General features: G+C 41.5%; 1 long non-coding RNA gene across 1 annotated transcript; it reads right to left on the bottom strand.

Annotated features, from left to right (window-relative positions):
• Positions 1-36,985: 36,985 nt before the first annotated feature.
• Positions 36,986-92,547, bottom strand: LOC131502719 (uncharacterized). Its single transcript, XR_009257133.1, has 3 exons — positions 92,349-92,547; positions 40,515-40,662; positions 36,986-37,090 (listed from the first exon to the last, which is right to left on the bottom strand). It is a non-coding gene; the product is annotated as an uncharacterized LOC131502719 (long non-coding RNA).
• Positions 92,548-137,297: the final 44,750 nt, after the last annotated feature.

The following is a 137,297-nucleotide window of genomic DNA, read 5'->3' as shown; positions in this document are numbered from 1 at the left end:
TTCGGCAAATATTCATTCCCTACCTCTCCCGCCATGGGTTGAGAATACTATTTCCTCCTCTCTGGATGCTGTTCTTTGCCATGTGACTTGCATTGGCCAATGGAATGTGAGCAGAAGCCTAAGCATACGCTGACGATTTGGCTGCCTTCTTGTGTTCCAGGGATGCCCCATGAGAAGATCATGCCCGAGTTAGAGGCTGGGAGGTCAGATCTGAATCAGAGAGAGAATCCTGAATGTGACAGGCACAACAACAGACCTTTGAGTGAAAATTACGCTTGCTGCTTTATATCACTGAGATTTTTGAGGCTGCGTATCACTTCTGCATTTTCATGTGTCTGTGCCCTCTCGCTCTAATGGGGATTAAACATTCTTCATTGCTTCGATCGTGCATCCTCCTTCTCTGATATGCACAAATCCAGATACAGGAATGATGTGTTTGGTAGACATAGGCTGATTCATTCATTCGTGAATGACATTTGACTTTGTTCCACAAGACCATTTTTCCGTCTGTAGGCAATAAAGGCAAAAGTTCTTGCACCGAAAGAATGGATAGGCTGCTGATGGATGGAGACAAGAAAATGGTGTCAAAGTCGTCAATAAATGCAAGGACAGAGGAGTATACAGAGATCCGGCGGGGGGGGGGGGGTGAGGACACTGATGGCTAGCTCACGTAACTGGGTACTAGTCTCCCCCATGGCTTGACAGGTGCGGCTTCTCTGTCGGCAACGTCGTTCATGCTTTTTCATCTGGAGGCAATGTTTAACCTGGGTTTTCAAGGAGAAGTAGGAGTTACCCAGATGAAAAAGGATGAAGGACATTGCAGACAGAGAAGCCGCGCATGTCAAGCCACGGGGGAGCGAGAGAACCCACCGCGTCTGGGAAAGTGCGTGTAAGTCGATGAGCCTTCGGCCTCCATTTTGTGTGGGGGAAACAATCCAGCCTGCAGAGCACTTCCCAAGCACTTTCTGTCCAAGACGGCTGGTAAGTTATATCAGAAATCACGAAGTGTGATGCTTCCTGCTTTGTTCTCCCTTCTCAGAGTGGCTTTGGCAATGTGGGGCCTGTTGTCATTCCACACAGATTTTAGAATCGCTTTTTCTACTTCGGTAAAAAAAATGCCTTTGGAATCTTGACAGGGTTTACACTGAATCCACGATGGCTTTGGGTGGTATGGGCATTTTGACAATATTAATTCTTCCAATCCATAAACATAAAATGGATGCCTTTCCATTTATCTGTGTCTTCTTCAATTTCTTTCATTAAGGTCTTACAGTTTGCAGGGAACAGAATTTCACTTCATTGGTTACACTTATTCCTAAGCATTTTATTGTTTTTGGTGCTACCGTAAATGGGATCCTTTTATTTACTTTTCACATGAAATAATGTGTCCTGGCAATCAGTATGTGACTCGAGTCACCAAATCAATCTCACACCATGGTGCGCAGAGAGATTCTTACAGCCCCTGCCGGTGTAGGGAATAAGAGAGCTTCAAGGAGAGGGCACACCAGTTTTGATTAGGCCTGTGGGAGAAATAGGTCCCTGGACAATACTCATTGCTAATATTACGGAGCTCTTACTATGCCCTTGGCACTGTTCTCAGTGCCATACGGGTGTTATTTCATTTAATAATCACGGCGATCCTGTGAGATAGGTACTATTGTTCCCATTTAGCAGGTGAAGAAACAGAGGTAAAGGATTAAGGAACTTGCCCAAGGTCACATGGCTAGCAGGGGTTAAGACAAGGTCACAAGGCTAGCAGTGGTTAAGACAGATTCAAACCCAAACGGTCTGATACCATACCCTGCATTCCCTCCTGCACCCAGGATGAGGGTAACACGACATGCAAAGAACGGTTTAAATTAACATAAGGAAGGGCCATACTCAGATATGGATCCTACAAACATAATACTGTGTAAATTGCTGAATATCCCTTTGAAAGGAGAAAAACATGAAAGTGAGCTTTCCTCTGCTGCCTCTCCAAAGCCTGAAGGAGTGCAACCCAGACCTAAAAATGACTGATTACATTCCTATCACCTTATAATGAGTGAACAGCCCGTTCTATTATTACTGAAATGGCCAACACTAAGGGTAGCGCCTGAGACACATGAATGCTTACACATTACAGTAAAAAAATTGCTCTGAAGTATGCAGAAGGGATCGATTCCAGCGTCAGTTTGGTTCAGAAACGAAATTAAGACTAATCTGATGCCACATATTTTGACAGAATCGCAAATGATCTCATTTCCGAGACCCAAAATATTCTGCACAGAAGATAAACAAAGCTTGCACTCTTATGTTTAAAGTACGATCATTACCTTTTATTTGATTTGATTAGCATATATCGAAGACATGCTTTTCACGTTGCTATGGAGCTGGGGCAGGAACCTTAAAGATGTGCTCCCGGATCCTCCAGTATAATTGTTCTCAACATTTATTTTCTGTCTCAACAATGATCTCACGAGTAACCATTCTTTGCTGTGAGTTCCTGGCTCATTTGTTACAACATCACACTATTCTTCGCCCGCTTAATGAAGTTTGGTATGCAGATACAGGGGAGCGCTGTTATTGTAAGAACAAGCTTGGACCTCTTCTTCTGTGTATAAGAAAACTTATCAGTCACGGGGAATGCTTTTAGTTGGTATATACAAGGGGTGGAATCTTGGAAACTCCATTTTCCACTTTCTCTTGTCAACAGAGCTTGAATTCGATTTCCCCAAAGAGAAGTGCCCGCAAGATATATAGAAGCTGGAAGAGAAGAGGAAGCCGTCCGCTGCCATCTTGCTGTCCCAGACCATCCTAAGAGAAGACTAGAATGCTAAGAGTCCCAAAGCAACTTTCCGTGGTCTCAGGCCATAAATAGTCACTTTTGTTGACAGTCCGTTGCCCCGATCGAGTCAGTGTTGGCTCTGCCCAGTTGCAAGGTGGCCAGGAAAGTTAGGTGAAAACAGAAATATTTGGTAAGAATTACATCTGTGTCACAGGGATGGTACCTTATATATTTGGTGTATTTGTATTAATGTCATTTGGGTCACTGTGAGATCCAAGGGCAAGTAGAAGGGTATGGGCTCTCGCATGGAGCCAGTCAGGTAACGACAGTGAAAGGAAAGAAGGCTTAGTGGGTTAGAAACAATACAAAGTAGGAGATGGTAGGTGGGGGAGGGGGGTCGGGAGTGCAGTATGAGCCAGGATGGTGTCACAGTGCTCCGGGGGGGGGGGGAGGGTGTCCAAGGAGTCACTGACCGTTGACTGGGAAGAAGCCAAAATGGGTAGGATCAATCTTGTGAATAAATCTTAGCTGATGATCTGGACCGAGGAGAATACCTGTCAGTGTTCCTGATTTACGTGCGGCTGTAAAACAAGATATGTTTTTAAATGGCCATGACAAATTGGAACAATGATCCTTAAAGAATAATTTTTTTTCAAAAGGGAGAGGCCTCTTTTTAACATCATAGAACTCATGTGACTTTTTTATTAAATATTCAAGCAATATGTAAGCATACGAAGTAGAAAGTGACAATCTCCCACATAATCCTAACCGCCAACAAAACATCCACTGATAATGGATATGACCTATTGTACCTAGAAGTACATAAATGGATACACGGACACTTATCTAAATACAGGTCCCACAGGCTGTTCTATAATCTATTTAAAAATGTTCCATCATTACCTCTTTCCATTACATATGGCTTTATCTCATATGTTCCAAAGATGGCAGGATATTTACACTAATCGACTGAGCCAATGAGAATAGACACGTATCTTGTTTCATACCCTTGCTATTACAGAAATGCTGCAAAAACATCACCGAACATACATCTCTGCGCACGTATGAAAGTATACCTGTAAGATAAATTTCTAGAACTAGCATTTTGGGCGTCAAAGAATGTGTACATTTAAATTCTATATACATTGACTACTGCTCTTCAGAAATACGGCACCAATTCATATTTCCACCAACACTATACAACAGTGAATTGCATGTTTTAGGAATATCTTCTACAAGTTTTTCCACACAAGGACCCATGCCATCAACAAAATCAACCCTTGGGGAAGTTTTGAGCAATTACTAGTGAGTAAAAGTGGGAACATCACAGTGACATCTTCCACAGCTCACATCAACTATGTTCGGCGGGCTATGAGTGGCAGAGAAAATTCCAAGAGCCTGAGGGATTGGTAAGGGTAGTTTTGAATTTGTGCTCTACTACAGGCCTTTGGCTCTTTCTTCCTCAAATGAAGGAAAGTAGCTGGAGGTAGGGACTGAGGGGTCTGAGCGATCAGTGCAACAGTGGCTTTTATTCGCTAACTTTGTAGGACATTGTTACTACCTTGACTTTGTACGTAAGGACAAAAGTTGCCGAGACTACAAGATAAATGACAACCTCTTGGAGCACTATGCCTAGTTCGGACACAACACAATGCACATTTAAGCAGATCAAGTTCCTTACAGTGATTTTACAAGTCGGTGGTGTTAGAACAAATACTAGACCTAAAGACTTCTGGTGTTAATCCTATCCTCTTTCTGGGCTGTCCAAGACCTGATTCTGAATTCGTTCTGAATTGTTTTTAGATCCTAAACATATTCTGTTGAGATTCTTTTTCTCAAGGATGAAATCCATGTATTTATTGAATAATTTGGATTTAAAAAATTCTATTTTATCCAAATGTTACCTAACAGTGAATAGTTACTCAGACCTCTGTACTTTTCAGAGAGAACTCAAGAGGCTTTTTTCCTCTAAAAATTGCGACCTTGAAACCAGAAGTACAATTTCTAAGATTACACTGAAATTTCTAAGCTTATGCTACTCAAATAGGCTCTACACTGAGTACACATAATCTTCCATTTCTCTTTGACTTCTACCCATCATCATGAGTATTTTTCTCTTTTTCACTTTTCTTACATGTCATATGGTGAAAAAGTTCATTAATATTATCTCCTTGATATTTTTAAATATTTATCAAAATAGCATAGGCTTTCTCTTCTGTCTCCTTGTCCTTTCTTTTACTTCTTGTTCCTTTATTTCACCTTTTTCCCAAGCTCTATTAAATTTCCCTAAGAACTGACCTTGGCATTATGATTTTGTTTCTCTATGTATTATCACTGACCCCCTTTAAATCATTAGTAACTTTAACGATTTGTGACTCTCCCTAGAGACGGTATAATAGGCTAGAAAGTATCTGCGTGGAGTCATGTGGAGTGTAGATGGGCTAGTATTTCTCATTTGAGAAGCCACAGAGGCCCTTTAGAGAAAGAACCCTATGCTGGGCTGCAGGCAACTTGAAGTTGGATCCCCAGTCTAAAACCATACCAGGCTTAACAGGACATCTATACTTATTTATTGAATCAATGTAGTTATCAGGCAAATTACTTGACCACCATGGCCAGGGCCACGGGCACAGTTTTTCCACGGCCGTGTAGATACCTGATTGATTGCAGTCACTGCAATCTTATGTGTTTTCTTCTTTGTTCTGTTAACCTAGAATTCCCATTCGGAGGCTTTAGTGAACAGAAAGATGTATATATGCACAGCAAGGGACGTGTATGAGGATGCTCATCACAACATTATTCTTATTAATCCCCACGTGGAAACTACCAAAATGTCGACATGGTAGATTACAGTGGAATATCGCACAGCAGCAATACAAATAAATGAATACATCATACAAATACATGAACACATCATGGATACTTACTGACAATGAGAAAGAAACCAACACAAAAGATTAAGCACTTTAATCTTTAAAAACGATTAAGTACTCTAAGTTTGCACACACATAAAGTTTACAAAAAAGGCGAAAACAAGCTACAGTGTTGTAAAATAGGATGCTGGTCGCTTTGGGGAAAATGCTTAGGTTAAGAACTGTGAGGAGGTATGGAGGAGGCTTCTGATATGCTGGGAATTGACTTTTTCTTGATGTGAGTGGTGGTCACATGGATGTGTTTTCTTTGTGACAGTTCATCAACTTGTAGAATTATGATTTATGTATTTTTCTCCCTATGTCATCACTCCCTAAAAACTTACTTAAAAAACAAATACACTTGTAAACAAGGACAAAGACATAGCTAATACTAGAAGGAGAGATAACTTGGGAGCTTTTAGGCTGTAGCACAAAAGAGGAAATCAAAGTGCCATTCACAAATGATATCACTATGTATATACCTGGAAAATCCAAAATGATCAATAGACAAATCGGTCGAATGTAACAAGATTGTTGGATATGAAATCAGCATTGAGAACCCATTATACTGATTACATACTCAAATGATTCTTTGTACTGTCAACAAATGGAAAATAAAACAAAAGTATATTATTAATCATTAAAAATTATCTTGTACCTAGTAATAAGTGTAAACATCCATTCTCTAATTTGATTAAGAAAAGTTAAAGAAGATCGAAATAAGTGAAATGATATGTCACTCATGGATTGGGTGGCTTGGTATTGTGTGCATGTGTGTCTATATACATATACATATACATATACATATACATATACATATACATACACATATACATATACATATACATATATATAAGTATATGTGAATTATCCCAAACTGATCAAGAGATTCAATAATATACACATAAAAAACTCAACCAATTTTCTCATAGAATGTGACAAGCTTATTCTAAAATGTACATGGGAAGACAGAGGGCCAAAAATCCACAAAATTATCTGTAAGAGTATTAACAAGATGGGAAAGCTTGCACTCGAAGATATCAAGACTTACCACAAAGCTACAGTAATTATTGTGTCAGTACACAGAGAGATAACTAGGAAAATGAAACAGATTACAAAACTCAGATACAGATGCAAGCATGAATGGATACTTGATTCATGACAAACAGGGCACGGCAGGGAAGGGAAAACCTGTCTTTGCACGGCAGGGAAGGGAAAACCTGTCTTTCCCATAACCAAAGCTGGGACAACTGGGTAGTCATGTGGGGAAAGCAAACAGCAGTATCTCACCTCAAACCATGCATAAAAATAATTTCTAGTTGTATCATACATGTAAAGCAAAATAATAAAACTTGAGAAGTCAACATAGAAGAGTATCTTCATGACCTTACGGTAGGGCAAGACTTGTTAAACAGAACACTAAAAGCCTAAGTATGAAAAAAGAGATTGACAAGTTAACATTAAGAGTTTTATCAAAAGTCATTACCAACACGGAAAAGAAAGAACACGGCACAGGAGAAGAAAGGAATCATGGCACAAAAAAGGAATCAAATAATATAAGCATGTGAAAAACTGCTTAATTCCATTTAGAGTCACGGAAATGCAAATTTAGACCACAAATAAGACACCCAAATACAACCATGAGGTTGGGAAAAAAACGTAAACCTGACAATACCAAATCTCAGACACTGCTGGTGAGTGTATGACATCCTTATTCTTCTAAATAAAGCCACTGGTGGCCTGCTGTAATCCCATGATTTTGGTTGTTTAGCCAAATCCCCGAACCGCCAAGAGCGGGTATGGTCAAGGTCGATCATGAAGTTGTGCGCACAGGGTTCCTGAGTGGCCATGCCAGCACTAAGCTGGCTGAGTTGTGGCCACTATACCACACCATAATCATTTAGCTGAGAGTGATTTCACCTTCTTCTCTTCTCTTCTCTTCTCTTCTCTTCTCTTCTCTTCTCTTCTCTTCTCTTTTCCATTTAAGTTCACTGTTAGTTTGGGTTTTCCATCTCTTGGAGCTTTAACGGATTCTAATTAAAATGTCTTTCCTTGGGTCATAGCTCTGATTGCTTACTACGTGCCATGCGCTGTGTTAAAAGCTTCACGCAAGGGACTCACTGGGTGGAAGGTGGTGGGGTAGGAAGATCCTGAGCTCACCTCATTCCACGGACACACTGAGGCCACAACTGCATCTGTTTCAAGCCCCTCTGGAAACAGCCTGAAGCTTAGCAGAACAGATCTTCCCCAGCTAGTCACAGAGAGAAGGCCACATTGGAAAGGGGAGGAGAGGCAGAGACGCAGGTGGGAACAGAGCCCCGGTGTTACTAATCACAAATGGGATGGACATCACAGGCCTGGAGGACCGAGGGGATCATACATACACCAGACGCTTCCAGCCCTCAAGACCCACACTGGGAGAGTAAGTCCCCATAAAGTCTGGCTTTGAAAACCAGCAGGACTTAACTCCAGGAGCTTTAATAATCGGTGGGGCTTAACTCCAGAAGAGCTGGAGGGTGATAAGAAAATGAGTCTTTGCTCTTAAAGAGTCAGCACACTAAATAACTCAGTCTGAGACACAGCACAGAAGTAGTACTTCGGAAAGTGCCCGGGGTATACGTGAAGAAGATTTACCGGCTAATCTTAGTACGTGGTCAGAGGGGCAGGAATATCCTGGGAGATTACTCTAGGAACAACAGTGCTTGTGGGCACTCTCCACAAAGTGGGTTTAGAGAGAACATACTTCAATATAATAAAGGCACTATGAAAAACTCACAGCTAACATCACACGCAGAAAGTTTTTCCACCAAGGTCAGGAATTAAGACAAGGATGTCCACTCTCACCACGTATATTCAACACAGACTGGAAGTCCTGGTCACAGCAATCAGGGAAAAAGGGCAAAGGCATCAAAACTGGTAAGGAAAAAGTAAAACTGTCAGGATTTTCAGATGACATGATACCACATAAAAAAAAAAAAAAGCCCTAAAGATTCCACCAAAAAACTATCAGAACTAATAAAATTAATTTAGTAAAATTACAGACTACAAAATGAATACACAGAAATCTGTTGGATTTCTATACACTAATAGCAAGCTAGGAGAAAGAGAAATTAAGAAAGCAATCCTATTTGCAACTGCATTAAAAGGAAGAAAATACTTAGGAATAAATGTAACCAAAGAAGTGAAACACTTATATTCTGAAAACCCTAAGACACTGAGGAAAGAAACTGAAGACAAAACAAACAAATGGAAAGATACACCATGCTCATGGACTGGAAAAATTAATGATGTTAAAATGTCCTTCCTACTAAAGCAATCTACAGATTCAGTGCCATCCCTATCAAAATACTAATGACATTTTTCACAAAACTAGAACAAATCATACTAAAATTTGTGTGGAACCACAAGGGGCATTGCGTAGCCAGAGCAACCATGAGAAAGAACAAAGCCAGAGGTATTCCAATCCCACATTTCAAGCTGTACTACAAAGCTGAAGTAATCAAAAGAGGGCTGGCACAAAATCAGACACAGAGATCAACCGGACACGATACAGAGTCCAAAACAAACCCACATGTATACGGTCAATTAACCTATAACAAAGGAAGAAGAATATACAATAGAGCAAAGACAATCGCTTTAATAAACTGTGTTGGGAAAACTGGACAGCTACATGCAAAAGAATGAAATCGGATCGCATGCTTACATCATACATAAGAATAAACTCGAAATGGATTAAAGACCCAAATGTGAGGCCTGAAACCATAAAACGCTGAAATGAAAACATAGGCTAATCTCTTAGACATCAGCCTCAGTAACATATTTATGGATATGTCTACTCAGGAAAGGGAAACAAAAACAAAAATAAACTCCTGGAATTACCCCGAAATCAAGAGCTTTTACGCAGGGAAGGAAATCATCAACAAAACCAAAAGATAACCTACTGAAATGGGAGAAGGTGCTTGTAAATGACATATGTGATAAGGGGCCAATAACATCCAAAATATATAAAGAACTTATACAACTCAACACCAAAAAACCCATAATCTAATCAAATATGTAAGAGGACGGGGGCACCTGGGTGGCTCAGTTGGTTAAGCATCCGACTTCAGCTCAGGTCATGATCTCACAGTTCATGAGTTCAAGCACCACAACCGGCTCTCGGCTCTCAGTGCGGAGCCCGCTTTGGATCCTCTGTCCTCCTCTCTCTGTGGCCCTCCCCTGATGGTCCCCCCGACTCTCTCTCTCAAAAAATAAATAAACTTAAAAAAATATGGCAGAGGGCCTGAATAGACATTTTCCCAAAGAAGACCTCCAGATGGCCAACAGACACATGAAAAGATGCTCAACATCACTCATCATCAGGGAAATGCAAATCAAAACCACAAGGAGATATCATCACCGCACACCAGTATCTGAAAAGCCAGTATCAAAAAGGCAAGAAATAACAAACGTTGGGGAGGATGCGGAGAAAAGTGAATCCTCGTGCACTGTTGGTGGGTGGGAATGTAAAATGCTGCATCTAGTGTGGAAAACAGTATGGAGGTTCATTCAAAAAATTAAAAATAAAAATATGATCCAATAATTTGATTACTGGGTATTTACTCAAAGAAAACAAAAACACTAATTTGTAAAGATATATGCACCCCTATGTTTATTCAGGCATTATTTACAAGAGCCACAATATGGAACAACCGAAGTGTCCAGGGATAGATGAATGGATAAAGAAGATGCGGTATATACTCATATACAATGTAATATCACTCAGCCACAAAAAAGAATGAGATCTTGCCATTTGTGACAACACGGATGGACCTAGAGGATGCTGTGATAAGTGAAGTAAGTCAGACAGAGAAAGAAAAATACTATATGGTTTCACTTATATGGGGAATCTAAAAAAACAAAATAAAAAGGACAAAAAATAAAAACCCAAACCGACCTGGGGCGCCTGGGTGGCGCAGTCGGTTAAGCGTCCGACTTCAGCCAGGTCACGATCTCGCGGTCTGTGAGTTCGAGCCCCGCGTCAGGCTCTGGGCTGATGGCTCGGAGCCTGGAGCCTGTTTCCGATTCTGTGTCTCCCTCTCTCTCTGCCCCTCCCCCGTTCATGCTCTGTCTCTCTCTGTCCCAAAAATAAAAAAAAAAAAAAAAACAAAAAACACCCAAACCGACCTGAATACAGAAAACAAACTGGTAGTTGCCAGAGGGGAGGGGTGTAGGAAGATGGGTGAAAGAGGTGAAGGGGATTAGCAGGCCTGGAGCCCCCTGTGGATTCTGTGTCTGCCTCTTTTTGCCCCTCCCCTTCCTGCATAAACATTAAAAAAAAATTTTTTTTAATTGTAGTAACATTATATGCTAACAGTGACTACACGGGTCGTGCTGAGCACTGAGTACTGTATATAAAATTTATGAATCACTATGTCGAACACCTGAAACTAAGCTCACATTGTATGCCAATTATGCTTCAATTAAAAACACATCTTCATGTTAGTTATGTTTGTTCACTTAACTCAACAACTGTATTAAAGTTCTCCAGAGAAACAGAACCAATAGATCATCTATCTATCATCTATCTATATCGATCAAGAGATCTATTATAAGGGATTGGCTCATGTGATCATAGAGGCTGAGAAATCCAGACACAGGAAAACCCATGATATAGTCCAAGCCCAAGAGCGTGAAAAGCAGGAGAGCTGAGGGTGTAAATGTCAGTCCAGGTCTGAGTTCAAAGGCAGGAGTAATGTCCTAGTGTGAGGACAAGCAGCCAAAGAGAGCATTGCTCCCTTATTCAGCCTTTTTTGTTCCATTCAGGACTTCAAAGGATTGGTTGAACCCACGCATATCGGGGAAGGCAATCTCCTTCACTCAGCCTACTGATTCAACCGTTAATCTCATCCAGCAATCCTCTCCCCCACACCCTTAGAATGTTTAACCAAATAAATGGACACCCCGTGGCCCTGTCAAGTTCACACAAAATTAACCGTCACAACAACACTAGGAGGTAAGTACTGAAATATAGAGAGTGCTGCAACCACATACTTTCAACTACAGAACACACAGTCTTTATTTTTTATTTTTTGAAAGTTTATTTTATTTTACTGTTTTCAGTAATTTCTACACCCAATGACGGGCTCAAACTCAGGACCTTGAGATGAACACATGCTCTTCAGACAGAGCCAAGCGGGTGCCCCCCACATTCTCAATTATATATACTTTGTATTACTGGTCATCTACCTATATATGACCCCAACTTATCTCTGTGTTCCTCAGAATATCTCACAGTATTTTGCAAGTATGTCTTGATTCATATATCATTATATCCCCTAAGATATTGACTCAGATGAGTCAGACTAAATAAAGCATTCAGAGGCTTTTGACCTGAGAACATTTTTTTTTTTATGCCATTCAGATGGGTCCTCAAGAAGCTTTCAAATCTTTTTGCTTTAGAAAGTGAATTTTCAGTACAGGATGAGATAAGTTTGTGGAAACCACCAAAAACCTATCTTGACTATAAGTATTTGCATTTCAGTGGTTTCTCTTCATGATGAAAACAAGCAAATATACAACCAAGTTTCTACAGAAAATCAATGCAAAAGGAAATAGTGGGAAATCATTAATTTCCAGTATGCAGTATTTTCTAAAGTTCTTTTTCTTTTCTCAGTGAATGAAAACTTATTGGCAAAGACTAAAGTACATGCTATTAAGGAGTTCAAGCTGCTAAATATCAACTTCTTTTCCAAAACAAGTCCTTGAAAACATTCCCATTCCTAATAATGCATGTCGTCATTACCCTAGTTGGGAAAAAATGGCGGCATAATTTCTAATAACCAGAGGTGGATGTGTATCAGTTAGTAAACTGATACAAACACCAATCTGAAGGACACATTTTCCTTGTGTTCAATAAAAAAAATTCCTTCACCAGTCTGACAAATAGTTATTGATTCTTACTTTGTGCTGGTATTACTCTAGTCTCTGGAATTTAGGACCAAAAGTACGTGTTGGTTGGAGGAGACAGACAATAACCACAAATGGGAAATGTGTTGGAGAATGCCGGGTAGTGATAATCATTATGAAGAAACATGAGGCACAGTAAAGGAGAATGAAGAGTTGATGGAGACATGGAGACAAAGGAAGGCCTCTTGGAGGGTGTGATATTTGAGCAGAGAACCCGGTGAAATGAAGGGACAGTCAGGTCTATATTTGGAGCAAATATGTTCTTGAGAGATGGGATAAGGCCCTGGGGCGGGCTGTCAGTGAGGCTGGTAAGCCCTGAGTGAGCGAAGTCCTACGCAACGCAGTAAGTGACGTAGCCAAGGCTCAACACTGTAGAATGAGAATTCTGCATGGAATACAGCGTACGTGTCGATACATCGAATTAAGACAAGGTGGAAGTAGGCTTTACACTTTTTGCGATAACATTAATTCAAGATGGCGAAAGGAATCATCGCATAGTAGCTACCTCATTTCTGTAGAGTTTTCCGAGTGTTGCTTTGGGATTTGTGGTAGGCAGCTTAAAAACATGGCTCCCCATGACCTCTGCCTCCCGGTATTCACACTCTTATGTAATCTCCCCTCCCCCCCCGGGGTGCCGACTGGACCTACTGACACAATTCTACCAAGTAGAATATGGCCAAAGTGTTGGAACACCATTTCGGCAATTACGTTACAAGACTGACTTGTCTTGCTAGCACTCCTCCTCTTGTTGGCACTCTCTCCTGCCCTTTAACTTGCTCACTGTGATGAAACCAGCAGCCATACTGTAAAATGTTCTCAAGAGAGGCCCATGTGGTAAGGAAGCGAGGGAAGCCCCTGACTAACAGCTTATGAGGAACTGAGGCCTCAGTCAAGAGGACACGAGGAACTGAATCCTGCTACAATCATGTGAGCGAGATAGGAAGCAGCTCTCTCCCGGTAAGGGCCTGGAGATGACTTCAGCCTGTGGGAGAGCCAGAGCCAGAGGACCAACTAAAGCATGCCTGGATTCCTGGCTCATAACAACTAGGAGATAATAAGTGTTATTTTAAAGCCACTACATCTGGGTATGATGTCTTACACAGTAACAGATCATATAGGGCTGTAGTCCTATATGCAAGCTGAGCACTCGTCCGGCAGGTCTCCCTGCGGGTTCAGCATTCTTGTGTTCATCACAGAGGCAGGAGAGGGTTTTAAAGCTCCTTTAGTTGACAACAGTATTTACCATTTGGAGTTCAAGCTGATGCAGTTTTTCCAAGAGGCAGAGACAACGCTAATTGTTTTGACCTCTCTCCCCGGCCACCCCCTCACCCCCACCTACACATGTTCCTATTAAATCATTTCATGCCCGATGCCTTGGGCCTCACAAATTGTAAGGGTGGGCCTGAGAACATCCCTCCAAATATACGTGTATTGATTATAAATTGCATACATATACAGATATGCTAATATGTTGTATATAATATGATGCAGTCACAAATTTAGGTATCGTAAAGGTGCGAGGTAGAAAATAAATAATTACTTTGAAGAACACTGGCTTAGCGGACACCTACTCGATCTTTCAGTTCTCATCTCAAGAGTCACTTCTACGGCAGTCTTCCTTCTCCCAACCAGGTCACATCCTCTTTCATAACTTTTTACCCCGGGCACCGATCTCAACTCGCGATTGTGATTATGCCTTAATTGCCATAGTGGATTCATTCCTCTCTGTCTCTCACACAAAACGGAAAGTCCCGTAGCTGCAGGGTCCACCCGGACTTTTTCTCTCAAGCGCAGTCCCAGAGAAGGGCCCCATGCCCGGCATAGAACTGGAACTCAGTTTTGTGGAACAAATGGAGAAATGATTCCTATGACCTTGTTTTTTTTTTTTTTTTTTTCACTTCCCAGATTTGAGTCGCCAGGATCAAGCTGGAAAGCCAAACCTTCCCAGGGGGATTCTGGTGACCCACTTGGCACTTCAGACGGCCTGCACAGACTGTGAGCTTCCTTACGTTACTACCACCGCAATCCTTGGGCACTGCTGCTTGGCCAGAACTGGACCGTGAACCCCAATGTGAATAGGTCAGAGCGGGGGCCACTCCCACTGCGTCACTTACCTTCTCTTGCCCCAGTCTTATTCATCTACTGAGGCTCCACTTAGAAGTTTTTAGCATGCTATGTGTAAAGTCACATGGCTTTCATACTACTTCACAGGGTTCCCATGAGAATTAAATGATAAAACGCACACAAAAACAACTCTGCAACCATAAAACATTGTTCAGATATTTGTCGTTTTCCCTGTCGTATGAGGAGCGTTGTTCCTTGAGAAGCATACAACAAATGATTAGGAAATACTTTGGTGGAAGGTTCTGCAATTCATTCGGTGCTGGTAAAAATAAGTGATAAGGAAATAAGGCAAACTAGGCAGGCTTACTTGTACAAGCCATCCAGCGAAGAAGTGTTTTTTCCCTCTGAGGCAGATCAAAGTAAAGCAAGGTTTACGGATTCAGCTGTTGCTACTGGACAGCATCTGTTTGGCATGGGTTACGGGTCAGCTGCTACACCGAGCACATTTAGTTCCAAAGCCTTCACGAAAGACACTTAGGTCAAGCCAAGATCCTCTGGTGAAAAAGTGATCAGATAGGAAATCAAGAAACAAGCCTGGAATATGATACGCTAAAGTGGAAGACCATAAGCCATAGGGTCTGAAGCAGTAATTTTGAGAGTCAGGAATAGAGACAGTGGGAAGAAGATTCATTCAGATTTTGTCAGAAGTCAGACTGTTGGATCCCACTCCCAGAGATTCTGACACAACGGGATGGGGCCTGTGAGCCTGCATTTCTTTTTTATTTATTTATTTATTTATTTATTTTTAATTTTTTTTTTTAACGTTTATTTATTTTTGAGACAGAGAGAGACAGAGCATGAAGGGGGGAGGGGCAGAGAGAGAAGGAGACACAGAATCGGAAGCAGGCTCCAGGCTCTGAGCCATCAGTCCAGAGCCCGACGCGGGGCTCGAACTCACGGACCGCGAGATCGTGACCTGAGCTGAAGTCGGACGCTTAACCGACTGCGCCATCCAGGCGCTCCGTGGGCCTGCATTCCTAACGAGCTGTCACATGATGCCACGGCTGCTTGTCTGTGACCCTACACATTGAGTAACAAAAACGAATAACTGTTTTCCTGCCCAGTGTGACGTATTCAAACTGGGCATCCTTATACGTCAATTTCAGTTCTATGAAGACGTTCTACCTAACCAACAAAAGACCTGTCTCCAGAAAGATATATGAAATACTTGTAGGTTATGGTAATTTTCTATTCGGAACTAACAGTACATGGTCTACCCAAGGAAAAGATGAAATAAGCAACAAGAGGAAAGCTGTGGTTTTCTATAGTAATAAGAGGCAATCTACAGATAAAAATCATACCCTATTTCTTTGCCAAAAAAATCTTGAACATGAATAAGATGGTTTGTACGATTAAGTGAATAATGTCACACTACTTTAAATCTTCAGGGATGGAGCTCAGAGTTCGATCACATCTAATCCAATTCCCTTAATTTATATACAGTGACAGAGGTGCTGTGCCCACTGAAGATAAATAGCACAAGGTCATACAGATAATTAAGGGAAGGGCAAAGATCATGATCCACATATCCTGGTTGTGACTACAGTCTGCTTCCCCATCCAAGAATTGCCTTTCTTGCCAGAAAAGAGCAGGTTACATATATGGTTGGAACCTTCTCTTGGCCTCATCACTGGCAATGATTAGAGTGAAAAGCCTCCTAGCCACTTTAGAAAACATTCTGGGGGCGCCTGGGTGGCTCAATCGGGTAAGCGTCTGACTTCAGGTTGGGTCATAATCTCGCGGTTTGTGGGTTTGAACCTCGTGTTAGACTCTGTGTTGACAGCTCACAGCCTGGATCCTGCTCAGATTCTGTGTCTCCTTCTCTCTCTGCCCCTCCCCCACTGATACTCAGATTCGCTCTCTCTCAAAACTAAAAAAAATAATTAAAAAATTAAAAGAAAAGAAAAAGAAAACATTCTGGCAGTTCCTTAAATGATCCAACACAGAATTACTGTGTGACCCAACTATTCTACTCCTAAGCTTATATATACCCAAGAGAAATGAAAACACATTTCCATACAAAAACTTGTACATGAATGTTCATAGCAACATTATTCATCATGGCCAAAAGGCAGAAACTGAAATGTCTGTCAAAAGAGGAATGGATAAACAAAATGTGGTATATCCATTCAATGATATACTATTCATCAATAAAAAGGAATGATGGCACAAAAACAGACACTCAGATCAATGGAACGGAATAGAAAACCCAGAAACGGACCCACAAATGTATGGCCAACTAATCTTTCACAAAGCAGGGAAGAATATCCAACAGAATAAAGACGGTCTCTTCAGCAAGTGGTGCTGAGAAAACTGGACAGCGACATGCAGAAGAATGAACCTGGACCACTTTCTTACACCAGACACAACAATAAACTCAAAATCGATGAAAGACCTCAATGTAAGACAGGAAGCCATCAAAATCTTTGAGGAGAAAGCAGGCAAAAACCTCTTTGACCTCAGACGTAGCAACTTCTTACTCAACATGTTTCCGAAGGCAAGGGAAACAAAAGCAAAAATGAACTATTGGGACCTCATCAATATAAAAAGCTTCTGCACAGCAAAGGAAACAATCAGCAAAACTAAAAAGCAACGGACAGGATGGGAGAAGATATTTGCAAACGACATATCAGATAAAGGGTTAGTATCCAAACTCTAAGGAGAACTTGTCAAACTCAACACCCCAAAAACAAATAATCCAGTGAAGAAATGGGCAAAAGACACGAATAGACACGTCTCCAAAGAAGACATTCAGATGGCCAACTGACATATTGAAAAAATGCTCAACATCACTCATCATCAGGGAAATACAAATCAAAACCACCATGAGATATCACCTTACCCCTGTCAGAATGGCTAACGTGAACAACTCAGGCAACAACAGATGTTGGCGAGGATGCAGAGAAAGAGATCTCTTTTGCACTGCCGGAGGGAATGAAAACTGGTGCAGCCACTCTGGAAAACAGTACGGAGGTTCCTCAAAAAATTAAAAATAGAACTACCTTACGACCCAGCAAGTGCACTACTGGGCATTTATCCAAGGGATACAGGGATGCTGTTTCAAAGGGACACACGCGCCCCAATGTTTATAGCAGCAGTATCAACAAAAGCCAAAGTATGGAAAGAGCCCAAATGTCCATTGATGGATGAATGGATAAAGAAGATGTGGTACATATATACAATGGAGTATTCCTTGGCAATCACAAAGAATGAAACCTTTCCATTTGCAACTGTGTGGATGGAACTAGCGGGTATTATGCTAAGCGAAATGAGTCAGTCAGAGAAAGGCAAATGTCACATGACTTCACTCATGAGTACTTTAAGAGACAAAACAGATGAACATAAGGGAAGGGAAGCAAAAATAACATAAAAACAGGGAGGGTGACAAAACAGAAGAGACTCTTAAATATGGAAAACAAACAGAGGGTTACTGGGGGGGTTGTGGGAGGAGGATGGGCTAAATGGGTAAGGAATCTACTCCTGAAATCATTGTTGCACTATATGATAACTAATTTGAGTATACGTTTTTAAAAAATAACTTAAAAAAATAAAAAGGAATGAAATACTGACATAGGTACAACATGAATAAACTATGAAAACATGCTAAATGTAAGAACTCAGTTAGAAAAGACCACTATCTGATTTCATATAGTGAAAAAGCACAATAGGGAAATCTAGAGACACAGAAAGGGGATTAGTGGTTTCTTAAGGCTGGGGTGGGGAGGGACGGGGGAATAGGGAAACAACAGTTGAAAAATAAGGGATTTCCATAAAAATCCTAGAAGAGAGCACAGGCAGTAATTTCTCTGACATCAGCTATAGCAACATTTTTCTATATATATCTGCCGAGGCAAGCCAAATAAAAGCAAAAATAAACTATTGGTAGTACATCAAAATAAAAAGCTTCTGCACAGCAAAGGAAAAGATCAACAAAACTAAAAGGCAACCTACTGAGTGGGAGACCATATTTGCAAATGACATATCTGATAAAGGGTTGGTGTCCAAATATATATAAAGATCTGATACAACTCAACACTCAAAAAACAAATAATCCAATTAAAAATGGGCAGAAGACATGAACAGACATTTCTCCAAAGAAGGCATACGGATGGCCAACAGACACATGAAAAGATGCTCAACATCACTGCTCAAGAGGGAAATGCAAATCCAAACTACAATGAGATGTCACCTCACACCTGTCAGAATGGCTGAAGTAAAAAAGACAAGAAACAAGTGTTGGTGAGGATGTGGAGAGAAAGCAACCATCTTGCACTGTTGGTGGGAATGTAAACTGGTTCAGCTGCTAGGGAAAACAGTATAGAGGTTCCTGAAAAAGTTAAAAATAGAACTACCCTATGATTCAGTAATTACACTACAGGGTATTTACCCAAAGAATACAAAAATATGAATCCAAAAAGATATATGCACCCTGTTAATTGCAGCATTACTTACAATAGCCAAATTATGGAATCAGCCCAAGTGTCCATTGATAAATGAATGGATAAAGAAGATATGATGTACACACACACAGACACACACACTGGAATATTACTCAGCCTTCAAAAGGATGAAATCTTGCCATTTGCAACAACATGGATAGAGCTAGGGAGCATAATACTAAGTGAAATAAGACAGAGAAAGACAAATACCATGTGGTTTCACTCATACATGGAATTTAAGAAGCAGAAAAAATGAGCAAAGGTAAAGAGAGAGCGAGTAAGAGAGAGAGAGAGAAACCAAGAAACGGATTCTTAACTACAGAGAACAAACTGAAGATGGCCAGAGGGGAGGTGGGTGGGGGTTGGGTAAAATAGGTGACGGGGATTAAGAGCACATTTATCATGACCAGCGCTGAGCAATTGTATAGAATTGTTGAATCGCTATATCGTACACCTGAAACTAATGTAACACTCTATGTTAACTATCCTGGAATTAAAATTTAAAAAAAACTTTAAAAAAAGAACAACAAATGCTAAAAAAATAAGAGGCTTCTTCTTAAGATGCTGAAAATATTCTAAAATTGACTATGGTTATAGTTGCACCTGTGAATATACTAAAAACTAAAAACCTATGAATATGCTGCAATCTACATGGATGAATTGTATGGTATACGAATTATATCTAACATGAAGATGTTAAAAAAGCTTATTTCATGCAGAATTACCATTAGAGTATAGGTAATACTCTATTACCATTAGAGTATTTAAATCTACTAAGAGATTTAAAGGGCCCCATGACAAAAATCACCCACGAACATGCTTCCTAGCGCTGAACTTAGACAACTTGTCATTAAGGACCATGTTTCTTGTACGGAGACTACCCAAGTGTATAAAAACACATCCCGGACACCCCAGCACATTTATTTTCTTGCTTCATCTCTTGACACTTGGAGAATATCATTCATTAGTCACTCCTTCTCTAAATGGCAACATTATTTTCAGTAATAAACATGCAATCATCAGTAGTAACTTTATTTTCTTGGTTGATTTGTTTTGGAACACAACAAATTTTAACTTTTGAACAAGTTGCTCAAATTTGAACTTTTTAAGAAGTTATTCAAGTGCCTCTTTAAAGATGCTTGTCCAAAGTAAACAAACAGATGGGATACGGAGTAAAATACTTACACTTTCTAAAGAAAAATATGATACTTTGGAGTTCGTACCATTTAATTGTTTTTTTTTTAATTTTTTTTTTAACGTTTATTTATTTTTGAGACAGAGAGAGGCAGAGCATGAACGGGGGAGGGGCAGAGAGAGGGAGACACAGAATCTGAAACAGGCTCCAGGCTCTGAGCTGCCAGCACAGAGCCCGACGCGGGGCTCGAACTCACGGACCGCGAGATCGTGACCTGAGCTGAAGTCGGCTGCTTAACCGATTGAGCCACTCAGGCGCCCCACCATTTAAATGTTTTAAATTTTAAACACAGGAGCACCTGGGTGGCTCATTCCATTAAGCTGTCAGATTCTTGGTTTTGGCTCAGGTCATGATCTCACGATTTGCAGGCTCAAGCCCCGCATCGGGCTCCATGCTGACAGTGCACAGGCTGCTTAGGATTCTTTCTTTCTTTCTTTCTGTCCTTCCCCTGCTTGCGCTCGCGCGCTCTCTCTCTCTCTCTCAAAACAAATAAATAAACAGAGGCACCTGGGTGGTTCAGTCAGTTAAGCATCCGACTTCAGCTCAGGTCATGATCTCACGATTTGTGGGTTCGAGCCCCGCAACAGACTCTGTGCTGACACCTGGGAGCCTGGAGCCTGCTCCGGATTCTGTCTCTCTCTCTCTGCCCCTCCCCACTTGTGCTCCGTCTCTCTCTCTCTCTCTCTCTCTCTCTCAAAAATAAATATTAAAATTCTTTTAAATGAATAAACATTAAACAACTTAAACACAAAACTCTAAGTTTTATTTAGAATTACTATTTACATGTGAAATGCAAAAGTTCTGTTTCTTTTTTACGACAGTTAAGTCATCTATGTCCTACGATTCCTGTGTACTTTGACTCTACCACTTGACTGCAGGAATACCTAACGCCACAGGTTTGCAAACCAACATCGTGCCTAAAGTAAGGTTGAAAACTTCTAAATTGTGCTGAGACTACTCATGAAACGACTATGTGCAGCTGAGTACACATGTGTCTGGGATGATAACACACCTGGGCATTCTCCTTATTAACTTCCAGGTGGAATAAAGTGCATATTAAAAATAAATATGTGCGGGCCACCTGGGTGGCTCAGTCGGTTAAGTGTCCGACTTCGGCCCAGGTCATGATGTTATGGTTCGTGAGTTCAAGCCTTGCTGCCCGCGCAGAGCCTGCTTCAGGTCCCCTGTCTCCCTCTCTCTCTGCCCCTCCCCAGCTTGTCCCCTGCCCTCTCTCTCTCTCTCAAAATAAATAACTAAACTTAAAAAAGGATGAAAACAAATAAATGCGCGCTAAATTGAGGTTAACATATATATTATTAAAACACAGCAGTATCCGCAGCAGTTGCTTAAAAGTTAGGACAATGAAAGGCTTTGCCATTGTTTACACGTGCTGGCACATGGTGACGACAGAGAGGAGATTGATTTTAGTCAGTCGTACCACTGTTTTGGGTTCTTCATAGACAAGCACCCCCTTTTGCCTACACTCAGGGTGGGCTGCTCCCAACCACCTGCCCTGGTTATCCACTGCCCCACCTCCCTCCCGTACCCAGCAGACGCGCAGTTAATCATTGTTTCCATGCAATGGACCTAACTAAACCCAGCTAGAGCTCTCAATTGCTCCCTACGGTTTAACAAGAATAAACAATCAAATAAAAATGAGAAAAATTTAGGTTGCTAAGTAAATAAACCCCGCTGGTCCAATCAGAATGAAAAACTAATATAAAACCCCAGTCAATTGGAAGCCGCCAAAAGACAAGACATATCTAGTTAAAATTGATCTTTAGGATTCAATTTCTGTTTTTATTTTTTTACTGTTTATTTATGTCTTTATTTTTGAGAGAGAAAGAGAGAGAGAGGGCAAGCAAGGGGGCAGCAGAGAGACGGAGGCCCCAAGCAGGCCCACGCTGACAGCACAGAGCCTGACAAAAGGCTCGATCTCGCCAACTGTGAGATCATGACCTGAGTTGGAACCAAGAGTCGGACCCTTAACCAGGTGAGCCACCCAAGCGCCCTAGGATTCAATTTCCAAAGAAGCCTGTACTTCATTGGCCAGAGTCACAATCAAGGGAACTATAAAAGTTTGTTACTTCATTAAAAAAAATATATATATATATCCATATATATATTCTTATATATCCATATATACACATATATATCCATATATACTCATATATATCCATACTCATATATATCCATATATATCCATATATATATTCATATATATTCATATATATCATATATTCATATTCATATATATCATATATATCCATATATATCCATATATATCACATATTAATATTCATATATATCATATTCATATTCATATATATCATATATATTCATATATGTCCATATATATTCATATATATTCATATACGTTCATATACATTCATATATATTCATATATGTTCATATATATTCATATATGTTCATATATATTCATATATATAGGTTCATACATATTTATATATGTTCATATATATTCATATATATATTCATATATATATCATATATATATATTCATATATATATTCATATATATATCATATATATATATTCATATATATATTCATATATATATCATATATATATCATATATATATATTCATATATATATTCATATATATATCATATATATATATTCATATATATATTCATATATATATCATATATATATATTCATATATATATTCATATATATATCATATATATATATTCATATATATATTCATATATATATCATATATATATATTCATATATATATTCATATATATATCATATATATATATTCATATATATATTCATATATATATCATATATATATATTCATATATATATTCATATATATATATATGAAATGGCAGCTTAGGAAATTTTTGGACAGGTGACATTTGGTTCGAAGACATTTTGATTCAGTTCCTTCGGTTAGCTTAGAGGAGTAGATAATATGATTATAGAAATGGAAGGGAAAATTAGCAAAGAGATGAAATGTGTAATTTAGTCACGCTATTCTTGGTTTTTTCCTTCTGCCTTACATATGCTTTAATTCAAGGACAGCAATATGCTTCAGGAATAGAAAAACAGGGCAATACGATTGTGAGTGCCTGTAGCACGTAATAGTCCCTTAAGAGTCATCCTTGACCCGGGGCGCCTGGGTGGCTCAGTCGGTTGAGCGTCTGACTTTGGCTCAGGTCATGATCTCACAGTTCGTGGGTCGGAGCCCCGCATCCAGCTCTGTGCTGATGGGTCAGAGCCTGAGGCCCGCTTTAGATTCTGTGTCTCCCTCCTTCTCTATCCCTACCCTGCTCACACTCTGTCTCTCTCAAAAATAAACATTAAAAAAAGAATCATCCCTGTTCTAATACACAAAGAAGTTATCATTTATATTGCCTGATCACTTTTTAGCGACTTTGCCAAAATTACTCGCTTCAATTCCAGAACTGAGCCTAGTGATGCTGGGATTATGAAAAAAAAATTACACAGATACTCACGGGATACTCATGAGACATGATTCTGGTTAGTAGTTTACAAACAAGTAATAAGTGAAGTTTCTGGAACACCTCTGTAAAGGGCATGGAGGCAGGTGCCATACACAGTTTCATGGTTCCCATTCGGCCTCCTTCTTTCCCTGGGTTGGGAACAGGAGAGAGAGCCCCATTTTTTATCTTTAGCGACTTCAAATACTTTCCCAGCAAAGACAGAAACCTGGTGACAGAGATTAGGCCATAATGGCTCCCCTTCTTTAGAACTGGTATTTGGTCAAGTCAACACGAATGGGCATGGAGGGCACCTGTTGGGATGAGCACTGGGTGTTGTATGGAAACCCATTTGACAATAAATTTCATATTAAAAAAATAAAATAACAATAAAAAAATACAACAAAGAAGCACGAATGGGCCAAGGAAACAGGGATGAATAACATATTTATATAGGTAATACATAAAATTATTTACAGGATTTAGGCCATCTAGGGCACCATCATCTTGGAAGGCTTGCATTTCTTCTCACGGTTTCCAGGGTTCTGTGGCGTCTGTTGCAGGCAGAGGGTGAGTATTTCAGGGCAAGGCCTGGGAGGGGCTAACATTACTTCCTGACAAAACACCCCCCCACCCCCAACCGGCCATTGCCACATCACATGGCCCCAAGCTAGGCTAAGCAATGTAGCCTTTCCGTAAGGTCAGAAATGGGAATTGTTCAACACAGCACAGCCTTTGCCCTGTAAGTTTATAATCTGATTTCTCGATTTTCAACCTTCTATGATACCTACTGATTTCCTACAATGGAAGACAAAGGTATAAATCACAAACCACTTTCCCCTCAATTACCATGACCTCCAATACTTTCTCTCCTCCCACACTTCCCTTTTCTCTACTCTTCCAAAAACGTTACATTGCAAATGCTGGGTAAATACGTTTTTAATACGTAAATTGTTACAATGATGTAAGTAGGGTTTATCGATGGGCCACAAAGTGTGCTTTGATGTTTTCTTTGTTGTACACACTTCTGTTTTCCCTGGAGTCAGTTAATAATTACTGCATTTTCTTTTAGTGTAATGTGGACTACTTGCTGATTTATCCCTAAGCTCACAACAAAAGTTTAATTTCCTCTTGGTACTTTCCAACACATAAAGCCAATTACCAGCAACATGTTTTAGAGGGTGAGGAGATAGCCTTTCTGGTATCCTCTGTCTGCCTACTCCAATTTGGACTGGTTTTTCTGTAGGCCTGCACAAGGCCATCCTGAAAACTATCCTTCCCCACCTTCCTGTGAAATTGCCCTACGCCTCTCCTGTGTTAGAGCCTCTGTCTTCTGCATCCACTATCTTTTCTCTTGTTTTATTTCCTTATCTTGGTGGATATTTATTTCCTTACCTTATCCTCCAGTAGCTTTCAGAGAAGATGCCTTTAAAGTACATCTTTAGGGAGTGCATATCTGAAACGTCTTTATTCTCCTTCCCCCCCTCCGTCAGTACACTGGCAAGGGATAGAATTCTAGTTTGGAAATCATTTTCCCTCAGAATTTTGCATGTAATTCTCCACTGTCTCCCGAATTGCTTCTCCTTTTGCTTCTGCAAAGTCGGACGGCGTTCTCATTGTCAATCTGTTCTGTTACCTGTTTGTTTTTGTTTTTTAGCTCTGAGGGTTGTTAGGGTTTTCTCTTTACCTACAGCATTCTGAAATCTCGCACTTAGGTATCAGTGTGGGTAATTTTACATCGACACCACAATACTTGAGCGTTCATTTGCAAACTAACATCCTTCACTTGTGCAGATGGACTCTCGTATTTTTATTTTTCTAATTCCCTCACTGTTTTATTGGTTCTTTCTGTACCTCCTGTTCGTAAGGTATCAGATATCCTAAAGTAATTTTCCAATTTTCTTGTCTCTCCTATTTTCCATCTCTCTTCCTTTTTGTTCAGTGTCATGGAGAATGACCTCCACTTTGTCTTCCAACATTTCTGCTGGTTATTTTTCTTCACTTCGGCTGTCGACATTTCATTTCCAGGGGCTCTTTGCTAGGCTTTGAACTATAAAAATGGCATCCTGTCCTTGTTGTACGGAAGCCAATCTTCTCAGATGCTGCTGAGGATGTTTAAAAAGGTGTTTAAAAAGTCTTCCTATGTTCCACACTTTGTAACCATTTGTTTTGGTCTGTGTCTTTTATGCTTGAGGCTTCCCTCAAATGCTAGGAATTCTTGGCTGATGTTTACATATACACGATACAGGCACTCAAATGTTGGCCGATAGCTCTACATTTAGGGGTGGGGGTGGGCCGATTGGGCACATTTTCCCTTAGATTTTAGTAGTTCTGCCTGGTACATCAATAGTGACTTTCCAGCCATATATTCACAGCATAATCACGTAGGGAGCTTTAAAACTCATAATTCACTGGGGCACCTGGGTGGCGCAGTCGGTTAAGCGTCCGACTTCAGCCAGGTCACGATCTCGCGGTCCGTGAGTTCGAGCCCCGCGTCAGGCTCTGGGCTGATGGCTCGGAGCCTGGAGCCTGTTTCCGACTCTGTGTCTCCCTCTCTCTCTGCCCCTCCCCCGTTCATGCTCTGTCTCTCTCTGTCCCAAAAATAAATAAAAAACGTTGAAAAAAAAATTAAAAAAAAAAAAAAAACAAACTCATAATTCACAAGGTGTTATCTTCAGATATGCTGATTTCATTCCTTCGCAGGGAAGCCTGGGTATTAGGATTTTTCTAAAGCTCCCCAGATGATTCTAATGTGCAGTCAAGGTTGAGAGTCACTGTGAGAGAAAGTTCTGGTTCAACGTCGCCAGAGAGTATACCTCCTGTGTCCTAGGGGTCCCAGCTTCATGGAGTATGGAGGGGACCTAGCTCTCTATACAGCCATTACATATCCTTTCCTTTTCAGTCCTACCTGTACCTATGCCTTAATTAGTACTTTGAGCCTGTAATCTCAGAACCTTTCTGGACTTCTGTAGCATCCATCAGTTAGTTTCTGGATCGTGCTGTCCACACGGTGTGAATTTAGCTTTCTCGAGTCTTCTCAGCCAGTTAATACGCACCACCTTCCTTCCACCTTCTGGCACTTGGTTGCGATGCTTCATCCTTCTGTTCTTGTGGAACATGCCATTTTCTTCTCTTCACTGCCATTTCACTGTTGTTTCGGGAGGGAGAAAGGTAAATGTATACGGTACCTATGCTTAGGTGAATTCGTCACCTTCCTCACCTCACCAATTCTTACTCATGCTTCAGATTTCTACTTTTCCTTCCTCGGACAAGCCCTTCCTGGCTGAGCCATCCAAGTTTGCTTTCGACAGCGTCACCTCTCACAACATCGGTCTTCCATCAAGGAGGTTTTGGGCAAGATCTAGGAGTTCCAGCAGATCCCCTTGCCAGAATTCCCTGAATGGCAAAGGGAAAATATAGAATGAGGACCCCAAAGATCAAGGATGGGTGTGTCCAGCAAAAACACCTAATTTCAATCATTTCAGCTGTAAATATGTGCTCTTATTGTTTCCTAGATGTTCTACAAAGGGCAATTTAAATTTTAAAAGTTCATTTGCAGAGGATTTTTCTGGCACGTCCACAGCACAGAGATATTCACATAATGAGTACTCGGTGAAACCATTTAAAAACTTTTAGATTTGTTTCTTGGATCTGGACTGACATTTGAATAGCTAGTTGTGTACCTTCTGCCTAACAGGCCCAGTGTGCATGTGCGGGTGTGTATGTGTATCTGTCTGGCCGTGTGCATGAGTGTTGTATGCGTATAATTTCTTTTTTTCTGTTTTTACTTTTATTTGTATTTGGTTTATGCAGAATTTGTTCTCCGGCCATAAGTTTTTATTTCTTCAGTGTCTTCTGGGATATCGTTTTCTTCTGTGCAACCTCCTCTTCTGGATTAGGAACAATCTGCTCTGTTTCAGTAGGGATCATACCAGGGTGGCAGGGAGAGCTCATGAGTGGGTTACTCCAACCATGAACCCTGTAAGTTCTGTGCCACATCTTGGGGGCTTTATTCACCTGGATGTGCTCAGTGACCAGAGAATCTACATCTAACCCCTGGAGTTAAGCATTACTCTCTGCGTTTTTATTTATTTATTTATTTATTTATTTATTTATTTATTTATTTATTTTCAGAGACGGAGAGAGAGAAAGAGAGAGCGCACGCGCGCACGCACACGTGCATGTGAGCGAGCAGGGGAGTGCCAGAGAGAGGGATTGAGAATCCCAAGCAGGCTCCCCGGTGACTATGGAACCCCACTCAGGGCTATGAACCCGCGAGAGCAAGACTTGAGGCAAAATCGAGAGTCGGTCACTTAACCGACTGAGCCCCCCAGGCGTCCCTGCTCTCTGCATGCAGCATAAAAATTCAGCACTCTTTTGGGGCCAGTGACCGTGCGTCCAGCCCCCCGTGTTGGACCTGGCCACACCTACCAACTTCACCCGTGTAGGGACAGAATGGCACACATTGCTTCCACAAGGTGACATCTTTCAGATACTTGGTGGTTTTTCAGATACGCATATCCTTGATGGGTTGGGCAGTTTCACGTGTGCTCTTAAAGTGAACATGAAGACTTGAGCCTCTTGATTTGCGTGATTTCGTAGGGTTTTCTGGCTCAAGTGAACAGTAAACCATTTTCAGGGATCACCTCAGGCCGCTTACAGGAAGAGCTACACTTACGATTTCTAACGATAGGATTTTTGTATAGTTCTTGATTTAAAACAAAAAAACCCCAAACTTTTAAAATACATTTTGGAATAGACAATGCAAAGATACAAAACAGTATAATGTGGAAAGCTTTTCTGTCTCTAACCACTCAGTTCCCCTAGAGTCAACAAGATCCATTTCTTCGAGAAATGTGTAAACTTACAAATTTCATACTTCTTAAACACACGTTGCAGCCTAGGACACATACCCGTGTGTGCTTTACTTTTTACACTTTACAGTATATCTTAGAAGTCATCCCACACTCTTTCACATAGAGTTGATTCATTTTTTTCTAATGGTGGCACAATATTTCCCTGGGTGGATGTATCAGAATTTCCTCAGCTGTTCCCTTATTAATAGGTACATGTGAAAACTTCTTTAATAGCCTAGTTTTATTTGTACGACATAATGATTTAATATATATTGCAAAATGATTACTCTAGTAAATCAAGTTACCGTCCATCACCACACATAGTTAAAATCATGTTTTCTTGCGATGGGAACTTTTAAGATCTACTCTTTTAGCAACTTTCCAATTTGCAAGTCAGTGTTATTAACTATAGTCACCATGCTGTATGTCCCCAGGACTTATTTACTTTATAACTGTACGTTTGTACCTTTGACCCCCTTCACCCATTTTGTCCCCTACTCCTCCTATTCCCCACTCCCAGTCTGGAAACCACCAATCTGTTCTTTTTTTAGATTTCACATGTAGGTGAGATCATACAGTACGTGTCTTCCTCTGTTTGACCTATTTCACTTTGCATAATGCCCTCAAGGTCCATCTGTGTTGTCACAAACACACGTATGAAAATTCTGTTCTCAATACTGCTATTACGAATAGCATAGTAATAATAAAGCAGTACAGACAATTTGTGCTTTTCATTAATCTCATTTAATGTCTAACTGATCTTATAAAAGGTAAAATGATGTTCTTTAAAAAAAAAATCACTACGGCTACAACATGGTGAACAGACTATGGGAGATAAGAGCGTAAGGAGAGAAATGAGTCAGGAGGCTCCTGCCCTAGTCCAGGTGACAGAACGAAGAAAGCTGGTCTTAGAGTGACAGCAGAGGGGCCAAGTTGGACATTTTTTATTTTATACAAATAGGTAAACTTGCCATCAAGGGCATTGGATATGCAAAACTAGAGTTAACAAGTAAAATGTGTGTTGGAAACTTGTATTTGGAAGCTATCGGCAAAGAGATGGAAAGTGACCCTGGGCACTGGATAGGATCACTAATGGTGAGAACATGGGGTGAGATCGGTAGAGGTTCAAACGGTAGGCTCAGAGAAAGGACATTTGTACTATGGGAGCAGAGAATAAATTATCTAAGGAGGATAGAAGGGAATATTCAGAGAAGTAGGAATAAAATCAGGAGAATACATTATCAGGATCTCCAAGGAAACGGTGCTTTGAAAGGGAGGAAATCACCAACATTTTTTTTTTTTAATTTCCAAAAAAAAAATACCAAGAGAAAGACCTCTCCTGTACTTTATTCAAGACCTTCACAGCGCACTTAACTTTCCCTTTCGTATCGCTTTCCTTTTTGGTTTGTAACTCTAATTTAAACACGTGGTTCTTCAGGTAACTCTGTCTCTCCCCTAGAATGTAAACTCTGGGAAGGCAACAAAAATGACCGTGGCGTTCACCAGCACCAAGCTGATGATGAACGTGTTTGATGAGCGTTTGTCACCAGCACATTGCAAAGAGCTTGGCAAACGCCAGGTAGTGAACCATTAACGGAAGAAGTGATAGATAAAAATGAGGCAGAAAAAAGGTCAGCGGGTGGAATAACTGAAGCCAATGGTTACCCCACCGGACGGATTCTCACAGAGAGACTGGGATGGCGGTGAGATGGGATAGGTGGAGGAGAACGTGAGAGATGAGTGAATGGCAAGCAAGTGTAGACTACTCTACTGAAGAATTTGGCTGTGAAGGAGGAGAGAGGTGGGGCAGGAACTGGAAAGCAAAGGAGAACCAAAGGAGGCAGAAGGGTATCTTCACCATCAAAACAAAATTTTCACTGTGATAGATCAATTCATATAGCTACCTGTCCTGTCCCGGAAATAATCTTTTTCTCCTAGAACGTAGGAAGAACCTGGGGCACCTGGGTGGCTCAGTTGGCTAAGCACCCAACTTCAGTTCAGGTCATGATCTCGCTGTTTGTGGGTTCGAACCCCATCGGGATCTGTGCTGACAGCTCAGAGCCTGGAGCCTGCTCCAGATTCTGGGTCTCCCTCTCTCTCTACCCTGTCCCGCTCACGCTCTGTCTCTCTCTGTCAAAAATAAATAAACATTAAAAAAATAACAAAAAAAAAGTAGGAAGAATCTGATTCTTAGGTTAGTACCGGAAATTCTGCAACCTGAGCATCTCCTTTGTGCCCTTTGTAACAATTAAAATGGTACATGACACTGATGACCGTGAATTTGCATCCTTTCCCAGCGGAGACAATGCAATTAGCTGTAGGCAGATGTTAGACGGTCTGGGACAGTGTTCGTGTAGCTCTCTCTGGAGGGGTATATTCAATAACCTGGGGCGCTGCCATTTCCTTCCTCTCTCCTATAATTTAACCATCTAAAAGCCCCAAATGCTTTCTTTTTTTACTTGTGATGGAGAGACTGTAAATGAATATATTTGAGATCATTTTAAATTCTCTAATAATATTACAGCATTAAAAGACCTCACTTGAATCTTGAGTAAATGTAAAGGTAATTGATGACATTTATGTGAATAGTTTCCTTGAGTATCAGGCTCCAGTCAGGACTGCAAGTATACTCAAAAGGAAAGGAGACAGTCTCAGAGTTACCTTCCCTTTCTGTTGGAATATGTTACTAATTTTGCTTTTTTTAAAAAAAAAAATTTGTGTGTGTTTTCTAATTTTATTTTGAGACAGACGGAGAATGTCAGCAGGGGTGGGGCAGAGAGAGAGGGAGACACAGAATCCGAAGCAGGCTCCGGGCTCCGAGCTGTCAGCACGGAGCCCGACGCGGGGCTCAAACTCACGGACCGCGAGATCATGACCCGAGCCGAAGTCAGACGCTTAACCGACTGAGCCACCCAGGTGCCCGGGAATATCTTACTAATTTTGGAGCTAAAATAAGTTTGTATGCTTTGATTGCCTTGGTTGTTAAGCATCCCGTATGAAACAACAGTGCAGGAAATTATCGCTAGAACTGTATGAATACCTGAACAGAGTTAACACCTCATCACTGTGAGGTCTGTGCCTGCACTAGTTTTCAATTTAGCAGGTAGGAGCCAAATGCAGTAATATCGGACCTGTTTAGAAGGAACTGGATCCTGCCTTTGAGGATCATGAGAATTTTATACTCCAATAAAGTGAATCATCCTTAGCTTTTTCTTGAGTTCATTCACCTCTGCCACTTTTTCAAAGGATATATTCTTCAAACATTTTCCTCTGCAATTAATCATGACTAGCAAACTCTAAGCTGAATGGAATAATGGCTATCTGCTCAGGCTGGTTTCAAATTCACTTAAATTATTTTCTGAATTGCTTATGTGTCCTGTCAGCCATTATTATTATACTCTCTGCTTTCAGGAGATGGAGATATTAAAGCTCCAGATACCATTAGAACAATTTTAGCAAACACAGTCAACCATCGTTCCCAGATGTACCAACAATGAATCTGAATTTTATCATTTTATTTCTTTCCTCTGCTTTTTCTGATGTCTGCTTCAAAGACTTGGAGATTAGGCTGCGTGTCACCCGGGTGTCCTTGAATGAGTTACTCTAATGAACCGTGTTCTCTAAAACTGAGAGATAATAGTATCGAGCTCATGGAATTTTGAAATGACAAAATGTGTCCAAAATAATTAGAACTTGGCTCCTGAAAAGTGTCAAGCATTTCATAAACATTTAGCTGAAGATGGATTATTTCCTGGAAAATAACAAACATGTGTTTAACTGTATTACTGATCCTAAAATAATATACGCTCACTGTGGAAAACGTGATAAACAAAACATACAAATCAAGACCGTCTGTAGCACCACCAGACAGATAGAATCATGACTAACACACGGGTGTGTTAAATGGAAAGAAAGTAGGTGAAGTCCTGAGCCCTACAGCCTAGCACTGAAGTGGTCAAAACGCAACTATATTGTAGTCAGATATATGTAACTGGTACAAAACTTTGCATACGGTGCGATAAGGTGATAAAAGATAGCCCTTCAGAATATCTACATTTTATCTCTACGTATATTTATCTACAAGAACATGTACATCGTCAGGGATAATATGGTTGTAAGTGGCAGGCAAATCTTTTGGTGGACACTGAAGATTTCCTTCTAGAAGGAGGACTGATTGATTCATCTCACATCACGGGGTACTGTCACAGCCCGGTGCAAGGCGACTGGGGGTCAACATCTGAGGAGCAGGCATATTCTCCTCTCGTCTGTTCTTGACAACTCCGAGAAATGAAAAGTCTATCTCACTGTAGTGTTTCTGTCTAACAGGGTTTTTGGAGAGATTAGGATTACCAAGGATGGGGAGGGCAGTATAAGGAGTGTGACTGCCGGGTACCGCGACCTTGCCGTGGGAGAAAGGGAAGCGAGTCTCTACACTGTAGGCAGTGCTATTTCCTACATCCGGTGGGCTTGCTTTGACCCGTACGAATTACACAGGCTCCGAACTGTGCGTAGGAACCTTGAGGCTCAGCCTTTGGTTTGGGGGCACCAGACTCGCGACATCAATCATTGGAGTCTCTGGAGACACCTGCCACTCACCCTGTCGTGTGATCTCAGGCAGGTTACCCTGCCTCTCTGAGCTGCAATTTCCTTAAATCAAGACTCTTGCTTGCAAGCGACGGCAATTTAATGTAAAGTTGGGTAAATAAAAAGGAAATGTGTTGCCTCTGAGATAATATGAGGATAACTAACATCTGTTGGGAACTCTGTTTGCTGGAGCCTATTCTAACGGTAATTGCTTATTTAATCCGTCCATAGTTTTATACAACAGGTTGTGTCATTATTTCTGTCTTAAAGATAAGGAAACCGAGGCATCAAGGCAGTACCCAAAAATATGCAGTCGGCGAGCATGAGGCTGGGAGGACTCAAATTGATAGCAGATAATAAACAGCTGTTGAATAAATACATGGCCTGCCAGAGAGTAACCAGCATAAATAGATGAGTTGTCTGGAAGTAATAAGACATTTACAAAGCCAAAAGCATCACTTTGTTTCCATCTGATCCATTCAGTTTATTTCTGTTTCGTAGTAACAGCAGGATCCTTATCCTCTCCTATCTTGGTTTCTGGTCACCAGACAAGCCAGTGTACTAAGAGGCTGTATCATTACTGGGATTAACACGTGTAGCGGGTTCTACAGATGAGAAATCACCAGCTCCGTTTCATGTATGAGATGGGAAGCAAAGCAATTATTCAGTTTCAGTGTAACTACCGTTCAAGATGCATTTGGAGCACAAGGCCTTTCAATAATAAGAAAAACACGTGCTGAGTTAAAAACCACCAGGAGGATTTGCCTCTACCTATAAAGAGATCTCTGCATTTCATTCAACTTTTTGTTGAATTTTTTAATTTATACTATTATTTATTTATACCTGTTTATACTTTGCCTTCTTTCAAAACGAATTTGAAGTGTATGAGGCATTTTTTTAAGGTTCCAAGTCTTGTCTAAAAAGGCCACCTTGTGATAAAAAGCTTCTGCACAGCAAAGGAAACAATCCACAAAACTAAAAGGCAACCAATGGAATGGGAGAAGATGTCTGCCCATGACATATTCGATAAAGGGTTAGTATCCAAAATCTGTAAAACACTTACCCAACTCAACACTCAAAAAACAAATAATCCAGTAAAGAAATGGGCAGATGACATGAATAGACACTTTCCCAAGTAGACATCCCGATGGCTGACAGACACATGAACAGATGCTCAATATCACTCATCACCAGGGAAATACAAATCAAAGCCACACTGAGATACCACCTCACACCTGTCAGATGGCAGTTCTTTTCTTCACTACTAGGTATTTACCCAAAGGATACAAAAATACAGATTCGAAGGGGTATATGCGCCCTGATGTTTATAGCAGCATTATCGACAATAGCCAAACTAAACGTCCACCGACTGACGAGCGGATAAGGAAGATGTCGTGTATACACACAATGGAATATCACTCAGCCAACAAAAAGAATGAAATCCTGCCATTTTCAACAACATGGATGGAACTAGACTGTATGCTACATGAAATAAGTCAGAGAAAGACAACTACCGTATGATTTCGCTCAGATGTGGAATTTAAGAAACAAAACAGATGACCGTATGGGAAGGGGGGAAAAAAGAAAGAGGGAAGCAAACCCTCTCTTAACGATAGAGAACAAACTGAGGGTTGATGGAGAGAGGGAGGTGGGGGGAATGGGCTAAATGGGTGATGGGTACTAAGGAGGGCACTTGTTGTGTTGAGCCCTGGGTGTTATATGTAGGTGATGAGTCACTAAATTCTACTCCTGAAACCAATATTACACTATACGTTAACTAGCTACAATTTAAATAAAAGCTTGAAAAAAAAGCCCACCTGGCACATGCCCCATTTAGAATGTAAGATAACAGAAAGTTATCATAAAGCCAAGCTAAAATGTGTGCCCACTGAAAGTAAGAAAGAGGTAACAGTAAAAAGCAACCAAGGTAAAAGCATAAAACTACAGACAAAATTACCACAAGGGATAGACTTCCTTAGCTAAATTATAATAACTAACAACAGTATACAATCCCCTGAGGTTCAATATTGCAATAATTCACTGAATAACTACCGTGTAGTAAATACTTTTCGCGTGTCAACAATTCAACAATTTCTTAACGTGTCTTTTAGGCGCCAGGCTCAGTTCTAGGGGCCAGGGATACAAGAACGTAAAATAGCTTCTCCTCACAGAGCTTACGTTTTAGCAGGGGGTGCACAAAACGAGGAAGAAGGTGGGATATTCAGTATGTTAGAGAGCAGTAATGCTCACAAATAGTTGTAAGAAGTGAGTTATTATCTCACATTTCACAAGAGGAACATACAAACTAGGTTAGCTGTAATTTCTTGCTGCCAATTTTATTTCCAATCTATAGTATTTTGACATTTACACACTATTCCTGAAACAATTCCTTGCAGCTTAAACGGGAGATAGACTTATTTATATTGGAAATGTCACCTATACAGCATTCAATAGGATTTTTCCCCCCAAGGGGCACTGAGAGCTAATTAACTAATCAAGCATAGTTCACTGAATAGTAAACCGGGACCTTGTATCTTTTTCAGTATTTCACCTTGATCTAACAACACTATTGACCCTCAAAGCCCGGAAAGTGCAGCACTCAAATGAAACAACTGCTAGACTTTTTCTTGTAAAGTCTAGAAGGTTCGGTAACTTTTTTATATTCTTTCAAACATGCTGTGGTTCATCTAGGTTTAATTATTTGACCGAAGAAAAAAACACTCTACACATAGGTCATAATGTTACCTTAAAGGGTACTTAAGACCTCAAAGTATTTCCCCAAACTGTCTTTATGTTGCCACAACGGCGAATCCTGCTGCTTACCCCACCAACGCGCATTCCCATCCCCAATGTCCCTTGATGGCAAAGCACAATTTACATACTAGAGGCTGACAGAGGCCCATTAAGGCAATTTACCCACCATGGACCACACAGTCTGAGTCGTAACCTCTGTTCCTTCTCACGTTGCCTACATTCCAGCCATAATGGAACTTCTGAGCTTCCCGAGATATGTTCCTTCATGTTCCTTCGTGTTCACATGCTGTTCCCTCTACATGGAACATGTTTCTTCCACATCTTAACTTGGCTAAACCCTTAAACCACGTTCAACCCAGCTTGGGACCTCAGTACTTCAGGCTGGGATGGGTGGTCTTAGCATGTGTTCCTACAGCCCCCAGGGCATAACCTGATTCTAGCATGTAATTTGTTTCATAAACATGCACGTGACACTCATTCTGTGCCAGGCACCGTGCTAAGGGCTTTACAACTATTCTCTTAATCCTCCTGGCAACCCTGTGACATATATCTATGATCATCACACTGTTTCATCACCACCGGCAAGGTTGCTGATCTTCTCCATTCTACTACGAGGACTGGATTATGTTACGGCCAGTCACCTGCGAGCCTAGTACAGGGCCTGGCACACAGTAAGGATTCAACATGGGCTTGCTGAATGAATGTATTTGTTTATCAGCTCTATAAGAAGTCATCCAGAGTTAAGGTAAGTTTAGATGGTACCAGAGCAGAGGACCACCAGAGAGCTCGCATACGTGTTTCTGGGGGCAAGACAAAGACAGAGTAGGATCTGCACCAGAAGACCTTTGTAAACAGGAGGCCCCCAAAGGGCAACACGAAGGACAACAGGGAGCAGCGAACAAGAACAACAGAAGGAACACAAGCCTCACCTCCTTCACGGTTCTGTCCGGTATCGTCTCTGAGGACAAGGCTAAGTGACCCAAGGCCAGGGAGTTCGATTTCCTAGGTTGCCAGGGAATCCAGAGACCTTCAGTCTGTAACAAACAGAGAATTATTAGGTTGAGGAAGCCAGACCCCACTTCGACCCTTTGGTGGGATGATGGCTAACTTGCTGGAAAGCTGCAAGTCCTCTGGACAACGAAAGACTTTTGGAGGGGACAATACGCCACCTCCCCCACCAGCTGGTTTCAGAGTTTGTTCTTACTTGTAGATAACTTAGGTTTCTGAGGAATTTTGGAGCTAATGTTTATAGAGATTTTTGTTTTTGTTTTTGTTTTAGAGTTTGAGAGAAAGAGAAAGCGTGTGCAACTGGGGAGAGGGCAGCAAGAGAGGGAGAGAATCCCGAGCGGGCGCTGGGCTGTCAGCGCAGAGCCCGACGTGGGACTCTATCTCACCAACTGGGAGATTATGACCTGAGCGGAAATCAAGAGCCGGATGCCAAACCCACTGAGCCACCCAGGTGCCCCAGAGGTAATTTTTAAAATATTTTTTTGTAGAGATGGAAAACAACTGATCAAAATGTTCAGTGAATTCTCCCTATCTGCAGAGGATATTTTCTTAAATTCTTACAATACAGCAGACCTCTGATCACTCACCCTATACATTAAGAGTAGCTGGTGCCTGGGGGAGCCTGGGTGGCTCAGTCGGTGAAGCATCTCACTTTGCCTCAGGTCATGATCTCGCAGTCCATGAGTTCGAGCCCCGCGTCGGGCTCTGTGCTGACAGCTCAGAGCCTGGAGCCTGCTTGGGATTCTGCGTCTCCCTCTCTCTCTGCCCCTCCCCTGCTCATACTCTGTGCTTCTCTGTCTCAAAAATCAATAAAAACATTAAAAAAAATTAAAAAAAATAAAAAGAGTAACTGGTGCCTGGGGAGCTCAATCAGGTGGGCGTCTGACTTAGGCTCAGGACGTGATGTCACGGTTCGTGAGTTCGAACCCCACGTCAGGCTTTGTGCTGTTAGCGTGGAGCCTGCTTCAGATTCTGTCTCCCTCTCTCTCTGCCTCTCCCTTGCTAGCCCTCTCTCTCTCAAAAAGAAATAAACATTAAAAAAAATTTAAAAATGCATAGCTAACATTTATTTTTAGTCGGGTACAGCATTTCACATGGAAAAAAAAATCTCATTTAATCCTCACATGATGGTGAGTTAGGTATCATTATTAACCTAATTTTGTTGATAAGAAAACTCAGTATCAGAGAAGGTGAGCAACTTGCACAATTTGCCAAATGAATACGAGATTAATTTCCCCCTAATTCTTACCCCCCTCCCCTTAATAAAGACAGAATCATTGATTAGGGTTAAGTCTGGGACTAGCTCTGGGAATTTCAGTATTAAAAATGATGATTTGTGAATCCCAATCCCAGATAAACTCTTGTGTAATAAAATTTCCTCTCACGAAGACGGGGGATTCATTAGTGTTGTTTGTCCGTTGGTTTGTTTGTACATTTTAGCAGCCTCTCCAGACGTGGTCTATCCAGGCACTTAAATGTTCGCATTTTACATGTGGGTAAGCTAGAGGTATTTTAAGAGCACTTATCCTTGGAAATGCAAATCAAAAGCACAAGGAGATACCACTTGACATCCATTAGGACGGCTACGATAAAAACAGGACATAATACCAAGTGCTGGTGTAGCCAATGTGAAGAAAAGTTTGGGCGACACTCAAACATTTAAGCAGAGAGTTACCCTATGACTTATCAGTTCAACTTCTAGGTAGACATAACGAGAGGACTTTAAAATACCTGTGTACACAAGAAACTCATCACAGTATTATTCCTACTAGTCGAAGGGTGGAAACAACCAAACTGACCTCCGACTCGCCAACAGATAAACAAAATGGGGCACGTCCATACAACAGAATATCATTCAGCTATGCAAACAAATCAAGTACTGATGCACGCTACAACCAATGAATAAACTTTGAAGATACTGTGGTAAATGGAAGAAGAAATGAGTGTCACAACAGACCGCACATGGCATGATTCCATTTATAAGGAATGTTCTGAATAGGCAAATCTACGCAGATGAAAAAGGGATTAGTGCTTGCCCAGGAATGGAGGGATGGGGAAATGGTAGGAGACTACTGAAGGGTATGGGGTTTCTTTTCGGGGTGATGGAAGCGTTTAGAAGTTGATTCTCATAATGCAGGCACAACTCTGTAGATACATTAAAGCCACGGAACTGTGCGGTTTAAATGAGCGAATTTACAGGGGCGCCTGGGTGGCTCAGTCAGTTGAGTGTCTGCCTTCAGCTCAGGTCATGGGCTCGCTGTTTGTGGGTTCAGACCCTGCATCGGGCTCTGGGCTGACTTCGTGGAGCCTGGAGCCTGCTTTGGAGTCTCCGTCTCCCTCTCTCTCTGCCTCTCTCACTCCCTCTCTCTCAAAAACGAATAAACATTAAAAACATTTAAAAAAGTAAATGAGTGAATTTATGGTATGTCAATAAAACTGTTTTTTAAAAAAGCGTTTATTCACCTTCACTCCCAACAAAACTTAGGAACATTCGGTTATCTGATAGAGTACACAGCAACGATACAAGGGTTTAGTTGTGTTGTTTTACTCAGTATACCGCTCACCTCAGTTAGTTGTTTGGCATGAAGCAGAACAAGAAAAGGAATTCTCAGTGCGAGGTGGGGGGCAGAAAGCATCACCCCTTTCGGCAGAAACACAGATGGGTGATCTGTCCATTACACTAGGAAGGGACTAGAGGGCGTTACGCTAAGCACAATAAGCAGTCGGAGAAAGACAGATACCATACGACTTCACTCATACGGGGACTTTAAGAAACACCACAGATGAACATAGGGGAAAGGAAGGAAGAAGAAGACAATAACAGAAAAGGAGGCAAACCATAAAAGATGCTCAAATACAGAGAACAAACTGAGGGTCGCTGGAGGGGAGGGCGGTGGGGGGAGGGGCAGAATAGGTGATGGACATTAAGGAGGGCACTTGTTGGGATGAGCGCTGGGTGTTATGTGTGAGTGGTGAGTCACTAAACTCTACTCCTAAAACCAAGACTGCACTGTATGTTAACTAACTTGAATTTAAGTAAAACTAAAAAAAAAAAAAAAAAAAAAACAACTCACACAAAGAGGAACACGTTGGGAAATGTTCTTTCTTCCATCCTTCTGTTCATGAGACAGCCCCATGCCGTGGACTCTAAAGCTTAGAAGCCTTAAAACATTTTTCCTTGACCCAATGGCAGCAAAGTAATAAGTAATGGCAAGAAATGATTTTTGAGGAGGAAACTTCATCTCCAGGGAACTGGATCACACAATTGGCCTGACAACTCCCTTACCCCTCAACGTACATCCCAGACATTTCCCAGAGTGGAAAACTGTTCCCAGGACTTTATCTTATCAGCCCACTGACATCCTCTTAAATACCAAGTGCTCTTCTTGTTCTTAGGAATACAAGCCATTTTGAATGTCAAAAAGATACGGGAAATATGTTTATACTCACATGTGTACGTAGCCCAACTTCAATCAGGGGAGTCTCCAAGGAGAAAATGTCTCAGCCCAAGGATGATTGTCAATTACATTGTATATTGTGGCTGGATAATTGAGTGGCCTTCCTCCAACTGAACAGCTGACGCAGTGGGAGTCACACTCTGAAATGAACAGGGGGAAGAGTTACCCGGCGCTAGCTGGGCAGAATGGAAAGGATGCAAAGAAAATAAATATTCATTGCATTCTGAATGCATGCAGAACGTTCCGGCTTTTCCAGAGGGATGAGTCAGAAGCCAGAGAGTCGGGCAACAGTCTGACAAGAGACGGGAAATAGCGAGGTACCCTAGGTAGTGGCATCCTTTTGAGCTTGGGCGTCTCTTTAGGTCAAAACAATAGCTCTTTTTAAACAAAATGTACTGAGAATTATCTTTTTTTTTCATAATGTGGATTAAGTGCACCACTAAATGCACACGGGGAATGCCGAACTGTCTGCCATGACTTTCCATGTTCATTGACCATTCCCCCTTTGTCCTCGGATTGTTGGGTACTAATTTGAGAAACTCCTCATTGGAGAAATATTTAGAAGGTAAATGCATCAGGATTGTTGACTGTTTAGGTGTGGGATGAGAGAGAAGGTGAAGCGTCACAAAGATTCCTCTGTTTTTAGCAGGGAGACTGCCACGTACAAACAAGTTTAAATTCATTTTAGAGGAAGAGACACCAGTGCCAGTGGGTGGAAGTGACGTGATAAAGGAAAAGGATTATCGCTGGTGAAATGCTGTTTCTGTGCTGGTCTCCAAGATGATACTTTGCGTACCAATTTCCACTTGATACAATGAAGATAATTCCGTACAGCGCAACTGTTTGAAAATAAAAGGTGGCACCTCGGGAGAATGAAAACACCTCGACTACCCTTGGGGATGATGTAGAACAAGGCTTTTCCAACTTGAAGGTGCTGGGAATCATCTGGGGACCTAGGCAAAATGTGCTTGCTTCACTAGGTTGGGCTGGCGCCTGAAACTTTGCATTTGCAAGCAACTCCTGGGAGATGCCTCCGCTGCCGGTTCATGGGCCAAACTTTTTGTCGCAAGGATGTATAACAAGTCTCAACCTGTTAGTGGTCATGAAATCAAATTAACGGGTTGCTATAAAGATCAAAAACAGATATAGAATGGAAGGGGAAAATATCTGAATTCATTGCACACAGTAAGTACTGTTTTATGCAAACTCTCAGTTATGTCCAGTTATGATGCAGTTTATTTATACTGCAACATAATATATCTTATACATTTCTTTTTTATCCTGGTTCACAAGCCAAGACTCTGGAAAGCTAGGACTGTGGAGGAAACCTATGCTAAGAGACTGAATTAGAGAACCATTTAAGCTCCTTCCTACTTTGAAATTCTGAGTCTGTGCAAGCTTAGGTCTCGGATTCAAACGTCTTGTTCTAGCATTTGCAGAATATTCAAAGAGCCTTGAGTATCATCGAACCCACGAACTTCATCCTCATGTTGGGAGCCCAAGATGCCGAACACGGCAAGGCACTACGTAAAGGTGTGTCATTTTCCTGTAGTTAGCGAATTATGATGCAAAAGCCCAGAGAGCCCCTCCTTCCAGGGGAGATATTTGGTTCTTATTTCTGTTGTTGTTTGGATGCAGGGTCATTTGATTAATTACAAGGGGCTGTTAACATCAATTTGTGAATTACAGGCAAGGCTATTTCGAAGGAAAATAAGAACCTAGAAGAGTTCATGTCATTTTCAGAGCTACCTTATTTGCAAGGTCATGTCTCAGGCTCTAAATAAATCTGGTTCATTATTTTTTAACTGAACGAAGATTGCATTTGAAATTCAATCAAGATACAGTGTCACTTTTGTTATTGCTCTAATTTACAATCTGTACCAAAAATATCTTAGTTTAAAGGATTATAAGCTTCGCAAGGGTACGAACACACAGACACACACACACACACACACACACACACACACACACACAGTTTGTAAATTTAGAGTTGGGGCAGAGCAACCAAGGGCAAACAAAAGCAGCTTCAAAGGGAAAGAATGTTTTCATGAGGTATTTCAATTTGGAGTTTTACTACTCCAGCAGTCACAAGGGTAAGTATGCTGTCTGAGAAGAAGTCACTAATATATGACTTCTCTTGTTAGCGTCAGAACCGAAGGAGTGAGATTCGACCACTCCGGTTCATGTCACTTCTCTAATAAATCCCTGGCACGGTTTGAATTACATTAACTATAAAACAAATGGATACCATATTGTAAAACCATACAAAATATCCATTCTTTCTGTATTTTATAGCTGTTTTCGTTCATCACAAGATCATGTTTCATTTAAAAACATGAGCTGCTGTGTCAGATAACCTGTGGGGTCACGTCAGCATTCTATTTTCTTCTTTAGTTAAAAATGATTAAGTCCAAGTCCGGTCCAAGTAATGACTATCAATGCTAGAAACATCTAATTTGATCTTAAAGCATTTCAATACAATTTGAATGTTTTGATGCAGAAAACGCAACGCGGAATGTTAGCTACCGAAGCTCCAAATGAGTCAATTTTGGGAAGAAATAAAAATACCTGAATGGCCTTGACAACATTCGAATGGAACTCAGAAACTGACTTCTCTTGATTCCTTCTTAGTCACTCCACTATGCGCCTATCTTCACCTACTAAGCCCACACTCAGTGGTGTGCTAGGTATACAGGAAAGACAGGATAAACAAGAATTGAGCTCTGTCTTGAAATCCCTTTTAGCTGGCTTTTCTGAACTGCTAGAATTTTACAGATCAGAGATCAAATGGATATACACTCCACTCAACTGAACAGATCTGCATTGGATCCTGACTTTCTCTTCTTATTCTCAATTACATTACTATGTGGCATATCTCTAATTGGGCTAAAAATCAAATTATAGTCCATGTGCTAAGGAACCAACAATTAACAAGCTAATCAACTGTCTCCTGTTTACATTTCAAATATTCAAGCTAACCGTTTACATGTCAGGCTATACCTCGATTACAGGTAAGAACCCTTATTGTAAAAAGAAATGGGACTTCCATGGTAGGCTTGAATTTCCCAAGTTCCACATTTCATAACAGTGAGCTAAAATGAGTCACTATTTTCTCATTAAAACAGAAAACACTGTCTCAATCGAACATATAGCATTAGAACGATTTAACGTTGGCCTCTGGATGGAAAGATACTTCATGGACATCTTAACTGCTTCACCCTCTTCAGGCAGTGGCGAGACTTTGGATGTGGTATATGTTCCCGTTTTACGGTTGTTGTATTTACTTTTGGATGATCCAATACTTTTTTAAAGATTTATTTAAAAAGTAATCTCCTGATTTGTTCATTTTAGCTACTCTGCCCGGTATGAGGTGGTATCTCAGTGTGGTTTTGATTTGTTTTACCCTGATGAGAAGCGACGTTGAGCATCTTTTCATGTGCCTGATGGCCATCCGGATGTCTTCTTTAGGAAAAAAATCAGGAGACTATAATTTCTGGAGAGGATGTGGAGAAACGGGAACCCTCTTGCACTGTTGGTGGGAATGCAAACTGGTGCAGCCACTCTGGGAAACTGTGTGGAGGTTCCTCCAAAAATTAATAATAGATCTACCCTATGACCCAGCAATAGCACTGCTAAGAATTTACCCAAGGGATACAGGAGTGCTGATGCATAGGGGCACGTGTATCCCAATGTTTATAGCAGCACTTTCAACAATGGCCAAATTATGGAAAGAGCCTAAATGTCCATCAATTGATGAATGGATAAAGAAATTGTGGTTTATATACACAGTGGAAGACTACGTGGCCGTGAGAAAGAATGAAATCTGGCCTTGTGTAGCAACGTGGATGGAAGTGGAGAGTGTTCTGCTAAGTGAAAAAAGTCATACAGAGAAACACAGATACTGTATGTTTTCACTCTTATGTGGATCCTAAGAAACTTAACAGAAGACCATGGGGGAGGGGGAGGGAAAAAAAAGTTACAGACAGGGAAGGAGGCAAACCAAAAGAGACTCTTAAAAACTGAGAACAGGGGCGCCTGGGTGGCTCAGTCGGTTGGGCGGCCGACTTCGGCTCAGGTCACGATCTCGCGGTCCGTGGGTTCGAGCCCCGCGTCGGGCTCTGTGCTGACAGCTCAGAGCCTGGAGCCTGTTTCAGATTCTGTGTCCCCCTCTCTCTCTGCCCCTCCCCTGTTCATGCTCTGTCTCTCTCTGTCTCAAAAATAAATAAACGTTAAAAAAAAACTGAGAACAAACTGAGGGTTGATGGAGGGTGGGAGATGGGTATTGAGGAGGGCACCAGTTGGGATGAGCAGTGGGTGTTGTATGGAAACCAATTTGACAATCAATTTCATATTAAAAAAAATAAACTGAACCAGACAGTGTTAAAAAAAGGATAACTCTAACAAAACATGTGTTAAGATCTGTACACTGAAAACTACAAATTACTGCATAAAGAAATATAGGCATACCTTGGAGATATCATAGATTTGCTTCCAGACCACTCCAATAAAGCAAATACCACACACACACACACACACACACGCGCGCGCGCACACACACACACACACACACACACACACACAAGTAATCTCTACACCCAGCAGGGGGCTTGAACTCCAAGATCAAGAAATGCATGCTCTTCAGACTGAGCCAGCCAGGTGCCCCTGATCCAGTATTTGGAATTTCTTTTGTTAAGTTCCAGAAGGAAGCGGAGGCACTGAATAAATTTAGATATTTATTACCGGCAGTATTTCTTCCTTCAGAGTATTCCTAAAGATGATTTGGTGATTACAGGTAGACCAGATCCAGTCCCAAGAAGCATGCTTGTCAATGAAACCAAACCTTCACGTGAGTTGGGTGTATAAATGTAAGGTTAGAACCAGCTAGGTCTTAACTACTTCATGTCCAAAGTCTACGACTTCGATAACCCAAGAAATGCCACACCTCTTTGAACTAATTCATGGTAGAATTGCTGAACAATGAGGACCTACCTATCCATTACAAATACCGTTGATTGTCTAGCAATCTTTCAGTGACCGGGTACAAAGGTGTAAGAGGGCTAGAAATTTTAATTTTTTTTTAACGTTTATTTATTTTTGAGACAGAGAGAGACAGAGCATGAACGGGGGAGGGTCAGAGAGAGGGAGACACAGAATCGGAAACAGGCTCCAGGCTCTGAGCCGTCAGCACAGAGCCCGACGCGGGGCTCGAACTCACAGACCGCGAGATCATGACCTGAGCCGAAGTTGGCCGCTTAACCGACTGAGCCACCCAGGCGCCCCAAGGGCTAGAAATTTTAGATACTAGACGGGACCAGTGGTGAAGATATTTGGGGCAGTGAAGCCTTTCGAACAATGTATTCATAGATGTCTAAGTAAAAGGCTGCCTGGGACTCTATGTAAAGGAATATTTTTAAATTGAAAACACTCATATTTAACTTCTCACTGCCAAGACCCAATCATTTTATGTAATTGTCAGATAAAACCCTGCACTACATCACCTATCTTTGTATGTAACTGCCAGGTATATAGAAAATATATTTCCTCTTATTCAGCTTTTTCTATTTTCACAGTCATCTTGGTGAACAGGAACTACACGTGTACCATACATGTAAAAATAATGATTTTCATCTTCTCCAAATTTCATTTCTAAGATTTTTTTTTTCAATTTAGGTCATATACAAGATGGAGAGGAAGCAGCGTGAAACTTTTTATTACTTTCACATTTTCCAAGTCATAATTGGAGAAGTGCTACTTTATCATACCTCACGAATAAAGGGAAATAGGAAAAGGAAAACGGTCTCTGTGTATCACTACAGAGATGCTATAAAAGAAGCATTTTTTCCCAGATAAGGGGTGCACGCACGCAGGCGCGCGCGCACGCACACACACACACACACACACACCGAATCATTACTTTGATTTCCATTTAGCACAACAGTAAAATATGACTGAACAAAACGTTCACAATGAAGTCCCCCACCTGGATACAGGCTACTAAGCCAGTATGAACTTAGCTCTGGTTAATCAATCTTTCAGAGAAACACAAGAGTGGAAGACACATCGGGAGCCATGCCAAACCATCAAGTTTTACCTATTTTTAAGCTTGAAATCACACCAAGTATAAAAATGACACATGCAAATGCAACCAAATGCCCACTTGTTGAATTGATTCATTATTTTGTCATTGGCTACAGATGAAGAAACTGAGGCACAGAAACTATTAACCAGGTCACAGGGCCTGAGCAGTGCCAAGGGCTGACTTCAAGGTTAGTGCTATTTCCTCCGGGATCATGGACGTGGCAAGAACAAGGGTCTGAGGGTGGGGGTAGAGTGAATAAGACACTGCATTTTAGACAGTTTGGGACAGCATGTTAATGTCTTCTGTGCGACTGGGGAGACAATGGTGCGATTCAAATTCTATTTTTTTTTAATAAAAATTTTTTTAATGTTTTTATTTATTTTTGAGACAGAGAGAGACAGAGCATGATCAGGGGAGGGGCAGGAAGAGAGGGAGACACAGAATCCGAAACAGGCTCCAGGCTCTGAGCTGTCAGCACAGAGCCCGACGCGAGGCTCGAACTCACGGACCGTGAGATCATGACCTGAGCTGAAGTCGGACGCTTAACCAACCGAGCCACCCAGGCGCCCCTCAAATTTATTTTTAAAGGTTGGAACATTCCCTAAAGCATGAGGTGGGTACGAGGGAGGGAATAAAAGGCCCAAATCAAACCTGGCAAAACCTCTGTGTGTTGAAATAGTATCCCATAATGTGAAGTAAATAAAACAAAAACATACAAAGACCTTGATCATCCTTGCCCTGTCATCTGAAACAAGCTCATTACTGGTTATCATTTCCACAAATTAATTCGTATCCCTAACTTTTTCCGGATAATGAAAGTTACTGCACACTTACTACGCTTTTGCAGAGACCTGATAACATAAAGAAAGTTTTATGCTATTCTCCATGACAAGATAATTACGAATTTTGTAGAGCCCTCTCCATTTATAATTTATATTCTTATAAAAGTTAACCTTAGCCTTGTACATGTTGTTTTGTTTGGTGTCCTTGTGCCTGGTTTTAATCTTAAATAAAGGGATAAGAAATGCTACTCTTTTTTTTTTTTTTTTTCCAACAGGGGAAAAAAATCTGAAAAGCCACTTCAACAACCCCAAATACTGCCGCAGTTTTATCCCACTTCACTAACCTCTCCTACTTGTGAGCAGCTTTGATTTGAGCTAACAAGGTTATCAGACTGTCTGTCTATTGTCCGGTTATGGCTCCCTCGGCTGGCTTCCTGCGGTAAACAGTGCTGATGCGATGTTTTGTGCAGGCCACAGCACAAGAGGGGAGTGGTAGGGGAAGGTCTACGGAGAGGGACAGGGTCACAGAGCCGTCAAGGCCTTCCCAGGGATGGGGCTGTCGCAGACCTACGGTCAATTCTAATCAGGGCCTCTGCTTGCTGACCTTAGGCCCAGGTCCTCTTCGGCGGCCAGGAAATGGGGAGAGAAGCCGTATGCTTTGTTCTTTGGAAGTGAATACAGACAGCAGTTAACAGAAGCAAGCAGTGGAAGAAATGAGGAATCTGGTCAAGGTAAAAGGAGCTCAGGCCTCAGTTCGGCACGGACCTATTTTTTTTGTTTTTACTCAATTCTTAATTCACATAATCACTCGCCAAATTGCTCTGGCTAAATCCTCGGAGGGGTGAAGAGGACTGTATTTAGCAAAGAGTTGAAATAAAACATTGTATGAAACCTTATCTCATCAGCTAATGAAAATTAAAAAATTAAAAAAGCATATTTGTTCACATCTCTCCAAGGTTCTTTGGTGTCCTATCAGCTAACAATGCTACACGACGTTTGTCACATACATGATGGGTATGTTTTCTATTGCAGCTATAACGAATTACCACAAACGGTGGGTTAAATCGACACGAATTTATTCTCTTACAGGTCTGGAGGTCCCAAGTCCAAAATGGGGGTCAGTGGACTAACATCCACGTGTGAGCAGGGCTGCATTCCTTCCGGAGGGCCCCGGGGGATAATCTGCCTCCTCGTCTTTTCCAGATTCTACAGACCACCTACCTGCCTTAGCAGGTGGTACCCTTCCACCTTTAAAGCCGGTAATGATCAGTCGGGTCTTTCTCATGTCACCATCGCTCTGGTTCTGACTATTCTGCCTCCCACTCGGACAAGGGGCTCTGGTCATTACCTTGGGTCCACTCTGATAACCCAGGAAAATCTCTTTATCTTAAAGCCCGGTGAATGGATCCACCCGGCCGCAGTTCCACCTGCAACCTTCCTTGCGATGCAATGTCACATACTCACAGGCTCTAAGGATGAAGACCTCTTTGGAGGGCTAGTACTCTGCCTACCACACACGGCATCAACGGACGTAATGAGCACGACTGGGAAATGCGTACAGGATACGCGTTAATGAAATTAATGCTTTGAAACAAATCTCCTGCAGGAGATGCGGACAAGTCGAGTCAGGCAAGTTCCAAACGTCCATGTATCTCTCATTCCAGACAGTCTCGCACTAGTTCCTGCTTCGTCCTTCAGTCTAGGATCCTCCGAAGAGGCAGCTTCTCACACACCATTTTCGGGCTATTGCTGAGCCCAACGAAGTCAGCTGTTTACCAATTTAAGTAACCACTGGTAAGGAATAAGCCATTTGCAGAAACCAGTTTCAAAACAGATACATAAAACCCACCAAGTACCCATGAGGGGCGAGGCGTAAGACCTGTGCTATGACACACACATACGTGCCCTCACAAGATGGATGTGTCTATTCACAGCTCGAAAGCTAAGCTTTTACATAAGCCTGTGCTATTCTAATCTTTACTCAAAATACCTGAAGAGGAGGAGAAGGAGGAGGCAGCCATTGTGCAAAGGTAGTCTACTTTCTAGGACATATTGTGGAACCAAAGGTTTGGTTGCATAACCAATAGGTTTGGCAAGCAGTCCTAAATTCTTGTTTTATTCCATCAACCATTCCAAAGTATAATGCAATTCCTCTGTCCATATGCATCCATGATTGAATTGTCAGCACCAAATTTTGTCTCCAATTAAAGATTAAATTCCAATGCAACCTGTTTATTCTTATTTTTGAGATGGCTCATTCGGCATGTCAAGGAAGTATCCTGAGACAGATTTATGCTGACAATTTTGAAGTAGACGCATTTTGCCTGGACTCCTAACAAATCACCCCGATTCTTGTCCTATATTCAATATACTAAGTGACTTTGCAAAACACAACTTCTTAGCATGATATATAGCTGCATGACCTGGTCCTTGCTAGAAATTTCTCTCTAGACTTATTTCCCACCACTTCCCACTTAAGGCCTCCTGTCAGACTTCCTACAATACTCCGCACCAGCCCTGCTGTGTCAAGGTTCAGAGCCTTTTCTTTTGTTTCCTTTGTTTGGAACACTTTCCCCTGTTCCTTTACTTATCTCAACCCCCAACATCCATCAAGACTTTACTCAGGGATGGCCTCTAAAATTTCCCCTAACTCCACACTTACCCACGTGGGGTGGTGACCTCCCTCACCTTTTTTAATGTTCACCCCCTTCTTGAGGTCAGAATTGGGGTCTTAATCTTTTATTTTCCCAGTGATTAGGGAAGACATTTAAAAGAAGATAATCGAGACATCAGGGATGATTTACCAGAGGAAACACTGTAACCTTGACTGGAGAAAAGCTAAATAAGAGCAAGCTTCTATCACTGGATCAGTTATGAGTGTGGTGTCTCTCGACTGGATGGGGCCCTCAGATGTGGGGCAACAATCGGGCGGAAGGTGGTGCGGGTCATGAAAGAATTCACCTGAGGCAGAACAAAGGAGACAGTTTATTGAATACACCGCAAGGGAGCGGTAGGCAGGACAGCAAAGGAGAGACTGTCCGCAAGGAGGCAGTAGGTGGGGGATGTTTTTCAAGGGGGAAGATGAAGACGTATGGCACCGTATGGGATTTTCCCTTGTGGAAACTGTGCCTGGTTTTAAGTAGCCAACTGGTTACTTAGGGCCTATGGGTATTTTGAGGTGGGGGCCTGATGGGCCTGTCCGTATTCAGCCAGAGGGTCACTGAGGGCCCTTACACCGTCATCAAAATCATCGAACTATCATCGAACTGTATCTTTCAACTTTCAAGTGGGTTCTACTATATTAGAATTGGGTCAATAAATTCATCCTCGTAGTTATTTAAAAACTGGGTCGGGCACCTGGGTGTCTCAGTCGGTCAAATGTCTGGCTCTTGATTTGGGCTCAGGTTGTGAGATCTCAGGGTTGTGAGACTGAGCCCTGGTCGAGCCCTGGTCAAGCCCTGCGTCGGGCTCTGCACTGGGCACACACAGAGCCTGCTTAAGATTCTCTCTCCATCTCCCTCTGCACCTACCCCTCTCGTGTGCTCTTTCAATCTGTCTCTCTCTCTAAAAAAAAAAATGGGTCATAGCTTCTTCAGTTAGTCTTATTTTTTTTTAAAGGGGGCAATGCTAGTTGATTTAGTCTATCTAAAGTTTTCCCTATAATTTGTAGAATACAGGTTTGCGAACAAGGTGTAAGTGGAACTCGTTTCCAAATTCTTCTATCTACACTCACCTCTTTCAGTAAAAGGCAGGTTTAGCCAGAAAAGATCCCTGGAACATCTCTCTGCTTTTTGTTTTTCTCCATGGCCATTAACATCAATCTTATAACGACCCTTTATGTGGTCACCAGACTACTGGCTAAATCAGATGAAAACTGAAATGCTTGCTTGAAGGTTGAGACTTGGTGGAAAGGGGACAAGCTGGGCATAATTGGTGACCATGATTCTTAGCTTCATTAAAATTCTCTCTTTCTGGCTCCCAATGTTGGCATATGTGCTGCCGAAGCGAGCACTCTCTTTCTGGCTTCATACACACCAGTACGTTGGCCGACGCCAGCTGATTGAATTTCTGTCTCATGACCGTACCAGCTTCCCAGAGGAACCGAGGCACTGGAAGGGACACTTACTCACTTCTGTTAGTATGCACCAACCCACACTAGCCAGACTGGGGGGCAAAAGTGGAGCCATGATCTTCTTTTCTCCTGCCTTCTCAGCCAGTTAGTGGGAGGAACAGCTATAAAGTAAGCGTGTGTGCACAGGCTGACACAAAAGAATCTGAAAAAGATCTAGAATCAGCACCATGGCCCAAAGAATAGCTTTTAGTTACGTAAGAAATAGCAAATAAAATAATAAAAAGTGATCTATGAAAACGGATTTATGTTGGGGTGATATACAGAAAAATGCTCTGTGTTGAAAAAAACAAGAAAAAAGTGTATGAAGTCGAAACTGCTTTTATGAAATTGAATTCTGTACAACTTTCCATCCAGCTTAGATGTGTGTGGGAACGAAGGTTGTAAGAAATCCCTTCCATTATTAAAAAGTGTAATTCATGTGCTTTTTTCATTCAGACATACCTTGTCTTTGCTGCAGTTGTGTGAGGAATTTGATAGTCTGGCAGCATACTCGTGAGTGATGGGTACATTTTGCCTAAATCCAAAATAAAGGCTTTTATTTAGTGGCAGCATTAGACCCTGCCCGGACAGCTGAAGGTTACAAAGCTCTTTTTTGGCCCCTAGCAGTGAAATAGGAGATCTTTAGAAGGATTGAAATTGTCACTATGGACCTAAGAGATGTCTCTTTTATTCAAGCCTGGGGGTCAACTTCAGTCATGCCGGGAGAATTTAAAAACTTTGCCTCTTCACAGAATGATTTTCACTGAAGTAACTCCTCAAACATAAAGGTCAGCAGGCCACATTCCAGTTACTTCAGTGAAAATCGACCGAAATAAAATAAAGCAGAGTCTAGTTTTTCTGATATTCTGTCAACTAGAGATTCCTATTAATGGCTTCTCCCACATGGATCATTGAAAACTGATAGTCTCACTGGTAACCCTGAAGTCCTGAAACATCTCGAAAGCTTTCCCAAATTATCAAAGAAAAATGCAATGACTTCAGTATCATTTCGATGTTAACCATATTTCATACAAGATAATGATTCGATGTTTGTATATACTGCAAAATGATCATAACAATTCCAGTAAACATCCTTCAATGCTCTTAAAATTGAGGATCCAAATGTCGCACAAAGGTATAGTCCCTTCAATTCAACAGATGTGACTAATGAGAAATATAATTTGTAAGCATATACAGATTAGAGAACAAGATTGTGTTTACTATTTTAAAACAAATTAAAAGAACATAGAAGTTCCTTTCAGCATTTACTATAGATTTTCTGAGCAGCTACAATACACAAGAAAGTATACTATGTTTTGTAAAAAAAAAAAAAAAAAAAAAAAAAAAAAATTTGTGTAAAAAAAAAAAAAACAAGGTCCTTCAGGCCTTCACAATCTGATGGGGCAAATAATATTTTTTTAATGCTTCCTTACTGCCTAGGCCAGCAGAGTTAAGTCTATCTGCGTTCTTTTTTAAAAAAGATATTGTTGGGGGGGCACCTGGGTGGCTCAGTCGGTTGGGCGGCCGACTTCGGCTCAGGTCACGATCTCGAGGTCCGTGAGTTCGAGCCCCGCATCGGGCTCTGTGCTGACAGCTCGGAGCCTGGAGCCTGTTTCAGCTTCTGTGTCTCCCTCTCTCTGACCCTCCCCCGTTCATGCTCTGTCTCTCCGTGTCAAAAATAAATACAACGTTAAAAAAAAAATAAAAAAGATATTGTTTGGGGGGCGCCTGGGAGGCTCAGTTGGTTAAACGTCCGACTTCGGCTGAGGTCATGATCTCACAGTTTGTGAGTTCGAGCCCCGCGTCAGGCTCTGTGCTGACAGCTCGGAGCCTGGAGCCTGCTTCTGATTCTGTGTCTCCCTCTCGCTCTGCCCCTCCACAGCTTGCACACGCTCGCTCTCTCTTTCTCTCTCTCTCAAAAATAAAAAAAAAAACATTAAAAAATTCTTAAATGTAACATTTGATATTTGTTAATTCCCTGAAAGGAGGGACAAGATATTTGAACACGGAGACATCTGTGGCAAAGAGTATCTGACTTACTTCCAGGGCTGATTTCCTGAATAGTCACCTACATAGGTACCCTCTCTCTCTCTCTCTCTCTCTCTCGCTCTCTCTCTCTCTCTCTGTGAACGAGTCAACTCTCTTGAAGCTGTAAACTGCATAAAGGAGGTCGAAATACATAGCTGGAGGAAGGTCAATCTTCAGCCACTGGCACCTTTTAGCACGTTACTAATAAGCACTCAAGGATCGCCTCTTAGTTAACTCAATATGCGTAGCATCTGACATATCCTACTTCCCTTAGCTCGGTTTCTTAGGAGTTGATTTTTCTCTACCTTAGATGAATAATAGCAACGTATAAAGGTTTGAGTAGGTATGGACAATTTTAGTACCTGAGCTACACCTACTCTTTAATTTTAGCTTTTCATTAAAATGGCCTCAGCTTGTTAACCGTTACTTTGATCCCCTATGAAATGTCCTTACTGGCCATCAGGAATATCCTGATAGTCTGGTTCATGGAAAGAAGGCCCCTGTTCTATTGCCAGCGGATGTGTTCTATAGTCTAGCGTGATTTTCTTTAGTTGTCTACTTAATATCAGGATGGATATCATGTCTAAGATATTTTTGCCACAATATCATGTTCTTCTGTAGGCTGCTTATTCTTTGCTGGCCTTCAGATGCATTCTATGTTCTCCTGTGATCTTTTTTAGGCTCCCTGGAGTCTGACCACTCTGAAATCTCCCGGGCTCCTTTACTGGATGGCTTCAAGTTGGGTTTGGCCAGTGAGTCATCAGCAGATCAAAGGTTGGGAGAAGAAAGACAACAAGGTCAGGGGGTTTCTTCTTCGCTTCATCCTGGCTCCAGGCTATGGTTACGGCAGTAGCTGCGTTTCTCCACACCTGCTGACGGTATTTCTTCACTGATTCCAGTTCTCACCAGCGTCTGTTTCTTCCCCTTCTGCCTTAGAAGGGACAATGGCTTTCCGCTGCGACTAGATTCTGGGTGCCTTGTCGTGCCTAATTGTCCCATCAACTCTATAGCAAGATCTCTTAATTGTGAACCATGTGACGGTAAACTATATTTCCTGCAGGGATCTTCGCTGATCCCCAGGAAGAAAATACCAGGCTTTTATAAGAATCTTGTTCCTAAAAAAAACAGAACAAAACTTTACCATGACTGCTTAGTATTCAAGAGCAAGTTATTGTGATAAATAAGGTTAACCGTGAATCTTCTAGGACACTTCTTCGGGAGTCAGAAACAGTCCTATCCTTGCTCTCTTGGAATTTTGTTACAGACCTGGGTCTAATCTTCCACCGTATCCAGTCTCCATAGTCCCGTAAATCCACACTGATGCCAGAGACAAGTGAATTAGACAGAGGTAATCACATCATTCCTCTGCTCAAAACTTTTCAAGGACTGCCCATCATTCCCAATACCAACAAGATCCTTCAAGATATGCCTGTGGCCTACATACCTAGCATTACGTCCAAACACGTTCATTGCCAAGCTTAGTGGGATTGCCTGGAGTTTTCTAAGCACTCGATTCACTCCTATGCTTCTACGGTTCTTGGTAGAGTCTTCCATTATAATATTTACTTTAGGTTCTCCAAACCGTTCGTTTGTCTGTCCTTCCACAGGAATTCAAGGCTCGTGGGGGACTCTACATCTTTTTGTCATTTCATGTCCATGCCAAACGACATCTGGCCTATCACCAAAATCTGATCGATCAGAGGTTTTCAGTCTTGATGGCACATTAGAATTACCTACGGAGCATCTTTTTAAAGAATCTTTGTGTCCACACCTTATCCCAACCAAGTGAATCAGAATCACGAGGGTGGGCCCCCACATCAGTTTTTAAATTCCCCAGGTGATCTGAATGTGTACCTCAAATGAAAACTGTCAATAGTTGATGAATGAAGGAATCATTGTGTTAAAGAAAATTTAGAACAAAGAAGGGCATACGCTAGAATGTTAATGGTGATTTGGTCCGGTTAATTGGTAACATGCTAGCTTTGCATTCTCTGTGTTTTTCCAAATTTTCCAGATTTCCTAGAATGAGTATCATTTTATTATTAGAAAAAATAAAAGTGCTGCTAAGTGACCTTTGCCTATTATGACCTTTACCTATTAGTAGTGTGAAAGCTAAATGTGTTATAAATCATGGTATTTGGGGATTAGAACAAAGGTTTCACTTTGAAACCCTAGGTACATCACCCAATGCGTGTCTCCGTGTTCAAGAGGTTAAAGGGAGAAGTTTCTGCAGTCAGTGACCCAGTACCGCTCCATTCACTGTATTTACAGTTTGGGTTCCGTTGATCCTTTACGAAAGAAACTTATTCCAGGGTGAGAAATAAGTCCCTCTCACTTCTGTCCCATTTCATTTCACCAACAGAAAATGGTAAACACAGGTCCTCTGCCTGGCGAGACTGTGAGATTTGGGCAAGAGCAAAACAAGACAGCCAAACACTGGAACAGCAATAAGTAAGTTTCATCCACGTTTAGACCACAAGCATCAATTTCTTCTAATCTGGGGAAGAGGGGAGACGTAGTAAGAGGTGCTGAGGGACGAAGGCTGCTGTGCCTTGATGGCTTGTCCTTACTCTGTGCTCCAGGGCCTGGGAACAGTTGCTGCCCAACGGCCAGAGAGGGGTACAGTGTGGTTCACAGAGCCCACTCTTCGGACACACAGAGTCCAAATGCAGGTCCAGAATGCAGGGCCACCAAGTGCTTTCTGAATCTGCCTGCATTAGTAGGCCTATAGAGTCTTAACTTCTTTCTGGATTGGGATCAGCTTAGAGGTTATGGTGGTAGGAGGCATGACCTATTTAGTGAAACCATGTCCCTGAGGGCCGTGCATGGATTGTATAGTTTGAAGACAAGCCTAGAAAAATCCTTTCATTTTCATATATAAAGAAATAGTGGCTCCAAGAAAGGGAGCCAACAACCTGAGGTGACCCAGCACCAGACCGGGCTGTTGAGAACGCTAACATTCCTCCGAGGCAGGAAGTGATCTCACCAGGGGTCACATGCCCCTTGGGATGCTATGGTATGTATCCAGGTGGGGTGTGAGCACACCCTGTGTCATTCAGGGAACTGTGTAAGGAGGGGAGACCTGCACTGAGGCTCCACCTGTTCCCTCCCTGGGGCAGGGAGTTACTTAACAAGAACCCCTTCTCAACTCTCAGTTTCACGATCCTTATGTATAGACCTGTCCACAGGATACCTCACATGTGTGAGGCTTTCCCCCTCCACAGATGGGGAGTATGTGTGCTCTGTCTGTTGAGGGACGAGAAAACAAAATGAATGACAAAGGTGAGAAATCCTAACCTCAAGTGTTTAAGGATTCTCACAAGCTGGACCAGATAACCTATTACAGAACCAAGGTCTATCGACTTAGACGGAATAAAACGATTTTTCTCTATCCTTAAGAAACAGGTATAGAAAGCCTAGGACCGTACCTAGAACAGATAAGACACGATAATGTAATGGTAGCTACCCAATAGGTTACAATTAATCAGTGGGCTTCTGAAGAGTGGCGGGAATGGAAGTGAACCAACCTAAACTGCATGTTGGTAATATGACTTGTAGGCATTCACAGCATCCAGAAAATGACTGGACGTCAGTAAAGAAACACTATGGTGCAAGGTTTTGTCAGAATGTGGATACACAATACTTAAAAGTTCCAAGGCAAAAGGTCAACTAGACTCTGTCGGGTATTAAAAATTCAAGGATGGACCTGGGAGCAGGTCAAAGACACTAGTTTTTTTTCTGGAGCTCTGAGTTGAGCAGTTTTGTTTCCTCCCACCCCAGAAACTTACAGGTAACCACAGTTGCTTTTTTTCATATTATCTCTTTAACGGATCGGAACTAGACAAATTAACATTTCCCCCCTCCTACTTGCTCCCCTTCTCAAAGGTTTTAAATGCTTTAAGAGTCAAAGGATATGTTGTCCCAAATAAAATTAGCAGTCACGAACTGAAATGATGAATTTTACCGTAAAACTGGCCAACTAAAAAGGATGCAATTTTTTTCTTGACATGTTTCACATTTTATTTACATTTTAAGACTAACTTTAATCTCAAAATCACATATCCACGCACCTATTTCCTTTTGGTTGATTTCACTTAAACTCATGGCGTGTCAAACAAAGACTGAACAAACGTTGACCATGTATGTTACACGTAACACAAAGGGACGGCTTTTAACTGAAATTCACTGACCTCCCCCACAACATTATTTTATTATAAATACAGGTATCAAAACAATCCTGAACTTATTTTTCATACTTTTCGCAGTCAGCACCCACACCGCTTCCAAAATTAACACAATTTGTGACAGTATTCATTGTACCTGCTACTTTAGACAACTTCCGCTGAAGGTCTTTCACTAAGCAAGATGGAAAAAACATGCCATTTCTGTATTTCCTTCCTGAGATTTTTTTACTTTTCAGAGATACACATGCTTGCACGCCAGGTGATTCTTCTTCCCATGCTTTCATCTTATAAACCTTAATTCTATTTTGAGTACGCCAGGTTGCTGAAATGGTAGTGCCTTAACAAGAAAAAAAAAATGGTGCTGCGTTTTTCCTCCTATAACCTGAAAACATAATGGTGCGTATATATTAAATATGTCCTTACAAATGTCCAGGTCATGTTTACCAGCTGGAATCCTTTCACTTCATGTGTGGCTATTTTGCATTGTGATATCTAGTTAAGACATGAACATGAGTAGAAGGTTGTTGATTTCAGACAAGTTTGGGATCCACTAAAATGAACTGCCGTATTTTGTCCTTCTGGTGGCTGTGGAAGCCTCCTCTTTTCTTTGGACATCAGGAGACGTCCTAGCTCTTGAAGTACAACTTTAACGCTATATGAACTTTGCCCTTTTGCTGACGCTGGTATGCCCTGTCCATCCAACATTCACTTGGGATTATTAATTCCATTCATGTTAATTTTGGTTACACATCTAACTGACGGAGGAGCTTCTGGGGAGTTAGGTCCACACTCTACTCTCAGGCTTTATATTCCGTTTTTACAATTTGTCTGTGGAAACCACCATCTTTTCCTGCAGCCTGATGCCAAGACTACAATTTTTTCAAAAATAATTTGAACCAAGAATCTGGATTACTGTAACTAACATCACAAGTGGCTGGATTCTGGGGCTCCTGGTTGGCTCAGTTGGTTAAGCGTCCGACTTCGGCTCAGGTCATGGTCATCGCAGCTGATGAGTTCGAGCCCCGCGTTGGGCTCTGTGCTGACAGCTCAGAGCCTGGAGCCTGCTTCAGATTCTGTGTCCCCCTGTCTCTCTGCCCCTCCCCCACTCGTGCTCTGTCTCTGTCTCTCTCTCTCTCAAAAATAAATAAACATTAAGAAAAATTTTTTAAAAACCACAAGAGGCTGGATTCCAAGGGTGGAAAGTGACTATAAAGTGCTTTTCTATATTCAGAATATTTTCATAACGATGGTTTTGAAGGAAACAATGCATATGTATGGAACTTCATCAAAGCACACAAAAGCTACAAAGGGCTAGCAAATCCTGAGAGGTCATCGCATAAGATACTTTTTTAACACAGATAAAAGAGCTGAGAGTCAGCCTGCTCTTTTGTTTGTTACATGTACAGCAACTTAGCTGATCATGTGTGATAGCAAGAGACAAACGGGGCAGGTAGAGAAATCACCATCATCGAGGCCTTTCTTACCAGGATTTCGACTAAAGTCAGGAAGAAAAAGTCTGGTTTTTGTTTCTACCTACATCTGTTCACATTCTCTTTTTTTTTTTTTTTTCAGTGTTTATTTGAGAGAGAAAGCGAGTGCAGGCAGGGGAGGGGCAGAGAGAGAGGGAGACACAGAATTGGAAGCAGGCTCCAGGCTCTGAGTTGTCAGCACACAGCCCGATGCAGGGCTTGAACCCACAAACCGTGAGATTACGACCTGAGCCAAAGTCGGACGCCTAACTGACTTAGCCACCCAGGCATCTCTGTTCACATTCTGAATTCAGGATTCAGTGATAGGAACTGGGAAGAATCAAAAGGTGAGTAAGAACCAGTCCCATATTCTAAGCTGTTCACGGTTTAGAAGGAAAGATACGGCACCATTACATCATCAATATATCCTGTGTGACTAGCTTAGTTACTAAATAAGGTTACGTTTCTTTTACGTGTCTAATAACTTCTACGGCAGTGCTAGGCTTTGAGTAGATGATAAAGAGTTTGTGATTCACTTATTTTCTGTTTATCTGATACTATAACTGGCCATATATGACTAGGTTTTCTCAGACAGGATGAATGGACTTTCAAGGTCTATCCTGTTCCTTCTAATATATGACAGTATTTATTCTTCTTGAGTAAAGCAATAGGAGTGAAATACTTAAGAGAAAGTTGCTTACTTTTACCAAGACTCAGACCAAGATATGGAAATGCCGTATCTAAATGCCCACCAATGGATAGATGGATAAAAAACAAGATGCAGTATACAGACACAATGGAATAAGATGGCCATGAACACATTATGCTAAATGAGCTAAGTGAGAGAATCACAAATACTGTATAGTATCACTTACACGTGAGATCTCAACAACTCACACTTGCACAAAACAGAGAGTAAAATGGTAGTCACCTGGGGATAGGGGGATGTGACTGATGGTGTTCAAGGGTGCAAATGTAAAATGAGCAGTAAATAAGTTACAGAGATCTAAGGCACACTATAATGAATATATACAACTCTACTGTACTCTATATAATGTGATCAGTATCACTACAATAGCAATCGCATTACAATATGTAAATGTACCGAAGTGACATATATACCTTCAAACTACACGGTTGTTTGAAAATACAATTTCACTTCTATTATAAAACTTATCTCAAGTTTTAGAATTTTCCAAGCATTGCTCCTTTCCAAATGTTTTTACATTTTCCTGTGTTAGGGTTAATATGGTATTCTATTCGAGGCAGCTTACTTGTGAACAGTCTATGTGATCTTAATTGAATTTTGAAACTAGTTTTAAAAAACCAAAGGGTTAGGTGATGAAATAAAACTCCCTGACACTTGGCTGTGCCCTTTTACAAGTTCATTAACATGGTGAGACAAAACAAACTATAAATAAGCAGAAAACAAAACAGTTAAAATGGGGTAAACACCAAGGACGTTATTTTTACCTAGATAAACCTGAACACATCAACTATGGAAACATTTTATTAACCCGGTTGATGAACTCAATATGAACTTGATATACTTGGCAATGTCCAGAAATAATTTTTTAAAAGAATCTAAGTAAGATTACATTTAAGGATACCTGAAGATTCACTAAACTGAAAGTAAATAAATTTTTAGAAAAAAGTTTAATTTTTTTTTTAATGTTTATTTATTTTTAAGAGAGAAAGAGAGAGCGAGCACAAGCAGGGGAGGGGCAGGAGGAGAGGGAGGCACGGAATCCGAAGCAGGTTCCGGGCTCCTAGCTAACAGCAAGCCCAACGTAGGGCTCGAACTCACAAGCCATGAGATCATGACCTGAGTTGAAGTCCGACACTTAATGGACTGAGCCAACCAGGTGCCCCTAGAACCAAGTTTTTAAGTCATCTCTAACCCAATGTGGGTTTTGAACTCACAACTCTGAGGTCAAGAGTCTCATACTCTACCAACTGAGCCAGAGAGATGCCCCTGAGAGTAAATAAATTTAAGATCTCCCAAGAACTACTCAATCTATAAGAACTTGAACTTTAGAAGGAGGATTTCACCACCAACAAATATTAGTGTTTGATTTGCGGGGGAGGGTTTGTAAATAGTTGAACACTACCATGATTTTAGATACTGGCATTTTCTTTGATCAGATTTATTACATGTAAATTATCTCATTTTTCTTCAGTACATAATTGTTAAACAAAGAGATCATCTGCTGTCAGTATATTTGCTTTTATTAATATTTAATCTATCTACTCAAATGTACATTTATCTCAATTTACTATTAATTTGGGTTATTTGGAAAAGACTAATTCACTCTCAGCACCATGTTTAAATTTGGAAAGTAGCAGATTCTCAGACACACTAAGTAGCATGCCTTACCTTTTCATTATAACAACAGACTATGAGGAAATACACCGGATTCCTGGCTACAACTTCTTTTTTTTTTCTTTATTAAAAAATGTTTTTAATGTTTATTCATTTTTGAAAGAGGGAGAGACAGAGCGTGAGCAGGGGAGGAGCAGAGACAGAGGGAGACACAGATCTGAAGCAGGTTCCAGGCTCTGAGCTGTCAGCACAGAGCCCGATGCGGGGCTTGAACTCATGAACCACAAGATCATGACCTGAGCCGAAGTTGGACACTTAACCCACTGAGTCACCCAGGTGCCCCTCTTTTTTTTTAAATTTTTTTAATGTTTATTTATTTTTGAGAGACAGAGTGTGAGTGGGGGAGGGACAGGGAGGGAGAGAGAGGAAGAGGGAGGGAGGGAGGGGGAGAGAGAGCGAGAGAGAGAGAGAGAATGAGAGAGAGAATCTGAAGCAGGCTTTGCGAGCACAGAGCTGGAAGCGGGGCTCGAACTCATGAACCATGAGATCAGGGACAGGACCCGAAGAGGGACGCTTAACCGACTGACCACCCAGGTGCCCCAGCCACCTCTCTTTCTTAACACTGCTTGTCTCATCTCAGTCTGTACACCATAATTAATGACCAGAGGGCAAAAAGACTCTCCATTTTATCCTTTATCACCATTACACCCTCTTTTCCTTGATTTACAGCAGGTATATTCTTACAGGGCTGTGAGAAACCAGCACAAGGCGCAGAGGCATGGTTTCATGCAGGAATCTATAAAGATATCTGAGTTGTACCACTACGTTATTCTTAAAACAGAGTAAATAGTATCTGACCTGAAAGAGAGTGCAGCAAACAAGCTCCTTTTGAAAAAAAGAAACGATGAAACTCTAACAGATTCATTCAAACAACCATTGTTCTTTTGGGAAAAGGACAAGTTTGAGGTTAATGTGACATTATCTGTGAAATACTGAAAAATCTGTTGGCCTTGAAAGGGATGTCAACATTCTGCCAGCTTTGGGTTACCTTAGTAACTAATAGACTGAGGCCTTGCGAGTATTTAGTGACCAAGTAAAGTGGAAAGCCATTTAGATGTCCTAAGCGGAACCGAAATGTTTTTTCATTGCATTAAACTGGTTTGTGTTCTTTCCTTTCCTCTTCTCTGAGCTTTCAGAACAGGAAAATTAAGAATGGCTTGAAAATCATTTAGCTAAAGAATAAGAACAAAATTGGTATTAGGAAATCCAAGGCAAATGCTTGTGCTTCCAACACAAATGGTAGTTTGTATAAAACTTTCATTACCATTAAAATAGAGAGTAAGTAACACAGAAGAGGTACCATGAAATCCTTGGTTATACTACGAATTTAGATAAATACTCTCATTTAAACAAGAAGAGTTTTCAGTGATATTCCGGCATAATTGGATACTGTGAATATCATTTTAGTGATTATCTTTGTAGAAACCATGAGGCTGAATAGAATATTTAGAATGGTGAGCGACTAGGGATTTATCCAGGTCAATCCCTCCTTGTGCCAGGCAATATTGAGGCCAGTGAGGCAGCGAACACAAATAAGAAAATTCTCTGCTTGGTGAATGCCACTTGTCCCTCTGCCATGCTGCCTCTCCAACCCCATCAGAAAGTGTATCACATCTGATCACTGAGTTATGCCAATCAATGGAGCGACTTTTTTTTTTTTTTTTGGTCTTATTATTACAGAACAGTTGCTCTCCTAGCACGGTCCCAGCAAAACAAAGGAGAAACTGGATTTTTATTTATTTATTTATTTATTTATTTATTTATTTTTTAATATATGAAATTTACTGTCAAATTGGTTTCCATACAACACCCAGTGCTCATCCCAAAAAGACAGCATGCAGTGCCTGGCTGCCTACCTCAGTAGGTTACGCATCGGACTCTCAGTTTCAGCTCAGGTCATGATCTCACGGTTTGTGGGTTCGAGTCCCGTGCAGGGCTCTGTGCTGACAGCTCGGAGCCTGCTTGGGACTCTCTGTCTCCCATTCTCTCTTGCCCTCTCTTTACTCGTGGGCTGTCTCTCTCTCAAAATAAACAAACTTTTAAAAAATTTAAAAAAAAGACCCGCTTAAGTGAAATATAATGCATATACTACAAAATTCATCTAAGTGTGTCATTCAACAGCTTTTACTCTATTTACAGAGTCGAGCGACCATCATTACAACCTCATTTTAGAGTATTTCCATTTTTTTCTCAAAAGAATCTCTATGCTATGGACAGTCATGCCTGTTACCCGTCTTCCACCCCAAGTAAACACTAATGTATTTTCCGTTTATATACATTTGCCTTTCTGACTTTTCCATGTAAATAGAATCATACAATATGTGGTCTTTTTGTGGCTAAATAGTAGTTCATTGTATGGATAGATGACAATACACTCATCAGTTGATGGCCATTTGGATTGTTTCCACTCGTTGCTATTATGAATAATGCTGCTATGAACGTGCATACGCCAGCATGTGTGTGGACAGCTTTTCATTTCTCTTGTGGAGATGCCTAGGAGAGGGATTGCTGAGGGGCCGCCAGACCGTTTACTCGAGTGGCTGTGCCATTTTACATTTCCACCGGCAATGTAGGAGTGTTCAGATTTCTTCGCGTCCTCCTTTTATTATAGTGATCCCAGCGGAAATCAGGTGAAACTCATTGTCTTTTTGATCAGCATCTTCCTGACGATTAATAACGGTGAGCAGCACTTCGTGTACTCACTGGTCATTTGTCTATCTCCTTTGGAGTAACGTATTAGGATACTTGTCTTTTTATTATTGGAGTTTTTTTTAGAGTTCTTAAAAAAATGAAAAAATGAAAGAATATTTAAAGTTTAAAAAAAAAAATTTTTATTTGAGAGAGAGATAGACAGCAAGTAGGGGAGGGGCAGAGAGAGCGGGAGACCGAATCCCAAGCAGGCTCTGCACTGCCATCACAGAGCCTGACGTGGGGCCCGAACCCACGAACTGCAAGATCGTGACCTGAGCCGAAGTCAAGAGCCAGACGCTTAACTGACTGAGCCACCCAGGTGCCCTGAGTTCTTTAAATATTCTGTGCACAAGCCCGTTCTTGGACATACGATTTGCAAGTATTTTGTCCCCAGTTTGTAGGTTGTCTTTTCACTCTCCTAAAGATGTCTTTTGAGGTGCAAAAAATGTATGCAGGGCATTACAGACCTTTAATCTAATAGACCGACCTTGGGAATCAATTTCCAAGAAAAGTCTGTGTATTGGTTATATATTGCTGCTTAGCAAATGACCTCAAACTTAGAGGCTTAAAGCGACACAAATTTATTATCTCCTAGCTTCCACAGGTCAGATATTAGGCACCTTTTAGCTAAGAGGTCCTCTGCTGAGGATCTCAAAAGGCTGAGACCAAGACCTTGGCCAGCTATGTCCCTATATGGAAGCCTGACTAGGAAAAGTCTCCCTTTCTACCTTCCTCAAGTTGTGGGAAAAATTCATTTCCATAAGGATACATGACTGAGATCTGTTTTCTTGCTTTCTGTCAGCCAAGGAGTATTCTCAGCTCCTACAGGTCACTCTCAGGTTCTTATCATGTGACCTCCTCCATAGGCCATTTCACAACATGACTATTTGCTCCATCAAAGGCAGAAGAACCACCACTCTCCCACTTTAAATCTCTGTGACTTCAGGAAGGGCCAAATCTCCCTTTTAAGGACTCACCTGATTAGGCCAGGCCCACCAGGACAATCTCCCTTTTGATAAACTCAAAGTGAACCATGGGAGTTCAGTCTCCTAACCATGGGAGTTATGTCCTATTATATTCACCGAGTCCACCCGTCCACCCACTTGCAAGGATTATAAAGCTGTGTACACCAATGGCTGGGAGTCTTGGGAGTCCATTTTAGGATTCTGTCTACCACAACCCGAAAAGGTAACTTTTTATTTTTATATGGAGAGACTTATAGGAGAAACATTTTAGTTATTTCACTTGTGATTTTTACTTCTATTTAGAGATTTAAAAAATAACATTAAAATGTTATGTTATAAAAACATAACCTAAACTGTTTAATTGGCCTGAGTTTTTGCTTTTGAAGAAAGGCTAAGAGCGAACAAGTGAATGAGACTTTTCACCAAGACCATGTTTCAAATAATTTTATCATATGAAAACTACCAGGGCTAAGTGTATTGAAACAGTAGTGTTCTCTGTGTTCTCCAATAGGATTCTGTTGGCTTCCGGGCTCACATTTAGGTCTTTCATCATGGCCATTTTGAGTTTATTTTTGTGAATGGTCCAAGAAAGTGGTCTAGTTGCATTCTTCGCCTGTTGCTCTCCAGTTACCCCAGCACCGTTTGCGGAAGAGACTGTCTTTTCCATTGGATACCGTTTCCTGCTCTGTCAAATATTAGTTGGCCATACATTTGTGGGTCCGTTTCTGGGTTTTCTATTCTATTTCATTGATCTATGCACCTGCTTTTGTGCCATTACTAGATCGTCTTGATGATCATAACTTTGTAACACAGCTTCAAGTCTGGAATCGTGACGCCTCCAGCTTTGGTTTTCTTTCTCAACATGACTTTGGCAATTCAGGGTCTTGTCTGGTCCCATACAAATTTTTTTTTTAACATTTATTTATTTTTGAGACAGAGAGAGACAGAGCATGAACCGGGGAGGGGCAGAGAGAGAGGGAGACACAGAATCGGAAGCAGGCTCCAGGCTCTGAGCCGTCAGCCCAGAGCCCGACACGGGGCTCGAACTCACGGACCGCGAGATCGTGACCTGAGCCGAAGTCGGACGCTCAACCGACTGAGCCACCCAGGCGCCCCTGGTCCCATACAAATTTGACCTCAGCTCCAGCAACTTCTTACTTAGCATGTCGCCGGAGGCAAGGGCAACAAAAGCAAAAATCAACTATCGGGACCTCGTCAAGCTAAAAAGCTTCTGCACAGCAAAGGAAACAATAAAACCAAAAGGCAACTGACAGAATGGGAGAAAATATTGCGAATGACATTTTAGATAAAGAGTTAGAATCCAAAATCTAGAAAGATCTTATCAAACTAAATACCTCCCCCGCCAAAACCCCCAAAGAATCCAGTGAAGAAACGGGCAGAAGGCACGTATAGACATAGACACTTTTCACGCGGCTAACAGACGCACGAAAAGATGCTCGGCATCACTCATCATCAGGGAAATACAAACCAAAGTCACCATGAGCTACCACCTCACACCTGTCAGAATGGCTAAAATGAACAAATCAGGAAATGACAGATGTTGGCGAGGCTGCAGAAAAAGGGGAACCCTTTTGAACTGTCGGTGCAAATGCAAACTGGTGCAGCCACTCTGGAAAACAGTGTGGAGGTTCCTCAAAAAATTAATAATAGATCTACCCTCTGACCCAGCAATATAGCACTGCTAGGAATTTACCCAAGGGATACAGGAGGGCTGAGGCATAGAGGCACTTGGACCCCAATGTTTAGAGAAGCACTCTCAACAAGAGCCAAATTATGGAAAGAGCCCAGATGTCCATCGACTGATGAATGGATAAAGAAGATGTGGTGTGTGCGTGAGTGTGTATGTGTGCGTGTGTGTGTACACATTTACATACACACACAATGGAATATTACTCGGTGATGAAAAAGAATGAAATCTTGACATTTGCAGCAACGTGGATGGAGCTGGAATGTATTATGCAAAGCGAAATCATCAGTCAGAGAAAGAAAGATACAGGATTTCCCTCTTACGTGGAATTTGAGAAACAGAACAGATAGCATACGGGAAGGGAAGGAAAAAACAGATACAAACAGAGAGGGGGGCAAACCATAAGAGACTCCGAAATACAGAGAACAAACGGAGGGGTTCTGGAGGGGATCTGGGTAGGGGGGATGGGCATTAAGGAGGGCACTTGTGGGGAGGAGCACTGGGTGTCCTATGTAAGACATGAATCGCTCGGTTCTACTCCTGAAGCCAAGACTACACTGTATGTTAACTGACTTGAATTTAAATAAATTTAAAAAGGAAACAGTAGTGTTCTCATGAAGCACTGTTATCTGAAAATTCATTTGAAAAGTAAAATACTTTCAACTTTTCAAATATTTATGTTAAAATCAACCTTCTCTCGCCCCCTCAGCCCCTTTCTCATGCCCACTAAGCAAGCAAGGAACAGCCAAGTTTACTTTTATGGTCTTGAAATAAATAGTTATGAGAAAAATATTAGTGGAAAAATAATTGTGGATAATGACTGTGTCTATTATGGCTGCTTCTCATTGCTCTGTGGCTTTAAACAACTATAGAAGATTCTGGTAAGGGAATCATCACAGCAAATTAAAAATCCAGTTGCTATTTCCGGCTGAAAGCAATTTGATTGCTAACAGTTATCACGTAAGTGAAATTTGCTATGAGAGCATAACTTAAGTATTTTCTTCGAAAAGAAAACAAATAAATCCGGGAGGTGACAGATGAGCTACTCAACCAGATAGGGTAGGATCCTCTCTCAATTATTTACATGTATCGAATCAGCACGAGGTGCACTTTAAAGACCTTCCAATTTGGGGCTCTAGGGTGGCTCAGTTGGTGAAGTGTCTGACTCTTGACTTTGGCTCAGGTTATGATCTCGAAGTTCGCAGGATCGAGCCCCACGGCGGGCTCGGTACTGACAGTGCAGAGCCCGCTGGGGATTCTCTCACTCCCTCTCTCTCTGCTCCTCCCCTGCTCACCCTCTCAAAATAAATAAACGTTTTCAAAAAATTAAAAAAGACCTTCCAATTTTGTTTGTCAATTATATTTGAGTACCCCCAAATTTAATAAACCCAAATTTAATAAAAAGCGGTTTGGGCTGCAGTATGGGTAAAGGAGGATGAGTCGCGGCTTGAGTCAAGGAAGAATTCAACCAGGACTGGTGACCTGGTGGGGTCGTCGTGCAATGGAAGTATCCTGGGAAAGAAATTCGTGTGTGCCCACGGCTGTGGCACAGACATATCTGAACGCTTCTAATGAGCATGCGGCATGACCAAGGAAGAGTCTGCCTGTAGGAGTTGCTAGCAATTTCTTGGAAGAGAATTTATCTGAAGACACTTGTCTCAGGTGGTATTTTTCCAGATTCGAGACCCGGGGCAAGGATTCCAATTCAAGTAGTTTCATTCGGAGGTGTAGATGACATTGGGAGAAGCATGGAGTCACGGGGCAGGGCAGGGCAGGTACTGAATACATTAAGCCGACTATCACAGCGAGCACGTGGAGAAGAATTCCTCTGGCAAACAGTACACAACACAAGCCCAGAGTTGCTGGAGAAGGGCGAGATCTGGGAAGTGTAGACACCTGTCTTGAGAATCAGTGGTTGAGGGCTGTTCCCAGGAGGTATTCATTCCTCAGCACTTCCTCGCCCTGGGAAGAGCATTAGGCATAGGGATACGGATTGCGTAGTTGGAAGCCTATGGCAACATACATAAAGTTCCAGGGACAGTGAGAGACAGGACACTGACGGTACCTGTTTCTGGCTTACTCTAGTCTTATGTCCTCAAAGGGGAGAGAAACATCCTGCCTTTTGCTTGAATCCATTCCTCCAGTCACTTGGACACTTATGTAAATGCTGAAATGCAAGAGCACTGCAAGTTAAAAGCTGACACAGCTATTTTCATTAAACTTAAAACATACGGACTGGGCGTAATTGTGTTGCAGAACCCGACTCAACAGAGAAGGATCCCGGCTCTCTTCTCCACCCAGAATATCGTGTTCCTGGCAAAGTTCTGTGATAACCTGGGAGTGAACGTGCTCTTGAGAAGATTACTCTCCTGGGTTTTCCTAAGCGTCCTGGAAAAGTGGGTCAGGGCTAGAAAATCCATTATTATGACTGTTAAGGCAACCACATTTCCACAGGGTAGTGAGGTCTGCAAAGAGGTCGCAGGCAATGGAATTCACAGCAGCCTCGCTGCTTACCCAGTTCTCTCCCGTGTTTATTGTGCTCTATTTACCATCTTTTCTCTCCTGTGGATTGGATCAGAAATAATTTGACAAGAAGCAACTCTCGGGTTGCATTATGAGATCTGTGATCAGAGACGATCAAATAGTCAAGAAACCTCCTGTCTGCCCACTTATGGGTTCATCCAGCAATCCTTTCGAGAACACAAAGTCCCAGGTTTCATCATTCCATGTTGTTTCTTTGGAGTTTTTGGCATCATGGGTCTCAACTGGAGAGAGCCAGGCAGACCTCAGCTTGCTGTCCATTTATCTTCAAGAATACATCGGGTTGCGCTCCACGCTATGTATGTCGTCCCCGTGTGTTCTCGCTCCCGCCTCGGAAAAGTTTTTTTCAATCTGGTGCTTTGTCCTCTATTCCCACATTTTCTATCATTAGAGGCTTTCAATCAGATTACAGCCCTTCTACCACAATGTCCCTCCCAGCAGACTCTGCCACTCAAGGCCCTTGATGATGCGTTATGTCCTTGGCATTTACTGTCTAGCTTCCATAGATTCCGAGAGTCATCTCATCCTTTCCAGCAGGGCCACCGTGGCCAACAACCCAGGCACTAGCATTGGGAAAATCAATACCTGTTACTCTCAGCTGAGTAACGTGAACCCAAACTTCAAGGAGATCAGACTTAACTGCTCTCTTTGACACAAGTCTATTGAGTATACTGTGAAGCATTTTACAGTTTCTGAGTTGGACATACTATGAACTTAAGAAAAAAGTAATGCAAAATCTCTCAAGAACTAATCTTAGGGAGATCTATGTTAAAAAATGAACCGTGTTAAGAGATAAGGCAAAAAAAAAAAACCCTGAATAAATATTTTTACCACTATGAGTAGGAAACAGATCGATAAGGAGCCACATCCATGAGTTTTTAGATCTGAGACATCGCTGGTCAATTGCTATTCAAAGTCAGATCATTTGTTGACGATACCCTTCAGCCCACAAGAAAGATTACATTGACAATGACTGCTTTTGGGACACAGAGTAAAATTAACTTCTAGGTTATCCCCGTCAAGGACCATTAAGTCCTGAACTATGAGGGACACTGTGAACAAGTCATATTTTAACCTCCCATGAGCACACGGCCGGCAGGTTTCGCCCCCTCTCCTCCCTTCAACAAATCTGACCTTCACTGAAATTTATGTGAAAATGAAAAGGGAAAGGAAAGCTGTGGCCCGGCCAAATTCTGACGATGTTACTCATTTTAATTACTGGTATTTGGAAATTAAATGGCCTAGGGCTTGTTCGGCAATTTGTTTCTGGAAAAAAAATGATTTAAGCAAGCCACAGAGTCCCAGTATCTTTTTACAGCAGGTGTGGAACAAGGCATTCATTTTTCTTTTCACAGAGCGTCCTTGTAAGCATAATAACAATTAGGAAGCAAGGCCTTCACATGGAGACCTCAGGCTCGTTCTGACATTCTTGCTTCGGCTACTTCATTGCCTATAGTTTCCTCAGCCAGTTTTGCCAATACTCGCACTTCAAAATTCCCTTTAAATAACATTTCACTCTGAAGACTTTTTTTTTTTTTGTAGAAGATTTTAAAGGATAATATGAAGAGTACTTTAAAGTTAATTCAACTGCTTTTTTTGTCTTCTGGTTCTATTGTTTAGCTTTGCCTGTAGTTACACTTCCATTAATACACTAAAGTGACGCGGTTTAAAAGAAAAGAAGGAGGGGCTATAAATGAAGTTGGATTTGAATATGGGTTTCCAGCCACTGAAGCTGGCCATCAGCTCAGATTTTCATGAACTGGACTATACTTTAGTACAGTATAGTACACTTAAAAATAACTTGGACAGTTCTGTGGGAAATCTCTCCAAACACCAAATGGTTTTAGGTCCTTTTTTACCCTTCAGTTTTTCTCATTCTCTCTAAAAAGGGGCTCAATCAAACTTAAAATACTGGGCTTTGCTATCCTGTTAGCTTTAAGATCTACTAATAAACAACTGTGTATTTCTGCAATAACACATGAACATGAATGAAAACAGAATCTGACCTTTTACTCCCAGCATATATTTGCTCGTAGAAATTCCCCAGGTAACACGGAAATAGTTTACTTTTGTGCAGGCAGTGTATAGGGCACAGTGAGACTACTAGATATTATACTATGGCTCATGTTATGCAATCTAAATAAAATTATGAGAAGCGTGGTTGGAGCTGATGAGAATGAGCCCAGAAAAGGTATTAAAACAAAATGGCATACAATGAGATGGTAAGGAGACTAGCTTTATTGACTGGCGTGGAAAAGCAACCCAATGTAAAACTCTAACAGGGGGCTCCTATGTTCTGGCATTGACTTCTCTGACCACAAACTGAAATATGGTCCCAGGTCTTGGATCCTAGACTTGTATCTCTGCAGCTAGAAAAGCACAAACAAGAATTCAAATCAAAACCATAATAATATTACCTTGTGTCGGGTTTAGGATTACCTTTTCCCAGTTATTATCTCTGTGTGTTTTCTTTTTTATGATGCTTAACACATTTAAAAGAAAGTGATATACTGGAGAATCTGACATGTGAAATGATTTGATTTGAAATGGTTAATCAACAGTGGACTTGTGACTTTGACCTGAAAGGTGTAAGAGAATCTTAAAGTTTATAACAGTATTTAAATGGGTAAGTGGTCCTGATTTACTGTATTAATGGTTCTGCTCTATTAGCTTCATAGGGGTGGCGTAAGTGAAGAAGATTGTGTTATACTAGGAGCCTTGTGAAGAATTTTAAGAATTGTATTAATTTGGTAGATGTACGTTGGAATTCTTAAGGCAAGTTAAGTAAATCTGAGGTTAATTGTTTAGGGGAATTTAATCTGTTAAATGTGAGCTAATGAACACCAATGAATAAATGACTATTTATAACTTTAGATCTGGATGCAGTATGAGATTTGTAATGGAACTTAAATGCTTGAGAAAACCTGGGTTTTATTTTTTTTTAACTTCACCAAAGTATTCATTTAAAAAATAAGTAGCAGCAAACATTTTCTGCCGGGAACAAAAAAAGAACACCCTTAGCAGTTTAAACAACTCACAAAAGGTTGTTTTTTTGATGAGCATTGATTTGTATTTTCATAATTATATTGTGAATTTTGTAAAGACACGGGCTGCAATTTAAAGGTTTTTTTCTGCAATCTCTCCTTTTACTCTCACTACCTACCACCTATGAGGATCAAAGAGCTGTTCAGTGTAGGCATTTGTTGGGACTGAAATTAGTCAAATCATCAAATGACAATCATCAGTTTTTGTAGCGTATGACAGAGAAAATCAGCTCAGGTGAAGAGCTGTGTTTACTGAAAAGCAGATGTGAGGTCTAATTAAGATCACTGAAGTTTTCTATGTAGGGGTCTCCTATGAAGGACATACCCAGGAGAGCTAAAAACCCTGAGGGTGAATCTTTCTCCTGACCATTGTGAGATTATGAGGAAGAAACAGCTGAAATTAAGAGGGAAGAGGGGCTAGAGGAAGAACAGAGAGACAAATATTGCCTTTGATGGGAAGTTGGACTAAATATTCTCTCAAGTCCTTTCTAACTCAGATCTTAATGCCGAGGAAGAAGATGGAACCACAGCACTCTAAAGTGGATGGTCAGAGGACTGAGGGACCGAAAGGTTAAGCAACTGGCAAAGGTCACCAGTTAGGAAAGCATAGCACTGGGACTCAAACCAAGGAGCCTACCCTTTGCCATCTCAATGTGTTATTGATAAAGAATGTATTGAATAATTACTACAGAACAAATGGCAGGTGGCAGGAAGCTCTCTGAAGAGATGTAAAAGCCAGCGAAAGGGTAGAGAGGACAGTGGTGGCAGGGGATTGTGGGAAGAACATGTTTAGATGTGTTGGTTTTGGAAGACCTCTCTGAGGAGAGGAGTCGAGATTGGAAAGAAGAAAAGGAGAAGGCCATTATGAACACCAGGAGGAATGCGTCCTGGTAGGTGCATCTTCCAGGGCAGGGTCCCTCAAGTGGGAGCAGCCCGGGTTTCTGGAATTACAAGGCAGCCAGGGCAGAAAAGGGAAAGCTAAGAGCTAAAGAGGAGGACATCATCTCCGACTGGCTAGGGACAAAGTCACACAGAACCTATGGGACAGGATACAGATCTTAAGTCAAAACAGTGACGGCATTTTTTTTTTTTAAATAATACTGATAGCTGTTAGTTTGTGACTGGGTGTTTTAAGGAAAGGGCAGGACATTTATTAGCCAGTCTATAAATATCTGGAGAAGGAAACTGCCTGCAGTCAATGCCAGGTGAGGACAGGGTGATGCGTATCAGGAGCCGAGGCAGGAGAGCAAGGGTTCTTGGGGGAATGTGAACACATTTTGTTTACCGAGAAAATTAAAGTCAGTGATAGAAAACTGTCAATTTATAGATAAAATTAATGACTGCTTGGTGGAATAAACTGCATTTTATCATGACTCACTGAAAGTATCAAAGCGATTAAGAAGAACTACGCAAAGGTTGGCTTCAACAGAAGCTACTCATCCATAAATAACCAAGCTCTATTAAAAGTGCTTTCTTGACCATTGTTAATTAAAATTATCTTCGAAAATTTCCTTTTTCTGTCATGTTTCGTTACCCTTTCTCTTTGTTTCTAGGCTCCACTCCCTGACAAAAGTGTAGGTTTCTTTCTGTCCCACCTTAACATGTAGAATTTTCCCTCCAGTGGTTCTCAAGAGTGGGATATTTGTTTAAATATAATTTATCAAATTAGCTAACATACATTGTATATAGTGTGCTCTTGGCTTCGGGAGTAGAGTCCCATGATTCATCACTGACACGTACAACATCCAGTGCTCATCCCAACAAGTGCCCTCCTCAATGCCCATCACGCATTTTCCCCTCCCTTCCGCCTCCCTCCCCGCCAATCAACCCTCAGTTTGTTCTCTGTACTTAAGTCATTTATCATTTGCCTCCCTCTCTGTTTGAAACTATTTTGCCCCCCTCCCTTCCCCTGGTCTTCTGTTAAGTTTCTCAAATGCCACCTATGAGTGAAAACATATGATATCGGTCTTTCTCTGACTGACTTTCTCTGACTCACTTAGCATATTATTTCTATTGCTAAAGGCTATCTGTCAGCATGACTGTGGGTAGGCCATTACAGGACAAGAAGCCAATGCGTAAAGGTCCTGCCCTCTGAGGGACAGTCCCCTTCAATGAATTGTTCTTCCCCAAATGACAATACTACCTTAGTTAAAAGCACTGGGTGCACTGGAGATTCTTTTTCATTTATTAATATGGATTTTCCCACCTAATGAATTCCTAGACGTGAAGATTTCCTGCCAAAACCTTAATTATTTTAGTAATTTTCCCACAGTCCATTTTAAGGAGCCTCACATCAGTAGCTTTTTCTAGTCTTCTTTCTTGTCAGAAAATGGACTGGTTTTTCTAGAGCAGATTATAGGGATAATATTATTGGGACTATCTGACCTGACGGAACAGCCATTTTATGCATGCATATATAATACACCTCCATAGAGAAAGGGAAATCCATTCTACATAAAAAGGTCATGTAAATATTCACAATGTGATTCCATTAGAGGCAATATGTTTTCATCGGCAATGAAGAATTCAGGCACATTCAGTCACATATGTGTGGCCATTTGTTTTCTAATGGCTGGAGTTCTGTGCTTTCTGCCTGGTTGATCAGTAGTTGGAACAGATTGGCAGGTAAGAAATGGGTGATTAGACAAATTCTATGTAGGAGTTGATCTTCAACATCCTCCAGCATCTAACCATTAACATAATTAGCCAACATGGCTCCCCCAGGTTTTACAACTTCGAAGGGCCATAATGGGTACCATTTTCACTTATTAACATGCAGAAGAATAACTCAGGAGCATTTTTACTTGACCTTGATTCTTTTTTTCGTTCACAAGTTGCCAATGGCAGACAAGGTAATTTATAGAGAGACATTTCATGCCAAGGAAAGTAGCAAGGCTGAAATGCAGCTATATTCCCCACTGGTATAGAATATTTGTTTGAGGTTTTAGATTTTAGAAAGCACTTTCCCCCACATTGCCTTCACTGCTTCCCACTATAGCCCTGTAAGCTAGGCAGGGCAAACATCATTGCTACTAAATATTGTTTTGAAGAGATGATATCAAACTCATGTACTAGCAGGTTAAGCAATTTTCAAGAGGTCACTTGGCCAATAGGGGTGAGCTCAAAATAAAGTTTTTGGATTTCCAATTTATTCCTCTCTACTTTTTAATTCCATCATTGAAAGAAAGGAAACTAGGAAAGAAAGCCGGGTACTCTGTATCTGGATATAATGTGGATGAGATTTTATGTACCCAAGCTTGTCGATTACTGGTAATTTCCCCCAAGTGAGTGAAAAGGATTTAAGTAAACCTTCTCACTTTTGTGGACCTTTTAATGCCTTGGTCTCTGTCTTAAATAAAAATAAAAGTCCATTTGGACGTATTTCAGGAAAAACAAAGGACCCTTTAAAGTTCTGTGATCTGGAGAGATTTAAAAATTAAAAGCCATACAAAGAATTAATGATTTCAGATGGGGCGATAAATTAAACTAAAACGCCACTAACAGTCTACACAAGGTTTCTCTGGATGAAAAAGTAAGGTCTGCAGGAAAGATGGCCTTATATTCAGCCCGGCTCAGTCAATTCATTAAATACCACAGAAACAACAAAGTTATGTTATTTTTTCCCAATTGATGGTGAGTGTCTTTTCCCCCCTTGTTCCTAGTTTTCAGCTGGATTTGGCCACCTGGTAATCCTAGCAGATGCACCAGATACAAATACATAGTTTGACTAAAACTATTAGTTACCGACACTCCATTTCAGAATACCGTGCTTGATTCCTTTAGTTAAGGAAATTATATAAATGCGTCCCTTGAAAATGACTATTAGCTTCTAAGTGTGGGATTCAATATACAAAAAGAAAATAAAATTTAAGTTTTAAAGAAATATGTAAAAAGAGTATACCACCATATTTGAGGAATGAAGACACAGCAGAAAAGCAAGGACAGGTATAATTCTAAGAATGAGCAACTTACAATGATGTTTAATTTTTCTGAACATTAAAACATGGGTTTTATTAGCAATAAAATCTCAGAAGAGGGCATTACCCAGGGAAATTATTGACCATGTGAAGTTAATGGACCTGTCCCTTGCCTTGGGCTATGAAACCTTTTAGCTATTCTTCCATCAATCTTGGAAAATGCCTCTATCAGGATCATTAATGCACAAGAAAGTTGAGAAAAGGGTGATGTGGGAATACAAAAGATACAAAAAGGATACAAACTTTCCATCTAAGGAATCGTCGGTAGGAATTTTTAAAGAAATGTGCTACCGAGCTAGTATGGGGATATTCTCCGTACCCCCCGTCTCTATACACACACCAACACACCTAAATATATGTATATGTGTGTGTGTGTATATATATATACATATATGTATGTGTGTGTGTGTGTGTGTGTATACACACACACACATACATATACACACACACACACATATATGTAACTTTCTTCTTTTATACCTTTGATATACATATAGAGAACTTATGTATTTATTTATCAAGCTAGTATGGGGATATTCCCTTTATATATATATATATACACACACACGTTGTTTATAAATATACACAAATATACATACATATACATATACACACATATATATGTATATACCTTTCTTCTCTTATACCTTTGAGACCTATACCAATTCAGAAAAAGATTTATCCAAAGAAAAATAACTTCTTAGTATCACTTTACCAAAACCCAAATGTAATTACTTAGAGTAAGTTAGTCCTATAAATGTTTTGACACTTGGTCAGGCAGGAAAAAGGGAGGGAGGGAGGGGTGCAAGGCAGAGGAGAAGGACTTGGTTGAGAAATGAGCTCTCCATAAAGCAAAAAGCAGCAAGTTGGGGTGCACGTGCTAGCCAGCGCCGTATTAGAGTTGTTTCCCTGTCCGTATGTCATTTAGACAGTGTGATGTGATGTTAGGAACTAAAGGGGTTAATCTTACTTTGCCTCCTACGTTTTTCCAGGTCTAAATGATCTATGTTTGCGTTTCATAAATGATGAAGTATTTCACTTTCATAGACCATTTTGAAAGCATAAAAATGCAGGCCGAACCAGCATTTTCCAATTATTTATTCAGGTCAGCCTGAAATCTCCAAATGGCATTCAGAATACCCCCTAAAGTAATTTGTTATTTCCCATGTTTTACATTTACTATTTTATGTTGAATGGAAAAAAATTAACCTAATAAGAATTACCGTTATTGTATTACAAAACGAAAATGCAAAATGACTGATGGCTAAAGTTCAATTACAGTCTTTGAACAAATCCTTTTTATTCTCATTGAGAAAAGGCTAAAAAAGGAAAGGCTCATTTAAAGCAAAATAGCAGTTAAACAAGCCAGCATTTATTATCATTTACAATGGGCTTCTGACTGTGCCAAGAAAGACCAAAGGCATATAAAACATGGATTAATGTCCAAAAAATAATGATGACAGTATGCTAATATTGGGAATTTGGTAATATGCTATAGAGAGTGAAAGGAGAGGGAGGTCAATGAAGACAGAGGAGCTAGGGCTTGCGGTGCGCCGGAAGACGGGTGGAACCCGAATCTCTAAAGGAAAGAGAAAGGACATGCCAATAAGGGGCCAGGATGAACACAAGTAGAAGCATTCTACGTGTGTGGAGATCATGTGGACACAGGAATGAGCAGTACTAACCACATGTGTAGAAAAGTAAGGAGGAATAATGTTAGAAAGGTTAACTGAGGCCAGACGACTCAGCTGAATCACACCCAGACAAATACAGGTTGGTTGTGATTATTTTCAGGTTATTGCTTACTCTGAGCCTCAGTTTCCCCATATGTAAAATGACATGTTTGCTAAGAATGAAACACAGACACGTGAGCTTGTGAGTCCAATTATGATGGCTGTGGAAAACCGGTGTTAGAGTAGAAGCACTGAGACTCTATGGGATAAGACATGTGTTGAGCAAGAAAGTAGCGGAATTACAGTAGCCCCTAAGAAAAATTACTCCTATTAACCACAGTCAAGGCAAACTGGCTGGCTCAAGACCAGACTCACGAAAGCTAGCCGTGCAACTACTGTACAAGTCTCAGGCTGATATAGTAAGTTGTGGGTTATGGCCATAGCAAAGGAATGGCGAGAAAGGGTTGAACTCTAAGTTCTAGAATATTTGCCGTCATTCTGGATTTCCTCATTATGGATGTTTTAAATTTTTTTAATGTCTATTTATTTTTGAGAGAGAGAGAGAGAGAGACAGAGCGTGAGCGGGGGAGGAGCAGAGAGAGAGGGAGACACAGAATCCAAAGCAGGGTCCAGGCTCTGAGCTGTCAGCACAGAACCCGACGCGGGGCTCGAACCCACGAACCGTGAGATCATGACCTGAGCTGAAATCAGACGCTTACCTGATTGAGCCACCCAGGCGCCCCAATGGATGTTTTGATAACATATGACACCTACCTTGTGCAAAAGACTCTACACCTGAAAACTAATGTAATATTGTATGTTAATTATACTCCAGTAAAAAAAAAAAAAAAAGACTATATTTAAAACTAGATGTACAGGTACCAACGCCGGTGCTATGAACTGATGACATTATTTTACTCTTAAATTGTCCATAATAATTCAAACTAAATGAATGTATTTTATTGCATTTGTATCTATGAGATATGATGACAGGCACTAACTTACACAGAACACAGGGAAGATAGTATTTTCCAATCTCAGGGTAAGCTATCAACACTTAGTTCATGTCAACACATACGCCCCACCCCACACAGTGTATAATAGTATTGAGAGTCCCTAAGTCTAGCAGCAAATATGAGATGCAGAATTATCACTCAGAGGAAACAATGAATGGTGAGATATATATATGTATTCGCCGTGCGTAATCTTCCTTTGTTTGGTGGAACAAACATCTGGAAAAATTTCACTCATCAGTGGTCTCACAGTACATCAATTCCTACCCAATGACATGACACAATGCGGTGATCATCTGCCTTCTTGGAAATACCCAATTGTGAAGAATGCTTAAGGCAATACTCAATTTTATACTGAGTAATGAAACCCATTTGGATGTGTAAAAACAACGAGCTACATTAGAGGATATTTATGTTCTAATTCTCATTTAGCACTCCCAATTTAAGTCACTAGTACGTAAGTGCGATGGATAATTACAGTACATTTTGGAATTCTGAGTCTTAAGGAAAGATTAGACTTAGAATCGTAAGACTTAAGTTCAAGCCCTTGCTCTACCATTTACGGGCTCTGTGACGGCTCTGCGTGCATGGCTGAGAGTTTTGTGTTGGCCACAAAGCAAGTATCACTATGTTTAATAGTTCTGGGTCCACTTCATGAAGATTATCCGTACACATGAGCAATTCCTCATTTTCCTTATTCTAAGTTTATAAATATTTATTCCCATTTCCTGCCAAAGCAGATTCCATAGGGGAATGGGGCAGGAATAACCTCAAGGAGGAATAGAAATGTTTTTAGGAAATTGTCTCTGGCAACTGTCACCAGTGACCCGCAATCCTTTTTAGGTAAAGCATCTCAGAATAGACATTTTTCCAAAGGAGACACATAAATGGCCCCAAAATACATGAAAAGGTTTTTGACAGCACTCATCATCAGGGAAATGCAAATCAAAATCACAAGGAGATAGGATGTCCCTCCCGTTCGGATGACCGTCACCAAAAAGACAAGAAATAACAAGCCCTGGCAAGGGTGTAGAGCAAAGGGAGCCCCCGTGTACTGTTAGTGGGAATGCAAAGTGGTGCCACCGCTGTGCAAACCAATATGGAGGTTCCTCAGAAATCACAAATGGAAACACCGTATGGTCCAGCAATTCCATTGCTGTGTCTACGAGCGAAGGAAATAAAGTCAATCGCAAACAGGTATCTGCATTCCCATACTCACTGCAGCATTGTTCACCATAGCTAGGATATGAAAACAAACAAACTCACAGAAGCAGAGGGCAGAACGGTGGTTGCCAGGGACTTGAGGCAGAGTGGAGGAAGTGGGGAGATGTGGCTCAGCGGGTACAAACTCGTAGTTGTAAGACGTCTAAGTTCTGAGAATGTAACGTACAGCCGGGCGACTACAGTTAATAGTACCGTATTATATACTTGACATGTGCCGAGAGGAGATCTCGAGTGTTCTCATCACACACAAAAAAGGCTAAGTATGTGGCGGGATGGATGTGTTCATGACCTGGATTGTAAGGGGCTTCGGAAGATGGCAGAACAGGAGGACCTGAGCTCACCCCATCCTAGTTTCCAGCTCGATATCACGCACACCCAAGTCCATAAACTGGAGAGGAACGTGAAGACTGGCCGAACAAACTCTACAACCAAGCAGAGAGAAGGAGCTGCATCTGAAAGGTTAGAAAGGTCAGAAAGGGGGAGGGAGGCCGCCCCAGGGGGGAGGGAGCTGCAAGCACAGCAAGGGCAGAGAAATGGGCCCTCGCGCCAGGGAGGCCACACGGGGAACGCTTACCCCCGTGACGTTTGGTTTTAAAAACCAGAAGGGCTGAATTGCGGCAGGGCTTACAACCTGGAGCTTTAAAAGTCAGCTGACTCGGCACTGGGCGAGTCCGGAAGGCGAGTGAGAGCTGTGCTGTCCCCCTTAAACACACAGCAGCCTGAATGGAGACACAACATAAAAATGACGATGTATCCCCAACGCTGGGGCAAACGGGGAACAGACCGGTTCATACTGATTTCGGAGGCTGCTGGGAGGCCACTTTGAATACAAGGGAGCTGGTAGGCGCCATTTTCCTCCCCTACCCCTCAGCATCAGCACGCATCCACCTGCAGGCCGTGGCACCGCACAGACACTTGTGACCTAAGCTGCTAGCGGTGTGCCACACCCACGAGTTCTCCTAAGGACCCACCCACTTCAAGACTGTTAGCCCCTGACCTGGGCTCAGGGCAATTTGGTTAAAGCCCCACGCATGCCCCGCCCAGCCAAGACTGGCGCCGGGCCCTCACTGCTGTGCCGTGCCCAGCCGCCAGGTGCACGGCTGCCACCGTGCCCGGTGTCCAGCCGTGCACGCCCAGGCACCATCTCGTGCCAGGCTCAACTGCGCCCAGCCATCACCAGGGCCGTGCCCAGCCGCATGCCCCCAGCTGCACCCAGGCACAGCCTCAGTGCTTCAGGGGATCTGGCACAGGACTAGCGACCCGGTGCAAATTTTGCTAACATCACTGTCCTGTTCCCAAGTTCCCCAGTGTGCACGTTGCCTCAGAGCTGGCCTGCCTGGGTCCCACTAAGACCACCGAGAGTAGACACAGCCCACAACGGGCAGAGAGGCAGTACATACAATTGCACTGAAAGGAAAAGTGACTCAGATGTAACAGCAGAGCATAAGCAAAACACATGGGATACCCCCCGCCCTGAAGTGCTAGGCTCTGGCGAACAGGTGACATTGCACTGCAGGGCACTCCAGGGCCTCTTTTTCATAAAGTCATTACTTTCGAGACCAGAAGACACAGCTGACTTTCCTAACACAGAGAAACAGACACCTCTAGAGAGGCAGAAAAAAATGAGGAGACAGAGAAATGTATCCCAAATGAAAGAAGAGGACAAATCCACGGTCAGAAATCTAAGCAATACAGATGTAAGTAAGCTGCCTGATGAAGAATTTAAAACAATCATCATAACGACATTCACTGGACTTTAGAAAAGAGGGGGAAGACATGAGAGGGGCCCTTAACACAGAGATAAGAAACAACACAGCAGAGATAAAGGGCACAATAAATGAAATGAGAAACACACTTGATGGAATGAACAGCCGGATGGAAGAAGCAGGGGAATGAATTAGTGACCTAGAAGACAGAGTAATGGAAAGCAATAAAGCTGAACAAAAGAGAGAACAAAGAATTATGCAAAACAAGAATAGGCTTAGGATATTCAGTGACTCCATTAAATGTAGTAACATTCATATTATAGGAGTCCCAGAAAAAGATAAGAGAAAAGAGGGCAGAAAACTTATTTGAGGAAATAATAGCTAAAAGCTTGCCTCATCTGGGAAAGTAAACAGACATCCAGATCAGGGGGCACAGAGAACTCCCATCGAAATCAACAAAAGCAGACCCACATGAAGACATATTGTAATTAAAATTGTAAAATATAGTGATAAAGGAAAAAAATCTTAAAAGCAGCAAGACAAAAGAAGTAATTAATTTATGAGGGAATATCCATAACGCTAGCAAGAGATTTTTCAACAGAAACTTGGCAAGCCAGAAGGGAATGGCATGATATATTCAAAGTGCTGAATGGTAAAAATCTGTAGCCAAGAATACTCTATCCAACAAGGCTTTTATTCAGAATAGAAGGAGGGGTAGAGTTTCCCGGGCAAACAAAAACTAAAGGCGTTTTTGATTACTAAACGAGCAAGAAATATCAAAGGGGACTCTCTGAGTAAAGAGACCAAAAGTGACAGTATAAAGGTGAGAAACACAAAAGCAGTAAAAATGAGTATTTCTGTAAAAAATCTGTGAAGGAACTCACAAAATAAAAGGATATAAAATATAATAACATATACCTAAAATGTAGGAAGGAGAGAGGAAAGAATGGGTTCAAACTTTAACAACCATCAATTGAATATAGACAGCTATATGCAGAAGTTATATATAAACCTAACGGTAACCATATTTGAAAAACCACTAATAAATATTCAGAAGATGAAGAGAAAGAAATCCAAGTAGATCACTAAAGAAATCCAACAAACCATCAAAGAAAGAAAGAAAGACAAGAAAAGATCAGAGAATAACTTCAGAAACAATAAAATGGCATTAAGTACACATCTATCATATACTACTTTGAATGTAAATGGCCTAAATGCTACAATCAAATGACACAGGGTGACAGAATGGATAAACAAATCAAGACCCATCTATGTGCTGCCTACAAGAGATTCATTTTAGGGGCGCCTGGGTGGCTCAGTCAGTTAAGCATCCGACTTCAGCTCAGGTCATGATCTCGCGGTTCATGGGTTTGAGCCCAAATAGGGCTCTGTGCTGAGAGCTCAGGGCCCGGAGCCCGCTTCTGATTCTGTGTTTCCCTCTCTCTCTCCCCCTACCCTGCTCACACTCTGTCTTTCTCACTCTCAAAAAAATAAAGATTAAAAAAAAGAAAGAAAGAACCAAACACACACACACACACACACACACACACACACAAACCCAAGAGACTCACTTTAGACCTAAAGACACCCGCAGATTCAAACTGAGGGGATGGAGAAACAGCTATCGTGCAGAGTAGCAGAGTACTGGAGTAGCAGTACTTAATATCAGACAAGAAAGACTTTAAAACAAAGACTATAACAAGAGACAAAGAAGGTCACTGTAACATACTCAAGGGGACAATCCAACAAGAAGATATAATAATTCTAAGTATTTATGCACCCAACTTGAAAGCACTCAAATACATAAAACAATTGATAACAAACACAAAAGAACTAATCAATAATCATACAGTAATAGTAGGAGACTTTTACACCCACTGACATCATCAATGGGCAGACCATCTAGGCAGGAAATCAACAAGGAAACAATGGCTTTGAATGATACACTGGACAACTTGGACTTAATATATATATTCAGAACATTCCATCTTAAAAGAGCAGAATACACCTTCTTTTCAAGTGCACACAAAACATTCCCCAGAACAGATCACACGTTAGCCCACAAAACAAGCCTCAACAATTTCAACAAGATTCAAATCATAACCATACCAAGCATCTTTTCTGACCACAACACTATGAAACTGGAAGTCAACCACAAGAATAACTCTGGAAATGCCACAAACACGTGGAGGTTAAATAACATGCTGCTTATACAACAAACGGATCAGCCAGGAGATAAAAGAAGAAATAAAAAGTACATGGAAACAAATGAAAATGAAAACACAGTGGTCCAAAACTTCGGGGATGCAGCAAAAGCAGTTCTGAGAGGGAAGTTTACAGCAATACAGGTCTACCTCAATAAGCAAGAAAACAAAGTTCAAATAAACAACCTATCATTGCTAAGAAGAACAATAAACAAAACCTAAAACCAGCAGAAGTAAGGAAATAATAAATATCAGAGCTCAATGAGAACACAAATGAGAGAGGAGAAATAAAACCAACACCACAGAATTACAATCGTAAGAGAATATTATGAAAAGCTATACGCCAACAAATTGGACAACCTAGCAGATATTCTGAGAAACATACAGACTCCCGCAACTGAAACAGGAAGAAGTAGAAAATCTGAACAGACCGATGACCAGCAAGAAAATAATTAGTAATCAAAAACTCCCAACAAACCAAAGTCTAGGACCAGATGGCTTCACGGGTGAATTCCACCAAACATTTAAAGAAGAGTTAATACCTATTCTCAAACTATTCCAAAAAATAGGAGAGGAAGGAAAACTTCCAAATTCATTCTATGAGGCCAGCCAGCATTACCCTGATACCAAAACCAGATAAAGATACCAGAAAAAAAGAGGACTACAGGCCAAGATCTCTGATGAACATGGATGCAAAAAATCCTCCTGAAAATACTAACAAACCAAATTTAAGAACACATTAAAAAAAAAAATCATTCACTATGATCAAGGGGGATTTATTCCTGGGTTGCAAGACTGGTTCAATATTTGCTCATCAATCAATGTGATAAAACATCACATCAATAAAAGAAAGGGAATGAACACAGGATCATTTAATAGATGAAGAAAAAGCATTTGACAAGGTAGAACATCCTCTCATGACAAACAAAAAGGCTCAACAAAGTAGGTTTCGAGTGAACATACTTCAACATAATAAAAAGAAGGGCACAGAGTATATAAAACTCCTAAATTGTTTAAAATAAAGTCTTTTTTTCCTTTTAGTAGCAGGAATTCCTAACCTGGTATGTCTTCCCTTTAGTCTTTCAAACATTTCCTTTTATTTTTAGTTATGAGTCTCATTTCACCAGTTGTTAATTTTTCCAGACTAATCCCAACATCAGATACTACTTACACAATTCCTATCACGGTCCTTAAATTGCATCGGAAACAGGAATGTCCAGCTTTATCCAATCTGCAGTTTAGACACACAACAACAATAACGAAAGAGCAACCTATCTATCACAGTGGGTTGTCCATTTGCCATAAATGAATGTAAATATGGGACTACGGATAAAATTGCCCCCTCTGATAAGGGTTGCCTGACTTGTATGCAAATACCACGGAAGTCACATCAGAATAGGTGTGAGTTCAAAATTTATCTCATTAAACGGAAGACACTGCAGCCTGATGCTTTGAATGGATCATTTATAAGGAGTGTGACTGAGTGAGAGAGAGAGAGAGAGAGAGAGAGAGAAATCCTGCCATACTTGCCTCCTATATTACACATTGCCATTCTGTCGAGTCAAATCTAATATAAATGAATCACATTAATCAGAAAATGTGAATTCTCACATGACAAGCTAAAGGGGCATGCCATTTCCAATTAGAATAGTGATCTAAAATTAGCTACTGACACAAGCAAGTATACATGGTCAATTTGCCTGCCTGAATCCGAAAATTAAATAAGACATATTGGGTAAGAGATAGCCCTGTAATTCACTCATGTCGCTCAGCTGATGTCACAAGCCACTGGGGAATATTCAATCTTGTGCTCATTTTGAGATGGTTGGATTTAATTCAACAAAATATTTAGATCCATTGTGCACTGATTTCATTTTGTGAATACTAGGGGGTGAGCACAAGAGAGGATATTCGCTATTGTTTCCAAAGAGGAATAAATAAATTGAGACGGCAAAGGAGAACGGTACGTTGCAAGGTCAGTATCTCATTATTGATATGTATCAGCACTTTTGAAACGAAGAAACACATCTTCATACAAGCTCATTTAGGCTTTCTGTCCCTTATTCGATTTCACCCCATGAATAACGTTCCCTTTACCCTTCTCACAGGTGGTTGCCACCCTTGGTGAAAATCATGTACATAAAGGGGCTTTGAAGAACTACAAGTGTTTTTCACCTTGTTACTACCATTAATTATTACTTCGCAAAGTAACTAAGATTCGTTTTTGTAAAGTTGACTTTGTGAATTGTGTGTATTTCCATCTCCCACACACGCGCGCACCCATGCACAGAAGTTCGAGTTGAAGACTTGAGATTTGTGTGCCTTACCACGTATCTCTCACACCTCAGTAAAAAATCTGAAACGAATCAACACATCTTTAAAACCATTTAAAGAAAAAAAGTTCACTTCTGACAAGGTGCCGATATTAACAAATAACCGAGATTACCGGCACTGGCACTGAGCCCTACTTTAAAATGCCAAAGCTGGGGCGCCTGGGTGGCTCAGTCAGTGAAGCGGCCGACTTCGGCTCAGGTCACGATCTCGCGGTCCGTGAGTTCGAGCCCCGCGTCGGGCTCTGTGCTGACGGCTCGGAGCCTGGAGCCCGTTTCAGATTCTGTGTCTCCCTCTCTCTGCCCCTCCCCCGTTCATGCTCTGTCTCTCTCTGTCTCAAAAACAAATAAACGTTAAAATTAAAAAAAATAAATAAATAAACTGCCAAAGCAATGCTGAAAATGCTAAGGTAGTCCAGTTTCAAAATTCTGCCGGTTTGACTGTTCTATCTTGACATGTTTTCCCACAAAAAGCTTCGTCTATTACCATAGGCTTGCCAGTCGCTCTGATGTCCTTGAAACGTTGCAGTTCCCATTCAACATCGGTTAAAGATTACCTTCATGTACCTCTTACTGATGACTGTAACTGATTTCTCTCCCAATGTATTTTTACGTGCGTATGCTGTACTCATGTAAAGCTGTGTGGCTACCTGAAGGACTGGCGAATGCAAAAAGAGAGGTAGGAACAGATCTGCAAGGTGGGGAATCCTCTGGGTACACTGGAGGCCTGACACGATGAGGACGCAGAGTTACGTGACAACGGGTTAATGCCCACGTGCTCAGGTAAGGACGGTTAATTTGTAGACGGTGCTGTTCGCCTCCGTATGTATTGCGCTATTACGTGAGGTCTTAAAAAATCGAAACACTGCATACCGAGCTTTCCAAAGTATATGCCGTTCCTTGAGTTCCATAGTAAAACGGGTGGTCGAGAGATTAACTCTGCCTCTCTGGTAGCCCTGGGGACCAACCGCCAGGACAAAACAAAGCCAAGGGTCCTTCCAAATACTGAACGTGTACGGGCAGGGCTCCTGATCTCACTCGGTCCATTCATTCATGATGTTTCGAATTCTGTTAAGGAATTTCTCCAAAGAAAGGATCCCTGTGCTTCACACGACTTATTCTTTTGCATGGTCAACATAGGGAGGCGCTATAGCCCACTGTCTACATGTTTTAATATTTGGTCACACACACAAAATACTAGGCCTAAGGCTGCACACCTTCCAATTGGAGAGGCTCTTCAAATTGTGGGCAACGGGTGTTTGTGAGCTCTGGAATGAGGAGGGGCGAGACATGGAAAATCAGTGGATACAATTAATTAGGAAAGGGGAGAAACAGGTGGAGGAGAGGGTCACGTTCTAGTGCTATGCCACACGGGCGAGGTGCTGGTCATCATAAAAAAAATTGTAGCTTTCCATGCTCACCTATCATGCCACTGACCTCCTACAAGTGCCAAGAAGGAGCTAAGACCTATCTTACGTCACTGTCAAGATTAAGAGCCTGAAACACAAAGGAAAACCGTGTTCCCCCAAATTGAACACATCAACTGAGTCCCTGAAAAATCCTGAATTCTCCACCTCTAGGCACTGCTCATACATTCCCCTGGTTGCAGGACAAGTGAAGACTTTTAAATGTATTTGAAAACGCACAATACAGGGGGCCTGGGTGGCTCAGTCGGTTGAGTGTCCAACTCTTGATTTCAGCCCAGGTCATGATCTCAGGGTTGTGGGACTGGGCCCCGTATCGGACTCTGTGCTGAGCTTAGAATCTGCTTAGGATTCTTTCTCTCTCTCCTTCTGCTCCTCTCCCCTGCTTGTGCCTTCTCTCTCTCTCTCTCCCCCTCTCACCTAAATAAACAAATAAATAAAATACACATTTCCCATGCTTCAAAACTTACATGATTTATAGAGGCTGCAGTAAAATTCTTTCTTCTACCTCTGTCCCTCCGCCAACCTGCTCGCTTTCCCAGAAGCAATCAGTGTTACCAGTTTCTTGGCGATCCTTCCAGAAATACTTAATACTTCAGAGAAAATACGCAAATGCACACACACGCGCGCGCACACACGCACAAAGATGTGCAACTTGTACGCCGATGGTAGCATACCATACGTGCTCATCTGTACCCTGGCTGCTGCCGTGTAAGTGACTCATGGATACCACTTCGCATCAGCAGCAGATCAAGTCTTTACACGTGCCGTTTGTATGCTGCCAGTATGATCGCTCTCTCCACTTTCAGAACCAGGCCGTGCACTGAAAACACGTCGAAACCGAGTCTACAGAGATTATGGCTCCATCCCCTGCAGACCAGCTTCAAGACGCAGGCCAGGTACCCAAACCTCCGAACCTCACGTTTTCACTCGAGGATGCTCGTAAGGCCTTCCTGCCAAGAATGTTGGGGGGCGATTCGAAGAGCTTGGGAGTGGGCATCCGGCACCCTGGTTAAGCGAACATTCATATGATGTCGGGCAGTTTATTTGATCCGTCTCAGCCTCCGTTCTCCTTGCTCCATAGGCACTTCCGTTGATAACCACAGACAGAAAAGGTCACTGATCTTAAGAGCAATGTCTGAATTACCCAAAACGAGGCACGGCCACAATATCATCGTACAGGTCAAGTAACAGAACGTGACCAGAGACCCAGAAATCCTCACGCTGTGCCCCTTCCGAGTTACTTTCCCCTCTACGGAAGCAACACTACTCTCACTTGTAATATCATCTTGCTTGTTTTTACCTTTCACATAAATGGAACTAACAGGCATGTATTTTTTTCGTTGTCTGGTTTCTTCCGCTCAGCATTTGGTTTGAGACACATCTGTATTGTGGAAATCGCAGTTCATCACTGTCACTGTTTTGTATGGTGTTCGAACCATTTGCCACGATCTGTGTATTTATTTTCCCCACAGTGGACAAATGTTGATGTTCTTTTGCGTGGTTTCCAGTTTTTGTCTTTGATTACGAGGCTGCTCCGGACATCCTAGTCCATGTTTGCATTTCTGGGTGCTTTAAACCTACAAGGAGAATGGCTGGGTCACAGGGTGAGTTTACGTTCAGAACACTCAGCAGCTTGCGTAAGTTGTCTCCGAGTTGCCACCAGGGTTCACGGTTGCCAGCACCAGAAACCAACTCTGGCAGACTTAAGAGAAAAGGAATTGGCTGAAAGACCACGTAGTAGGTCACAAAATCACGGGGAGGATTTGAGGAATGGGCTCAGGAAAAGGCGAGGAGCAAGGAGGGCCCCACGGGCTGGAACACGGTCAAAACCACCCCGTGGCACTGGCGTCAGGAGAGCTATGCTTCAGTCGTGCTGTATACCAGCCGTCACAGCTGGCACAGTGAGCGGTCGACTCTTGCCACCCTCTCCTAATACCGCATTCTTCTGGTCGTTACTGCCAGAAAAACAAAATGCCTCTGTCCCAGCCTCTTTGTCCCCCGAGTCACCGATTCCGAGTCTGCTGTGTGCACAGCTCATAGGTCAGGCCCAGGTCACACGTCCAGGCCGCAGCTCCAAGGAAGCCCGGAAAAAGCGATGCATAACGGAGGCTTTTCCAACCAGAGGGATAGACTAGCGTTTAGATATTGGCCACACGGAAGCTATTTTTTTTTTTTTTTTAATTTGAGAAAGAGAGCGAGACTGAGAGCGAGCGGGGGAGAGGGGCATAGGAGAGAGAGAACCCCAAGCGGACCCACGACCCTGGCATCGTGACCTGAGCCATAATTAAGAGTCAGCGGCTCGACCAAATGAACCACTCAGGCAACCCCAAAAATCTCTTTCTAAGATTGGCTGTCTCTTTCCAAGTTAAATAACTGGGAGGGGGAACCCAGATATAGATCTTCTTCCAGGAGGGAGTAAAAAAAACAACCTAAGCAGAGCTCTTCAAAAATCAGAGTTTCTTCCTCGACTACATATTCGATAAATGTGACATGAATGTGAGTTTGGAACACAAAATTTAGGAGATTTCATGGCTTTTAGAAAGTAGAAATACAATAATTGAACATACTAGAGATTTTTTTTTTTATAACGAAGGCCCCCAAACCACTCGGTACAAATTGAGGGCATGTAAGGCCCCTATACATTCCTTGGTTAACTTCTTTGTTTTCCTGTTTATATTTTTATTTTTTTGAGGCGGGGAGGGGCAGAGAGAGAAGGGGAGGGGGAGAGAGAGACTCGGGGGACAGAGGATCTGCGCTGACAGGAGACAGCCTGATGCAGGGCTGGAACTCACAAACTGACTTCTCTAACAACTGGCCCCATTCAACCATGGATCTTGTTGAAACCTCACTCCGGCGTTAACAAACTCCTCTCCATCTTAAGCTGTTCGGGTAGCAAACTTGCTCTCTTCCGGCCTTCGCTGTCACCCTTCCTCAGGCCCCCGCCTCCTCCCCTTTAGCCACGTTCACAGAGGCTGCCCGGCCTCCCACACAGCGAGCCACCAATTCAAGCGGTGAGCTGGCATTTGGATGCATTCATCAGGGTTGCTTCTGGACAGGATTTTGTCATCCTCTCCCGGGATCTCGTTCTCCTGGCACAGTGGCCTCGGCACTCCGCCCTCAGTCCCCGCCGACTGTGGCCAATCCACTTGCCACCTGGTTATCCATCACCTCACCCCAAGGGCCGGCGCCCCGCCTTCGTCCCTGGCCCGAATCTAGATCTGAACACTCACGGAGACGCCTTGTCCCACACAACGGCCTGCCACTGCTTGAGCTCCCTATGCAGAAGCTCAGGCCCTGAATCTTGTCATGGCTGACACACCGCCCCACTTTCAGCTTCCTGCCTGCTGCTCACCACTTCCTACTGTTCGTTTTGCGCACCACTTTGTTCCCACCGGCTGGCTTCGCTCTGTTCAAGAAATGTAAAAGTAGTCACACGCCATGGTCCCACACGTTTACCGTGTCCAAATGCGGTGAGCCTCCCAGTACAACCTTGCTGCCACTTTCCTTAGTCTTGGTCAGCTCTCTTTCCGCTCCCCACGACTGTCCCGGAACTTCAATACTTACCCCAAGTCCTTCCTCCCGACAACTGCTGATTTCATTCTCAGCAGATGACCTTGCCTTTACATCGGTGAAAAAATTGAGGTCATCAGGGAGGTCTCACTCAATTTCTCTGTAAACATATCTATATTCATTGGTTTTTCCTTTCTTTCCCTCACCCCAGAAGTCTGCAATGTCCCTTCCCAGTTCAAGGCCAACGCGTGCCGGTGGCCCAACTCAATCTCCCGTATCTGCCCTGACCTTGCTCTGTCAGTCATCTTTCTCGACCTCTTTATTGGATCCTCCCTTCAGTCTATAAACACCTGAAGACCTTTTCATTTTAAAAGGCCCTTACACCTGCCTCCTATTCAAATACCATCCAGCTGATCTCACTCCACTTTCCGCTCCTTTGAAAGCACAGAAAAACTGGCTTTCTTGAGTTTTCACTTCCGTTTTACTCCTTAAGCTCTCAAACCGGCCTTCCTTGTGCCTCCACTGAAAGTGTTTTGCCTAGGATACATCATGACCCAAGTGCCAAATCGAATATACGTGTTCCAGTCTTATGTAACCAGACTTCCCTCTGTCTTGGACACCGTTAATTGCTTTCTCCTTTCAAAATGTAACCTTTTTATCCTGACTGTAAAATTGGTGATTTTACTGTCCATTACTGTCTTAGTCCATTCAGTCGGGCTGCCATAACAAAATACTGCAGACTGAGTAGCTTGTAAACAACAGAAATTTATCTCTTACCGTTCTGGAGACTGGGAGTTCGAGATCAAGGCGCCAGCACGGTCAGCGAAGGCCTTCTTCCAGGTGGCAGGCATCTGATCGGATCCTGACACGGCAGGAAGGGGAGGGGGCTCTGCGAAGGCCCTTTTGTAAGGCACTAATCCCATTCATGAGGGCTTCACCCTAGAGACTTCAGCACCTCCCAAAGCTCCGCCTTCTAATACCGTCACCTGTGGGGGTTAGAGTGTCAGCGTATGAGCTTTGGAGGGACACAGACACTCAGACCATAGCAATTATATGACATTTGGAAAATGCAGGAAAACACGAAGGAGAAAATTAACTTCACCTGTAATAACACTAAATGGGGATAACCATTGCTAACATTCTGATGTACACACATATACCTTGATCACCAGGCAGAGAGATACGTAGGCACAGTTCTCCGCAGTAACTTTTACCTGTTCTTCATAAAACATCATACTGTGAACATGTTCCCATATCCTTAAATAGGTTTTGAAAATGCTTATAACTGCTGCATGATATTCTATAAAATGGGATGAGGTGTCACGTATGGCCCATTCTTCCACTGTTGGATGTTTGCTCTATATTCTTAATCTTTTTTTAAATTATATATCAAGGTGTTAGATACATCCTGAATGTAAGTCTTTGACAATTTCCTTGGGATTCTTTCTTTAGCGTACGTTATTTTTTTTTTTTCAACGTTTTTTTTTTTTTTTTTTAATTTATTTTTGGGACAGAGAGGGACAGAGCATGAACGGGGGAGGGGCAGAGAGAGAGAGGGAGACACGGAATCGGAAACAGGCTCCAGGCTCCGAGCCGTCAGCCCAGACAGAGCCTGACGCGGGGCTCGAACTCACGGACCGCGAGATCGTGACCTGGCTGAAGTCGGACGCTCAACCGACTGCGCCACCCAGGCGCCCCATAGCGTAAATTATTGAAAAACGAGTTATCAGGCTCCAGGCTGTAAATATTTTGGGGGTTTTGCTGCACAAGGCCAAATTGACTCCCAGGAAAGTTTTAGTTATTCATGGTCTCATTTGCAATGAGTATGAGTACCTGTTTTCTTTTTTCTTGTTGTCTTAAATCTTTCTACTCCATTTCCATTATAATACCCTCTGCTCTATTTCTATAATGATACCCTCTTCTAGTTCTGGTATTTCTCCGGGGGTTTTTTTGTCCCCCTTTTGGGAGCTTATCTTGCTATAACTCCTCCTTAAAGGTGACGCTTCCCCTACTTACATCCTAAGCCCACTATCCTTCTCACTCTCTTATTCGCTAGGATTATTTCTTCGATTCCACTACACTGAAGAATCCCAACTATAAGACACCAGACCTAGCCGCTCTCCTGAATTTTAGACTCATGTATAGAACCATCTGTGGGGCATTTCCATTCTGGTATCCTACAAATAACCAAAAACTCCACCTGCCAAAAAAGTGAGTTGGCAGTTCAACTAGCCAAGGGGTCACCCACACTTAAAACCTGAGAGACACATGTCTTTTCCTTCTTGACCAACCACACTCCCAACACAGCACCACCCCCCATCATAGGGTGAGAAGACTTTCAGTTTAATCACTTCCCATGTAAGTAGAGAACACATTCAAGATGGGAATACCCCCAAACGTCTTCTTGTTTTTCTTGTTTGAGAGGCAAACATTTGGTAGATGTTAATTCTACCAAGTCTTGATAGAAGTTCGTTAAGGCCAAAAGCAGGCATAAAACATTTATTTCTGACTTTCAGCCTAGAGTAATACACTTTCACTCGGAATTTATGTTCTAACCTACGTGCATAAACTTAAAAAATCAGCAAACCAAGCAAGGATATTCAAAAGATGAAATAGTATTACCTTGAAGCTAGAAAACATATTTAAGACATCCAATAGAACACCCTCATTTTTTCTTAACAATCTGGGCCAGGGATGTTGCATGGCTTTACTCAAAGGTGCGTGGTTTGTTGGCAGAAGATAACAGTAAAATCCAATTCTTGTAGCTCTTGTTCCAGTATTCATTTCACCACATAAATATTTCCACATGTTCTTAACCCTGGTCCTCGGAGAAACTGTACAAAAAGATACTCATGCACAAGTAACTTCTGGAAAATTCTGCATACCACACTTTTTAGAGGCTTATCACCAGGGCTGCATTATGATATTCTAGGGCTCTAGGCACTTTTGCCTGTGTAGGCTACTTCTTCTACACACACACACACACACACACACACACACACACACACAACTATTAAAATACATTTTGTGACTACATTGGAATAAAGCTCAATATAATCCAGGATGGATTCATTATTATATATTCATTATTATATTTTCATTTTTTTCTTCTTATTTTGAAAGAAATTAAGGGGTGCCTGGGTGGCTCAGTCGGTTGAGCGTCTGACTCTTGCTCTCAGCTCAGGTCACGATCTCACCGTTGGTGAGTTCGAGCCCCACGTCGCGCTCTGTGCTGAGCCTCTTCACGATATTTTATAGAGCAAGCGGGCATATCAAATTCTCACATGTAGTTCCCATTAACATACGGAGTAGTTGACAATTATATTTCATTAACACATCTTTCTGGTACATGGGAATGGTAATACACCATTAACTCGCGCTTCTGCTTCTTAAACTAATCAAATAAAATTAGGGTGTCTACAAAACTAGATTCCCAACTCATTTTCAGAAGACGGATGATAGGAATTTCATGAATTAGAAATCAGCCAGTATTCACTGCGTACAGGGATTACTTTAAAAACCGGCCACGTCCTCTATGCTTTTATGATTCTTTTGACACATTGATATGGAACAGTCAGCTAGCATTTTGTGTCTTTAATAACTATTGATATTCCTTTCAAATATAAGCGTTTCCTATGAGGGCCACTAGAGAAAGCTGGGGCATTACCTGGAATAAGAGCCACCCTTGAGAAACCAGAGAATTTCTCCACGGGTGTAAGTCAGTTGATGACGAAACAGATGCTATCTCAGGAGACACATGCAGCCTCTACATACGTGATTCAAGCACTTAGGTTCAGTTCAACAACATTAACTGAGTGCCTTCTAGGTGCTATGTACCGGGCACAAATGAGATACAGTCCCTATGGGTAAAGAGCTCAAGCCTAATACGTAAACGGCAAATTTTAATATCATGTGGTGAGACGTATGCACAGAATATTCCAGAAGCACGTGGGGGCGGCAAAGGGAGATGTGGGGTAGCCACCCAGCCTGGCCTGTGTAAAAGGGCAAGTGAGAAAGAAGGTAAGCTCGTGAATGGGCCTACTGAGGGGTAGGAGAAGAGCTAAGGACAGGAAACAACTCCTCAGGGGAGCAGTGTTTGAAAAATGGGATGTACTCTGTTTCAGTTTCCTAATATAAATATCAACAAAGTAAGTAGGATAATCGGGGACACGCAGGCAGCAAAGTTTCATGTTACATTTCACAGACAACTTCAAAGTATAGACACGAGAGAGACATAGAACAGTTATGCGAGAGGTGATTCGATTGTTTTCGTAGCAAGGGCAGCATTTCAAGATGTGATGTAAAGTCTGAAAATCAGAGTTCTAAACTTACAATAATCAAATCTCTTCCAGATCTATACTTTTATAGACATCTTATGGTACAATGGCAGGTGATGAGTCACGATAGGATAGGCTTAGGCCACAGTAACAAACGAACAAATAAGAATGTCAGTGGGTTGGGGCGCCTGGGTGGCTCGGTCGGTTGAGCGTCCGACTTCGGCTCAGGTCACCATCTCGCGGTCCGTGAGTTCGAGCCCCGCGTCGGGCTCTGTGCTGATAGCTCAGAGCCTAGAGCCTGTTTCAGATTCTGTGTCTCCCTCTCTCTCTGCCCCTCCCCCGTTCAGGCTCTGTCTCTCTCTGTCTCAGAAATAAATAAATGTTAAAAAAAATTTAAGGAATCTCAGTGGGTTAACGCAAAATGTATTTTGCACTCACAAAGTCTGCTGTGAATACAGAGACTCGGAAACACTGTCCTCAGATGACCAAAGATGCAGACTGCTTTGATCTTCCATATTCATCAACTCAATGCCACACCTCCTCCACACTTGCTGTGGCAAAGGAAGAATCTATGGAAGGTCAAAGGTGAACTCTGAAATATTTTGGTCTGGAAGCGACATCCAGTATTTCTGCTCACGATCCATTGACCAGAACTAATGACATGGCCCCTCCAAAGTATAATGCTCCTGTCTATCCGGAAGGAGAGCAAAACTGGGCATGGGTGATCAGAGATGTCCCTATCACACCAGTCTTTAGATACAAATGTCTTCTTGTGTGCTCAAAACTTAACTCTCTGAATCAATGATCGTTGTTTGGTACTCTTTTCAAAAATTTTATACAAGCAATAGAGTTGGAGTGTTTGTTTTCTGAATGCATTTTTCAAGCAGTTAATTAACTGACTACAGATGATTGAGCTTAAAATCCATGACAGTTTTTATGAAGTAACTACATCGTCATTAGAAAGCTAAGGTCAATGGCCACTATGGGTAATTAAACTTATACTTCTAGAGTAATAAAATATTTAGTATTTTTTTTTATGGCGATCTACCTTTCTCAAAGTAGAGCACCCCCATCAAGATTAAGCAGGGTACTTGCTAAGAGTGAACACTTCCAGGCCCACCTACAGGATGAGACTCTGGAGGAAGGACACTACAAACCCTTCTGGGAATTATTATGCACAATGAGTTTTGAAAACCGCCCACGCAGAGGAAACCGAGGTCAAAGTCAGAAGAAAAGAAATAATGGGCTTTCTTGAATCCCAGCTGTGGAGTGGAGCTCGCCGTGGGGCTGGCCAGATTGAAGGCTGGAGGAAGATCTGATCTGACTCAAGTCAGTCCCGGTTAGAAGAAATCTCGAGCAAGACCCTTCTGGGAGCGCTGAGCCATCTATTCAGCAAGAAATCCCTATCATGCTCCTAGTAACTGGACCTAGTTTGAGCACACTGCTGGTTCAAGAGTCATGCTCTTGACTCTGATCTTCTTATTTTCACATCCTGTCTGTTCTGGGTACCTTCCTTCCTTAGGTGATCTCTTCCGTTCTTTCTGCTTTAAATACCTACCCTATGCTAAGCCCTTGCCAGTATCTATCTCCAGACTAAACCTCTTTTCTAACTCCAGACTATTGCCGGCTCAACACTTGCACTGAGATGTCTAGAAAGGCTTTTAAAAACTTAACATGTCTGAAACTGATCCCCAGATGTTCCTTCCCTAAACCTGCTTCTGCCACGGACTGACTTCTCCATCTCAGTTTAAGGCACCTTCAACCTTTGTTGGTCCAGGCCAAGGACCTTGGAGCCACACAGGACTCCCTTTCCGACCATCCAATCGCCCCATGGATCCTCTCAAACGTGCTTTCAGAACACACCCAGGATTTGATCACTTCTCACTCACTGCCCCTGTTACTCCTCTAGTTGAAGCGCCCTGAATCTCTGGCCCGGCATATTGCCGCAGCCACATAAAGCGCGTGTCTCTTTCTCCTCAAGTTCCCTTCGGACTCTCTCTCATCATGGCAGCCACCATGACCCCGGTGGCATCTTACAGCAGATCTAAAACGCTCCCCACAGCACTCACAGGAAAAATCGAAGTCCTAACAACGGCCCGCAAGGCCTTGTATGATCTGGCCCCTCCTTTCCAACTTCGTTTCCTTCCATACTTCCCCTTATTAGTTCATTTCGGACACAGTGAACTTTTTAATTTCCTGCCATACATTGGTCCTGGTCCCTCCTTTGTAGCTGTTACTTCACCTACCTGGGCGGTTTTCCAGAGACATCTGCAGGCCATTCTTCAGGTCTTTGTTCAAAGGGCATCTTCTCAATGAGGATACAGCGCTAAGTGCTAAGGAGAATGAGAAGGGTTCTGGGTCACCTTGGTGGCTCCATTGGTTGAGCGTCTGACTCTTGATTTGGGCTCAAGTCATGATCCCAGCATTGTGGGGTCGGGCTCCATGTTGAGTGTGGAGCCTGCCTAACATTCTCTCTCTCTCTCTCTCTCTCTCTCTCTCTCTCTTTCTCTCTCTCTCTCTCCCTCTGCCCCTCCCCTGCTCGAGTGCATGCTCTCTCTCTCTCTCTCTCATTCTCTGTCTCTCTCTCTCCCTCTCTCAAAAAAAGTATGAGAGGGGATATAAGGTGTTGGATTGAGAGGACGGTGTTCTAATGGAGCTAGAATGTCACTCCCTCCCAATCTGGTACTTTACATCCCTCTCATTCTCCTCAGCACTAACACCCTGCGTATTTTTATTTATATCTTATGTATTACCTGCCCTCTACATTAGTTTCTAAAGGTTCATGGAAGCAACCTTTATTTTTCCAGTTTTGTACATTGACGTATCCCAGCATCTAGAACAGTGCCCAGCACATAGAATCATTCCATAAATATTTCTTGAAAGAAAGAATGAATATTTATCTTGTTTTTTTATTTAATTTTTTAAATGTTTATTTTTGAGACAGAGAGAGAGAGAGAGAGAGAGAGAGAGCAAGTGGGTGAGGGACACAGAAAGAGGGAGACACAGAATCTGAAGCAGACTCCAGGCTCTGAGCTGTCAGCACAGAGCTCAATGCGGGGCCTGAACTCCCGAACCACGAGACCACGACCTCAGCCGAAGTCGGACACTTAACCGACTGGGCCATCCCGGCGCTCCTATATATTTCTCTTCTAATAATACCCAGTCCTTGGTACCTACAGTTCTGATACCCATATTTTACTGCAGTTTTGTGACCGGCTGTTTGTCCTAGCTGCCTAGGCATCTTAAACTGAAACTTCCCACTCAAAATTGCTAAGTTGTCAAGAGTAACTGCTAAGTGACAGAAAGTGGACATGATGAGCACAGCTTTGGCCCCCAAGAGTAGAAAATTCTATGAAAACAAGACAGAGTGAGGAGATAGGCAGTTTATACAAATATGGAGGTATTTTCTGTGGCAGGTGGGCCTCTGAAAAGGTTTCCAATGATCCTTGCTTCCTGGTACTCACGAGAAATCTCTTTCCCTTCAATGTGGGCTGGACCTACTGACTCAGTTCCAACAAACAGGATACTGCAAAAGTCACGGGATGTCATTTCCAAGATTTGGCTACAAAATGATTTAGTTTCTGTGTTTCTTAGGGTCTCTTGCTCTCTCTCATTTTCTCCCTCTGATAAAGCAAAATGCCACGTTAGGAGCGGCTGCAAGGGTCGGCCCATAGCCAGTCTGATTCAGCCTTCAGTCCCGCTGCTGTAAGAAGCTGAATCCTTCCAACAACCATAGTTGAGTTCAAAAGCATACACTTCCCTTTTGGAGCCTTGAGATGACTGGGGCCCTGGCCCATTCCTTGATTACAGCCTGAGAGACCCTGAGCCCAGAGCACTCTGCGAAGCCATTCTGGGTTTCCTGACCCACAGAAACTATGAGATAACTGATTTGCAGTTTTAAACTACTAACTTGGGGGGGTAATTTGTTACTTAGCCATAAATAACGAATAGAGTAGTCATAGACCAAAATATATAACTACATACAAGAGTATCTTTTTAAGAGGATGTGAATTATTGGCGACAAATGAAGGATAATTCTGACCAAGAACCTATGTTCATAGTAGCGTTTATCAAAATGGTTATAGTTATTCATTTATCCACAAATATTTTATAAAGAACTAATTCAGGGACAGGCAGAATTCAAGACGGAAAAGGTCTCCATTTTAATGGAGTTCAAAATCTAGTTTAGAGTGAAAGAGATGGGGACACAGATCACGTCCACAAACAAATGATTAATAAATTCAGAAACAATAAAACTGAGTTATGCTGTATAGACAGACTTCCCATGCAGATGGGGCATCTCTTCTGAAAGCTCCTTGTAATCAGTAACCACTAAGTTGAATTCTGACTGGTGAGAAAAATCCAATGACGGGAATATCTGTGGGCAGAAGACTGCAGGCAGAAGGAATGGCCAGTGCTAAGCTGGAAACAAGGAGAGTGTGTAGACAGGGATGGGATCAGGTAGTGTGTTTGGATTTTATTCTAAAGGTAGTAGAAAGCCCTTGGAGAGTTTTGACAAGGAGTAGAACATCTCATTTAAATGTTTAAGTGGTGGGGTGCCTGGTGGCTCAGTTGGTTAAGGATCCAAGTTTTGATTTCCGCTCAGGTCATGATCTCGCGATTCTTGGGAGAACGAGCCCTGCATCAGGCTCTGCACTGACGGTGTGGAGCCTGCTTGGGATTCTCTGTCTTCCTCTCTCTCTTCCCCTCTTCCCTCCCCCCAGCCCCCCCCCCTCTCTCTCTCTCTCTCTCAAAAATAAACATTTTTTTTAAAAAGCAGAGAATTTTACAAATTAAATGAATCAATCAATACCTGTATGCATGCTTTAGTGGTCACTCTGGCTTCTGTATGAAGAATGGGTTGTGGTGGATGGGAGATTAGGAAAAGTTAGGAGACAGTATGGGGTTAATCTACTCAGTGGGGCTCACCCGTCACCCAGTCACTCTCATTGGCAACGACGGCCCGGACTACCACATTCTTGCACGAGGGGGGATGGTGGAGACTGTGGCAGGCACCAGAGTGGTCTTACTGCCCCGTCGGTGTAAGCCCAATGACGGGCAGATTGGTTCGTGCCTGGGTGAGGGGGAGGCCGGGGAACCAAAAGATGTCACACTGGCAATCGACTCATTTGTTCTGACCGCAGGGTCAAGTTTACTTCTTCTCTCCCTCAAAAGAACGTTTAAAGATATGTCAAACTTAGCATTTCGGGCAAGGGACAACTCCTCACCGATCAAGAAGAAAACGCAACTTTGGTGTTCTTAACGCAGCTGGCAGCGTTTTCTTTTTGTGTTCATAAGTAAGACTTGTGTGACCTTGAAGACTAGCTTCGCAACACTATAAACCAATTAAATGTGAAGCATAGTGTCTCTTAACCTTGGTAATAAGTATTCCACATAGAAATTCCTTTCCAACTCCCTTTATGCTAATTAGGACTCTAACTAAAAAACAAATTACAGGAAGAGGTACCCCGTGTTCTTTTGCCTTATCAACTGCCATGAAAAGGAAAACGATGAAATGTGTCATGGGATGGGAAAGTTGAGATGCTTACAGCTGTTACTTTGACGAACCACTAACTTGATGCAGTCTGTAGGGCCATGGAAAAGCGGGACCAAAGAGAGGTGACGTAGGAAGTGGGTACAAACTTTCCCAATCACCACGGGCTCTTCAGGTATTATAAAAACAATAAAGATCTGGTAACATCACGTTACTGCACGTTGAGCACTCAAGTGGGGGCCACTGAGAATAAAACAGGCCATTACGGTAAGTGCACCTTTGTCTGAATGTGTGTGTGAGCAGGGATGGTGTATTAGTTTCCTAAGGCTGCTCCGACAAATTACCATACACTTGGCCGTTTAAAGCAACAGAAACTGATTCGCAATGCTGGAGGTCCAAAGTCTGAAGTCAAAGCGTCAACAAGGTTGGCTCCTTCCAAAGGCTCTGAAGAAGAATCTGTTCCAGGCCTCTCTCACAGTTTCTCACGGCACGGATGATCCTTGGTGTTCTGTGGCTTACAGAAACGTAGCTCCCATGCCTGCCTCTGTCGACACATGACTTTCTTCACCATGTCTAAGTCTTAAATCTCTCTCTCCTTTCTCAAAGGCAACCACCCACTGGATTTTAGAGCAGGTTCTAAATCGAGGATGGCCTCATCTTGAGATCCCTAATTACATCAGCAAGGACTCTATTTCCAAATAAGGTTACATTCACGGGCACCGAAGATTAGGGCAGATGTATCTTTTGGGAGGATACAATTCAATCCACTAAAAATTGCATATTAAAATAGTTTAAGTTTGAGGAGCATGATATGGACTCATAATTTTTTTGGAATTGATAAAATAACCTTCTAGGGTAATGAAACAAGTTAATTTTCATGTTAGGAAACTCAGAAAATAGAAATATGAAGACGAAAACAAAATGTGTGCTCTCATTTTAAAAAGTTATTTCTGAGCCCAATGAAAACAAGCCATTTTTTATTTGACCACTAAAGGAACCATTTTAATGTTAGATTTTAAAATAAAAGTGTAACGTGCATAACAAAAGTCCATAATTTGTGTTTTTTTAAATTTTTTTTTCAACGTTTATTTATTTTTGAGACAGAGAGAGACAGAGCATGAACAGGGGAGGGGCAGAGAGAGAGGGAGACACAAAATCTGAAACAGGCTCCAGGCTCTGAGCGGTCAGCACAGAGCCCATCGCGGGGCTCGAACTCACGGGCTGTGAGGTCATGACCTGAGCCGAAGTCGGACGCTTAACTGACGGAGCCACCCAGGTGCCCCAAAAGTCCATAATTTGTAGATGTACCGCTTGATGAATATTCACAAAGTGGACACATCCAGGCAAACATCACCCATATGAAGAAATTGAGTATTCTCAGCACCCCAACACCATTCTTGTGATCCTGGTCACTACCTGCATCCCCGAAGGTAACCACAATCCTGACTTCTAACACTCTATAGAATATTTCTTCTTGTATTTTGATTCTACACAAATTCGCCATATAGTATATTACTCTGTTGGGTCTGGCTTCTTTTATTCAATATCATAATTCATGTGTTGCTCACGGCAACACATTCTCATTGCTGTATAGTACTTTACTGCATGAATTTGTTAAACTATTCTATTGTTGCTAGGTATTTGAATTGCTTCCAGATTTAGCTAATATGAAGAGGGCTGCTATGGTCATTCTGGCACAGGTCTGTGGTAATATATGTTCGCATTTCTTTGGGGTGTATATGGGAGGGTAGCGGAGTTGGATCACAGGCTAGGTACATGCTCAGCTTTAACAGATATTGCTAAACTGTTTTCCAAAGTGGGTGTACGAATGAACACCCTTACCAGCAGGTTTGAGAATTCTAGTTGCTTCACACCCTGTACAGCAGTTGGTGCTGTTAGGCTTTCAAATTGTAGCCAATCTAGTAGGAAGCTAAAGAAAATTATGATCTGATTTGAAGCAAACGATGAACTATAAGAAACGAGACTACAGTTCACCTTGATAATAGGAACACTCCCCTTTAAGAGGCCCAGGGTTGATGACCTTCAATCCCTGGAAAAGTAAGTACTAGTTGATGCAAGAGTGAATGACATTTTCATCATGATAATAATGTTTCCCTTTTATAATCTTTAGATAAAGCATGAAATACATAAATATGACTGCAGACTGGAATGAAAGCTTTAGGAGCCTTGGCAATGTAAAATAAAGGGAGATGGGTAACAGGTGAGGCGTGGAAGGTGGACAGCAGCGAGATAACAGCTAAAAGCTGATAGGATGGGAAATAGAGTTTAATACGCATTATTTAAAGCTATAAAAGCAGGCAATAGAAAAAAATAATACTACAGTTTAGATAAATTAGAAGGAAGATATAAGGAAGGTGGATTGTAAGGATATTACTTAAAGTTATAAAGCAATCGATAGGAAATGCTAAAGTTAGCATAATTAAGAAAACATAGAAGAAGTGAGGAATTGAGGTTAATTTTGTTTTTGGAAATTTACATTTTTCATATATGGTAGCAAACAGATATAATTTAAAGTTGGTAAAGCAAGAAATCAATGCATAAGCATGTTAAGCTATTTACAGTTACTAAGATAAACCTCCAAAGAACTAAAAAAGGTTAAAGAGGTGGTCCCTGGAGAAGCTGGGTGTGACCAGCTAGGCCTAGAGATGGTTCCTTTTCGTTGTAATCCCTTCTGTATTAATTATTTGCCACGTGTATGTGTTACTTTGATATAAAAGAATGAAGTTTTCAAAGTATGAATTATTGGGGGGGGGGGTGATCAACGCTAATCCTCTTGGTGTGAGTGATTTCAGCTCCTACTGTGAAGAGAGGACAAAGAAAGGAAAGAAGCATAATTGAGGATAAAGATGCATTATGGGGCCCAAAATCGGGATGCCAGAAAATAAAATTGGGGAAGATAACTTAAGACAAAAAAGAAGGATAACCACCAGGTTGAAAACAAACAGAAAATGAGAATCTCATTTTATTTACCCAGATTATTTCCACCAGAATTCCATCTCGTTTGAAATAGTTCACGGTCTGAGAACTTAGACAGGTGACACATCCAGAAGTTCTGGCGGAGAGGGCTGGCTTCCCAATTTCGCAACTTTTAAGGTCAATCCATGGTTTGCAGTGTTTCCAGATAAATCTCACTGTCAATCTGATATTCTCACTCCCTGCTTGAAATCTCCAATGATTCCTCATTGCCTATTCCATTAAGTAGTAAATCCTCAGCTTGGCATTCTAGCCACTGAGTAACAGGGCTCCAACATGTGGACTGACTATGATTACAGTGCTGCTAAGTATTAAGGTGGAAATCTCAACTAAGGCAGTGCTGCTTTTGAGGCCTGTGCTCCTGTGATCTACACCATACAGACTCAGGTGAAACTCGCATATGCCCACAGAGACACAAAGAAGAATGGTCATTGCAGCATTGCCTGTAAGAGCAAACACGGGAAGCAACCTCGATGTCCACTAACAGGAAGAGGCATTAGCAAAGTGGGTAAGGTCATACCGTGCAAGAATCAGAAATAATTAAAACAAATGAACTATGTGCATGTTTCAACGTGAGTAAATCACCAAAGCAAAATGTTGATTGAGAACAGCAACCTATAGAAGGTTCCATACAATATGATTCTGTTTATGTAATGCTTAATAGCACGCATATATTATAAAAAAGGAACCAAAAGAGTATAAGGAAAAATATAGATTAAAATCTGGATGATGATTATCTCTATGGGGTGAGAAGAAAGACTTGAATTGAGAAGTGTGCAAAGTATGAACTCTTATCACACTGTATTTCTTAAAAAGAAAAGACCCAGGGGGCGCCTGAGTGGCTCAGTCGGTTAAGCGTCCGACTTCAGCTCGGGTCACGATCTCGCGGTCCGTGAGTTCGAGCCCCGCGTCGGGCTCTGGGCTGATGGCTCAGAGCCTGGAGCCTGCTTCCGATTCTGTGTCTCCCTCTCTCTCTGCCCCTCCCCCGTTCATGCTCTGTCTCTCTCTGTCCCAAAAATAAATTAAAAAAAAAAAAAAAAGTTGAAAAAAAAAAAAAAAAGAAAAGACCCAGAAAACAATGGAGCAAACAGGGAACAAGGGTTAATTGTAACTATAGTATTCTCTGTCTTCTCTGCATATTTAAAATATTGCATAAAACAAATTCAGAGGTAGAAAAAATATTCTAACTTCGTATCTCAGGGTAATGAGATTATGGCATGACTTCGTTCTTCTCTTCGCTTATTTTTCTTAATTTTCAAGAGTAAAAACTTTTTTTTAAAATTTTTTGGCGTTTATTCATTTTTTTTTTAAATTTTTTTTTTCAACGTTTTTTTTTTTATTTATTTTTGGGACAGAGAGAGACAAAGCATGAACGGGGCAGGGGCAGAGAGAGAGGGAGACACAGAATCAGAAACAGGCTCCAGGCTCCGAGCCATCAGCCCAGAGCCCGACGCGGGGCTCGAACTCACGGACCGCGAGATCGTGACCTGGCTGAAGTCGGACGCTTAACCGACTGTGCCACCCAGGCGCCCCATGGCGTTTATTCATTTTTGAGAGACAGAGAGAGAGAGAGCATGGGTGAGGAAGGGGCAGAGAGAGAGGGAGACACAGAATCCGAAGAGGGTTCCAGGCTCTGAGTTGTCAGCACAGAGCCCGACTCAGGGCTCAAACTCACGAACTGCGAGATCATGACCTGAGCCAAAGTCAGACGCTCAACTGACGCAGCCACCCAGGCACCCCAAGAGTAAAAAAATTTTATTTCTGGTCTTTAGTCCAACATATCAAGACTTAGAAGTCCTCACTTCTATCTTCACAACCAGAAAACTACACTAGTGTAAATACACTAAAATTCAACAACTCTTCTTAGATCCATTACAGAGCTGAGGTCACAGGGCAAACTGTTGGCCTGGAAACTAAAAACATACAGGGTAAATAAAATCACAGTTTACCATGAACAGAAGCTCTTAGATGAACGCGGTAGTTGTTAAGTGCTCCTACTGAAAGAATATATAATGGCTGGAGATTGACTGGGGGCTAGATCAAGAGGTAAAATGCCTGGGGCCCAGTCTAATAGGGACCTCCATGATTTTATGAGTATTACCTCTAGGAGACTGATAGGACCTCAGGGTGAAGATCATAGAAAAATCCCCTTATGCTACAGGTGGTGAGGGTATGAGAGTAATGACTTTGAAATGAGCCGAGAGCATTCTGTTTTCATTAACAACAGCCTGCCCTCAAGGGAAAATATTTTACCGGAGCCTAGCCCACTTAGATTCTACCACAGTCTAACTGATCTAGAGGAAGGGAAATACCCAACTTCAGGTCCCTCTAGCTTTCCTGTCTCACCGAAGGAGAAAGAGAAGGCTGAGAAGCACTTTTGAACGTCACAGGCTCACTGAAGATTGAACACTAATCATAAGATAATAGGACGTTTCCCCTTCCCACATTTTAACACCACATCAATTTGGCCTCTGTATAGTAACAGGGGCTTACAGCTGAAAAAACTACAAGCCTCAGACCCAATTTAAGAAAGAATATCTAGGAAACCCAAAGGTACTATGGGGAACAAAACCAAGAACACTAGAAAACATTTTAGTCCCCGACTATACAACTATAGCCAAGAGTAAACAGCCTCATTCCTGGCCAGATACACATAAAACCTCAAACTAAAGGCACATTTATCTCAGTTTCTTTTACTCAACACATCACGTCTACCTTCCAGTAACAAATTACAAGCATGCTGAAAAGCAAAAACAAAATGTGAAGAGCACAGAAAGCAACGGAAACAGACTCAGATACGGCAGAGACTTTAGAACATCAGACTAGAAACGTAAAATAATTGTGTTATACGCAGGACTGTGTCCCTCCAAAATTCATATGTCAAAGTCCTCACCCCTAGGACTCCAGAAAGTGAATGTATTTGGAGATAAGGCCTTTAAAGCTGTACTGAAGTTAAAATGAGATCATTAGAGTGGGCCCTAAACTACTACAACTGGTAGGAGTTTACCAGTTCCAACTGGAAATTTCCAACTGGAAATGAGGACACAGACATGTATAGAGGGGAAGAGTATGTGAAGATACAAAACGAAGATGGCCATCTAGAAGCCTTAGAAGCAACCAACCTGATGCCCTCTTGATTTCAGATTTTTTTTTTGAAGTTTCAAGTTTTTATTTGAGTTCTAGTTAGTTAACATACAGTGTAATACTAATTTCAGGAGTAGAATTTAGTGATTCATCACTTACATGTAACACCCAGGGCTCAACACAAGTGCCCTCCTTAGCTTATAGTTAAGAGTCTTTCTTATGGTTTTCCTCCCTATTTTTTTTCTTTCCCCTATGTTCATCTGTTTGGTTTCTTAAATTCCACACGAGGGAAATCATATGGAATTTTCTTTCTCTGGCTTATTTCGCTTAGCATAATACACTTGAGCTCCATTCGTGTTGTTGCAAATGGCAAGATTTCATTCTTTTTGATGGCTGAGTAATATTCTATAATACACACACACACACACACACACACCCCACAACTTCTTTATCCACTCATCAGTCAATGGAAATTGGGGCTCTCTCTATAGTTTGGCTGTGTTGATAATGCTGCTATTGACATCAGGGAGTATGTGCCCCTTCAAATCAGCATCCCTGTATCCCTTGGATAAATACCTAGTAATACAATTGCTGGGTCATAGGGTAGCGCTATTCTTAATTTTTTGAGGAACCTCCACACTGTTTTCCAGAGCGGCTGCACCAGTTTGCATTCCCACCAACAGTGTAAGAGGGTTCCTGTTCTGATCCTCACCAACATCTGTTGTTTGCTGAGTTAATTTTAGCCATTCTGACAGGTGTGACATACTATCTCATTGTAGTTTTGTTCTCTATAGAGATTTATATTTCTCTATATAGATTTGTATTTCTCTGATGATGAGTGATGTTGAGCATCTTTTCATGTGTCTATTAGCCATCTGGATGTCTTTTTTGGAAAAATGTCTATTCATGTCTTCTGCCCACTTCTTAACTGGATTATTTGGTCTTGGGGTGTTGAGTTTTATTAGTTCTTTATATATTTTGGATACCAACCTTTTATCTGATATGTCATTTGCAAATATCTTCTCCCATCCTGAAGGCTGCCTTTTCGTTTTGTTGATTGTTTCCTCTGTTGTACAGAAGCATTTTATCTTGATGAGGTCCCAATAGTTCATTTTTCCTTTTGTTTCCCTTGCCTCAGAAGGCATGTCCAGTAAGTAGTTGCTAAGGCTGATGTCAAAGAGGTTGCTGCCTGCGTTCTCCTCTAGGATTTTGATTGGCTTCCTGTCTCATATTTAGGTATTTTATCCATTTTGAATTTATTTTTGTGTATGGAAAATTATATAGGTCAGAAACGTAGATCTATATACAGAAAGGAATATATGAAAGCAAAATAAAATCTTTACTTTTTCTTAGTCTAATTTATCTAACAGTTAACACTGTGTTCAAAACAATAACAACAGCAATGTATTTGGGGAGTATAGCTTATGCATAAGTGAAATGAACAACAGCAGTGTAATAAGGGACAGGATGGAGACATTGCATATGCTTTTATAAAGTATCGCACTACCCATGAAGTGAAATAGTGTTATTTGAAAGTGTATTAGATCAGTTATAAATGGATAATGCAAACTCTAGGGCTAAACACTAAAAGAATTTATAAAGAAGTATAATTGACATGCTATGAGAAGAGAGAAATGGAATCATATAAAATATTCAAAACCCAAGAATTCAGGAAAGAAGTAGAATACACACACACATACACACACACACACACACAGACGATAAAAACAGTTAAAATATGGTAGATATTGGACTAACTATATCAATAATCACTTGAAATGTCAATGGTATAAATATACCAGTTAAAAGACAGAGACTGTCAGAATGGCTAAGAAAAACAAAGCCCAACTAGATGTTGTCTCCAAGAAACCCACTATAAATATAAAGACACAGATAGATTAAAAGCAAAGGGATGGAGAAAGATCTACAATGCCAACACTAATCAAGAGAAATCGGGAGTAGCTGTGTTAATTTCAAATGAAGCAGACTTCAGAGCAAGAAAATTTACCAGAGATAAACAGGGGCGTTATGTAACTGTAAAGGGGTCAATTCTCCAAGACGTAACAATCCTTAATATGTATGTGCCTAACAACAAAGCATCAAAATACATGAGACAAAAAGTGATCAGACTACTAGGAATAATGAAAAAATTCATAATTATAGTTAGAGACTTCAACACTCCTCTATCACTAACTGACAGATCTAGCAAATGGAAAATCAGTAAGGGTATAATTGAACTGAACAGCACCATCAATCAACTGAATGTAACTGACATTTACAGAACACTTGACCCAACAACAGCAGAATACATGTCCTTCTCAATCTCACTTGGAACATTCACCAAGATAGATCACATTCTGTGCCATAAAATAAACTTAACAAATTTTAAAAGATAAAATCATCCAAAGTATGCTCTCAGACCACAGTGGAATTAACACTCAAAGTCAGTAATAGAAACATGGATGGAAAATCCCAAAATATTTGGAGACTTAAACAACACACTTCTAAAAATAAACATTCTCATTTTCCTAACAGGAAAGTGAACAATGCTATTTAAGTATATAAATGGTCCAATTCCTTAGGAATAAAACACATTTTCCTGTAGTGGTCAAGAAGTATTTTCCCCTTCTCCAGAGTAAGTTAAAAACTATCATTTAAGTATCTCCAGGCTTCTATTATAAAACACTATCTTCAGTTTCTCATAATTTTATGGAAATTCCTTCTTTGAGGCTTAGATACGCCCACTTGACCTTGGTCCAGAGACGATACACAATTTAGAAGTGTTCACATTTATTAGGGTAACACTAAATATTCATGTTCAAGCTTCTATGTAAATTGGTAAGCTGGACTAGCAAAGCTTTTTCTTTCTTTCTTTCTTTCTTTCTTTCTTTCTTTCTTTCTTTTGATTTCTTTGGATAATATGGACATTTTAACAATTCAGTTCTTCTCTTCAGAGGAAATGTTCATTCCCCCAATGTGTCATATTTCCTTCTGGTAATATTAACTATTTGACACAAAATGTTAGAACCAGAAAGGACTATAGAGTTCTTTACAATGCGCTATGGTATTGACGCCAAATTAAATATCATCACACAATTACGTATTTTATTACTTAGCTCATATTTATGTATCACCATCTGCAGAGCATAGTATAGATGCTTTGACAGAGGAAGGAGAACTTTCCTCTTTTCATGAATTTGCACATATAGATTCTGATCGAATCTTTATGGTGGCCCTTTGAGGTAGCTATAATTACCACTTACAGACAAGAAAATGGGCTCAATTAGGTTAACTAACCTGTCCCAAAAGCCAATAGCCATTAAAGATACAACTAGGGTTTAAACCCAGTTGACTCACCCCCCAAACCACGTGCTTTCCATCATATCACCCTGCTTAAATTGAATTGTGACTTCTAGGTATATGTGTTTTATTTTCATTTTTGTTGCCCTTATTTGTTTCACACAGGAAAAAAACATAGAAACTTCAAGTCATTTCATATTTATATTACTTACAAAATCAAACTACATCCATCAGTTATTTGTTGATTAATATAAACAAAGAAAGTTAGACGCAGAATCAATCATTTCAGCCTGAAAAATTCAATGCATAATTGTAAAATATAGCTCAGTCTGGTTCATCCTGGGTCTTTTCTTCTTCCTAACTTCTTTTTTGTTTTTGGCTATTTAATTTAAATTGTATTATTAATTTGTGAATTGTTAATACATTCACATCGTTCAAAATTCAAACTTTCCAAAAGGGCGTGCGATTAACTACCTCCCTTGCCATTTTGCTCTTCAACAATTCATTTCTTCTCTTCAGAGGAAATGTTTATTCCTCCCAGTGTGTCATATTTCCTTTCAGTGATATATTATGCAAACATACCCAGCTTCTAGAATGTCTTTGGAATTTCAAAGATGAGATCAGAGTGAGGCCAAAAGAAACACGGTGTGACTAATATTCCTGTCAACCCACTAGACAAAGTCACCCAAAGAGAAATAAATTCATATTTTACTTGATTTGGGACTTCTATGTTCTCCTACACTCTACATGCTACCTGCAGACTAGTATTCCTAAATTGAATCTCCAGTCATGTCAATAACCACTCGTCTTCCAACGATCTCTCACTTATGTGCTCCACTGAATCCAGACATCTTAGTTTGGAATTCATTGCCCTATGTCCTGTGTCTTATTTATTTGTAGTTCTTTCTTTTTATTCTACCTTCCAACAGTCAGAGTTTTATTGGCATTTAACATAATTTAGTGTTACAATACCTAAAGGATTCCAGATTTTTAATGCAATCAATGGACTTTTTCAACTTGGATACCATCTAGGGGATGAAAATCCTCTCCCTTGCTAACAATTCACTGGTTGAAATTCTGGGAAGCAGACTGACCAACGGTACTGGTTTGCTTAGGCCTGAAGGGTTTTCCAGCATGTGGGACTGTCTTTGCTAAAAGCAGGAAACTCCCAAGCAAACCAGAACGGGTTGGCCACCCGATCAGGGACACTGGGCGTTTTCCAAGATACGAGGAGAGCATCATGAACTCTTCTTGTCCCCACCATCTGTGGAGACAAGGAGAGACACAGCAGTTGTAGTGAGTTATGCTCCTGGGGGAGATGACATCACCACGCTTTCTGCATGAAAGGATATGGGGGCTTTGCGGCCAAGGGTGATGTTCTTACTCCTGATCGGACCCCCAAGGACCATCCGCTTTTCCAAAGCATTCTTTCTCTGTGGCACTAAGTGACATGAATGCTGTGTTGTCCTCTACTGGGCTACCTGGAGTCAAGAGTTAGGCCAGCAGTGTAGGTGTGAATAACAGGGTCCAGTACATGCTGGGCCCCACGCATACCGCTTTCACTGGGCGGCGACACCCATTCCCTAGTCACTCTTTGAGTTCGCTGCAAATGGCCCACAGCAGCCCCCTTCTCTGCAGAATTGCCCTCATTGCTCTTTGCCTAGGGGGGCTGCCTTACTCAGGAAGTTACACATCCTTCACCCCCCCCCCCCCACCAGGCACAACCACCGGCCAATGACTGGCTGACAAACGTTAAAGAAATGGGCTCTCTTGCCTCAAGATGGAACCCACCAATTCGTCTCTCAGAATCCCCCACAGACCAGGTCGAAACAATTCTCCAGCTGAGGCTACTTCCTGTCTCAGCTTTCTCGGCCAGCCTTAGGCTGCTCCCCTCGCTTCCTTTTGCCTGAAGATACCCCCTCACTATGTCACTTGATAAGGTGGCCAAATCATCCCGATTTGCCCAGGACTTTCCCAGTTCTAGCGCTGAAAGTCCCACATCCCAGGCAATCCCTTGGTCCAGAGCAAAGAGGGGCAGGTGGTTACTCTCTGTCCCAGGCTCTGCCTCTAAGGAATCGGATCTAAGACATCAGCTTACATCACACAGAAGCTGGGATTCTTTTGTGCTGTAACCTGCTAGATAGTGGGATTGCTGGTGTGGTGTAAAGAAATGGGCGAGATCCTCTGAGTCTATACGGTAGTCTGGGGTGATTTAGAATAAGGCCCCCTCTGGTCTGAACACACCCCCACTGGCATCTCAGTTAGTAAGCTGTACTTGCCTGTTGTGGAAAAGAGGCACCCTTTCCTCCAGGGGAATACAATTCCAGGCGAAGCTTTGTGGCTTGGCAAGAGAATACATGCTGGATTTCTGGGCTCAGTACCTTTGTGCGGCGCAGGCCCTGTCTGGCCAGCCGGAGACGGCAGCCCTGGAGTAGAGCGAGGAGGACAGCCTGACCCGTGTTCCATCTTCTCCACGTCTTCCCTCTCTCTGCCATGTAAATGACATCAGGGTGGCACGTTCAGATATGCTAGAATATTCAACTTTGCCTGGGCTCTGTTCTCCATAAAAGGTAAAGCAGAGATGTAGGCAATTCAGTAAGTCAGGAGAAACTAGTCTAGGAAAGTCAAGGCAACAGCGTGCTTGCTTTCTTTCTTTCTTTCTTTCTTTCTTTCCTTCTTTTAAAACAAGCAGCAGCTTGTGGATTTCTTTTTAGTTTTTTTAAAATTTTTATTTATTTGAGAGAGAGAGAGAGAGAGAGAGAGGAGAGAGAGACAGAGCATGAACAGAAGAAGAGAGAGAGAGAATCTTAAGTAGGTTCCACATTCAGTGAGGAGCCTGATGTGAGGCTCGACACAGGGCTCGATCCCACGAACAGTGAGACCATGACCTGAGCCAAAATAAAAAGCCAGACACTCGACGGACTGAGTCACCCAGTCGCCCCCCAGTGTGCTTTCTACAGAGCATGAATTATATTCCTGGTTTTTCCAGGGCAGCTCAAAACTTATAAACTCTCCGTGCTCCATCTTCTAGAAAGGAATTGAGTTAGAACCACTTCTATGGCACATGATTACTCTGAATTGAACTGCCACCATCACTTGGAAGGGAGGCTTTTAAAAACCATAATCAACTCTAACATATTTGACATGAAATTGATACACAGAGTGACAAGCATTCTCAGACAATGTGTGGCTCATGGGGAGAAATAAGAGATATTTCAAAATTATAGTTTTCAAGTACCGGGTAATCCTAACCCAGTTAGGCCTATAGATCACCCCTGGACCAGAATCAGTGAGAGAACCAATTTACTGTACCAGAACAACCTGTTTCAATAAATCTTTCCCTTCTCCATGAATTCTAGTAGAGGGCTCTAAGTTATGGAAAACAGTGATTCATTTCTCTTATATTTTTTGGTATGCTGCCTATAGGAGTAGAACAAACAAACAAACAAACAGAAGAGACATCCTTGAAAGTAACAGAAGGCTTAACGACCCAGGAGTGAACAAAGCCACAGGACGAGCGAACTCTGCTTCATTTCCAGTTGGGCTTCACAGAAAAGAGTCTTTGCCAAATGCCTTTCACAAGCTTTGTGTTAAAAACATATCCAATAATACCGTAACTGGGTCATTACCCACACACTGCCAGGCCAGTGTTTCAAAAAGGACTGATACAATCTCATGGACAGTTAAAGTCAAAACTCCTCCCCTGACATCTTGAAAATCCATAGTAGCTGACAGGAGTTATTTAACTCGTGGAGGTGGAGGGAAGAACGCTGACTTAAGGAATCACCGTCCTGCGTGTCGGGAAACAGTGAAAAACCCAGACGTGCCGGAGAAAACTACACGAACTACAAAGGCCCCTGAACTTGGTAAACGGGGCACAGGAAGTCATAGGAAGTGCAGACACTACTTAAGCAACATCTAGGCGAACACTGGACAGACCGTTTCTCCCAACCTCTTGAGACTTTTTTTTTTTTTAATTTTAATGTTTATTTATTTTTGAGACAGAGAGAGACAGAGCATGAACAGGGGAGGGGCAGAGAGAGAGGGAGACACAGAATCTGAAACGGGCTCCAGGCTCTGACAGAGCCCGACACGGGGCTCGAACTCACGGACCGCGAGATCATGACCTGAGCCGAAGTCGGATGCTTAACCGACCGAGCCACCCAGGCGCCCCTCTTGAGACTTTTAATATTCCAAAATACGGGCCAAGGAAATAAACTCCAGGGAAGAACCGAAGCAAAGCAGAGCCGTCGTCATTTCCACTTCTCACCTTGCTTTCTTGTTCATCCTCACTTGGTCTCCTTTCCTAGAAGAGGACCCTGTCCCTTTTCACAGAGACTTCCCGCTTGGTAAATATTTTCCAGAGTGATTTGGCTTGAGATCACTTTCTGTTTTTCTTTTTCCTTTTTTTTTTTTTTTTTTTGAGGTCACTTTCTTCTGTATTTATTATCGATTGATTGATTCACTGATTTATTGATTTCGAGAGAGAGCACACATGAGCCCACAAGCGCCCGAGTAGGGGGAGGGGCAGAGAGAGAGAGGGAGCGAGAGAATCTCCAGCAGGCTCCTGGTCAGTATGGAGCTCCACCCAGGGCTCCATCTCATGACGGTGAGATCATGACCTGGGCCAAAATCCAGAGTTGTAAGCCTAACCGACTGAGCCACCCAGGTGCTCCCCCCCACACACCCCTACACCCCCACCCACCAGGTCACTTTGTTGATGAGAATTTACAAGCTGAGCCTGACCCTTATCTCCATTACCCTCGCTCCAGGAACAAAGAACCATCACTCGCCTGCCCCTGTTTCTTGTCTCATGAGTGAAGCAAGCCTCTCTTCCCAACAGGCCGGTCGTATTGTGGTTCACTTCAGCCGTCCCCACGTACCCAATGCAGGGCGCTCTCATTCAGGTCCTATCACCGCATACTGCAAAGGCAACTATCTCCAATCCTCAGTCTGCCATGGCTCCAAGGATTATAAATCCGCTTCTGGTGTCTTTTAGGACAGAGCCTGAAACCAGAGCCGTGGTTCTGCTGATTTTTACAGGCTATTACCGTTTTCAAGTTCTGAAGTTGTTTCACAGAGAAAGGCCTACAGTCGTAACATCCCAGGACCTCTGAAGTCAACACATCGGGACATAAATCCTGGCTCCGTCACTTTGGGCGATTCTTCAATCTCCTTGGGCTTCAGCTTCTTCAGATGTAAAACGGAGTCGCGCCATGTAAACGCTTACCTCCCCGCCTGACTTACAGCGAGGGCCGCAGGTATATTTTCCCAGAAGATCTTAATCATCATCTTCTATTGGCCAAACTTTACTGATCCTTCCTCAAGAAGCCCCGGGAAGGCATCTCTGACGCCCCTACTATGGTTAGTCCTGCTTCCGAAACGTCCATATTGCATCACGTGTTTAATGAATCAAGCACATATTGACTGAGGGAGGATCCGCCTCGTGCCAGACCACATACTGGGCACTAGGAACACAGCAGTCAACAAGTAGACCTGTTCTCACAGAGCATACGGTCGAACGGGGGAGGCCACAATTAAATCACTAATTATAATTATATATTTAATTGCAATGATAAGTTACTGTGGAAGAAGAGGAAAATGAACCCGATATCTGACAGAAGGCCAGGGCCAGATTCCTTTGGGTATGGTGTTTTTGTGCAGACAAAATAGAATGGGGAGGGTACTACAGGTGAGGGAACACCCTGATATTGGCAAGGAACACATTCGGGAAACAGCCCAGGGTGATGGAGCCATGGAGAGATCAGTGGGAGATGGTGGTGGTGAGGTAGATGAAGGCCAGAAGATTCAAGGACAGTGGAATTGTTAAGGATTTTATTTTCCCCTGCGGAAAACGGGATGTCATCAAAGGGCATTCAATTAAGAGAATACATAACCATCTCTCTATTTTATTATTATTTTTAATGTTTCATTTTATTTTTGAGAGAGAGAGAGAGAGAGAGAGAGAGAGGCAGAGTGCGAGCAGGGGAGGGGCAGAGAGAGAGAGACAGGGACACAGAATCCGAAGCAGACTCCAGGCTCCAAGGTGTCAACATACAGCCTGATGTGGGGCTCGAACTCACGAACCATGAGATCCTGACCTGAGCCGAAGTCGGAAGCTCAACCGACTGAGCCAACCAGGAGCCTCTCCATATCTCTATTTTAAAAATGTCATTCCAGATGCGATTTGGGCTGCAGATAAAAAATTTATTGGAACATATATGGGGCAGCTAGTTTGGTAGCATTTGCCATGTGCTTGGAATAAAACGGAGGCCAAGATGGAGAGTACTGAAGGATCGGGGAAATGTCGACAAGGTAAAATTGACAGGACTTCACAGGTGAGATGAGATAAGGAATGAGGAAAGGAGGGCGTTGAGAATGACTCACCAACTTGAGACTTGCACAACTGTGTCGGGGGAATGGTGGTACCACTTTTTTGTGTTGAAAACACCAGAGGAGAGGCAGCTTTGTTGAGGGCCAAGTCTGAGTTCATTTTTGGACATGGTGACTTTGAGATGTTGGTGACACATCCAACTGAGATGTCAGGTAAGCAGTTGGGTAGACTTCCCTGGATCTTGGAGGAACATACACTGAAAGCTGTCAACGTATAGATGGTAAAACCCCAGGCAAGACTGTCTGGGAGAAAGTACCGAGAGAGGAGAGTCGCTCCAGGAGTCAGGAGACCGAGTTGTGAGTCTCTACTAAGCTTCTCCTCCCCACCAGATTGCAAGCCCCCCGAGGAACTTGAATTCTGTCTTTTATTTTTACACCCTTTGGGACTGATTTATCTTACATATGTGGAGGCAAATGATTTTCAGATTCCCAACATAACACTCCCACATAGCTCCCACATAGCTCCTCTTGAGTTGCATTTTATGCAACTGTCAGAAAAATATCTTTCATATTTTGCAACTACCCAATGACCCTGAAAAGGCTCTTCCAAAAGGCAAGATAAAGATATTTCCAAAGCTGGAAAATTAATCTGAGAAGCCCTTGATTATAGGCATGCTCATTCATTTCTCTGTATTTGTTACGGTAAAATAAACCTATATGTTTATGGTTAACATATATGAACATATATACCCTAACAATATGTAAACATGGAAAACTCTGGCTTAACACAACAAAAAATTATTATATTTTCTTCCTTTCCACTCCAACGAGGGTTGACGAGAGGGAGGGGGTGGCTGTGTTCCATTCAAAGAGCAAAGCTCTCCCCATCTTATAGGTATGCTCTCCTTGAGTTCGTCAGACTCCTCTCTATATAGCTTATGGACGGGGAAAGAGAAAGGAGCATGAGTGGAAGGTTTCTATGAGCCAGTCCTGGAAGAGTCACCTATCCTGTCTGCTTACGTTACGTTGACCATTCCTCAGACACGCGCTCAAACCCAACTACAGTGGGGACAGGAAAACCCAGGTCTAGCTTACCACTCCCCTTCCCCCATCCCACCTCTGGCAACCACCTTTCTGCCTCCTGTTTCTGTTATTTTGCCCAGTTCAGATACTTCGTATGAGTGGAATCCTATGGTATTTGTCCTTTTGTGATCAGCTTATTCCATTCTATTAGGCACTTGTGATTGTCTACCGAGCAACCATGAAGTCTAGCGAGAAAGAAGACAAATCATCAGAAAATTAACATTAGACTTTGGGCAAAGTCTAATGGTTCGGGGGGAAGAGTTAAGAGGAGGAATTAACCTAAAACTGATAGGCCTTAATGCTTAGCACCTAATCCGGCATTCAGTGGGCGCTCAACAAACGCTTGCGGGAATAAAGGAGAAAGATATTTTTGTTAAGACTGCTTACACATTTCTCCTCTCTCAGAATTTACAGTTTCCTCGTGGGGGCCACTTAACCTTAACCCCATATGCTGAAATGCTGTCGGCTAGAAAAGACGGGCTTATCCATTTTAAAATTTTCAATATCGTAAACATCTTTTCCATTAACAATCCCGGACAACTAAAACTAGAGGAGTAATCAAACTTGCATCCAAGCTCTAAATTTTAGCATATAGGAAAGAGAGTGCCAATTTTTAAAACATCGGGGAAGGAAATGAAAAGTAATCTTCAGTTAAGTTATCACTTTTTATAACCCTTTTCAGCCCTTTAATCTTTTATTTCCTCGTACCTCTCTAAAACAGTCCTCTATGTGGATCCTGAGAAACGTAACAGAAACCCATGGGGGAGGGGAAGGGAAAAAAAAAAAAAAAGAGGTTAGAGGGGGAGAGAGCCAAAGCATAAGAGACTGTTAAAAACTGAGAACAAACTGAGGGTTGATGGGGGGTGGGAGGGAGGGCAGGGTGGGTGATGGGTATTGAGGAGGGCACCTTTTGGGATGAGCTCTGGGTGTTGTATGGAAACCAATTTGACAGTAAATTTCATATATTAAAAAATAAAAAAAATAAAAAATAAATAAATAAATAAATAAATAAAAATAAAAATAAAAAAAATAAATAAATAAAACAGTCCTCTATCTGCACAGGAGGTATAACCAGCTAATGAACGACTTGGAGGAGAGTGAGTTTTCTTGTGTTTTTATCAGCAACAGTGGGGACAGGAGGCTGTGAAGTCCAGGGCCCAAACACCCGGATTCTGGAATTGAATGGCCTGACCTTGAGCGCTGAAGTCACTGCCAGCTAGGTGCCCAACTCTAAAATAATTAAATGAGATAATGCAGGTAAAGTGTCAGGGCCCTACCTGGCACGCAGTACATGTGTGTTAATGTTGGGTACCACCATTATTATTAGTCACGCGAATCACAAAGAAAGAAAGTAGGACTGTTTTGACCACGAGGTGATGACATCCGTGACAACAGAGGCAAATCTTTGAGGGTAACTTTGATTTCCAGGTGTGTTAGGACCCTTCAAGAAGCCACAGCTTGTGCAGTAGTAAAATAAGCAGCATGGTATAAAGCAAGCCCAGATAATTCATAATCTGAGCGATTACTACTTTCCACCTGTCTTTTCATTTTCATTTCCACCTAAGCGCTGTTTTCTTTCCATGCCAGTATCTGAATAAACACTTAAATTAAAATAAATGAAAGAAATTCTCAGGGCAGCAACCACGTCCATGATTAATGCAGTAATGTGTTCCCCCTTTGACATAGGTAGAGACACCTGTGCAAGCCACGATTGATGGCTGCAAGGACCAGAAGATGCACTTCCATTCTACACGTTTCCCAAATGATCAGCTTTCCATGACCTTCATCGAAAACCCAAAGGTGTTTATTGGCCTCGCGCGTGAGCACGCCTCAAGCTAAGGCAGCTGCCTTTGCTCGCAGTACCAGTGAAAGGCTTGAGATTAGGAAGCAGATGAGGTTAAATTGCTTCATTATTTACTCATTGGGGGAAAAATCAATTTCTGGAATATAATCCTATTGACCTGACTGGCACCGACCAGGAGCATAAGTAATCACACCCCTAAAATAAATATTCATTCATACTTGAAAAGACACGTATACTCACCATTTTCCTTTATGCATTAATAAGGGTATCAAATAACCATGCAAACCAGACTCAAGGCTAATGCACCTCTCTTTTGAACGTGTCACTAAAACGGGATGGTGAAGATTGTGCTCATTTTGTTCTGACCTTGTAAAATTCACACCTTGTATGAACAAGGCTGTGTCTTTCCTGTCCCTAGTTAAAATATTAAACGATGATGTTGCCACAGGACAGTGAAACAAGCAAACACCACTGAAACAAAAAAGTAACACAACATCCGGTCAGCAACAAATTACGGGGCGTACAGTAGGCGTAAGAAATGTTAACCCTAACTCCAGAGCCAGGATGCATAATGACCCAATCCTACTTTCTTTCTCACAGAAATCTGAAGGCACTTTTCCTCCCAGGTTTGTCCTCTAGCAAGGATGTCCTAAGCTTCCATCATGTTGAATTTAGCCTTGCAAGGATTTTTAATTAACAGCGATGATCCACAAGCCATGATTTATATGCAAGAAAGATGCCCTATTTTATCTTCTTTCCCCAGGCTATGATATATGGGTGCTTCTAATAAGCCAAAGATAAAAGTGGTTTGGACCAAAAAGCACCTATTTTCTCAAAGATGCACATTAAGACTGCAGCTGTCAGCAAGGGAATAAAGTAGAGCCCAGGTGACAGAAAATATAAAGGAAGTAGAGAATGATCAAGGTTTAATTTATGTTTTTACTATTAGAGCCTATTTTTTTCTAGAGACACTTAATTTTTACTCCAAGTAAAGCACTCACTATATTTAAAAACTATAGTTTGGTGAGGGGTCATACGATGTATTTCTCAAGTTACGTGACTCTTTTATTATTTTTTACATTAACTATGTTAAAGAAGGACTCTTAAATTTGTTCAATTCAAGTTTGGGCTGCTGCTGAGGAAATGCACGTAGTGCAATGATGCTGCTTTAGGTGAAAATATGTTAGCATCTCTTTTCTGGTAACTCTCAGACAGTGGCAGGTTCTTTTGAGTATACTTACTGTTGGAAAATCATAATTTGTAGATAGATCAAGAATCTGTAGTCCCATAGCTCTGCTGTAAATTAGCTGGTTGGCCTTGGGCTGTCACTTAATCTCTCTGGGTCACGGTTTACTTATATACATAAAGACGTTCTGTGTGTGTGTGTGTGTGTGTGTGTGTGTGTGTGTATACTTATATACCTAAAGCATATACATATATACTTCTATACATCAAGTATATACATACTTATATACATATCATTGCCAAGGGCCTTTTCAACTATATAAATATACAATTTTGTGACCTGATATTTGGAAATGGCTAGAAACCAGGGTTGAAATTGGGGCAATTTTACGTTTAGAAAGAGGATTTCTTATGAAGCCATTTATTCATTCAACAAATATTTTTTTAGTGTCCACAGCGTGCCAGGCACTCTCCTTAGTGCTGGAGATACACTGGTGAACAGAATAAAGAGCTCTGTCTTTGTGGAACTTAGATTCTAGATGGACGAGATATGAAACTCTTAAAATCATAGCAAGCATAATATTGAAATTGATAAATTGTAACCTAACTCAAAGTATATACAAAATTAGGGGCGCCTGGGTGGCGCAGTCGGTTAAGCGTCCGACTTCAGCCAGGTCACGATCTCGCGGTCCGTGAGTTCGAGCCCCGCGTCAGGCTCTGGGCTGATGGCTCGGAGCCTGGAGCCTGTTTCCGATTCTGTGTCTCCCTCTCTCTCTGCCCCTCCCCCGTTCGTGCTCTGTCTCTCTCTGTCCCAAAAATAAATAAATTAAAAAAAACGTTGAAAAAAAAGTATATACAAAATTCTCTTTTTATTCTCATTTTCATCTCTAGGATGTTTTGAGTGACAGAGGATCCGCATGAGGTCAACAGTTAACATGAAATAGGTGAATTTGGAAATAATTTAGAGATAAGCAAAAATAATGATAAGAATGAGGTCCTGGGCAGGGGCGGGAAGGCAGCAGCACTGAATAGAGGGCTCAGAGATGACCTCATTTAAGAAGGTGAAGCTTCTAAAAAGACTCCAACGGAGCTGAGGGAGTTAATCAAGTGAGGTCTTGGGGAGGAATGGCTCAGACAACACGCACAGCTAAAACAAAGGCCCTGAGGCAGGATCACGCGTGTCTTGTTTGAAAAAGAACAGAGACGCCAGGGTGATTGGAGCTGACAGAGCCCAGAGCAAGTGGCAGGAGAGGAGGCGAGAGAGGAAACCACGTTGATTGTGGAGGGGCCTGGAGGGCCATTATAGGGACTTTGGCGTTTATTCCAAGGGAGGTGGGACACACAGTTATAGAAGCTCACCCTGGCTGCTACGTTGACAATGTTTACAAGGGAACACAGGTGGAACACATGCCATTTTGGCTTATGTATTTTGTAAAGTAGATGCAGAGCCGATACCAAAAGGATTGCAAGGGTTGTTTTGTAGAAAGCATGTTGGGACAAATTAAATGGATTTCAAATACTATCTACGCTTGTGAATTCTGATGAGTCTGTTAACAAAATCAGTTGCAATAGATCTGTAGACTATTGCAGACAATGTATTTCCAAGACATTCTGCTTGGGCTAGTGATAAAACTTCTAGAAGTGGAGATAATGATCACTGTTGAAAACTATTAATAGGTATACAGTCAAATCTTCAAGCTCATAGCATTTCAAGGGGCAGGAGGGCACAGGTTCACGATAGCTAACTGTCCCTTGTAGTCTCATGGCTTCCTGTCGTATCATCTTGTTCTTTTTATTACTATAAACTACCTTTCTCCAGCCTTGTTCAATAAGCATTAAGCCCACTACCATTCATTCCTGTCCTGGGAAGAAATTAGTAAGACCTCTGCCTTGCCTATTAAAGCCACGGTTCTGACTTTAACAAACAATCGTTGCCCTATTTGTGGTTATGAGAGCATAACCTTGAACTCACAATTTCTCAGGAACTATCACAAGCTTCACTGAGACAGGCTTGTCTGAAAAAAATATTCAGTACGTTCTTTTCTATCAGCAACTGTTCCACAGAACTGTCTACAACGATGGAAATATTCTTTATCAATGCTGTCCAATATCATAGGGCCAGGCACAAATGGCCACTGAGAACTTGAAATGTGGCTAGTATAACTGAGGAACTGAGTTTTTAATGATCTTTAATTTAAATTAAATTAAATTAAATTAAATTAAATGTAAATTGTAAGTACCTTTGCACGACTGATGGATACCATACTGGACAGCTCAGGTTAAATCCTTATTCTATATTGTTCTTTGATATTATGTCACAGTCACTCGATAAGGAAATTTATTTTTTTCAACTTTTTTTTTTTTTTTTTTGGGACAGAGAGAGACACAGCATGAACGGGGGAGGGGCAGAGAGAGAGGGAGACACAGAATCGGAAACAGGCTCCAGGCTCCGAGCCATCAGCCCAGAGCCTGACGCGGGGCTCGAACTCATGGACCGCGAGATCGTGACCTGGCTGAAGTCGGACACTTAACCGACTGCGCCACCCAGGCGCCCCATCGATAAGGAAATTTAAAAGGAGCACCCCAGGAAAGCCATTGCTATGTTCACTGAAAGGAGGTTGCTGAGGGCATCTTATTTCTCTGGCCTCAGTACTGGGAAAAGGTAGGGTTGTTCTAAAAAGCCTGACTGTGGTGATGTAATTTACTGCGTTACATCTTTGCCTTTGATGCAGAGGAGCATAGGGCCAAATGGGTGGTCTACCTCTTGTGAGAATGTAGTATACAGAGCCTCTCGGGCTATATTCCAGGTGCTTATTAGCTCACGCTTAACCTCTTTGTCTTAGTTTTTATTCTTCCCTTATGCACCATTTGCTGATTGTTTTGCTTATTTTATTTTTTAAATTAATTTATTTTGAGAGACAGTCCAAGTGGGGGAAGGGCAGAGAGAGGGAGGGAGGGAGAACCCCGACACAGGGCTTGAACTCACAAAGCCCTCAGATCATGACCTGAGCTGAAAACCAAGAGTCAGCCACTTAACTGACAGAGCCACCCAGGCACCCCTTGTTTTGCTTATTTTAAATGTTACCTGGTAGTATTATATTCATTTTCGTATACCACAACAAGCATAATAAAAACAAACTAAAACCCTGCCTTTGGCGGGGGGGGGGGGGGGGGGGCGGGGCGGGAACACACTCAATTTCTTTCTTAAAAGGACCGACTTCCCAAGACCTCATTCTTATCATTATTTTTGCTTGTCTCTAAATTATTTCCAAATTCACCTATTTCATGTTAGCTGTTGACCTCATGCAGATCCTCTGACACTCAAAACATCCTAGAGATGAAAATGAGAATAAAAAGAGAATTTTCTATATACTTTGAGTTAGGTTACAACTTATTAATTTCAGTATTATGCTTGCTATGATTATAAGAGTTTCCTATAAATCAACATTTATGAAAATTTTGAGTTATGCTAGAGAAGTTAGCATCTCCCACCAGGACTGAGATCATGGGTATTTGTTTTAGGAACAAACAAACATTTCAGAAACATACAGGGGGCACCTGGGTGGCTCAGTTGGTTAAGCATCCAACTCCGGTTCTCAACTCAGGTCATGATCTTGTGGTTAGTGAGACCAAGCCCCATGTCGGGCTCCACGCTGGGCATGAAGCCTGTTAATATTCTTTCTCCCCCTTTCTCTTTGCCCCACCTCAAAAAAAAATAAATAAAACTTAAAGAAAATGTACAAAATTGGTTTTAAAAATATGCACATCTATGAGTCTGTGACTAAGTGATCATTTTTTTCTTTTCAGATTAAAAAAAATTTGTTTAATGTTTATTTATTTTCGAGACAGAGAGAGACAGAGCATGAACGGGGGAGGGTCAGAGAGAGAGGGAGACACAGAATCTGAAACGGGCTCCAGGCTCTGAGCTGTCAGCGTAGAGCCCGACACGGGGCTCAAACTCACGGACCGCGAGATCATGACCTGAGCCAAAGTCGGACACTTAACCAACTGAGCCACCCAGGTGCCCCTCTTTTCAAATTTTTATTTAAATTCTAGCTAGTTAACATACAGTGCAATATTGGTTTCAGGAGCAGAACCCAGTGATTCATGACTTACATACAACACCTGGTGCTCATCACAATAAGTGGCCTCCTTAATACCCATCACCCATCTAGCCCACCCCTGAACCACCTCCCTCCATCAACTCTGTTTGTCCTCTATCTTTAATAATCTCTTACGATCAGCTTCCCTCTCTCTGTCTTTTTCTTTCCCCCTTCCATAAGTTCATCTGTTTTATTTTTTTAATTCCACATACGAGTGAGATCATATGGTATTTGTCTTTCTCTGACTGACTTATTTGACTTAGCATAATACACAGTAGCTCAATCCACGTCATTGCAAATGGCAAGGTTTCCTTCTTTTTGATGGCTGAGTTACACACACACACACACACACACACACACACACATGGACTCTCTCCATAGTTTGGCTAATATTCATAATGCTTCTATACACATTAGGGTGTGTGTACCTCTTTGAATCAGTACTTTTGTATCCTTCGGATAAATACCTAGTCATGCAATTGCTGGATCATAGGGTAGTTCTAGTTTTAACTTTTTGAGGAACCTCCCTCCTGTTTTCCAGACTGGCTGCACCATTTTGCATTTCCACCAAGAGTGCAAGAGGGTTCCCCTTTCTCTGCATCCTCACCAACACCTGTTGTTTTTTCTGGTGTTCCTGTTAGCCATTCTGACAGGCGTGAGGTGGTATCTCATCGTGGTTTTGATTTGTATTTCCCTGACGATGAGGGATGTTGGGCATCTTGTCACGTGTCTATTACCACCTGGATTTCTTGTTTGGAAAAGTGTCTATTCATGTCTTCTGCCCATTTCTTCACTGGGTTGTTTTTTGGGGTGTTGAGTTAGATAAGTTCTTTATAGGCTTTGGATACTAACCCTTTGTCAGACGTGTCATTTGCAAATATCTTCTCCCATTCCTGAAGCTGCCTTTTAGTTTTGTTGATGTTTCCTTTGCTGTGCAGAAGCTTTCTATCTTGATGAAGTCCCAACAGTTCATTTTTGCTTTTGTTTCCCTTGACTCAGGAGACGTGTCTAGTAAGAAGTTGCTATGGCCAAGGTCAAAGAGATTGCTGCCCGTGTTCTGTTCTAAGATTTTGATGGTTTCCTGCCTCACATTTAGGTCTTTCATCCATTTTGCATTTATTTTTTTGCATGGTGTAAGAAAGTGGTCCAGTTTCATTCTCCTGCATGTCACAGTCCAGTTTTCCCAACACAATTTGTTGCAGAGACTACCTTTTTTTCCACTGGATATTCTTTTCTGTTCTGTTGAAGATTAGTTGGCCATATGTTTATGGGTCCATTTCTGGGTTTTCTACTCTGTTTCATAATGTATGTGCCCGTTTTTGTGCCATTACCATACTGTCTTGATGATACCACTTTGTAATATCACTTGAAATCCAGAATCCTGATGCCTCCAGGGATCATTAATCATAGTTAACTATCATTTGCCTGTCCTGGGTTGAGTTTATTTTCAGACACTTCTATTTTTTAAAAAAATACATCTCTACTTGGTTTTGTCTTCAGAGCCAAACTGGAAACAACTTGATAAAGTTTATTATGTGGTTTCTGTCAGAGTTCCTGATGGTTCGCAAAAGTTTGAATCCATTACTCTATTCTTGGCCTTCATGAAAATTCTCTTTATCACTTGGAAAACTGTCTAATTCATAAGAGACTATTAGGCAAATTTACAAGAGATTGAGCCAGTGCTTGTTAAAGGGAGAGACAATGCTTGCTGTTCTAGTGGGATTCTTGCTCTGGTCCCAGTTGGGCAGTTTGGGCAATGTTTTGTCATTACCCGCCAGTAAATCAAGAGTTAGATAATCTTGAGTAAAAGGGAAAAGAAATCAAGCTTTTAAATACAAAAACCATAATGCCTAATATCATACAGTAGAGTTGGCATATTTGGACAGGTAACATAGCCTCGTTGTTGATGGGAAAGAGGACTCTCTTTTCACCACAGCTGCAAAAACACTTTATATTTACTGAGGGAACATAAAGTAGGAGACATCTCAATCTTTATAATTGCATGTGCTAGATGTAAATTACTACTCTAGTACATAACTTGCAAGTCGATTTGTCTAACATCAAAAAATTGGGGAAAAAATAGTAATCAAATGGTAATCTAAATTCCTCATACTGGAAAACCAATGTTTTAAAAAATGAATTCAGTATCCTGTGATTTATTTTACATTTATGTGCAACAGATCCTTTTGTTATATGAACTCTGCAATTTTAACTAAAAAATGTACAACAAGTTACAGTCCTTCACTGTACACACACAAGGACAAAATTCAACTGAACAGTAACTCTTAAATAATTAAAGAGGAAAGTAGGTCAATGCCACGTATTAAATGACTAGCTCTGAAGATAGCTATATCAGCTATTGTGATTTTAGAGATGTCTCTCAAAGATGTAAAGTTATTAAGCTATCTTTGGAGCTAGTCTTTTGCTTCATTTAAATGTATGGAATTGACCTCAAAGATTATCCTCATATTGAATTAAATATTAACTTGGTTCTGCTTCATCATTTAATACACGACATTTATATTTCAAGATAGAAAATAACTTTTATTGATTTTAAAACTCTAATTACAATAGAGCTCCTTAACAATGTGTCCTTGGAACATGGTAATTATCTAGACACTCTTATCCACCGTAAACTATGTTACATTTGGACCCACTTAAAAAATCATCCATGTGAAGTCATGCCCCTCTTATTCCACCCCTTACGAAAGCGGACTAGCATGAAAGAGTTAGCCTCCACATTCTCACCTCCTACTGTCAGACTTGTATTCCCTCTACTCTGAACAGGTTTTTATTAAGGTCACCAGTAACCAACCTACTTAATAACAAGCCCTATGATCAATTTTCAGTCTCTACCTTACTTGACCTCCCAGTAACATTTGACACACTTGATGATACCCTTCCTTGAAACTCTTCCTTCACTTGGGATTCCAGATTTTCCCTGTACCTCACTGGCTTGCTCCTTCTCAGTTTCATTTGATAACCCACTCTCATTTTCCTGACCTCTAAGTAATAGTGTCTAGGAACAGAGTCTTCGTCTCTCTTCTTTAACCACACTTTATCCCTAGGTGATCTCATCCAGTCCTGTGACTTTTAAATGCTCTCTAGATGGTGATAACCCACAAATTTAGATATTCTGCCCTGATACCTTTCCTGAACACCACTCATTTAAGAAACCACCTTTTGGCCTAACATGTTATCCATCCTGGAGTATGCACCAGGTGCACTTAAGAGGAATGTGGATTCTGCTATTTTTTGGATGGAATGTTCCGTATTTGTCTATTAAGTCCATCTGGTCTACTGTGTTGTTCAAGCCAAATGTTTCCTTATTAATTTTATGTCTGGATGTTCTATCCATTGGTGTGAGAAAATGCTTCCAAGTTCCTCCAGTGAGGGCACCATTACCTTGAAACCTAAACCAGACAAAGATAATACCAAAAAACAAAACAAAAACAAAAACAAAAAAGCAGGCCAATATCCCTGATAAACATAGATGCAAAAATCCTCAACAAAATATTACCAAACTGAATTCAGTAATACATTAGAAGTATCAGGGGGTGCCGATTTATAGGGGCACATGTACCCCAATGTTTACAGCAGCACTCTCAACAATAGCCAAATTGTGGAAAGAGCCTAAATGTCCATCAACTGATGAATGGATAAAGAAGATATGGTTTGGGGCGCCTGGGTGGCACAGTCGGTTGAGCGGCCGACTTCAGCCAGGTCACGATCTCGCGTCTGTGAGTTCGAGCCCCGCGTCGGGCTCTGTGCTGACAGCTCGGAGCCTGGAGCCTGTTTCCAATTCTGTGTCTCCCTCTCTCTCTGCCCCTCCCCTGTTCATGCTCTGTGTCTCTCTGTCCCAAAAATAAATAAAAAACATTGAAAAAAAAAAATTTAAAGAAGATATGGTTTATATATACAATGGAATACTACTTGGCAATGAGAAAGAATGAAGTCCTGTCATTTGCAACAATGTGGATGGAACTGGAGGGTATTACGCTAAGTGAAATAAGTCAGTCAGAGAAAGACAGACATTATGTTTTCACTCATGTGTGGAACTTGAGAAACTTAACAGAAGACCATTGGGGAAGGGAAGGGGAAAAAATAGTTTCACACAGAGAGGGAGCCAAACCCCAAAAGACTTAAATACAAAGAACAAACTGAGGGTTGATGGGGGGGAAGGGGAGAGGGGAAAATGGGTGATGGGAATTGAGGAGGGCACTTGTTGGGATGAGCGCTGGGTGTTGTATGTTAGCGATGAACCCCAGAAATCTACACCCAAAACCAAGAGCACAGTGTATACACTGTATGTTAGCCAACTTGACAATAAATCATGTTAAATAAATAAATAAAACATATAAATAAATAAATAAATAAATAAATAGATAAATAAATAAATAAATAAATAAATAAATAAATAAAAGAAGTATCATATACATAATTGAGTGGATTAAATCCAGGGATGCAAGGATGGTTCAACATCCGCAAATCAATAAGTGTGATACACTAAATTAGCCAAATGAAGAATAAAAATCATACGATCACCTCAATAAATGCAGAAAAACCATTTGATAAAATTCAACATCCATTTATGATAAAAACTCTCAACAAAGTGGGTACAGGCAAAACATACCTTAACATAATAAAGGCTGCATGTGACAAGCCTACAGCTAACATCATACTCAGTGGTGACAAGCTGAAGCTTTTCCTTTAAGATCAAAAACAAGACAAGGATGTCCACTCCCACCACTTTTGTTCAACATACTATTGGAAGTCTTAGCCACAGCAATTAGGCAGAAAAAGAAACAAAAGGCATCCAAACTGGAAAGGAAAAAGCAAAATTGTCACTATTCACACATAATATGATACTATATATATAAGCCCCTAAAGACTCCACCCAAAAAGTATTAGAATTAGTTAATGAATTCAGTAAAGGTAGAGGATAAAAAATTGATATACAGAAATCTGTTGCATTTTCATATACTAATAATGAACCATCAGAAAGAAAAATTAAGAAAACAGCTCCATTTATAATTATATCAAAAAATACCTAGAAATAAATTTCACCAAGGAGGTGAAAGACTTGTATTCTGAAAACTACAAGACTTTGATGAAAGAAACTGAAGTGACACAAACAAATTAAAAGATGCTGCATGCTCATGGATTGGAAGACTTATTTTTTTATGTTTTTATTTATTTTTGAGACAGAGAGAGACAGAGCATGAGCAGGGGAGGGGCAGAGAAAGAGGGAGACACAGAATCCGAAACGGGCTCCAGGCTCCGAGCCATAAGCACAGAGCCCGACGCGGGGCTCGAACCCATGGATTGTGAGATCATGACCTGAGCTGAAGTCGGATGTTTAACCGACTGACCCACCCAGGCGCCCCTGAAAGACTTAATACTGATAAAATGTCCACAATATGCAAAGCAATCTACAGATTCAATGCAATCTCTATCAAAATATCAACAGCATTTTTCATAGAACTAGAAGAAATAATTCTAAAATTTGTATGTGACCACAAAAGACTTCAAATAGCCAAAGCAATCTTGAGAAAAAAAGAACAAAGTCAGAGGCACATGCTACTAGATTTCAAACTGTACTACAAAGCTATAGTAATCAAAACATTAAGGTACTGGCACAAAAACAGACACATCAGTCAATAGAACATGACAGCCCAGAAATAAATTCATCCTTTTATGGTTAATTAATCCATGACAAAGAAGGCAAGAATATACAACGTGCAAAAGACAGTCTCTTCAATGGTGTTGGGAAAACCGGACAGCAACATACCAAAGAATGAAAACAGACCACTTGCTTATACCATATCTAAAAATAAACTCAAAATGGATTATAGACCTAAATGTGACATGTGAAACCATAAGAATTCTGTAAGAGAGCACAGGCAGTGATTTCTCTGACATCGGCCACAGCAACATTTTTCTAGATCTGTCTCCTCAGGCAAGGGGAACAAAACCGAAAACAAACTATTGGGACTCTATCAAACTAAAAAGCTTTGCACAGTAAAGGAAACCACCAACAAAATTAAAAGGCAACTTACTGAATGGGAGACAATAATCTCAAATGATATATCCTATAAAGGGTTACCATCCAAAATATATAAAGAACTCATAAAACTCCATAAACACACACACACACACACACACACACAGAAAAATCTGATTTAAAAATGGGCAGAGGAAAATGAGCAGAAGACATGAACAAACATTTCTCCAGAGAAGACCTACAGATGGCCAACAGACACAGGAAAAGACGCTCAACATCACTCAGCATCAGGGAAATACAAATCAAAACCACAATGAATTATCACCTCACACCCATCAGAATGGCTAAAATCAACAACACAAGAAACAACAAGTGCTGGTGAAGATGTAGAGAAAAAGGAATCCCCTTGCAATGTTGGTGGGAACGCAAACTGTGCAACCACTGTGGAAACAGTATGGAGGGTTATGGCACTACTGATGATTTACCCAAATAGTACAAAAACACCAATTCAAAGGGATACATGCACCCTTATGTTTATTGCAGCATTGTTTACAAAAGCCAAATTATGAAAGTAGCCCATGTCCATCGATAGATGAATGGATAAAGAAGATGTGGTATACATATACAATACAGTATCATTCAGCTATGAAAAGGAAAGAAATCTTGCCATTTGCAAGGACATGGATGGCGCTAGAGACTATAATGTAAGGGAAATAAGTCAGTCAGAGAAAGGCAAATACTATATGATTTCAATCGTATGCGGAATTTAACAAACAAAACAAAGGAGCAAAGGGAAAAAAAAGAGAGAGACAAACCAAGAAACGGAGTCTTCACTACAGAGAACAAACTGATGGGTTACCAGAGGGGAGGTGGGTGGGGGGATGGGTGAAATGGGTGATGGGGATTCAGGACCGCACTGGTGATGAGCACTGGGCGAGGTATGGAAGTGTTGAATCACTATCCTGTACACCTGAAACTAATATAATATTGTATGTTAACTATACTGAAATTAAAATCTTATAAATAAAAAACAAATAGGGGCGCCTGGGCGGCACAATCGGTTAAGCGTCTGACTCACGATTTTGGCTCAGGTCATGATCTCACAGTTCTCAAGATTGAGCCCTGCATGAATGAATGAATGCTGTTGGGAAAACTGGACAGCGACATGGCAAAGAATGAAAACGGATCACTCTCTTACACCATATACAAAAATAAACTCAAAATGGATTACAGACCGAAATGTGACATGTGAAACCATAAAAATTCTAGGAGAGAGCACAGGCAGTAATTTCACTGACATTGCCCATAGCAACATTTTTCTGTCAGTGCAGAGCCTGCCTGGGATTTTCTCTCTCTCTCTCTCTCTCTCTCTCTGTCTCTCTCTCTCTCTCTGCCCCTCCCCTGCTCACCCCTTTCTCTCTCTCTCTCTCTCTCTGTCTCTCAAAATAAATAAACATCTTATAAGTAAATAAATGAATAAATAAAAATGGGCAGAGGAAGGACCTGAATAGACATTTTCCCAAAGAAGACACATCAATGGCCAAAGACACAGGAAAAGATGTTCAGTATCACTGAACATCAGGAAATGCACATCAAAACCACAATAAGACATCACGCCACTCTGTCAAGAATGGCTAGGATTAAAGAAAAGATGACTAGTGTTGGTAAAAATGTGAGGAAAAGGAAAAATCCTTTCATTTTTATTTTTACTTACAAAACGTTTAAGTTTATTTACTTATTTTGAGAGACAGAGCAAGCAGGGGAGGGGCAGAGAGGGAGACAGAGAATCCCAAGCCAGACTCTGCACTGTCCGTGCGAAGCCTGATGTGGGGTTCGAACCCGCAAACCGTGAGCTCATGACCTGAGCCGAACCCAAGAGTCGGATGCTTAACCGACCGAGCCACTCAGGCGCCCCAGAAAAGGGAAGATTCTCTTGCAACGTTAGTGGGAATGTGAATTGGTACGGTCACTATGGAAACACAGTATGGAGGTTACTCAAAAAACTAAAAATAGAACTACTATCTATTATTCAACAATTCCGCTTCTGGGTATTTATCCAAAGAAAACAAAAACACTAATTTGACAAGACATATGTACCCCTATGTGCACCGCAGCATTTTTGTTTGTTTAAAAAAGCCAAGATGTGAAAGCAACCTAAATGTCCAACGGTAGACGAAATGAGAAGGACAATGTGGCATACATACACAATGGAGTATCACTCAGCCATAATAAAGAATAAAATCTTACCATTTGTGACAACACGGATCGACCTAGAGGGGATGATGCTAAGTGAAATAAGCCAGACGAAGACAAATACCATATGACTTCACTTACACGTGTAATGTAAAAAATGAAACAAATCCTCAAAAAAGATAAAACGGAAAGCAACACATAGATACAGAGAATGAATTGATGGTTACAAGAGGTCAGGGGGTCGGGGAGATGGATGAAAGAGGTGAAGATTAAAAGGTACAATCTTCCAGTTAAATAATAAGTAAGACACGGAGATGTAATGTACAGCATAACACGTACGGTCAAGAATATAATAACTTTGTGTGGTGACAGATGGGAGCTAGTTTGGGTGGCTTTTCGTAATGTTTATCAATACCAAATCACTATGTTATTCACCCGAAGCTAAGAGAATATTGCCTGTAAATCATTCTTCAATAAAAAACAACACACAGACAAGGCAGAGATCAAAGTATCTTTGACATTCTTGCCTGGTGTTTTCGGTCATATATCAAAACATTTGTTAATGACTGCATTTTCCATTTGGGGGAGTTTCAAAACTCTGGAGGGGAAAAAAGGAGCCAGCTAGAAACTAATACAATTAGAAACGTTATTCAATATTCCTCAAGTGATGGGTATGGGATGGTTGGTGGCGTAAGGAGATTCAAGATCAGAACAAATGTTGATAATTCAGTCTAAGTGTGAAGACAGGACACAATGAGCATCTGTGGTGGATAGACTAAATTTCCGGACCTGAATAACATTTCCTTTCTGCAGGCTTACAGGACATACAATGTTCTTCCTTTTCCTGAGATCTCCTCATCAGAAGGCTACAGGAGAGTTAACATGTTTGTTGAACAACGTAATGTATCCTCATTAAAAGGCTGAAACGATACCAACGTGTTTTAGAAATGAGACGACTTAGATTCTGTTGCTCAGATTGAATTCTAGATACCATTTCTTCACACAATTGAGAGGAAAAAGGACTTGCTACCTAATGATTACTTGGGAGGCAGTGGATCCACTTTTCAATCATTTGACTGTTTTCTGGGCCCTCCAAGAGAACAGATAAAGAAACCGTGAGAAATATGAGTGAATCCCTAGGGAATGTGGAATCCACTTCCAACCCCAATTGCCCTCAATGGCCCAGGTAATGAGCAGTTATCAGGGCTGCAACCCTATCACAACCAGAGTGATATGCTTTCTACCTCTTGTATATGTGGTGTTTCCTTACAAAATTTCATTCAAACAAGAGCTTTTTTTTAATGTTTATTTATTTATTTTTGAGAGGGAGAGAGAGAGAGAGAGAGAGAGAACACAAGTGAGGGAGAGGCATAGAGAGAGGGAGACACAAGAATCCGAGGCAGGCTGCAAGTTCTGAGCTGTCAGCACGGAGGCCAGCACGGGGCTCGAACCCACCAACTGTGAGATGATCACATGACCCAAATTAGGATGCTTCATGAACTGAGCCACTCAGGTGCCCTTAAGCAAGGGGTTTAATGGATAAACAAATTTGAAAATCATGGACATAAAGAAATTGGTAACAACTTACCCATTTGTAGTGAAAAACTCTCAGAGATTTTTCATGTATCTAAAAGTTTTTATACATGGAAACAACAGACAGTTGTTTAATTTTGGGTATACTCGCTTTAAGCAAAACAAACAGAAGGATGAATCTGTTCTAGGACCTTCTTTACAAAATATAATCTATCTTGCTTTGGGGGCTATATCTAGTACGGAAACGAAAATATTTGTCGTGGAAATTTTTATTTTTTTGTATTAAGATGTCTATGTAACTTCCAAATCCTGTTAGAATAAATGTACATTTGATGAAGAAACGAACGAGAAAATTATACGGTAGCATACAACGCGAAAACCGTCAAAGAAAATATATGTAACTATTGTGTTTAGGAGTACAGTAAAACCTTGGTTTGCGAGCATAATTCATTCTGGAAACATGCTTGTAATCCAAAGCACTTGTATATCAAAGCGAATTTCAAGAACCGTTGGCTCAGTTGTTATCATGTGATGTTCAGCGACATGTACTATTCATATTGCAAGACATCGCTTGTCTATCAAGTTCAAATTTGTTACAAATCTTTGCTCATCGTGCAGAACACTCACAGAACAAGTTACTCACAATACAAGCTTTTACTGTACTTTATTTTCTGTTTCTTGAGAAGAAAGTATTTGAGAAGAATGTCTTTGACATCAAAAGGACTATAGGTATTGTTGGTCCCAATTTAAACATTTCTCTAAGTTACCTCCACTCCCTAGTTATTGGGCTTTTGTGGGAGAATTCGTGTTATCACAATGTAGTTGATTACACCTATTAATTTCTACTTTGTAGTAAGTTTTCTGAACACGTTGAATCAAATTTTGCATCTCTATTATTTGGCCCTATTTCTATACTGGTAACCAATGAGAATTATCGTTATTTTTATTCATTTACTTATTAATTCATTTATCTAACTTTCATTTATCTTTCATTTCCCACACACCAGGTCCTGCGCCAGGCGTCACGGATACGGTGCTGAACAAGACGGACACAGGTCCAACTCTCTGGAATTGACAGAAAGTCGGGAAAAACATCATTTGGAAACCCACCAGATACTAGCAAATAACAACTATGTCTCATGCCTCCCTCCACACTCCTCCTCTATCAACCTAGAAATCTGGAATCAGAAAGAATTCATTTGGGGCTGGTGCTTCCCATTCGGAATCAGTGTGACGGAGCCATTCACAGATAATGTGGTGGATCCTGTTATATAAATCAAGTTCTAGAAGGATAAAATGCTGCTACGCACCTTTATGTCACTAGTACTGTTTTGCTGGAAATAGTGTCATAGTAAGAGGAAAGAAAATGCTTTCCTCCTAAGGTCCCTGCCCTTGCCCCCAGGGGGGCAGGAACAGTGTGCTTTCTTTGGTGAGAGAAGCTGTCTTCTAAGGGAAGTAGTGAGGTTCTTATGGTGGGGGGGGAATGCACGATTGAGGAGACAAGGGTGGGAACACCTGCCTCCATCACTCGTCTCGTGTAGGCAGAAGCACACGCCTAAAGTATGAGGTACCAAAGTAAGAGACACCAAAGGGCTGAGGCATATAACATTTTCCTCGTATGACGAACGGTTAAGCTTCCCCGGGATTCTGGGACAATTACAGAAAGATAGAGGTGGGGTTCAAAGGAGTATCCTTCAGACTTCTTCCTAATTAGGGAATGCAAGACTTTCTTTCATTCAGGCCGAGGGAGACTATACAGTAAGCACATTGTTTTGTTTCGTTTTGTTTTCTCGTGCCCAAGTGCTTAAGCCACTGGAATATTCCCTGCCGACGTAAGTAGGGAACAACTCCATCTCCAGTGATGGCAGTTGGGACAACCCGTAACTGGGAACATGAGGCATGAGATGTTGAGAGACATCACCCTGGGGGGTCTCGAAGGTGTCAGTCACGACAGGAGGTGTTTAGCCACATACTATGGCTGTGCCGGAACTACTGACAGCTGTACCTCTAGTCAAAGAGGCATACGTGTGGCTCTCTTAACTGTGTGCGTGCGTGCGTGCGGAGAGAGACGCGCACAAGGCTCAAGGCAAGCATCCCCGTTGCATGGGTCTAAGGGCGGTACTGCTCTGACGCCATCTGGCAAGCTTAGCATGCAGCCATCTGGCTAGCTCACAAAGCTCCGCCCAAGCGCGTAGCGTGCTTCTTCATAGTTGCCCTCACGGGCTGCCTCTCTACCGCCTTCTCTCACTCTTGATTCTCGAGACGGCACGCCTTCGTAGAGGATTAGCAATGCGCATTGGCCTTAGAATTTATTTTCTGTTGAGTCCAGCCTTTAACTT

This window comes from Neofelis nebulosa, chromosome X, assembly GCF_028018385.1.
Source record: "Neofelis nebulosa isolate mNeoNeb1 chromosome X, mNeoNeb1.pri, whole genome shotgun sequence".
Classification (NCBI taxonomy): domain Eukaryota; kingdom Metazoa; phylum Chordata; class Mammalia; order Carnivora; family Felidae; genus Neofelis; species Neofelis nebulosa.
The sequence above is the reverse complement of the archived record's forward strand: the minus strand, read 5'-3'. Positions and strand labels throughout refer to the sequence as shown.